The sequence below is a fragment of the Eumetopias jubatus genome, unplaced genomic scaffold (genome assembly GCF_037043125.1).
Source record: "Eumetopias jubatus isolate StellerSeaLion01/CBP00866 unplaced genomic scaffold, mEumJub1_p1.0 scaffold_1, whole genome shotgun sequence".
NCBI lineage: Eukaryota > Metazoa > Chordata > Mammalia > Carnivora > Otariidae > Eumetopias > Eumetopias jubatus.
This window is the reverse complement of record NW_028274807.1, coordinates 29244230-29388408: the sequence shown is the minus strand read 5'-3', so window position 1 is coordinate 29388408 and position 144179 is coordinate 29244230. Positions and strand designations below refer to the sequence as shown.

The 144179-nt window shown below is 36.3% G+C and overlaps 2 protein-coding genes and 2 pseudogenes across 3 annotated transcripts; 2 read left to right on the top strand and 2 right to left on the bottom strand.

The window, feature by feature from the left end:
- Positions 1–48690: 48690 nt before the first annotated feature.
- LOC114217837 (transmembrane emp24 domain-containing protein 2 pseudogene) lies at positions 48691–50972 on the bottom strand (annotated as a pseudogene).
- A 12388-nt stretch (positions 50973–63360) lies between these two features.
- Positions 63361–64939, top strand: LOC114218435 (eukaryotic translation initiation factor 2 subunit 3, X-linked pseudogene; annotated as a pseudogene).
- A 1057-nt stretch (positions 64940–65996) lies between these two features.
- On the bottom strand, positions 65997–124628 carry LIPI (lipase I). The gene is made up of 10 exons (XM_088024136.1): positions 124520–124628; positions 106507–106892; positions 104146–104254; positions 101962–102063; positions 96522–96611; positions 95378–95545; positions 93330–93422; positions 84479–84590; positions 77218–77394; positions 65997–66084 (listed from the first exon to the last, which is right to left on the bottom strand). Exons 1-10 carry the CDS (start codon positions 124626–124628, stop codon positions 65997–65999), a joined length of 1434 nt encoding a protein of 477 aa, XP_087880262.1.
- A 5635-nt stretch (positions 124629–130263) lies between these two features.
- On the top strand, positions 130264–142139 carry RBM11 (RNA binding motif protein 11). Of its 2 annotated transcripts, none has more exons than XM_028116784.1 (5): positions 130264–130440; positions 134187–134349; positions 135685–135757; positions 139509–139605; positions 141105–142139. In XM_028116784.1, exons 1-5 carry the CDS (start codon positions 130345–130347, stop codon positions 141387–141389), a joined length of 714 nt encoding a protein of 237 aa, XP_027972585.1. In that variant the 5' UTR covers positions 130264–130344; the 3' UTR covers positions 141390–142139. The 2 variants fall into 2 exon arrangements, with proteins under 2 accessions (XP_027972585.1, XP_027972579.1); XM_028116778.1 differs by having other exon boundaries at positions 141102–142139.
- The last annotated feature ends 2040 nt before the right edge of the window (positions 142140–144179 follow it).

Below are 144179 nucleotides of genomic sequence, written 5' to 3'. Positions count from 1 at the left end.
AATTCTCCCACCAGACAATGCCATCAATTTGTTTGCCAGGATGTCTCTCATTAGTATGTTCCTAAGCAGGTGTGATCCGGGTAACTTTCGCTCTCAGTGATCAAACACCAACAAAGGGAGAGAATGTATTTCATGCCTGCTGCTTAATTATCTCTTCCTGGTTAGATAGTAGGATAAAAAAAAAAAAATTGGCACATAGTAGGCCTTTAAATGAATGAAAAGCCAAGAATGGAACCAAATATGGAGACATTAGCCCGTGGAAATTGTTCATAAATTATGACCAATGTAATGGTGCAGAGTCAGGATCAATACACAGAACAGAGATCAAGACATGGCTGGAAAAAAGACGAGTATACAACCAGGAATAGAGGTTATACCAGAAATGAAACTTGAGACAAAGAAACTTGGACTAATTAGGCAAAAAAATCAGGAAAACTGGAAAGACATTAGGTATGGGAAGGAAAGACCAAGGCATCTCTAGAAGTCAGATTGTAGTTCAAGGTGGAGCTCAAAACCACTCTAGCCATTTGAGCATTAAGGGCACCATGAGCAACAACCTTCTACTTAACATTCTGCCACAGCAGGAGCCTGTAGCAAGCGGATGGAAGCATATATGCAATTGCTCCAGTCTAAGAAAGAAACTGTACAAACAGAAACTGTGCCTTTATACCAAGCCTTTAGACCACACAATCAGCAACCAATGAAAGTGAGTTTAGGGAAATCAAACACAGAAATTTTCCTTGATTGCTCCTGTTCCCTACTTTATGCCCGTGCTTAACTATATTCCTTCTTTTTTGGTAATATTTTAATCTCATTCACAGCACTTTGCTAACCATTTGACTTCAATAATAGATTCAACCCCTCTAGTCTCCACTTTCCGTACCTTCCATAGATAAAGGCTGACACTCACCAGAAAGTTCTCTATTCATTCCTATCTACTCTGGGAATCTGTCCTCTCCTACATGACCTCAGTCCTGGATCCAATCTATAATACCTAACTGATGACATCTCTCTACCCCCCCCCGGAAATGGGATTTTCCCAGCTGCCCTTGAAAAAATATCTGACTTTGACCAGCCTGTCTAAATAGGTCTCGATATACCTAATTAAAATTACAGCTATATAATCTTAGGTTAGCTGATTCAGATAACACACCTCCATTCAGAATGAACTAAATGCCAGATTCTATGCTACTTCTTTTATTTATATATGTTATGCAGGAACCCAAGTTATTTTTATTTTATTTTATTTTAAGGAAAGAATTTTATAATGCTTTTCCTGGTTTGTTAGATACAATTTCTAAAATATCTGCAATTCTGTGTGCATTTTCACACTATGGGGAACCAGGACATGACACTAATTGAATAGATTCCTTGGAGACCTAAAGCTGTCAAGTGTATAAAGATTTCTTTTTGTAATGCAATGTCTCAGTTCATTGCACACAACATCAAAACCCCAAGATCAGAGAGAATGCAAATTATATTTTAAATGATACTTACAAAGAAAAAAAAATGCATGCAATCGCTCAAAGTGTTCTTAAAGAAAAAGGATTTATTCAAAATATTGTCTATACTCATCCCCAAACAGTAGAGGCCTATAGTTATCATTTAAAATAGTGGTCTAGTAATTATCTTTGACTCCTTGGTGAACATTTATTTTTCTTGTCACTATTATTATACAATGAGAGCTTAAAAATATATAAAGTCACCTACCTACAAAAAGCAAAAATACTACCCATTATGAACCCAAGAGACTACCTGGAAGAAAGTCATGAGCATTAAAGACATTTGCATGCATTTGACGATCTAGTGAAGCACACCAATTATACAGTTCCCCAAAGGCAGCTTAGTGATAGAAAATTACTTCAAATAGCTTTTTGGTCTATTTGATTGATTATGTATGACCCAGTGATAGCAGTTTGATTTTTAGTGTAGATTGAAAAGTAAAAGAAAGCAAACTATGAGGTATGTTACTCAAAAAAGCAAATATACGGAGAACCACATATGCAAGTACTTATACCATAGTGCTGAAAATTAGATTTTGAGAAACCACAAAATATATTACTTAATATTTCCAGACATTGATTTTCATATGAGCTAAAATAACATTGTGTCACCCTGGAAGAAAAACTGAGTAAATACCACCATAATCAGTTCAAAAGTTAAAGGAATTTGCACCCAGAATGGCTTAACTTCAAGGATAGATACCCGTATAAAGTAAAGAGTTAATTCCTCTGATTGCTATTGAGTTATGGGTGTAGAAGAAAACTCACTTTACTTCCTTGATAGTTTCATGCCTCTATAGCTTTCATTATCTCTTTGCTCTGAAAGTAAATTTTGAGGATCCAGATTCTACTTTGGATTTCATTTGCTAAAGGAGTTATATCATGACTCTTCTCTTTACCTCACGAGATCCAACTTCATCCCCATTCTAGCCTTTTCTTGATTCAACTTCTCCTCACTTCATTTCATTGAGGGGGTTAAGGAAATAATTGCAAAACAAAAACGAGGGGGCCAAAATACAATCACTTATGCTAAGCCCCACATCACCAAACCAAACTTCTGGAACATTTCAGCTCCCCCAGATATGGAATCTTAAACCACTTAATCAGGAATCTCCTGGGCAGCACTACCTAACAAATCTGCCTGACAGACCCCTACCATCCCCTAAAGGAAAGTAACCTTGCAATAACCAATCGGCTCTTTTGCCTAGTATAACCATTGTTGCTGCTCCCTTCTGCTTATAGAAGTCCTTCATTCTGCGTAACTCCTCAGAGCTTCTCTCTGTCTGCTAGATTGGATGCTGCCTGATTCAAATTGATTTCTGCCCAGATAAGCTCTTCAAAATATTTAAAATGCTTTAGTTTCACTTTTAACGGTTCGGTTTCAGAAGAGGGAACCAAAAGGAGAATCCGAAAGTCTGCAGGAGCAATGACTATTCAGGGGTTAAGTACCTGGTGAGTCCCTGGAGCTCACTGCTTTCCTGCTGCCTCTGGAGGGAGGTGGATAAAAGTCCCTCTCGCTCTTACTCCACAGCTTTTGTGTTTTGGGCTTTCTAACTTCTAAACGTTTCTTCCCCTGCCCACGCAGGGAAGTCAGCTGGAAACCCGTGTCTGACTCAGAAACTCGGTAAGGAGCGGGAGGGGGGGAGGGGGGCGCGGTGTCAGACTGGTCCGACCTAGAAACTGGACCGGGTCGGGGGGAGAGCGGGGAGGTCAGGCGGGGTTCCACTTAGAAACGAGACTGAGGGGCGCCTGGGTGGCTCAGTTGGTTAAGCGGCTGCCTTCGGCTCAGATCTTGATCCTGGAATTCCAGGATTGAGTCCCGCATCAGGCTCCCTGCTCAACAGGGAGTCTGCTTCTCCCTCGGACCCTACCCCCTCTCATGCTCTCTCTCTCCCATTCTCTCAATCTCTCTCTCTCAAATAAAATCTTTAAGAAACAGGACTGAGTCGGGGGTCAGACTGAGTCTGACTTAGAAACCAGACTGAATCTGTGGTTGGACTGGGTTCAACTTAGAAACCAGAGAACCTACACAGTGAGGCTTTAAGTGAATAAAATTTTAAGGCTGGACAAGCAGGTTAACCTCACCAAAGACAATCTTAAATTACAGTGGCTATAGTGGAGAACTTTTAACCTAGATAAACACTCATTTATGGGTGCCCTGGAGAAAACGGGGTCTCAGCCAAGCACCCAAGAAAGAGAAAAGGGAAAACTCTTTTTCCTCCTCTACAGTTTCTGGTGACCAGGATGAGACCTGCTGGCACACCCCCTTCACTCCTTAGCCTGCAAACAGGATCCCAGGAAAACCGTCAGAAGCCAGCAAAGAGTGAGACTTCTTACCAAAGTCAGCCCTTCCGGATCTCCATCTGTGCCTCCTAGTTTAGAGAGAAAAGTAGGGGCGCCTGGGTGGCTCAGTCTGTTAAGCCTCCAACTCTTGATTTCGGCTCAGGTCATGATTTCAGGTTGTTAGATGGAACCCCGCTTCAGGCTCTGAGCTAGGCGTGTAGCCTGCTTAAGATTCCCTCTCTCTCTGGGGCGCCTGGGTGGTTCAATTGGTTGAGTGTCTGCCTTCTGCTCAGGTCACGATCCCGTGGTCCCGGGATCCCTCCCTGCATGGAGCCTGGCATCGAGCCCTGGATTCAGCCCTGCATGGAGCCCCGCATCAGGCTCCCCGCTCAGTGTGGTGTCTGCTTTTCCCTCTCCCGATGACCCTCCCCCCCCCCGCTCGTGCACGCACATGCTCGCTCTCTCTCTCTCTCTCTCTCCCCCAAATGAATGAATAAAAAATCTTAAAAACAAAAATTCTCTTTCTGCCCCTCCCCACCCTCTCTCTCTCCCTCTTTAAAAAGAAAAAAGAAATCTAACTTTTTTAAACAAGAGAGAGGAAGGTAAAATTTTATGTTGTTCCTTCCTTTCCTAATTCAGATTGGCAGGCAAAAAAACATTTGTAGGAATTGGATCTTTGAATTATGATTTGTGAATCTGTTTTTGGGTACCCACTGATAGTGGATGCTTTCTCTCTTAGGGATAACTATTGCCTTCTTGTTTGTCTCATTTTGTGTCCTGAGAATTCGGTCTGGCAACCACAAGTTGGGCCCCCAAAATAGGGCCTATGCTCTGGATCACTATACCACATTTCCTTGAATATCAGGCAGGATTGCAGAGAGATGGTATAATGTCATCACAACAGACATAATAAAGGGAAATTCGGTAAATATTGTTTCTAAAAGGAATATTTTCGTTTTATCTGTACAGCAGAATGATAGTTGGCCTGCATGGAGAAAAAGGATTTCGAGATCATAGAGGGATTTTACCTTCTGTGATTATTAATTGCATGTGACAACTTGCCTGGGCCTTGGGGTGCCCAGATTAAACATTATTGCTGTGAGGGTGTTGCTGCATGAGATTAACATTTGAATCGGTGGCCTCAGACTGCCCTCCTCAAGGGGGTGAGCACCATCCAATCTGTTGATGGCCTGAAAAGCAAAAAGCAGAGAAAGGAAGGATTCATTCCCTTCCAGCCTGTCTGATGGAGCTGACTTATTCTGCTGCCCTTGGACTGGAATTCATACCATCCATTTCCCTGTTTCTCAGGCCTTCACACTCAGACTGCAATTACACCACTGGGTTTCCTAGATCTCCAGGTTGCTGACAACAGGTGGTGAGATTTCTCAGTCTTCATAATCACATGAGCCAATTCCCCAATAAATCTCTTAATATAACCTATTTTATATATCCTATTGGTTCTGCTTCTTTGGAAACCCTAATACACCTGCTTTACTGGTGATACATGTCTGACATACCCTTATTCTTATTCTCTTTTCACCCTGGAGAGAGGTTTCTAGTAACATCTTAGGGTGCCACTCTTCTTTAGACTTTGTTTATTCATTATTTTTATCAATGGCATGGATAAAGATATGGACTGTAAACATACATCGGATTAAAGATTCAAAAATAAGATGTCTAAGTTTATAAAACCAAATTTAATAGAAACAAGTATCAAGTTCTATATTTAGTTTTATGAAATGTATTTTTTTGAGATACCAAAACTTGAAACACATGTCACAGCATCCTGTAAGTTTCAGTTCATTTGTCTTGGTCTTCCTATTTATAGCAAGTATAAGATTTTTATTTGTTTTTCAGTGTCTTTAGCAACTGGGTGATGGTACTTGTTACCTGGAATTTTTCAATACTAAATGTTTGGTGGATTAACGAATAAATGAATATAGGAAGGAAAACTTCAAAGTATTTTATTTTGTGAAGATCAGAATAAATTAGTTCACTATAAGCTGAATTTCTGCTAATACTAAGACTTATGTTAAAACTGAAGAAAAAATAAAACTGTAGTGAGAGTTATTACAAAGTTATTACATCATAAAAGAGTAATTAAGAAATTAATATATTATTACACTACAAGCCAAATATTGCTATCTGAGACTCTCATTTCAAAGGATACATTAATATAATGCAGAGCATCAAGAATATACTTCAAAATATGAGAAGCTCTTTGAAATTCATGAAAAATTTAGATAACTTTAGGATATCCCATGTTTAATTCAAAAAAAAAATAAGAAATTTCTCCTTGCATATTTGCAAGCTGCCCAAAGAAAGGTTAGAAATTCTGTGTTTTCCCAGAGGTCTACAAATTTCATAAAAGCCTATTACCTGAAAAATTGAAAGTCATTTTTTTATGTTAGTAGTAGTAATTACTTTGGCTACTTCACAAAGTGTGTACTTTTTGTTTAATAAGATTCAAGCAGACCACCATTCAAAAGTGTCAGAAGAGGTCTGTTTTCTACTGAATGACCTCTAAGGGCTTCACAATTCCATATTCAAAGTTATGTGATTTCATGGTCTGAATAATTACATAGAATCCTAATGAATTCCTTCTACATCTTGTGGTTAATTTTGGTACTCACATACTGTGAGATGAACATACGAGGGGTAGTTGGCATAGGTCTAGTAAGTAAGAGAACATGGCTTAAATGCTGTTGGGTGGAACTTTTTTCATGTAAAGGAAAGTCATGGGTAAGAATAGTGTCATGAGCAGCCAAATAATGATGTGAGGTCAGAGATTTGAGAGATGTGGACAAATTAATAAACTTGAGAATGCTATATTTTTTTAAAGATTTTATTTATTTATTTATTTATTTATTTGAGAGAGAGAGAGAGAGAGAGAGAGACGTGCACAGGCACAAGCAGGGGGAGTGGCAGAGGGAGAGAATCTCAAGCAGACTCCATACTGAGCGCAGAGCCCGATGTGGAACTTGATTCCAGGACCCTGAGATCATGACCTGAGCCAAAACCAAGAGTTGAGCTCAACCGATTGAGCCACCCAGGCACCCCAGGAATGCTATATTTTTTTAAATGGTAAAGTGGTGAGTGGTAAATGGTAAAACAATGAAACTATTCTATTAACTATGGATGGGCAGAAAGGAAGACTCAAAGTAGCAAAGTAAGCGGTAGTGACCATTTCTTGCCTGAATATTTTGAACACAGCCTGGGGCTAACAATGTTGAAAAGCATAATACTATGTGTATATGCAGAGTGCATGCATATTAGCTGAGATAGAAGATACAGTCTCAAATGACAGAAAAATAGTTATGATTTCAACTATCAGATTTGATTTTTTTAATAGCTTCATATTACAGTTGACTAATATTAGTTAGTATCTTCTAAAGGCCAAATAAAGGCTGATAAATTTCATTGGGTTAAGATGGTGAGAAATGTATAAAGTTGTTTTTTTTTTTTTCCCACCCCTACCAACAGTAAATGGGAATGCTCATTCTACCCCTCACCAACATGAACTATTGATTGGGTTATTCAGAAAAGTATAAAGCTTTTATGGGGTCTGAAATGACAGGCAAAATGCTTAGGATACTGCATGGCACAAAATAAGTACTCAAAGTATTAGCTGTCCTTATTACACTATTGTAATGCTTTAGGAAATAGGTGACCAAGATGTGAATAGTGATAGTAGAAAAAGCAAAGACAGAAAAGAAAAACAGAAAAATGATTGAAAATGAAGGTTTAAGAATGAAAAAGAAGTTAGGAACAATAGAAAAAAGCACACAAAAGCCAACTAACCAAGCAGAAAAAAAAAATCAAAACACAGGCAGTGCCATTAATGTGTTAAAATGGACATAACTTCTCTGCTCAGTATTCACCATTTTAGGACTCATGTTCAAGGGCATTAAGGTAAATACAGAGAATTCCTAGGGATTGGCTAGAGATGTCTAAAGATGAAGTTGGAAAAGTCAGTCACTCACGAGGTACTGTTGATAGTGCCTGGAAGTGAGTGACATAGAGTTTATCAGGAAGCCAAGACCAGAATTTATAAAATAATGACAGTAAATGCAAGTTAATAGCATCCGTCATGGTAGCAAAACAAGATGGCTCAGAGTTCAGTCAAAAAAATAAGAGCACGGTACCAGGGAGTAGAACAAGGAAAATTTTTTCTAATCTACAGAAGAAGTAATGCTGACCTCCCAAGGGCACATTCTAGAAGTTTAAAGGCATTTAAATCCCTATGAAGTATAATGAAATACACGGAAAGATTTGGAAAAATTAGAGCTATAGACAATTGATATTTACATGAATAGTTTACTTCAAATCAAAATATTAACATACAAATCTTTCCAATGAGTGAAATAACTTACGACGAATATAGTACAAATAAAAATGAGCAAGAACTTGCATGATTAGAAGAGAACTGAACTCCTGAAATTTCAGTAATAAAGATCACTTTTATTCATTTAAAAAATATATATATTGAAAAATTTCCTGAGCAGGGCACCTGGGTGGCTCAGTCTGATAAGCACCTGCCTTCGACTCAGGTCATGATCCTGGGGTCCTGGGACCCAGCCCCACAAGCCCCAACCCCACAATGGGCTCCCTGCTCAGTGGGGGGCCTGCTTCTCCCTCTCCCTCTGCCCTTCTCCCTGCTCGTGCTCTTTCTTTCTCTCTCTTTCTCATGCTCTCTCTCTCTCTCACATAGATAAATAAAATCTTTAAAGAAAAAAAGAAAAAGAAAAATTTCCTGAGCAACCTATTTCGGGGTTAGCATTGTTTTCAAATTTACATTCTAGAGTGGAAGTCAATGAATGTATGGATGAATGAGCAAAAGCACTCTCAATAATATTAGACACAGGATCTGATCATGTAGAACACCTTAAAGTCAATTTTAAAATCTTTTAATGTGCACGTATTTTGTCCCAGGCCATGGGATAGAGTGAGAACTTCAGAACGACACGTTCCCTCCTTAAAGGAGTTCACAGTGCAGCAGACGGAACAAATATAACAATTACAGTAAGTGTACTTGCTTCAAAAATAAAAAAGAGAGGAGTTGAGGGTAATCTGTCAGTGCATTTAAAGGTGCGTTAGTGGAACTGACTTTTCAGCTGTTTTGAATATAGTTTAAGCAGATTACTGAAGAAAAGGCACTAAAGGAGGGAAGGAAAACAGATAAAGGGTCAGATGGGCAAAGGCATGGGGTGTTCAGCAAGTGGAGGAAGAGTATTCAGGCCCCTAAGGAGGGCAGATGGGAAAGGGTAAAAGGACAGAGTCAGAGGTGTTCTGCTCTTTCTATTTGGATCCCTTGGGTGTTTCAGAAATAAAACTTTTGCATAGATCATACCCCAGATCCATTAAATCAATTTCAGGGACAGTAGTTTGGGAGCAAAATATCCTCGGTGTTTTGAATGAAAAGCCGAGGCTGATAGCTGCGATCTCTAAATCCTAAAGAGCCTGCATTTCAGATAAGAACCTAGGTTTTATTCTGAGGATATGAAAGACATAGCAGTGTACATGAGAGAGATTGTAGAGGAGGAAAACTGGAGAAGGGAAGATGTCTAATATATAACACAGTCCAGGTGAGCGGCAATGAGGGATGTACCAATAGCAAGAGAAAGGAAGATAGGAACGAAAGATTTCAGAGGTATGGTGATTCACTGCCCCAACTGGGGCAGAAGGTCAGATGGACGGAGAGGAGGGGAGCGTGAAGCTGGAATGTCTGACTCTGATGGCCAGGTGTGTGATCTCAATAACCAGCCTAAGGAAAGCAGGCTGCGGGACAGGTTGGGGCAGAGGGTGTGGGAATGCGAAGAGAGCTGGAGAGGAAATGCTCAGGAAGGGGACTGAGGGTATTAGAAGGGAGTCCTACATGGGTCTCTAGCTAAAAGAGATGTTGAAAATATGGGTACAGATCCAAGAGCCATAAAATTACAGGTATTTCTGATGTGGTTGGAAATAAAATCACTCAAAGTGAGTATATAAGACTAGAGAATGGAGGGCCAGCTTCTGGGGGCTGGGGAGGCAAGGAGAGGGCAATCAGAATTTGACAGTAGGTGACGTTAGAAAGGCCTAGAAAGAAAAATTATGTGTGAATTTAGAGGCATAAAAAGCCAAGCAAAATGGCATCACAGAAGCTTAAAACTGAGAGAGTTTAAATGAGTGGCCAACATTCATTTATCTACTTAGTAAAAAAACAAAACAGAACCACAGAAATTCGAGTTTGTAAATAAATGGAGCTACGAATCGAGTTAGGCAGACATTTTGAGATGAGCACTCGGCATCTTGGTTCATGTTCATGTCACTTGGGACTGTCCCTGGGCATTACCAGGAATTTAAATACAGTGTACATTTGATCAACTTCAAGCAAACTGAGGTCACTGACTGTGGATTACTTATATTTCTATCCCTACTCACTCAACATAGACCACAACATCTGACTTATGGTGAGGGATTAATACAGCTCTCTAACTTTTTATTGGCAGAATGAAATCGCCAAGGGGCACCTGGGTGGCTCAGTCGTTAAGCGTCTGCCCTCGGTTCAGGTCATGATCCCAGGGTCCTGGGATGGAGCCCTGCATCAGGCTCCCTGCCCCATGAGAAGCTTGCTTCTCCCTCTCCCACTCTCCCTGCTTGTGTCCCCTCTCTCGCTGTGTCTCTGTCAAACAAATGAATAAAATCTTTTTTAAAAAAATGAAATGGCCAAAAGAAATTCCAACACAATGAGCCATTAATGTTATGTTCATCCTTTTGACCTGAGAAACTAATGTAGTCCTGGTCTCGGGTATCTGGAAGTGTTAATAAATAAGATTTACTTGCCTGGACTGCAGAGTCCTGTGCATTTGTCATGTGGAAGAGGGTGTAGAGAGAATTTTCTAATCAGAATTTTGAATAAGCAGTGTGGCTCAATAAGCTGCTCTGAGGCTTCTTGGTAAGAATTTAACGGGTTTCTTCATTTAAGTCTGCTCCTAAGGTAACAGGACAATTCACTTTACCGTTCACAAGAATGGCATTTGTAAAAAAGGACTCTTTTGAAATTCTACCATCAGTCCAATTTCTACATTTTTAGGAAAAAACTTAGCACTTATTGAAATGCCAGGCTAGTCACATATTGGATAGCAATGAGGAACTTGTCATATATTTTAGCTTTTGAGTCTTTTTTCCCTAGAAATGTTTGTTTTCAATCCATTTTGGTTCTCAAGATAGTAAGAATTTTAAGGCATGTTTATGGGTTTCTTTTTTGGCCAATTAGTTGTATTTAAGGTTTTGTTTTTTTTTTTTACCTGTTTGTGTATGTGTACTTACAATCTGTTTGCATTTTTTAACTGAAAAAAAAGGATTGTGAATTTTACTTGTAAAGACTCTTCACTAATCCTTACAATGTGACAAGCTTAGAATATCAACGTTAAAAATGTAAGAAATAATGTGATCATTTATCTGCTGAATCTCTTTCCAAATAAAAGTACAATAAATCCTATACTGCTGTGAAATATAGGAGCTAGAAAATGCCTTCAATAAAATTGTGCTTCGAATTCAAGATATAATCTAAAACAAAATACGTTTTCCAGATTCAGTTTTATGATAGGAGGCATTGTCTCTCATTCTCTGCATTTTCTGATTCAAGATATTTCACAATTCTGAAGGAGAACCAAAATAGAATAATAATTACAAAACAAAACAAAAAGAAATTGTGGAAGATAATTGAACAACTTACTCTCAGCAACTAGATTTTTAAGAAACAGAAGATTGCATTGAAAATACTCTCTGGTTATTTAAACTAGGCTAAGATCTGAGTGTATTTCCTCTATGTGTGTCATAGAGGAAAAAAAATTACCTTTTGGGGAGGAGAGTGATTAAATTTCTAAGATTTATTGTTTAACCTCAGGAAGACTTTCAGTAACTTTGTATAAAATGTGTACATTTAATGGAAGCCATGCTGTGCTTCTTATAAGAATTTGTTCCAAGTCTTTGCATATAATTAATGGCTTGTCTACATATTTTTCAATAAAACTATTCATACAGAATGTTAAGTAGGCATTTTCAATACCAGAATGAATGTATCTTTGTGAAGATACCATTTATCTACCATAACATCCAAAGCATAATGAGGAGACTTTGATACACTGCAGATTTAGAACTGACTTGGAAAACAAAGCCCCAAGATACTGTCTTGTCAGCACAAAGTATATAAATTCATCACAGGAAGTTGAGATTTAAATTCGGAAACTTGTCAGCAATGAAATTAAAGTGATTTTTGTTTTGTTTTGTTTTACAAGTTTCTTGACTCCAGATTATATGGGTTAGAGAATTTACTTTCCAATCAGGCAATTGATGCGTATAAAACTTGAAATTGAGAGTTCTTTTAATTAGACAAACTGTAAAAGAAAAGAAGCCACAAATCATTGAAGCAGCAATTAAACATCAAAGAATAAGTTCTTTTCACTTTTTTTAACAAAACAACATCTAGATTTTTTATAACAATAGATCAGAAATTCAGATATTCACTAAATTTAACTTATGATTTTATATTTTTACAAAAATCATCAAAATATGAAAAATTTATCATTTTAATATACCAGTAAGTAAAATTTATTCTTTATTCACATTTTCTGATAGAAATATTGAAACAAAGAATCCCAAAGTAGATAACTAGCAATTGGAAGTATACAAATCATATATAATCACTGAAACAAAAGTAGCTTTCTATATGGTTTGCTTCAGGAAGAGAAGCATGCTATTTGGAGACCAAAGCACCTTTTCCCAACAGTTCTTAAGTTTCACTGAGGAAGTGCAGTTTTTAATGCTGCAGTTAAATACCTGGCTCCCAAATTATGAAAGCCAAAGTGTTGAGATTAAAAGATAGATTATCATCCAAAGAACACAAAATACTAATTCAAAGGGATACACGCACCCCAAAGCTTATAGCAGCATTATCTAAAATAGCCAAATTATGGAATCAGTGTCCATCAACAGATGAGTGGATAAAGAAAATGTGATATATACACATATATACACATATATTGCTTATATATATATATATGTATATATGCAATGGAATATCACTCAGCCATAAAAAATAATGAAATCTTTCCATTTGCAACAATGTGGATAGAGCTAAGAAGCATTATGCTAAGGGAAAAAAGTCAGTCAGAGAAAAACAAATACCATATGATTTCACTCATAGGTGGAGTTTAAGAACAAAACAAAATGAGTATAGGGAAGGAAAAAGAGAGAGGGAGGCAAACCAAAAAGCCGACTCTTAACCATAGAGAACAAACAGATGGTTGGGGGTGGGGGATGGGAAAACTATGTGATGGGGATTAAGGAGGGTACTTATGAGCACCGGGTGATGTATGGAAGTGCTGAATCACTATATGGTACACCGGCAACTAATATCACACTGTGTTAACTAACTGGAATTTAAATAAAAACTTTAAAAAACTAGAAAAAATTAAAAATAAAAGGTAAATTATCACCTGTGAATCATAAATTCTGAACCCCTTAAATCACAGGTACATGTAGAAGGGGATTCTTATACCGGGATCCATGGACAGAATGGCCAAGTTTTGTCAAAATCTATATATAAGCTTTGTGTTTGTTTAAGGGTCATTGAGATTAATATATGTTCAAAGGTATCTGTGACCTACTGAAAATTAATAAACATTTTCGATTTTGTGCTGGATCTGTGTTTAGCCTGTACCAGCTTGTGAGAGTTGATTATTAAGCTTTCAGAAATTCTGTGGGCTAGTTGTTAAACTGTTGGTAGCTTGAAATTAGTCGTGGTAATAGTATTCACACCATAGAAATGGGAAAATGCTATAAATCAGGGCTTTTCTCCTTTCCTCACTCTTCTCCTCCAGTCAATATTCTAGTACAACACCAGGTTACTCTTCATTTTCAGAAGAAAAAAGAGGTCTGTTATGAATAAAGGTAAATTATATACATCTTTGTTTTTATACTTTTCCATGTCCACTTGCTTAATAGAGTTCTAATAATACCTAATTGAATACATTAACATTTATATGTCAGTAATAACAAATCTTTGTTAATTATTTCCTCTCAGTGGGGGAATACAAATATCACACCAGATATAGAATGATATCATAGAATGATTGCATTTAATGATAAAAGAATGTCAGTCAACTCCCTGGAAAGTTAAGATTTTTTTCCAGGGATTTATACACAAGTTTTAACCCATAAGCAAATATCTCCAAAAAAGTAATTTTTTTTGAATTAAAAATATTCCTCTCACCAGGCTGCTGAGACATTTTACTTTCTGGTATTTTAAAATGAAAACAAAACACAAGAATGTGTCAATGAAGCAAGTGAAAATCAAAAGGGTACAGACTTTTGCAAGTACCATGAGCTAAAAATAAAATGAAAAAGTTTAAAGTCTTAAAAACAAATCTGTAAGAAAACTAAAAGCCTAGGCAGATATAACCCCAGTAAATTATGAAAAGCTATGGGGGAAAAAAAAGGAAGTAACAAACAAAGTAAAAAAATCCCTGATAAAGCCAAAAAAGTTTGGATGGCAGTCAAAAAAAAAATGGAAAGAAAAAAATAAATCTTATAAGAAGGCATAACTATGGAAATATATCCCCTGGAGAAATATAATAGAGCTGTGAATTAGTGGAGGTGGATAGGCAATGCTGGGTGACTAAGGGCTGTTAACATAATTAAAAAATGGGGGATTTCTGTAGCTGAAGATGAAAAACCTGAAACATATTATGATATAGTAAAGTAAATGTATTATCAGGTCTTGAAAAAAAGGTGCATATAGAAGAGACAAAGTAAAATTTTAGTGCATGAAGTTCAAATTTTCCATTTGTCAACTAATCTATTAAATATTTTATAGCAATTAGACTAAGAGTCACCAAAACAAAATAGACATTCAGAGCTCCCACTTTGCAATAGCTACACATAAATCTAGATACTTTTCCAGGGTGTAACCCGAATTAGATCTTGTGGATCTTAAGAAACAACTAGGGAAGATTTTTTTAAAAGATTGGATGGCATATATAATTGATCTTTTTGAGATATTTATTCTCAAATTCAGTTCAGAATCCAAGTTTTAACTAGATTTGTCATTATCAAGTGAAATGAAACCAAAATCACCAGCCAATAACTATAGTGGTGTTGTTTTCACAGAGCATGTACATTTGTATAAAGTTATTTTATATAGAGTCATCTGATATTTAAATTGAAAATCTTAGCATTTTCAGAATTCTTTTAGAGATTTTGATGAATAAATTCTTCAGAAACAAGGCTCTTTATTAACAAACTACTGTTAAAGAATTTATACATTATGAAATATTGCTGAACACACTGACAGATGTGAATGACAAAGTTATGTCACATACTCATTAGTTTTCTTTTCACATAATTGACATCAAAATAACAAAAATTTTGAAGTTTATTTTCTATGTCCTCAATCTTCTCTTTCTGTGCCCTTTCCCTCCTGGGATATAAAAATTTACCTAATTTCAGGCATCTGGGAAAACTCTGGGTTCTCTCCACCCTTCCCACTCATACAGATTTGTAATTGTTTGCTATCTGATCATTTCCAAAGTTGCATTTGACCAATGATATCAATGATATATGTTATAAATTAAATGCTCTTAAGATAATGTGCCAATTAAGCTTTTCATATCTAATTGTTGAATGAGGATATTTGTTCAATGACCCTCAAAATCTCAAACACTAGTCAGTTCTCTGGATTGACTGATTTTGGTCCAGATGAGAATGCTTAAGGTCTATATCTCAAGGTGCTCGTAGTAGTGAGTGTCTGTTTCCTCAATCAGTAGTTTCATCCAGGATCTTTCCAGCCCTGATTTCCTACTGGGCTCCCCCATTCCAAATGCACACATTTTGAGCCCTGGCTTGGGAAACAGACTCTGTGGGTTTGAATCTAAGCTATGTTATAATAAGAAACTAAGTTTAACTCCATTATCAGTTTCTTCATTTGTGAAGTGATCATCACCAGAGAACATACATAGACAGGGGCCAGGCAGTTCATAGAGAGGGGGCAGACTATGAATGTAGATATAGTAAAGGGGGTATAAATGGTTTTAGGAGTTAGGAAAATTCTCTTCTGGTTGATTCAATGTTCTCAGGGAAGTAGCAACCAAAGAGACGGATTCCTAGGGAAGTGTTGGGTGATTAAGAGACAGGAGAAGATGCAAAACTGCTATCTAGGCAAACTAGATGATGAATGGATTGGGGCATATGCAATGCAGTATGAATGATTAATTGGCAGTGCGGAGTTTCTCAGTTATAAATTTACAGTGGGAGAAGACCGTGTGTTTTGTGATTTGTTCCATATATCCAGTTGCTCAGAAATAAATGGAAATTTGGATCTAGCCAGGGTTATCTTCCATGCTGATTCAACAAATTGAAAGAGAAATGAGGAAGTTGAGGATATATGCAAGGGATTGATTGACCATGGAATTTAGGCAGGAAAACAGGTTAAGAGAGGACCTCAAAAGAGTTAGGTTCAAAGTTAATGTGATAAGATAATAATATGGAAGCCCCAGAGAGACTGAAAGATTTTAAAGTCAGAGTATTAAAGGAAATGATGAAAGGAGATCAGAGAATGGGGTACCTGAAATTATGGGCACAGAGGAATTGCTGTTCTAAATAATGACAAGATCTTGGCCCTTCAGAAAGGGTGGCCTCTGGACCAGCAGAATCAGCATTACCTAGGAAATTTTTAGAAATTCATATTCTCAGGCTTTTGAGGCAATTTTAGTGCATTCAGTAATTAGAACCTCAGGTCTAAGATGTGTCCTATAAAAAAGAGTGAACGGGTAGGATAATGTGATATTGTGATAGAAGAACTATATATTTGGTCTTTACCCCAAACCTTGTCAGAGAGCTTCTAAAACCTAGTAATTTCATGAGTGATAAGCATCTTTTGTTATTCATAGTAGCTCCCTTTCAACTGAATCTGAGTTTATGCTAATGAATGACTGATGTGGCTGGGGGCCCTAGAGAGCCTCAGGGTGATTGCTGGCCACCAGATATAACAAGGCATGATTAGAAGGTTGGAAATTTTCATTACTGCCTTCTGGGGATGGCAGAAGGGCTAGAGATTAAATCATCAGCCACTGGCAATTAACTCAATCAATTATGCCTATGCAATATAAACTATAAAAACTCTGAAAAAAACTAGAATTTGGAGAGCTTCTGGGTTGGTGAACACATCAAGATGCTGGTAGGGTGACACACCCAGATTGGATATTAGCAAACCTGCACAGGGAGTTGTAGGAACTCTGATTTATAGCTGATGGGTCAGAAGAATGGGAGGCCTGAACTTGTGACTGGTATCTGAAATGGAGGGCAGTCTTGTGGGACTGTCCTTAACTTGTGGGGTAGAACACTAATTGCAGGGAAATAGTTTCAAAATTGAATTGAATTGTAGGACACCAAGTTGATGTCTGGAGAGTGGAGATTTGGTTAGTGTTGTAGGGGCCCCCATTGTAACACAATGACATATTGATTATTTTGAATTGAAGCTATTTGAGAAACAATGCATACAAGGACACACTCAGACCCTCGTCTGTCCCCAGGAAAGCAGGAAAACAAATCTCCCATATGAAAAATACCCCTTTACATGTATTAAGTAAAAAGACATCCTTAGACCAAAGATAGTAACTTTAAAGTCGAGAAGGCTATAGAAATTAACTTTCTTATTTTTTCCTAACCTACTACCTCAGCCCAAATTCCACTTAGAATTCCTTACTAATTAAAGCTCCCAAACATCTGTTTTCCTTATCCTATAAATTCCTCACAAATTCATCATTTCTGTCTAAAATGTATAAAAACTGCCTCTTAGGACAGCTTTTGCAGCATCCCAAAGGTCTGGGATCATTGTATTTTCATTTTCATTTGTTCCCATGTATTGTTTTTTTTTAATTTCTTCTTTGATTTCCTGGTGGACCCATTCATTGTTTAGTAGCATGTTGCTTAACCTCCATGTATTTGTGGTCTTTCCAGATTTTTTCTTGTGGTTGATTTCTAGTTTCAGAGCATTGTGGTCAGAAAAGGTACATGGTAGGACTTCAATTTTTTTTTTTTTTTTTTTTTTTTTTTTGCATTTGTTGAGGCTTGTTTTGTGACCCAATATGTGATCTAGTCTGGAAAATGTTCCAGGTGCACTTGAAAAGAATGTGTATTCTGCTGTTTTAGGATGGAATATTCTGAATATATATGTTAAGTCTATCTGGTCCAGTGTTTCATTCAAAGCCATTATTTCCTTTTTTTTATTTTCTGTTTAGATGATGTGTCCACTGATGTCAATTAATCTTCAACAAAGCAGGAAAAAATATCCAGTGAAAAAAGAATGTCTCTTCAACAAATAGCATGGGAATATTGGACAGCAACATGCAAAAGAATGAAACTGCACACTTTCTTACAACATACACAAAAATAAATTCAGAATGAATTAAGGACTTAAACGTGAGACCTGAAACCATAAAAATCCTAGAAAAAAACACAGGCAGTAACTTCTTTGACATTGGACATAGCAACTTCTTTCTAGACATGTCTTCAGAGGCAAGGGAAACAAAAGCAAAAATAAATTATTAGGACTACATCAAAATAAAAGCTTCTGCACAGCAAAGGAAATAATCAACAAAACTAAAAGGCAACCTATAGAATGGAAGAAGATATTTGCAAATGATATACCTGATAAAGGGTTAGTATCAAAAATATAAAAAGAACCTATAAAACTCAACACTCAAAAAACAAAATATTAATTCAAAAATGGGCAGAACACATGAATAGACATTTTTTCCAAAGAAGACATACAGATGTTCAACATCACTCATCATCAGGAAAATGCAAATCAAAACTACGATGAGACATCCCCTCATTCCTGTCAGAATGGCTAAAATCAACAACACAAAAAAATAAATAAATAAAATAAAATAAAATCAACAACACAAGAAACAACAGGTATTGGCGAGGATGTGGCGAAAAAGGAATCTTCTTGCACTGTTGGTGGGAATGCAAACTGGTGCAGCCACTCTAGAAAACAGTATGGAGATTCCTCCAAAAGCTAAAAACAGAACTACCCTACTATCTAGTAATTGCACTACTAGATATTTACCCAAAGAATACAAAAATACTAAATCAAAGGGATACATGCACCCCAATATTTATAGCAGTATTATCTACAATAGTCAAATTATGGAAACAACCCAATGGTCCATCGACTGATGAATGAATAAAGAAGAGGTGGTATACACACACACACACACACACACACACACACACACACACACACACCACAATGCAATATTAATCAACCATAAAAAAGAATGAAATTTGCAATGACGTGGATGGAGCTAGAGACTAGTATGCTAAGCAATGTAAGTCAGTCAGAGAAAAATACCATATGATTTCACTCATATATGAAATTTAAAAAACAAAACAAAGGAGCAAAGGGGGAAAAAGAGTCAGAGAGAGGCAAACCAAGAAACAGATTCTTAACTATAGAGAACAAACTGATGGTTACCAGAGGGGAGGTGGGTGGGGAGAGGGTTAAATAGATGATGGGGATTAAGGAGGGCACTTGTGATGAGCACCAGGTGTTGTATGTAAGTGTTGAGTCACTATATTGTACACCTGAAACAAATTTTATGCTTTATGTTAACTGGAATTTAAATAAAAACCTAAATAAATAAATAAATAAACTGAAAAATTACTACTTTAAGTCATGCCCATTTCAGATCTCTCCAGAAATGGAAATTGGAAAACAATAGCAAGAAGCTTTGACAGAAAATCTGTACTTTTTATTCCCAGGAGGAAATATAGGCAACTATATTATGGACAAAGTTAGAAGAATTTTATAATTATTTGTTGTCATATTTTATAAACACTGAGCAAGCTGAATTGTGAATCAGAACTGCTTGGTGACTAGAGTCCTCTGTTTAACATAATTTTCTTACTATTTACACAAAATCTTTGTTGTTGAAAATTTTAGTCTTCTTTTGATAATTCAGTTTTCAGAACCTGACATTGATTCACGTGACTCTTATTAAATGTAGCTGTGCATATGATTTGGTAATCACGAGGGAGATTGTTAGGTTTCTCATAGCAGCTTTATTTTATGTCACTAGACATATTTCCTAGCTACTCATGTTACTACTTTTAAATGTAGTCTTGAATTGATGTTTTGCTACCTATTTTATCTACAGAATATACAGATAACTCATTTCTCTGAGTGAAAAATTTGGTTCCCTGGGGGCAGAAGAGTCTAGTTTCTCTCTTCTCTGTTCAGTATGAAAATACAAAAGCATGTGACTTTTGGAGTCTAACAAACCTGAGTTCCACCGTGGTTTCTTCTCAAACTATGAATTCTGCAAGTTATAAACCCTTTCAGAGCACAAAAGCAATTGCATTAGTTGGAAACATGAGTGTGATAATTAGAAGAAATGGTATTAATATAATTTCTGGGACATAGTCAATTTTTCTAAGTGTTAGCTTTCTTCTTTTATGATTCAACACCTAATGATTCTGTGCTCAGTCCTAATGTGTGAGGCTTTTCCCCCAACACCAAGCAATTCTCTACACCAGCTGAGTGTCCTACAATTTCACTCAGTTCTGACACTATCTACCTGGATACCTACCTTCAATCCCACAAGACTTCCCCCCACTTCAGATGCCAATCTCAAGTGACCTGTGCTTCTGACCAGGCTATGAATCAAAGGTTCCCATGACCCCCTACTAAGGTTCAATTAATTTGCTAGAGCAGCTCACAGAATTCAGGATACCAATTTATTCCCTAAATTATAGGTTTGTTATAATGGATATTAAAGGATACAAAAATCAACAGCCAAAAGAAGAGATAGATGCAAAGGGTAAGGTATGGGGAAATGTGGAGTTTCTATGCTCTGAATGCGCTCTTCTCCCCAAATCAACACATGTTTAGCAATACAGAAGCTCTATGAATCCCATCCATTTTTGGGTTGAGGGAGGCTTCATTATGTAGGCATGATTGATTAAATCACTGACCTTTGGTGATTCATTCTACCTCCCTGAAAATGAGGGAAAGGGACTATTCATTGCCCCCCTTTAGGGGATTTCAAAAAAGTCACTTCATTAGCAAACTCAGGTGTGGTTGAAAGGCACTAGTTATGAATAAGACACTCATTTCACCTTTATAGTGCTGAAGCAATTTCAGGACAGAGGACAAGACACCAAATATGACAAAAGATGTTCCCATTGTTCCTATTGCTCAGGAATTTCCAAGGGTTTTGGGAGCTGTAGGCCAGGAACCATGAACAAAGACCAAAAAACATATTCTAAGTCACAATGTCACCACATCTAAATAGAAGCCAGCTGGCAATTGTAAGACAGTATAAAAATAAGTTTGTTGATGGACCTTCAATTATTGAGGGCTTAATTTATAGGAAGGAAAATTAACATTTTTCTCCTCACACACAAGCTAAGGAGACAGAGAGACAGTGTTACTAGCAGGATGGAGACAGTGTTCTGTGTACACACAAGAAGAATGTGAGAGAATGGTTTTATTATCAGGTGCTCTCTTTTTACTGGCAGTCACATCTGAACAACTTAAGGGCATATGAAATAGACCTTAAATGGACTTAAGTGCTGGGAAATTTTCATAAGCGTGTTTTATTTCTTCTCTGGAAATCTGGGAACCAATAAAATCATTTTGATAATTCATTCAGTATGTTCTTTCCAAGTGAAGCTATTTATATTCTAAACTGTAGTACTATTGTTCTATGATTAAGAAGAAAGCACTTAAAAGTGAGAATAAAGGGGTGCCCGGGTGGCTCAGTCATTAAGCGTCTGCCTTCAGCTCAGGTCATGATCCCAGGGTCCTGGGATCGAGCCCCGCATCGGGCTCCCTGCTCAGCGGGAAGCCTGCTTCTCCCTCTCCCACTCCCCCTGCTTGTGTTCCCTCTCTCGCTATCTCTCTGTGTGAAATAAATAAATAAAATCTTTAAAAACAACAAAAAAAGTGAGAATAAAGATGTAGCTTATTAACCCCTTATTTTGTGAATTGGACCGGCAAAATTAAACCTTTCTTAAGGAAAAGTTGAAGTTAGTTGTGTATATGGAGTGTAAATTGGTAGTGTCCGTATTTTCTTCTACTTAAAGAGAAGCATGTAATTTTCACTTCAAAACTCTACTACAAATTAGCTGTGTCCTAAGTAGTTATTCGTAAGTGTTAAAATTATTCTCACTAATTATCAAATAGGCCCTTGGTTCATTATAATGAGATGTTCCTATGATTCAAAGTCGAATGATATAGACAAACTTGAGAATCTTAATCCTTTGGAAAATCAGTTATAATAAGGGAAATATCTGTAGAATACTATTTCTACTCAAACATGTTTCCATTTACAACACACTTTATCAATGTTAACCACACAAATGTTTCTTGACTAGCAGGAACAGCCATTATAATTATGTACAATTACCCAGGGGTGAATTAAACATGTGGATTGAAAGAATTCAAGGGTTGTAAGACTAAATATTATATCAGGCATTTCTTTTTTTTTTTTTTTAGGCATTTCTTGATATAATGCTATATCTGGTTATTTTTCTGACAGGAAAAAAAGACATGAAACCTTGAATATCTAAGTTATCAAAGGAAAACACATTCAAAGGCATGATTTTATAAATAAGCCGTATGTGTAAAACCATAAAACCCTACATTTAAAATTGTCTTTAAGAAAAAAGAAAGAAAAAGAGACAATTAGACAGCCAGTTATGGGCACTATGGTCAGATTACCCTGGTTACCTGGTACCAAGAAGACCTTTGGTACTAAAAAGCCTAATTAGCAACTTGTCCCATGAAGGCCATCATTGTTGCCATGAATTTTTACTCAAAAAGGCAAGTGGTCCATATATACCCTGGAATATTACTCAGCCATCAGAAAAGATGAATACCCAACTTTTACATCGACATGGATGGGACTGGAGGAGATTATGCTAAGTGAAATAAGTCAAGCAGAGGAAGTCAATTATCATATGGTTTCACTTATTTGTGCATCATAAGGAAGAGCATGGAAGACATTAGGAGAAGGAAGGGAAAATGAAAGGGGGGAAATCGGAGGGAGAGATGAACCATGAGAGACGATGGACTCTGAGAAACACACTGAGGGTTTTAGAGGGGAGGGGGTGGGGGGCTGGGTTAACCTGGTGATGGGTATTAAGGAGGGCACGTACTGCATGGAGCACTGGGTGTTATACGCAAACAATGAATCATGGAACACTACATCAAAAACTAATGATGTAATGTATGATGATTAACATAACAATAAAAAAATTTAAAATAAAAAAAAACTAATGATGTACTGTATGGTGACTAACAGAACATAATGAAAAAAAGAACCTTGCAAGAAAAGATAAAAACTAAAATCCTCCTGAGAAAGACCGAAAAAAAAAAAAAAAAGCAAGTGGTAGAGATAAAGACTGATGTGGAATCTCATGGCTATTTAAACGAGAGATTTACCAATTATTACTTAAAGCTGACTTGACCTCTAGAGGTTGAAAGATTTGGCCTTCTACAGAAGCTTCCACTAAGATAGGCAGGCCGCCCTGGAGACTGTTACTATTTTGGCATTTAAGGCAGTGTACTCTTAAATATTTTGAAAATGATACACATTCTTCAGAGAGCAGAAGTTATCCAATTCTCTTGGACTATTCTAGATTTTATATTTTACAGTTGAAATGCCAAATTGTTTTATTATTATGGATGAAAACATATCAAATTAGTCTTTGTTCCAATCTCAAAATTTGGGATAACTCCTGACAGCTGGAGAAATGTTACATGGTTAAGAATATACATTCAAGATTGATGACTGGCACTTTCAAATAAACTATAGATGATGTCATATACCTATTTACTGCCTAAACTCACTTTATAAAACCCTGTTAAATAAAAATCAGTGTCAAGAAACTATTTTTAATGACAAACTAGTACACAGAAAAAGAAATATATCCATTCTGGACACCTGAAAAGAATATACAGCCTCTTACTATATATGATTCTGGTTTTAAAACCAATTCTTAAATCATGACTTCTCTTCTATTTTCAAAAAGCCATAGGAGGACTTTGAGAAAACATCTAGATAATTTGATTAACAGAAAAATAAATGTTGGCATGCATTAAGTTAGTGATTTAAGTAGTAGGTGGTAACTTATAAGTTTTAAAGTGCTATAAACTGAAACAAAAAGAACACTTTCCTGAAAATTTTTAAATGCTTGAAAATTATATTGATTGTCTTAAACCCACACAATTGGATATGGTCTATAGAAGTAATTCAGAAAGTTAGCTTTACATACCATATGGAATTTATATTTATACTGAGTTTAAGTAAGGAATGGATTACTTGTTATTGGAGGAGGAGAAGAAACTCACACCAGAACTGATGTGCATGAATCATGTTAAAATAAATTGATGTAGAAATTAAACAATCTATTCAGCCCCAGATGTGTGAAGAACAAAGAAAATTTTTAAGTTTGGCTACTAAATTCATTCTCCAAAAGGTCTTTGAGTCCAGACAATTGCATCCATTACCAATCCTCGGAGTCTCATGTTTCAAAACACATTCTGGGGCGCCTGGATGGCTCAGTCGTTAGGCGTCTGCCTTCGGCTCAGGTCATGAACCCGGAGTCCCAGGATCGAGTCCCACACATCGGGCTCCCTGCTCAGCAGGGAGTCTGCTTCTCCCTCTGACCCTCACCCCACATGTGCTTTCTCAAATAAATAAATAAAATCTTAAAAAAAAAAATCAAACCACATTCTACTGCAGCTACAAGGTAACCAGACATTAAAAAAGAAACAATCAAAGATCGAGGTAGGTAGTTATGGTGAGGTAGGTTCATCCACAGGTGGGTTGGCCCTGAGAGGAGTAGGGAATATGCCAAATGATAGGCAGGTCCCCAGAAAAAGAACAAGGGAACCAATCAGCAGCAGAGTCCCAGTTAGAACTGGAAGCAGGTATAGGACATGGAATCCATCCTCATTGTTCTCACTTAGCAGCTAGGATTTTTAATGTCCTATGAGGCAGAGAGAGTGCCCTTCACTTTGTTTGATTTAAGTCCTGCATAGTTTAGGACTATTCCCTGAACTTAGCTATTTGTTGAATAATTAATGATGACTAAAATCTGTCCATGGGTTATGTGTAGTACTGAGGAGGGACTTCAGCTATTAAGGTATCTATTAGAAGTCTTACTTTTTATAAAGCCTCTAATTAATTATTGATACGTATCACTGACAATTTCACTCTCACAAGGTAGAGAAAGCAGGGAGGTTATTTGGCTTCTTGGCTCCTCTTCCTTTGTCTTCCACAGCCCTCTCCCTTGGTCCACACACAGGCACTTTTGTGGTTTTCAATTTATTTTGCATTTCTGCTAGAACCTCTTTCCATCCTCCAGTGTAGGTAACTTGTCCTCTGCCCAATATTCACTCACAGAGGGACAAACTGCAAGAAGTCACACTCTAGATGATAAGGAGAAAGAAACATCACTAAGACTAGAATGACTATCTCTTATGGTCAAATGGATATTTCTGCTGGATCTCAGCATACTTTTCCATTGAGCCCATGTCCCCAATTGGCCCTGAGTTAGGTAGAAGAATAAAGAATGGGACACTGTTTGTCCCCCAATTCCCTAATCGAACTACCAAGCCAAACAAATTAAATGCTCACCTCACCGTCCTTTGTTTCTTCATGTCAGGATGCTTGATGGGGTGTTGGAAGCTCAATTCATAACAACCCGTAGTTCAAAATTGTTAGCAACCAACCTACCAACCTTGTTGAGTTACATCTCAAGGCAACCTCCCAGCAAGTCAGCTTTAAGCCCAAGTGCCCAATCCTACACCTCAGTGGAGTGTTCATCACACCCAACTTCTGTTGTAACCAAGCAGAGACCAGAGTCCCTGACTACCTGACTTGCTGCTGTCACGGTACCTAAAAAAGAAAAGGGAATTTGGCATCTAAAAAAGCTGATATGTAGGCAATGCCCAATAGAGATTTTTGTTTTTTAGGTTTCAAATTTATATTATCAGGACCACAAACCTGGGTTACAATTAGGCTTAAGTTTAAAGGGGCTAAAAATATTTGAAGACAACACTGGTAATTAATTTTATACAGGAATTTTTTTAAATGCCTAGTTTTCTTTGTGTCTTTCAAATTTTATAATTTGTTGATATAATGCTCTCTTTTTAAATAAAATGTGCTTTTTTTAATAAAAAGAGAATGGAAAAATATACTATTGACATCATCAAAGCTGTAGGAAAACCATCTGTATGTCCCACAAGCCTCCATTACCCACCTGGTAGCCATTTACCAAAATTGAAATCCAAATAAAAAAAAGTAAATAATATTTGTGTTGTACTTGCCTTACAAGCTTCCAAGCCCAAATCTATAAAATGAGGAGAAACTTCCTAATTATTCATAATTTGCTCTGTGGAGTTGAAACAGATGGATTATAAAGATGATTCCATGATAAACAACTAAATGTGGTTACTACCTTCTGTGCTTTCTTGGTTCATATTTTTATTGTTTTTTTTCTTTATAAGCAGATAATACCTTCTTTTCTGTAGCAATGCAAAATTTGCAGCTGCATTGGAAATGTCATAGTTATTTTTTTTTCTTTACTGTAGGTGTCTATTTTAAAAAGGTAAAGAAAACAAACAGGAAAGTCTGGTGTTGGAAAGGGTAAAGAAAAATAAAGCTTGAAGAGGAAAGAAAGTGAGAGTTATTTGAAAACAAAAATTCTTAAAAGATAGGGGATCTAGTTACTTAATTAGATTAAGGTTCTTTTCTAAGTTTTTCTGCTTCTTCATCTCTTGGAAGATATTTATTGATAGCAGAAAAGAAAGAAGGGTTTAAAAAGAAAATACTTAGGTGTAATGAGACTGACCATTTCATGAAGATGTTACTGAAGATGCACCTTTTCTAACACTAGTCAGCCTGGCACTATGTATGCGTGCAATGTGAAGGAAAGTTAACACACATTGTTGGATGGGTGATCAAATCGTGATTCCCAGAATAGAATCAGACACTGATTCATTTTCCTCTTGAGATTCCATAATCTTAGTATCTAAAACTGAAATTCAAATGAAGTTTAAGATACATAATTTTGCCCCAAATTAAAAATCAACAGGAGTCTATTACTACAGGTAAATGTGTTTTGTTTCACCATCAGTACTAAAGAACATCGTAGACTTAAACAGTATTTACATAGTTAATATAATCTAATCTTGGATATTATAGTGTGATGTTGTACAAAATGCTTTTCTAACATTCAAACTGATCTTTAAAGCAATTACCATGGGATAAATTTGCACATAAAAGAAAAGAGATGATTTTGTGGGTTAAGGCAAAATGTTTCTGTTCAAATTATATGATCCTGAATGAAGTCATTATTCAATATAGGTCAATCTACTTGGACAAAAGCGGGGTAAACTGTGCAGTACAACTGGGGATGGGGACAAACAGAAGATATCTCTGGCATTTGTCAGTCCAGATCAATCATGTCAACAATGGGGCTGGCAGCTTCAATATTTGAATTGTCCAATAAAACTCACACGTATTACCATGTTGTAGTTTTGCATTTACAGTGATTCAAGATACAAGTGCGCACATAAAAATTGTATTATCTTCCATGGTATTTAAATATGCAAATACTTTGGCACAACTATATACATTCTTTATTATAAATTGATTTCAAATTATTTCTCCTTTATATAACTTGTGGAATTATATTCACTTCTTAAAGACTCAAATATGTACATTATGTTTTTCACTAACATTTTACTGTAGTGAAGGGGCCATTCAAGCATGTGTTAGGACTTAGAGGTATTAAGTCACATAGAGCTGAAAACCATTGGCTTAGATTTATCATTACTCATTCTAGGGCTAGCAGGGCCTACTGAAGCCTACGGTGTCCAATTCCTGTATGAAATAGGAGTTCTATTATTAACCAGAGAAATTGAGAATGTCTCATGTAATAAGTGTGTATTCTATGATCTATAATATTATGCACTCTCTTATTAACTAACAATTGAATAATTCAAAAGCTACAGCCCCCATAATGAGAAACATTTGATAAGTACTTTGAGACCGAAAAAAAATATAGTTACTGAGATGATAACAGGTTTTTTGAAGGACATTAAAGAGAAGAGAAAGAAAGAAAGTTTTCTCTTTAATAGTGTCTGCTGTATGGGCTTTCTGTGCTTCCTGTTAAAGGCACATCCATATGATCTAATAATTGAGCATAAAGCAGCCTAAAGGATAGTTTATGGTTTTGTTTTATTTTATTATTTACTTATGTATTTGCCAACCAACATAAATTTCTAGATCACAGGACAACCATCCTTTCCCTGGAAATACTCCCTGGGAGAAGCTGTGGGCAGAGGCAAAGGGTAGCCCCACAGTAAGTCCACGCTGGAGATACCCAGATTGTCTATGTCTAAAATCTACTTTTTTCCATAGGTCTTAACTGAGTCACTTCGTGACTCATTCTTAGCGAATCTCTGCTGTCAGCCTTTTATCCAAAGGGTTCTCAAAGCACTCATTTAATGGACCTTCCTGAAATTGTGCTCAGGATCGATAAGAAGCTCATTGACATTTGGAATTCACCATTTGCTTCTTTTTTATTGTTATGTTAATCACCATATATTACATCATTTGTTTTTGATGTAGTGTTACATGATTCATTGTTTGTTCATAACACCTAGTGCTCCACGCAGAATGTGCCCTCCTCAATACCCATCACCAGGCTAACCCATCCCTCTACCCTCCTCCCCTCCAGAGCCCTCAGTTTGTTTTTCAGAGTCCATCATCTCTCATGGTTCGTCTCCCCCTCTGACTTACTCCCCTTCATTCTTCCTCTCCTGCTATCTTCTTCTTTTTCTTTTTTCTTAAAATATGTTGTGTTATTTGTTTCAGAAGTACAGATCTGTGATTCAACAGTCTTGCACAATTCACAGGGCTCACTGTAGCACATACCCTCCCAATGTCTATCATCCAGGCACCCCCTCCCTCCCACCCCCAACCACTCCAGTAACACTCAGTTTGTTCCTGAGATTAAGAATTCCTCATATCAGTGAGGTCATATGATATACATGTCTTTCTCTGATTGACTTATTTCACTCAGCATAGCACCCTCCAGTTCCATCCACATCATTGCAAATGGCAAGATCTCATTTCTTTTGATGGCTGCATAATATTCCATTGTGTATATATACCACATCTTCTTTATCCATTCATCTGTCGATGGACATCTTGGCTCTTTCCACAGTTTGGCTATTGTGGACATTGCTGCTATAAACATTGGGGTGCACGTACCCCTTCGGGTCCCTACATTTGTATCTTTGGGGTAAATACCCAGTAGTGCAATTGCTGGATCGAATGGTAGCTCTAATTTCAACTGTTTGAGGAACCTCCATACTGTTTTCCAGAGTGGTTGCACCAGCTTCATTTGCTTCTTTTTTAAACCTGGGATAGTTACCTACCTTCTGAGTTCTAGCATCTCAACCCCTCTCCATGGCTCTCTCAAATTCACCAACATTGCTTTCAATATCACTCCTAGAAGACTTTTTGATCCAGTGTATTTATCTGACACTTGGACTTTTATAGCAATAAGAATCTAATGCTATCTCCCCCCAACTTAAACTCACAATTACACATTTTAGATCACCTTTGAGGCCCTTATCCTTAATACCAGAGATTTCTTCTTTTATAATTTCAGTCTTAAAAATAATTTCTACTTGCTCTCTATAAAGTTAGCTGAAATTTTTTACTTGCATTCTGTTACCAGAATTACAAAATATATTGAAGGCTAAACCTCTCCAATCTTCTGATTAGATTAAGTTGGAAATGGGAATATGTTTTCTTTCTTTTCCTAACTAGGTAAAGGTTCTGATTTCTCATGCAAACTATAGGCAGATTAAAACACTCAGGCTCTGGGTTTCTGAGAGACCTCACACAAGTGGACCTTGTCTGAGTAGTTCCAATTTCTAAATAAGGATATAGACATGTGAACATGATGGGGGAAATCAACTGATTACTTGGTAAACGTTGCCTTTGCGATCTCCAAAGGAAACCGTGTGTTTTTGTGCTTGGGCTCACAGAGCAAGAACATTTAGCTTGCTTGGATATCACTAAAGAAGAGTTTTGTAATTATTTATAGAATTCTAATGCATTTAAGCCATCTTGAGAGTAGCACCCATGAGGAAAAGAACATATGGAAAGCTTATTGTTTTTTGGTTTGGCATTCCTTTGGATTAAATTTAGCACTTTCTTTTAAACTATCTCTCTTTGCAGGTCATGTGTGATTTACACCCACTTAACTTTCTAGGTGTACATCCAGAGCTACTCCACAGGAGGAAGGGGAGAGCCCTGCACAACAAGGATTCTTTGCTTGATACTGCTCAGCTAGAGCACTTTCTAAGAGTAGGTGTCTAAACAATGTCCTTCTGGATTCAGATTATTCACCTAGATATGTTCTGAAAATCCTATCAGTTTATGCCACTTCAAAGCTAAACATAGAGGTCACATGTCTAGCATTCACAGACTTTAGATTCTGACAAAATATAATAATAATAATAGTTCTGTGTTGAAGTTGAAAGTTTTTTTTGTTCATTTTTACTTATTATTTTTATTCTTGTACACACAATCATATTGCTGCATTGCTAACTTCCCTCTGGGAGCAAAGTCATACCAATCACAAATGCATACCCCAAAGAGAGATGTTTATTACTCTTCTATGAATTCTATCTCCTATTATGCTTTAAAGATGCTACAAACTTGAGCCATTACTATGTAAATGACATTTCTAGCAAGCCCCCAAATAACATCTTATGAGATTTCAAACGCCATGATTATGAAACAGTAAAAGACTTAAGGAAATAAAGAATGACACAATATATGTATAGAATATATTAAAACAAATTCTCAATAATGAAAACATATAGTAAGTAGTGAGCTTTATTCTAAAAACCAATTAAATTGGAACCACCACACAGGGAGTACAAGTACATATTAACCATATACCAACAAAAACAAAAATCTCTTTCTCCTGCATGATGAAATTTAGCATTTACTAAGGAAAGCATAACATAAAATGCCTATAAAAATCCTTCCATCAACTTAAGAAATGTATACACTATTGAAAAGGTTTTAAAAATCTCTGGACAAAGACCAAAAAACACTAAAAATGAGTATCAGTCAATAATGAAATAACTACATTTATTAATGTTATATTAATAATACATTGAATACTACTAAGCACTAACATTTATTCATTTACTGAGCCAAAAGTCTCTTAATATCAACCATATACAACATTGGTATACTATCGAGAAAATAAGAGCTTACCATCTTCTAATTCTTTTAAAGTTTTTACACGCATTCTTTCATGCAATGCTTATAATAAATTTATGAGATACTTACTGATTTTATATTTTTACAGAGAGGAATATTGAGTCTTATAGAGAGTAAGTTGTAATGACAGTCAGCTAATCGGTGACATAGTGGATATTTGAAATCACAGTATAGTAAAGTATAATTTAGAGAACAGTAAAATGATGGTTGGAAGCATAGGCTCTGGATTAAAATTTTAGCTCATCCGTTGAGTAGCTGTGCAATTCTGGGAAAGCTCCCTTACCTCTCTGTGCCTTAGTTTTACATATGCATCAGTTTGTGCCTCTCTTATGAGCTGCTATTATGCTAATTTATGCTTGTAGGACACTTACAATTGTACTGACTTTTGACAAATATTAGCCATCTTGTCCCATTTTCTTCACCTTGAGTAGCTCATGGTCTGATAGAAATCAATGTCAACATGAATGTTATAAAGGCACCAGGAAGAAATGTAAAACCATAGAAACAACTCCGTTTGACTGGAAAGCATATTTTAAAGCTCTGTTAAATTGAGAAGGGGAAGGGTGAAATCACAATGGTGAGTCAGTGACTGGAAACTGATGAGGTTTGTCAGAAATATTCTGTTGGAGACCCCAAGTCTTAAAACAAAAAGTTTTGACAAAGAGAAGGAGATGATTGAATATTATAGGGAGAAGACATTTTCTGAAGTCAGCAAGTATGATAGTTCAATAACAAGAAAGACAAACACAGTGAAGGAAAACAATATAAAGTAATAATGTATTTGAAGTGCTTTCTAAAGGGTAACACATGTAAAATCTGCTGTATGTAAATTATTACAATTATAATATCATTATTGCCCTACTAATGCACTCCAGCCACATCACTTGGCCATGTGAGATCAATTTCCCATGCCTCAGAGAATACCAATAACATCCAATCAGAGGTATCAACAACCTCTGTCCGCAGCTGAGTAGACCCTCACAGCTATTGGGTAAAATTGATTATGTCTTCAAAGGCAGTTTTTAAGATATTAAAAATCTATTGCCAGTAAACAAAATGTAGGTTGCCATCAACACCTCTGCTTTTAGTGTATCTCAGATCACATTAGAAAATGATTATCAATTTATCTTTTATCACATTCCAAACTTATTCCTTCTTCCTGGTGTAAAAATATCTTCTTTGAAGATTGTGGCATCTAGTCATATCTCTCTACCTTTTGAGTCTGGCATCCACTGACTATCAGCCTCTTTCTTAGCCTTCCATTTAATCCCAAATTCTGTTTATCCTATGACAGCTCTCTGCCCCAGTGCAGTTCCCTGACGGTATTGCTAGTACTGGGTAGAATCTGGTTACTGGGCTGTATTACCTATTTCATTCCCTGAGCTACATCTTCAAGTATTTCTCTCCAAACTTCTTCACCTCTAAGCACCTAGGATCAATTTCTTTTATTTTCTGACTATACTTCCCCAGTGTTTCAGATATCCCCATCACCTCTTCTACTCTTGCTCTTCAGCTGCACAGAGATGTCAAGTTTACTGACTCCTCCAATTTCTCACATTTTCACTTATTTCAAGAATTTATGGGTCCCTACAATATGTGTGTCTGTCCTCAGGAATTATGGTCCTATAATATGTATTTGACCATAGGTCCCATGTTAGGCATGATGGAAATAAGGATAAATGCATCCCAACCCCTGCCTACAAGGAGATATTTTCCAGCCTAATATACTGACAAACAAGTAAAATCCAGAATGGTAAATATACAGAATTTCATCTGCGTGTGCCTAATTCAGACTGAGAATATCAGAGAAAAATTTTTGAAAGTGGTTATACTGCACTGTGCCCAAAAGAATGAAAAAATTAGAAATAAAAGTAAATTAGAGGATGCTATGGGTATGATGATAGGGAAAGGACATATCTTTAGGCCAAGGGAGCTTGGAGATGAGAGAAGGCATGAGAACATGTAGGGAAGTTCATTAGCTCCATAAGGTTGGAGAAAATGGTACAAAAGGAAAAGCAGGAAGGAAGGCTACATAGGAAATTAAATTGTATCGCAACAGGATCTATATAACTTGCTAAGCTTTTTGGACTTCTTCCTTGTGGCTTATAGGAAGACATAGAGAGATGTGGTATAAAAGCATGACATGCTTACACATGTGTCTTATAGTGCCCTCACAGCAGTGTGGAAGATGTTTAGAAAGGAGGCAAAACTTCCAGTAACATGAAATTCTAAAAATCAATTATCCAGAGTGGAGAGGTAAAGAAAAGGTTAGAGAGAGGCTAAGGAGTTGGAGGAGGTGGGCTATGTAGAACAATTGTGCATTGGGGTAGAGGGAAACATCAATGTTGAGTATGACCCATAGATCTTGGATGACACAGTGGCTGCTAGTAACTTTCACAAAATATTAACAAGTAAGAAATAGCCAGAGAGGTAAAGAGGAAATTTTGCAATGTTATATTTCCTTCTTAGTAGAAACCTCAGCAAAACTTATCATTGATACTTGATATTTTAACTGACCAATACTCATTTTACTTCCGGGATTGACATTATTTTTCTGCCTAAAAAGCTGCTCAACACTTCTGGCCGGCAGGTTTCTTGCTGTTATACCCAGACATTTCTGCTAATACCACTGAGTTGTAGGTTCACTAAGAGTGCCTCGGTGGTTCCTCATTGTATATACACTATTTTCTGTTATCACAGTACACACAAAATTTAATTAAATATTATGAACACCAATAATATGAGTGCAAATGTAGTTATAAATGCTATGAAGATGAAATTGGTGCCTTTTCAAAGGTTGTCATGTCTTAGATGCTGAGTTTGGAGTATGTGTTTCTAGTAAGTGGATCGTTTGCTTTAATCATTCTGGTTCATGACTAAAATATAGGGGAGTGGCTTTAATCTTCCCCTACAACCTAGAAAACAGAAGGCCATAAGGGGAGGGGACAGTGATTCAGAGTCTGTACGGCTTTAGCATAAAACACAATTCACTTGAGTCAAACTTTGTTATTTTATGGGAACAAACTTATCAGTCAATATTCAAAATTTACAATTTGAAAAGCAAAACATTGGACTGGGAAAATTACCATCGCATCATGGAAGAATGGAAGAATCTGCCTGAGCATAGCAATTCTAGTGATTTCCTTCATCAGTGGTTCCCAAATGCAAGCCCCTGGAAAGTCTACATAAGGATAATTGGAAGGACATGTGAAAGAACTACATATGCCCAGCTCCCCAACCCAGAGATCTAGGAGAAAGGTCAAAATCCTTCCTGATCACATATACATGTATAGTTATCTGTCTATAAGTATATAATGATGTCTGTGAGGGCCTCCAACTATGCTTCTTGACTACACAGAATTTGACAAATAAAATGGCCAGAAGGTAGACTATTCTAAATGGCACTTAAAATTCACATCACGTAGTAACAGAACAAATATGATGTCACTCATAAGTGGAATCTTTTAAAAAAGTGAACTAAAAGCAGAACAGACCAGTTCATACAATGAACAAACTGATGGTTTCCAGAAAGGCAGGGGAGTGTGTGCTTGGGCAAAGTAGGTGAAGGGGAGAGGGAGATACAGGCATCCAGTTATGGAATGAGTCAGTCACGGGAATAAAAGGCAGAGTATAATGGTATAGTATAATGTATACTGTAGCATACATACTACAGGGTAGTACAATGATGCGATAATAGTGCTGGAACAGGAGAGATATTAGCTACGCTTGTGGTGAACATAACAAAATGCATAAACTTGTCAAATCACCAATTTGTACACCTGAAACTAATGTGACATTGCATGTCGGCTATACTCAAATTTAAAAAAAGAACATTTCCCAAACTCAATGACACATGAAAAAGTGCTCAACATCGCTTGGCATCAGGGAAATCCAGATCAAAACCTCAATGAGATACCACCTCACACCAGTCAGAATGGCTAAAATTAACAAGTCAGGAAACGACAGATGTTGGTAGGGATGCAGAGAAAGGGGAACCCTCCTACACTGTTGGTGGGAATGCAAGCTGGTGCAGCCACTCTGGAAAACAGTTTGGAGGCTCCTCAAAGGGTTGAAAATAGAGCTACCTTACAACCCAGCAATTACACTACTGGGTATTTACCCCAAAGATACAAATGTAGGGATCCGAAGGGGTATGTGCACCCCAATGTTTACAGCAGCAATGTCCACAATAGCCAAACTATGGAAAGAGTCAGGATGTCCGTCAGATGAATGGATAAAGAAGATGTGGTGTGTATATAAATACAATGGAATATTATGCAGCCATCAAAAAGAATGAAATCTTGCCATTTGCAACGACATGGATAGAACTGGAGAGTATTATGCTGAGCGAAACAAGTCAATCAGAGAAAGACATGTATCATATGATCTCACTGGTATGAGGAATTCTTAATCTCAGGAAACAAACTGAGGGTTGCTGGAGTGGTGGGGGGTGGGGGGATGGGGTGGCTGGGTGATAGACATTGGGGAGGGTATGTGTTATGGTGAGTACTGTGAATTGTGTAAGACTGTTGAATCACAGACCTGTACCTCTGAAACAAATAATACATTACATGTTAAAAAATAAAAGAAGATAATAGGAAGGGAAAAATGAAGGGGGGGAATCAGAGGGGGAGACGAACCATGAGAGACTATGGACTCTGGGGGGGATGGGTTAGCCTGGTGATGGGTATTAAAGAGGGCACATACTGCATGGAGCACTGGGTGTTATATGCAAACAATGAATCATGAAACACTACATCAAAAACTAATGATGTAATGTATGGTAATTAACATAACAATAAACAAACAAATAAATAAATAAATATTTCCCAAACTCAATATTGTCTTCTATGATAAAGAGGTAGAAAATCATGACCCAAGTTTTGTCCAAAATAAGTGCAGAAACACTCAAGACAGATCAATGCCTGCTCTGTTGAGAGGTTAACAAGAAAGTACATGTATTTTTTTAATCTATTTTTTTTAAGTAGGCTCCATACCCAGCGTAGGGCTTGAACTCACAACCCTGAGATCAAGAGTTGCATGCTCTCCTGACTGAGCCAGCAAGGCGCCCCGAAAGTACCTGTTTTTATAACATAAAAATTAGCCTCATTTGACACCAGGTGATCTTCTAATAAATCACCTGGTGATTTATTAGACATTCTACCTTCTCCAGCAGCTGCCTTGTTTCAGGAGAACAGACATGTGAGCAGGAAGGAATTCCCATTTCAGGTGATCAGAATTTAGCAAACACATTTTTCATTCGTTGAAATCACAGTGGCACTTCAATACTATCATTTATTAATTCTTTCATTATGAGATATTACTATGGGAACTTGATGGGAAATGGACACTATAGCACCATTGCAAACAGAAACTTTTAGTTATGAGTGTTGCTTAAGAGTGTTGCTCCATCTGTAAGGACATGAATAAAAAGATTTCTAAAAATCAATTGTTAATGTTCCGAACAGTTTTCTTGAAATCTGTTTGTTCACATTCGATTTTATCATTCACTCTGTTGTTCCAGAAGCCTCTTACATTAATTTCCCAACTATCACTTTTTATTATGTTCCCACTGCCATCCTAAACAACAAAAAATAGAACTCAGTGAAGTGGTATAGACACTGGTCAGTTAAGTCTTGCATATGTATGACATCATTTTCCACCCACACCAAGAGCAGCCCTACCTACTGCCATCTAGAGAACATTGAAAAGAGAGAATCCATAGATAAAAAGGCGGGCGCCTGGGTGGCTCAGTCATTAAGAGTCTGCCTTTGGCTCAGGTCATGATCCCAGGGTCCTGGGATTGAGCCCCAGCATCGGGCTCCCTGCTCAGCGGAAAGCCTGCTTCTCCCCCACCCACTTCCCCTGCTTGTGTTCCCTCTCTTGCTGTCTCTCTCTCTCTGTCAGAAAAATAAATAAAATCTTAAAAAAAGAAAAGAAAATCTATTTTTATTCTTCTATGCCTAACACAATAGAGTTTATATAGGTATCAATTTTCTGCTTATTCCCCTCTTACAAATGCTATTAGATTTTTTTTTGATTCCAGGATATGCCAATTAGGAAATTACTTCCAGTTAAATTTAACCAGCCCCCTGCAGGTGGGCTAATTAGTTATAAATTGCAGATATATTGGTGGCTATGGGTCTCACAAGAAAGTCTTAAGAGTGTTGCTCCACCTATAAGGACATAAATAAAAAGATTTCTAAAAATCAATTATTAAGAAGGAAGAACTATAGTGGCCTAGCTTTTCACTTGTAGGATCCAATTAATTGTACCATTTAATATTTTATTCTGATAGGTATTCATCTTATAAACTTGTAAGGACATCAACTTGCTGAAACTTGCTGAAAACGAAACTAAATGTTCTATACACTTTGATGAAGGTAGCTATTTGGGGCTGAGTTTTGCCAGCGAGACACCCTAGAAAATCCACTGGGGGATAGTTTCAGGAGGTCATTACGCCCCTTAAAAATCAAGATTACTGCTTTTAATATAAGTATAAATAATTCATCCACTGTCAACCATTTTTGAGATTATAATACATAGCCTTTATGGCTTGTTTTATGGCATAATATACATACACAGGTGATCAAATCATATGGTACGTTTAGAAAATACTACCTGGTAAAGTCAAGTTTTGAAATTACCTCCCATCTGATCATTGTCTTATAAAAACAATTCCACTTTCTATTTGTTCCTCATTTTCACCTTCACTCTATCCTTTGCCTCTTGCCTGTTCCTCATGATCAGTGACCTGCAGCATTATATATTTCTGGAAACACTTCAACGTAAAGATACTACATATAGAAAAAAAGCATCTCTATCAAACATTGTTTTATTCACAGTTGTCTTTGCCTATTCATCCATAGGCAACTCTTTATAGGTTTTATATGCTGTTTGTTTATATGCACTTTTGGAAGAATTTTCCTGAAAATGAAAGGCTTATATAATTTAAATTATATGCTATTGTTACTGTATAGTGCTTTCATTTGTATTTCACAATTCATAAATTGAAGCAATTAATAACCAGTTGTACAGGATTTATGATATAAGCCCAAAGGTTGTTACAGAAAGGCATCTGCTTCATTTTGTTTAATTACTCTTATATAATTTCATATGTACCAGCAAACCTGGAGGCCTGGACTGGTCAGTAACTGTATCAAACAGAAGAAAGAAAGGTTGCTCAAATTCTGAAAACAGCTAAATGAAGGAGCTGACCCCTTTGAATAAAACAGACATAAGACAGCCTTTAAAAATTAAACATTTTTCACTGTTTTGGAAAAAGTTGAAATAATCCATTTTAACTTTTGCAATTTTATTAACCAGAGAGAACTCATATCCTAACTTCATTAGTATCCTTTGAGGTTAAAAAAGAAAACTTTTTTAAAAATGCAGGTAAATAAATTAATGTTGACATTTATTTGAAGAACTCTTTAACCTCTCTCTCAAAAAACATTTTGACAACTAATTAGCCACATATCACCATAATGCAGGCTAGGAATAAATGGAAATAATGAGTTTCATTGTAAAGTTTAAGCCAGTGGTAGCATGATCAGGAATTTTTGTTTACCTAGAACACATAATTAACTCTAGAGGGGAAATGAAAGGCAAAAATCGTACTTTACATATCAGTGTAAAAAAAGGTATAAAAAATTAGAACATAACTTTATAAACCACTATTGTCCCACTGCTATTAAGAATCAATGAAATCTGTAATTAGGAAACATTATGGAAAGGTTAAAGATGAGAATGCCTGTGGTCTATCTACAGGAAACCTAAACTGTTTAGGTTAATGAAATGTCTATGACAGTCATATTAATTAGCAGGTTCACAGAAGCCTAACTTTTATTTTATAAATGCCATGATAAAAAGTTTTAAGGCTCCATGCACACACTGTGTTCCATCTAGATTACCTCCAAGTGCTTACCTCTTTGATTCTTCTAGTCATTTCCCCCCTAATGATCTGGATGCTATTAAGTATTGCATATTTCTGGAAACCCTTCATGTAGTAGAAGACATATTTAATGATATTGTTTTGAAGATAATGAGAAACAGTAGAAACTTGCTATTTTTTAGAAGAGGATTGTTGCATTGTCAATATTTCATCAATATAATGTTATTAAGATGACAGATTTCCTAATTTTCCTCTTTGTTGTTATTTCTGTCTAATGTCAACCAAAACCCTTTCTTTCATTCAAAAGTGAGAATGTTGTCCATCAAAGTCCGGTCTATGCTGGGAAACAAAAAGCCAGAATCAAACTGTATAGGAGAAATTGTATACTGTAGAGATAACAGGACCAGAAAAAAAGGATGAATCAACATTAAAAAAAAAAAAGGACAAAACCAGAATATCATCAGAATCAAGCATTACCACCACACCAATTCTATTTCTATACCATAAAGTTAACCACTTATCCACAGAAAAACAATCACTGAGGACAGAATTCTCTGGTAAAAGTTGGTTGTTGTTTTCTTGCCTGCATCAATTAAAATGATATCTATAGGGCGCCTGGGTGGCTCAGAGGGTTGAGTGTCTGCCTTCAGCTCAGGTCATGATCCCAGGGTCCTGGGATCGAGTCCCGCTTCGGGCTCCCTGCTCCTTGGGAACCTGCTTCTCCCTCTGCCTCTCTCTCTCTCTCTCTCTGTCTTCCATGAATAAATAAATAAAATCTTTTAAAAAAATAAATAAATAAAATAAGATGATATCTATAAACAGTGCCTCTTATCACTTTTTACTTTCCAATGTGTGAGTATGGCTGATTAGCTGAGCCTAAGTTTCAAGGGCACATCTGCCTACAAGGGAAATAGGGGATTTGAGCCTTGTTTCACTTTACAGAGGAATTCACAGCTTGGAAATTTCCTTAAATATAGGGAGGTTTTCCAAAAGATGATAGACAAAATGTTTACTTTACAATGATGTGCATAGGAGCTCATATGTGACTAACCCAAATGCAGAAGAAAAAATTATAAACTCTATCAAAACATTTAAAAACACACACACATTTGATGTTATGGAGGAAAAAAAAAAAACAGAAAGTAGGCAGAAGTGTCAAAGTATTCATCCAATGACCGAGTATTTGATCATCAAAGGCAGAAAACTGCTCTGGTTAAGTGTGCACTATCATGGTTTTATAGCCGATGACATGGCAGTCTTGAAGACCTAGATGGCTACAAACTGAGCAACAATTTTATTCTAGCATGAGGAGTAAGGGTACAGAGTTCCAAGCTAACAAAACAGACGAGCTGGGAAGTTAAGTGGAGTGGGAGAGAATCCCATTCAAATGAAAGTCACAGAAGAGAATGTCCCAGATAGGGAAGATCTGAAATATTCATAAAAATCCATAGAGATTATGGATGACCCCTAAATTGCACATGCATAGAAGAGACTCCATAGACCCCAGCAGAAAGCAATAGCTGAGGGACTAGAACAGAGCAATGATTTCAACTGCTGCACACTAGAAATGTTTGAAGGTTTGGTGTTTGAGTCACAGATAGATAAGTAATACTAGAAAAGAGTCACTCCTCAAAGAAAAATATCAGAACCCAGAGTCTCTACAATGGATTGGCCCCAAATCCATTTTATAATTAAAAATAGCTAGATGTAAAAAGTCATAGGAAAATATAATACATGGGAAAAAAGTAGACCTTGGACAGATGCACTGAGATGGCCTACATTTGGGCATTAGGAGACAAGGACTTTAAATTCGCTAGTATAAGTATGTTCAAGAATGAAAGAAATAGATGGTCATACATATGAATACATGGGGACTTTCCAGGGAGAAATATAAACTATAGAAAAAAAGGAAATAGAAATGCTAGAACTGATGAATACAGTATTGAATATGAAAAATCTACTAGGTAGGCTTACTGAACATGGTAGAAGAAAATATCAGTAAACTTGAAGAGAGATTAAGAATTTTTTTTTCAAAAGGAAGAATAGAGAGGAAAAAGCATTGGTTAAATTGTATACTTTCTAAACACAAAATTTAATTAAATTCTCTAAATTAACTGGAATGTTTATTGTCACATCATTTGCTTTTTCCATTACTTAAAAACCACAGGTTTTCTTGAAAAATTTAAAATATTCATAAGAACTGAATCCATATCTTAATGGATAATACTCAGACTTCTAACTTTCTTGTTTTAAAGTCCCCAATGTTTCCACCGTGAAGATTTACAGACTTAAAAACCTCTGTCTTGTTCAACTACATCCACCTCATTCAATTTCTCTACTCTTCCTCTCTGTATAAAAGCAAGTTTTAACTATAAACTTGACCACTTAGTTACTTAGAGAGTACAATATATCCATTTATTTAACCAATACTTATTGATAAAAGATTATGTTTTTAGTTATATTCGAGACCCAGGAATTTAGCTGAAAATTACCTAAGTAATTTTGCTGTTCATTTAAAGAGAGAAAGAGAAGTACATCAGTCTAGAATCAAAAAGAAATTTCAAGTCTCAACGGTGGAGCTACATCATTCCATGGAATTCCCTACTGCTTTTACATTTAGGCCCCAACTTGACTAATACACAGGAAATGACTATACCACGTTGCATAGAAATGGTTTAATTTTTAGGTTAATAATCTTTTGGTGTTAAAAATGTATTATCAATGCCTTTCCAAAATATTTAATTTACAAATATTTCTTTTGGAGTTTGCTCATCTAAAATCCTTAAGCCACAAATGGATAAATTTATCTAATTACATTCAATGCATAAAATACTGATTAATGGGGCATAAGGCTTTAAATCATAGAGATAATGTGAAAAGTTAACCAAGTTCGTATCATACATTTTATATGTATATATATGCACATATAAAGTTTTTTAAATATTGTCATTCGTAATTCTCTTCAGCTTTAATCAGATTTTTTTCTAGCTTGAGACCAAAATGGCCTATAGTGATTAGATTCAGTGCCTTATTATGTAAGATGAAATGTTTTCAATACAACTTTACATATTTTGCTGATATTCTATCCAACCTTCCTAGTAATTTGTATTTTAAACTTTTGCTTTAACTCTTCCAAAAAATTTAATGAGCTTCTCCCTTGATATAAAATAAGTTTAATGAAATTCAAAAATGCATTAAAAATTTATATTTTAGATTGAAAATTGATGAGTTACTATGATTTTTGTTATCAGTATGTAAAATAAAGATTTTTAAAATCTCACTAATTTAAACAAATTCCACTCCATCTCATATGAAGATCAGCTGTGTACATGTTATTAATCTTAAGGGGTAAAGACCATAGTGTGCTCCATGTTTGCATATGGCTTGGCAGGTGTGTGATGTTTCCATCATTTTATAAATGTATAAAGGAAAGGATTACTTTTTACTAAGAAAGTTAGTCCCTCCTAGTACAAGGTTGAGATTTGCTGTAAATTGCCACCAAATGGATGACAGTGGCTAGTCCCATGTACATGGCATATACATAGCCACTAGGTGGCAAAATTTAATTACCAATTCAGATTCTCCTCCATCCTCTTCCCAGAACTGCATCTAGATTTCAGGGACCAGATGAGAGTTTCCTAGTTGTTAAGATTTCACATTGGGCTGGAAGTAGCACCGAATGTTAACCACCGAGATAGACTCACTCCTTCGGTCTCAGTCATTAGTCCCTGAAGATCACTGCTGTGCCCACTTTGTCCCAAGCACAACCACAGATCCTCTTCAGATCTGCCAGGTCTGTAGAACACACATTTCTTATCTCAGGTCCACAGGATCATTATGAAGCTCCCTGTCACTCCACTCACTGCATGACATACTTTAGTTTGATTAAGCGCCTCACTATTTTTTGACAGCAGTGTCCAGGACGAGGTCACAGAAAGACTCCTCTGTCTCATTATTATAACTGTCAGAGGTGATGCCCAAATGCAACTTCAAAAAACGAGGTCTTTCAATCCTTTCTGCCATAGGTCAGGATTGGTCCTAGAGAGAGGGAGGCAAGTACAGCCTTTGGATATTGGTGTGTCAGGAGCAGGAAAGGGGGAGGGGAGGACAGCTAAAGGGCCAGCCTGCAGATAAAAGAGAGGTATTAAGCCTGAAAAACTAGATGCAGTCTTCAAACCATACAGGGAGATTGGTCCTTTGTTACTCTCTTCCAGTAGCTGCTAATAGTCCTCAATTAGAATCAGCAATGTCCACAATAGCCAAACTGTGGAAAGAGCCAAGATGTCCATCGACAGATGAATGGATAAAGAAGAGGTGGTATATATACACAATGGAATATTATGCAGCCATCAAAAGGAATGAGATCTTGCCATTTGCAACAACGTGGATGGAACTGGAGGGTGTTATGCTGAGTGAAATAAGTCAATCAGAGAAAGACATGTATCATATGACCTCACTGATATGAGGAATTCTTAATCTCAGGAACAAACTGAACGTTGCTGGAGTGGTTGGGGGTGGGAGGGATGGGGTGGCTGGGTGATAGACATTGGGGAGGGTATGTGCTACGGTGAGCACTGTGAATTGTGCAAGACTGTTGAATCACAGATCTGTACTTCTGAAACAAATAACGCAACATATTTAAAAAAAAAAAGAAAAAGAAGAAGATAGCAGGAGAGGAAGAATGAAGGGGAGTAAGTCAGAGGGGGAGATGAACCAGGAGAGATGATGGACTCTGAAAAACAAACTGAGGTTTCTAGAGGGGAGGAGGGTAGGGAGATGGGTTAGGCTGGTGATGGGTATTAAAGAGGGCACATTCTTTTTTTTTTTTTTAAATATCACTTTTTTTTAAAGATTATATTTATTTATTAGAGAGAGAGAATGAGAGATAGAGAGCACGAGAGGGAAGAGGGTCAGAGGGAGAAGCAGACTCCCTGCTGAGCAGGAAGCCCGATGCGGGACTTGATCCTAGGACTCCAGGATCATGACCTGAGCTGAAGGCAGTCACTTAACCAACTGAGCCACCCAGGCACCCTAAAGAGGGCACATTCTGCATGGAGCACTGGGTGTTATGAACAAACAATGAATCATGGAACACTACACCAAAACAAATTATGTAATATATGGTGATTAACATAACAATAAAAAAAAAAGAATCACCTGGAGGGCTTGTGAAGCCACAGTTGGCTGGAAGAGTTTCCAATTCAGTAAGAAAAGAAATCCAAATTGGAGCAAGGTGGGGGCAAGGTGGGATTAGGTGGTTATAACACCATGTGCTACTCCTGGAAATGTCTCATGACTTTGGGAGAAGTAACTCTATTCAGCTGTGTTACAGACCAAGCCCAGCCATACACCAAGACATCTTGCAATTTAGTCTTTATCAGTATATCTAATAGCATTGTATCTTTGGACATTTAAAAGTTTAAACATTAGAAACAAGCAATCCAATGATATTAATTTGCCCATGGCTAATGAAAGGCTTATATAATTTAAATTATATGCTATTGTTACTGTATAGTGCTTTCATTTGTATTTCACAATTCATACATTGAAGCCATTAATAACCAGTTGTACAGGATTTATGATATAAGCCCAAAGGTGTTACAGAAAGGCATCTGCTTCATTTTGTCTAATTACTCTTATATAATTTCACGTATACCAGCATATATGGATGCCTCCAGCTTGCCTTTGCTCAGTTGGACACATTTGGTCGTACAAAACTTCGGTGCACTCAATTCAGCCATTGACCTACCACCGACTTGATGTATGAAAGGTATAATCTGTGTAAAGCCATCTTTCTACATGAGACGATTCAGACCTTGTTTTCTTTATAGATTTGAAATATTTTTTGTCAGTTGTAAGGAAGAAAAAAGCCAACATGCATAAATTTAGCAAAGTCTCTGCTTGAATGTTTTGTATTGTTTTATTATTTACTTGTGTGGCTTTAAGTAACTGTCTTAAAATTTCAAGGAATGCATACAGGTTGAGGAACAATTCATGTTAAAAGGCTGCCCTCTTGTGACAATGTGTTGTATGTTTTACTGGTAAAACGACCTTATACCCTCTAAAATCCAATTCATAATAACATTAAAAGGATAAAACCTCAATGTCATTTGGGATTTCTTTTAAAAAAATCTTGTTTATATGGCAATTTTAAGATAATGAATTGTTCTGATTAGGTAAGGTGTTCCAGGGAGCTGAAATTTAAACCCATCTCATGATTTAACTAACTTAATATATACATTTCCAGTATATATGACCCACTTCTCTGCTTTTAAAAAATTAGTTAAATTTTGCTACAGACTGAGGTGTCAGTGGCACATATCATGAATTTAATAACTCATCTATGTTACTGTAACTATGAATGTCACCCCTGGATTTAAGAATCAGTTAATCAGTAAATATCACTTAAAGAAAGATGAATAGTTCATATCTTCTGGCTCTGAAGAGGTCTTGGTCTAATGCAGGAGATAGATGATGTAAATAAACGATCACAAAGAAAACTCATGAATGCTATATATAATACAGGTGTATATACTATATGTGGAAGAATAGAAGAGAGAGTACTTAGTTTTTCTTTAGAGAACCAGGGAAATAGGCTAGAAACAGGTAACTTTGGAGTCACTTGAAATTTGAATAAGACACACAGGATATTATTACATGATAAGTACCCCCTAGATATTGGAGATATATTAATGAAAATACTTAATCCCTACTTTTAAGGAACTGAGTTGTAAGGGAGAAACTATACCACAAACAATCTGAACGCAATGTGATGAAGATTTACAATGTCCTGTGGATTTTCTCTCCTTCTTATTTCTTGAAACTGTTCCCTTCTTTTCATTTCATTACCACCCTATAGTACAAATATAGTGACTGTGGTGTTTTTCTGATGTTAATTTTGGGTTGTTGCTTTTTGGTTTTTGTTTTTCTTCCAGTACTTTTTTAGGTCTTCTTGCCCAGTTCTAGGAGCAAAGTGATTCTGGGTTCACTAATTTAGAGGAATGGAAAGAAAGCATTTTATGGAAAGGAATAGTAACCTACAATCCTTTCTGACTTTTAACTTCTAAAAACTTAGACCTTAGGGAGAATTTAAAAGAATCATGGAACTGGTGCAGTATTTTGGTGAATGAGAAACACTGTATAAATGTGAAAGGAGACAGATTTTCCCCAGGTTAGGAAAAAAATCCACTCTCCACACCTCCTCATTCCTTCTCTGTGGTTGAGAGGAGAGGGAAACAGAAGGTCCCTTGGTCAGTAGAGGAGACCTAGAAGCAATTTCCTAGAAATATCCCACGAGATGTAAAGGTCTCCGGGGGGGGGGGGGGAGCGTGGGAAGACAAAAGCTACAATGGTGTTTAGGCAGAAAGGGCCATCGGCAGACTCATGAGAGGATTTTTGCACTCCAAATATGAGAAAGAAGCAATATTGGGCTTGTGGGCCTCAATGAGCCATGTGGGGATGGACAAAGGAGAGACCAGCAGCAGCTTGTGTGGACAGATGGTCAACTAAGGACCTAACTACCATCCATCCCCCATGTTCCAGCTGTGTTTACCAAGGCTGTGCTCTGCCATCCAGATGCCTTCTTCAGGACTAAAGCACCATTCTCCCAGCAGCTAGGGGTGCTGACAGCTGACATCTTGCAGTAAAGTCACAGCTGAATAAAAACATCTCATCCAAGTTCACAGACTGTTCTCAGAGATAAATCATATCCAAAGACTGGTCAATGTGTGTATATAAAGTCCTGGCTCCTTTACCCCAATCTAGGACAGTTTTAGACCATCTGAGTCAAGCTACCAAAAAAAAGGGGGGGGGGATTAATGTATCAAAGACAATGATTATTCTTAATGGTGTGACATCAAAATTGCAATTAAACACAACTTTAATGATTACTTAAATGAAAATTTTAATTCCACTGACATAAAGAAGAAATTGGTGATAGCTTTGACTCCAGGGCGGGGAACTCTGGATATATGTCCTTTTAGTACATTTTGATTCTGTGTCATGTCAAGATATTAAACCCTTAAACAAGGGAATTCCCTGTGACATCTTATATACAGATTTCAGAAGTTCTACAACTCAGACAATTTAGACAGACATGAAAAGTATGGCCTAGAAAACCCTGTTAAATAACACTAAAGGGGATTTAAGTGGTAGAAAGACATTGATATAAACAATGTATGTGAAGAGTTTGATTAAATTATTTCATGAAATGTGAGAATTTCTGTGAGAATTTCTAAAAATGTCTAAGAAATCTAAATTTCTTACGTAGTATGTATGATTAATAAATATAAGTACTTTATTTTTATTCACAGCCTAACTTACATATTCAATTTATATATTCAATTGTGCTCCCATGAAAACCTGAATTTTCTGAATGAGAAAATTAGAGAGATATCTAACCCTTTCTCCTCCCCCACACAGGGATGTAAGCAGACATATATAGTTGTGAGTCAGTGATTTTTCCTAGGAAAAAAGAGAAAATAAAAAGAACATTGAAGACCCCTTATCATGATCTCTATTAAAAAACAACAATAAGAAACAAACAAAAACAGAACAAATAAAAAATATCCTTATTCTGGAGAACAAATGACAGAGGTGTGATACAATTCAGACCTAGAGAGGATGGACCTAACTTATTTAGAATATGCATGTTTGGCAGGCACGGATCTGCAAACCAATTCTACTAGTAGCCCCTCAAAGAGCAGGAACTGTCCAGATTTACCTCTACTACGTAGGTCAACTCATCCTGCCATTTCCCTCACGTCCCTGCTATTGCCGGAAAGAAAGTCTGTTATGTCCTTTAAAATAAAACCCATAGATTGTTAAGTGGATGATTCACAGTAGTCCTTAATTGTTTCTTTTTTTTGCCCCTCACTCCATCTGAGCCCGCCTTTAGCACTTCCATTAGACGTGCTCTCATTGGGCTGGAAAGGGGGTCTCAACATGTTTTAGCAGAAGGGATGAAAAGAATTATGCCACATTAGAATGCCACGTCTATACAACACAAACTCTTCTTTCACTCTTGCCAGGCTGTTGTGGCAAAGTGTCAATGCATCGCTGTGCTGAATTTCTCCATCTTCCGGGAGGTGCTCACTTTGCTTACCTAAAGTCTGTTATTATCCTACTTCGTATGCCCAGGGTCCCATCACCAGGGTTGGAGACGAGCTCTTTAGTAAAGCATAGGAGATATGTCTTTTTGAAGACACAAGTATGCTCATGCCCTGTTCTTACCTGAGAATCTTAAATAGCTCCTTTTTAGAGTAAATCCTTTTCTGTGATACATAAAACTTCATGTAATCTGCCCGCCTGTATCCATTCTGTTCTTCCTTCCTAAGTCATAGTCTGCAAGTCTACCAGGCTACATTCTCTTCTATACCTCTCTCTTTGCATGGACTGATCCCTGACTATCCATCAAGAACCAATTTTGTTTGTTTGTTATTAAAAAGAAATATTTATTTACTGAACCAGGGCAGATTAGATAACAACTAACTCTAAGTTTACATCTTTTAACTAAATATTGCAGTGTTTTCAAACACACCAAAACAAACAAACAAAACAAAACAAAACAAATCCCAAATGGCATTGCAACAGTTATCTTAAGGTAAAATACAATCACCTCATGCTGTTGCAAGTATTTTCACCCCGGGTTGAAAAATTGTTTATCCTGAACATGAAAACCTGTAACAAATTTAAATTAATTATATAAAACTCATTACTTCTAGTTTTTCCCTTGTAAAGATCCAAAACAAATATATAAGTAACTAGTATACATCAGTCACAATACAATCCTGGATTATACCCCACAACCAGATGCTCCTTTAATTTTAAACTCATCATCAGAGACCAAGAGAAAGTCATTTCATTTTACAAAAAAACAAAATTCACATGTGCCAATAAAGAAAGTCCCAAGAAAAACAAAAACGAAATCCTAGTACTGAGAGTGATGTTCAGTATCCTAAATAAACAGTGGCTAAAATGCCACTGATCAAAAATAAAATAGTGGCTGTATGTCATGGCAGTGAAATTCAGGAGACTTTAACCCTTGACATCAGAAATCCAGTTTTTTCCAATTATATGAATGCACACTTCCTACATGACAGGAGTGGAGAAAGCAGATGAGCCAGCAGAGAAAGAGAAGAACTACTGTTTGCTGGAACACCCAGAAAACTGGCTTTAGTAGAGACTTCTTACAAGGTTAGGTAGAAACCAACAAATTGTTATTAGCTGCTTGTGTCATTAATTCAGTTTGGAGGTCTTTGAGTCCGAAGGTTCAACATATAAATTTAGGTGGAAAAATGTTGTTAGGTTAGGTCTTATCTTCAAAGAAAAACACAAGACAGAGTGCCTGAGTGGCTCAGTCGTTAAGCGTCTGCCTTCGGCTAGGGTCATGATCTCAGGGTCCTGGGATCAAGCCCCACATCGGTCTCCCTGCTCAGTGGGGAGTCTGTTTCTTCCTCTCCCTCTGCCTACCATCTCCCCTGCTTGTGCTCTCTCTCTCTATCTGTCAAAAAAAAAAAAAAAATTTAAAGAAAAACACAAGACAGACAAGTATAAAAGTACCAGCCTGGTCATAAGCTCCAGTCAGAGTTCTGCCAATAGGATGGGTAGAAAATGTCAAGATTCAGACTGCTTTTTCTCATAAGGACTCAACAGAATGAATCTTTAATGACTCAAACTGTAAGATAAAGGATCCAAAGAATGCAGTCATTTTAGTTAAAGTACTATCAGCAAAGTACTAGTCTGAACAGACTGCATTTTATCATGAAAACAAAAGGAAAAGAAGATATAATCGGGACTATACACCTATATTTCATTCACAGTGTTTGAGTTCTGACAGGCCTGTATAATGGAGGCAGAATTCAAATAAAAAATTACTCCGAGTGTCAAATTTTCTAAAAAGCTGTTTTCCCCAATATCTACTAATCACAGAGAAACATGCACTGTGAGTACATAACTGTACATATGTACCATTCTGAAAAAAAAAATGTAGAGACTAATGACATTAGTACGACCAAGATGTTTGGTAAACAATGAATTATGATTTTGAGATCATCCAAAAAAGGCTTTTTTTAAAAAAAGATTTTATTTATTTATTTGGGAGAGAGAGAGAGAGAGCAACAGAGCAACAGAGGGGTGACGGGCAGAGGGAAAAGCAGACTCCCCACTGAGCAGGGAGCCCGATGTGGGACTCAATCCCAGAACTCCAGGATCACGACCTGAGCTGAAGGCAGACCCTTAACCGACTGAGCCACCCAGGCGCCCCCAAAAAAGGCTTCTTACATAGCCCTCCAGACTTCAAAAATTTCTTCAGGTAGTAGATCTGTCCCAGTGTCATGGCAACTAGAACAAAAGCTTCAATGAAGGACCAAAGGACCACTCTGCTGTTTGTGTTGTTGTTGATCGCCCTGTGCATCCTCTCCTGAACTTCCATGGACTTCTGTTCATGCTTGACAGCTGCCATCACCCCTGCCAGCTCATTAGTCATTTCTTCCAGCTTGTTCTGGTGAGCTTCTATTTCCATGTCTTGTCCTTTGGGGACTTCCCCACTATCAATGGTGAACATCACTATCTTTGGAATCATGGTAGACATCCTGTTGCTAAAACAAAACCTAATGTGTTCTATGCGTGTGAGCAGCAAATGTGTATTTCCCATTGGACTCTCGGTCTCCTTTATAAAGTCTTTTATTATCAGGCCCTGTCATCTTCACATCCATGTCAATAGGAAGCCGCCCTCTGCCATCTTGAAGATGAGGCCCATCTTGATGCCCGAGGTGACCTGCTCCAAGAAGCACTCCTGGCTTCGTGCCGGTGGATCCTGGCGAAGTAGCCCAAGGCTGCAGCCAGAAGGGCGGCCATGAGCACCAGAAGCTCAGTTTGAGTCACATGCAAAAAAAAAAAGGGGGGGGTTAAGACAATCATCTTACCCTCTACAAAAATCAACTCAAAATGGATCATAGATCTAAATGTAAAATGGAAAGCTATTAAACTCCTAGAAAATAACATAGGAAAAAAAACCTAGACAACATTTGGCATTACCATGACTTTTTAGACACAACACCAAAGGCATGAGCCATGAAAGTACTAATTGATAAGCTGGACTTCATTAAAATTAAAAACTTCTGCTCACTGAAAGACAATGCCAAGAGAATGAGAAGACCAAGCCACAGACTGTGAGAAAATATTTATGAGAGACTTCTAATAAAGAACTTATCCAAAATATACAAAAAGTCTTAAAACTCAACAATAAGAAAATGAACAACCCAATTGAAAAATGTACAAAGGCCTTAATAGACACCTCACAAAGAAGATACATAGATGGCAAATAAGCACGTGAAAATATGCTCAACATCATGTCATCAAGGAAATGCAAATTAAAACAATATTGAGATTCCTGTACATTTTCTATTAGAATGGCTAAAATCCAGAACACCGACACCAAATGCCTGTGAGGAGGTATAACAAGAGGAATTCTCATTCATTGCTAATGGCAATACAAAATGGTATAGCCATTTTGGAAGACAGTTTTAGCAATTTCTTATAAAACTGATGAAGGATAGTTGGCAGGCAGGCAGGCAGGGACAAGCCCCCCTACCCCCAAGAGGAAACCACCCTTAAAAGGATTTTACACCACCCTGGGAGGAGCCCTCCACCCTTTCCCGCATGATAGATAGGTAACAAAAATCTGATTGGATGACAGGTGCAGGGAGGGTTAATCAGATTAAAACAGCCTGCCAACAAGCCCATGAAAACCTGTAGACTTAGAAACCCGGATGGCAACCCTCTCGGCACTGACAGAGAAAAAATCCTGTAACAAAACCAAACATACTCTTACCATATGATCCAGCAATCGTGCTCCTTAGTATTTACCCAAAGGAATTTAAAACTTATGTCTACACAAAAATCTACACATGGGTGTTTATAACAGCTTGATTCATAATTGCTACAACTTCGAAGTAACCAAGATGTCCTTCAGTAGGTGAGTGGATAAATAAATAAACTGTAGTATATCCGAACAATGGAATATTATTCAGTGCTAAAAAGAAATGAGATACCCAGCCACGAAAAGACATGGAGGAATCTTAAATGCATATTTTTAAGTGAAAGAATCCAATCTGAAAGGGCTATATACTGTATGATTCCACACAGACACAGACCAAAAAAAAAAAAAAAAAGCAAAAGCAAAACTAGGGAAACAGTAAAACTATGGAAGCAGTAAAAACCCAAACTATAGAAACAGTAAAATGATAAGTGGTTGCCATGAGTCAGAGAGAAGGATTATGGATGAATAAGTAGAGCACAGAGGATTTTTAAGGCAGGGAAACTCTATGATATTGTAGTGATGGATACGTGTCATGATACATTTGTCCAAACCCATAGAATGTACACTACCAAGAATGTTAACTCTGTAAAGCATAATATAAACTCCAGAGGTTGGATGATTATGATGTATCAATGTAGATTCATCCATTGTAACAAATGTTTCACTCTGGTGGGGGATGTTGATAATGAGAGAGGCTCGCAAGTGTGTGAGTAGAGGTGTTAGGAGGTGGAGGAGGGGCAATAAAGCATCTTCCACACTAAGAAGGCACTTTGAGACCAAAAAACAAAGCAAATCACTCCATACCAGCTACACAACTTTATTCAGGGTCTCACTGACAGGGAGGGTATCCGGTGGGCAGGTGATCCAGGTGCTAGGCAGCTATTCTCTGCAAAGTCTGGATTTTATAGAGGGAGGGGTTACTAGTTATCTAAAGTGATGCCATCTGTGTGGGGGGGAGTGGGGGGAGGGGAGGGGAAGAACTGTGTTATCTCTGCTAGTTATCTAAACAGCTTTAGGGAAGATCAGAACAAGCCTTCCTGCATTCCCGTCAGGATCTACAATAACCTCCAAGGGGCCTGGAACATGTAGCCCCAAGGAAGTTCATTGCACAGACGAAACAAGATGGAGTGCCAATATGGAGTCAGTATTGTCAGCGTCCCTAGAAGGGGATATACAGAAAATCTCTGTAACTTCCCCTCCCTTTTGCTGTGAAGCTTAAACTGCTCTAAAATAATAATAATAGTAGTAATAATAAAGTCTTAGTAAAAGAAAATGTTTCAGGCAGTCTCTGAATTGAGACCATCTGGCTAACAATCAAGCCAGATGACCAGCTTCTTTTTTTTTTTATTAAAGATTTTTATTTATTTATTTGAGAGAGAGAGAGAATGAGAGATAGAGAGCACGAGAGGGAAGAGGGTCAGACGTAGAAGCAGACTCCCCACTGAGCAGGGAGCCCGATGCGGCACCCGATCCCGGGACTCCAGGATCATGACCTGAGCTGAAGGCAGTCGCTTAACCAACTGAGCCACCCAGGCGCCCAGATGACCAGCTTCTAATGACCTCATAGCACAATCTTGCCCTGACATATACTGTCCACACAGCATGACTGCTCTGTGACTTCTAAAGTCGCTGACACCGGTGACCAATGACCAATGCCTTGCTTCTTGCCTCTAACACATGTAAAGGTAGTAGTTAGCCCCGAGGCAGATAATAGTGTGTTCTGTTATTATGTGCTAGACATTATAATTATTTAATCCTTACACCAACCCTGTGAAGAAAACATGATTACTACCACCATTTCTCAGCTGAGGAAACTGAGGCAGAGAGCTTAAGTAGTCAGATGAAGATCACCAGATGGTAATGTGGCAGATCCAAGATTTGAACTCCGGAAGCCTGGCTCCTGGGCTTGGACTTGAAACCACAAGGCACCACAAACCTGTTGTAGGAGTCCTCCTCCCACAGTCAGAATCCTTGACACCCCGGTTCTCTGGAAATGCACTCAGAAGTATTTAAGATATGAAGCCCTGAAGGGCAACCAATATCCTTCTGTAGCTGATTTTGTAAAATGAGATTTCAGGAGGAAAGAGTGACAGTAACAGAGGCACAGCAGTTTTCCTCTTATAAATTTATTCATCACAACGTTTTACGCCTAAACACATAGTTTGTATGTTCATTGCACAGTTATAAATAGATACACTCAATCTGGTAAAATGTAGAGAAAGTGGGCAGAGTATTTTTAATCTTGATGAAATGCTTCTAAAAGAAGCCCATTCTCAGGCTTTTGGGGGTCAGATACAGGGACGTTTGTAGACCTCTTGCTTGGTAGCCTTGAATGTAGGTGTTCCGTGCTGAGTCTATTTTTGTTCCTTGTACCATAACAGCTGGTGTATCCAGCACCTCTACAGAGTTCTTCTACCTGATCTAGGTCTTCTGATGTCCAGGAGTTCCTGCCGTTGAGGGATGATACTTCATGGGCATTTCTGTTGAGATCTTTTTTCTCAGAAACCAATTCCACTTTACCCTGCCTACAGTTGAAAATGAATCATTTAACTCTTTTCTTCTAATCTCTTTCTTTGCAGTCCATCAATTTTATAACAGAAAATAAGCACTACAGCCACTATTGCAACTAGGAATGATGACTGGCATTATTTTTATATGTCACCATACAATATTATTGTTATTATTTTTTCCATAATAATATAAAGGTAATAACTCTTAGTTATTTCAGTCATTTCTAGTTAAAGTAGTACTAAATAAAATTAAATTCATAGTACCCTTCTAGGTTCAGAAATTGGAATAATTCTTTTTTTTTTTGGTAGATTGCATTATTGGCCCTATTCTTCACCTATCCCCCCCTTTTTTTTAAGATTTTATTTATTTGTCAGAGAGGGAGAGCATGAGCAGGGAGAACCGCAGGCAGAGAGAGAAGCAAGCTCCCCACTGAGCAAGGTTTCTGATGCGGGACTCGATCCCAGGATGCTGGGATCATGACCTGAGAGGAAGGCAGACACTTAACCGATGGAGGCACACAGGCATCCCAGAAATTGGAGTCATTCTTAATACCATTTTAGAATATGATAGCATATTAAAGGTGTATAATTATGTAGAAAAAGAACTGGTTTAAAAAACAGATTTTGGGGGGGTGTTCTTGGGGGTCTCATTCCTGCACAATTTGTGAGCACCGGCTGCCTTGTTTGAATATCTTTTCTAGAATGTCTGTATAGGAAACAGTCTTGGAGTACAGAAGCAGTGTCTCCTTCTGGAGCGAAGGAAAGACTTGTTTACTGTTCAGTATAATAGAGAGCATGTCTCTCTCTGGGGAAAAGTCCTGGCAAGTCAACTGCCATAATAAAAGATGTAGGTTCCCTAAGCTTGTGGTTGTTCTCCGAAATACAATGTGCAGACATCGCTGGGCCCCTTTGCGTTGCCCTGTGAGAGTTGTGTACTCCGGCTGTGCTGTTGCTAAGAGCAATAGGGGTTTTCTTCCTCTGAGCCAGAAGTCTTATGTCTTCAGTCAGCATCCATAAAACTGTGGCAGAAAAACTTGTTAGCTTGCAAGTAGGGTAATGTCTCAGATCCTTCTAAGTTATTGACAAAAAGATCTAAAAAATTTTTAATGTACATTTTAACACATAGATACATGTTTGGAGTGAATTAGTGAAGTGGGGGGAGAAAAAGAGAAATGAAGAGGAAATGCTAATAGGGATAGGATTTTATGATTTTTAAATTCCACTTCTTTTTGTTTTTCCATGTTTCTATAATCGATATGTATATAAACAGAAAAAAATCAATGTTTCATAAAAATAACATGCCAGGTATACTATAGTTTATTGCCAATGTGAATTGTATTTCTTTTAAAATGGTAGTTTCAGTGTTTTCAAACTTAGGAATATAGAGAAGTTATGAATTTTTCTGTATTCTTTTACATCCTATTGCTTTACAGCATTCTTATTTGTTACAAGGGTAGCTGATTCTATTGTGTTTTGTTGGTATAGAGTATTACCATCTACTAATAACTTTAGAAAGGAGGACTCAAATTTAGCGGTTTGTAGATGGTAGTAATACATAATGTTACTGAAGTGTATTATATAATATTCCTATATAAGCTATATATCATATATGCCTTCTTTGTTGTCTATCAAATTTATATGTATTTTATATAACCATGTTTCCATTTCATATTTTATTTGGGCAAAATTTCCAGATAAAAATAACTACTAATAGTGATAACAGGTTTCCTTACCTTGATTCTGATTTCAACAAGAGCAACTTGGCTGTTGTATTGTTAATTAAGTGAAAACCATTGATTTAAAATATGCATTATCATCTTTAAAGTGTTTCCTTTTTTTTTGTAGTTTAATAAAGTTTTATTTTGTCCTTCTATTATTTGAGCTGAGTTTTGGATTTTGTGCTGGGTTGAATAGTGTCCTCCCCCCACCAAAATCTATATCCACTCAAAACCTCAGAATGTGACATTATTTGGAAATAGGGCTTTTGCAGATGCAGTTAGTTAAGATGAAGTCATGCTGGGAGGGGAAGAACGAAGGGGGGGAAATCGGAGGGGGAGACAAACCATGAGAGACGATGAACTCTGAAAAACAAACAGAGGGTTCTAGAGGGGAGGAGGGTGGGGGGATGGGTTAGCCTGGTGATGGGTATTAAAGAGGGCACGTTCTGCGTGGAGCACTGGGTGTTATGCACAAACAATGAATCATGGAACATTACATCAAAAACTAATGATGTAAAGTATGGTGATTAACATAACAATAAAAAATTTTTTTAAAAAGGTGAAGTCATGCTGGACCCTTCCTCCCTCAACTTTAATATTTAATACATTGGCATGTTATAGTTCAACCTTCAAAAGTCTAACTACTAGACTACAGTCTAACCACTACATCCAGCAAAACAAACAAAACCAAAACAACAACAACAAAACCACCATAGACCAAGCCGCATGATCACACAGCCTTCTTAGCGGTTCCTCTGCTTTCAGACTTACCTACCTATTGGAAGTGGCCTTCCAATAATGAAATACAAACACAGTTACTCTTATGTTTGAATGATATTAATGGTTTTATATTATATTTAGAATAAAATCCAAACTATTACCATGGCCAAGGAGATGTTTAAAATCTGGCTTCTGCCAATGTCATCAACCTCAACTCCTGCCACCATGTCTCTGGATTGCTGAACTCCCAGCTCCACTGGCCTTCTTCCTATTCCTCCAACACACTTTCATTCCTCAAGTCCTTACACTTGCTATACCCTCTGCTGGGAATGCTGTTCCCTACATCCTCGCATGGGTGGTTCTGTCTTGGCGTCCAGGTCTGTGCTGTAATATTACCTTCTTGGGGAGGCTTTTCCTGACCATTTTGACTAACTCAGTCTCTCTAATATCACTATCTCTCTTCATTGTTATTTTTCTCACCACCTTAACACTCTCTGAAATTATATTTTTGTTACCTCACTTATTCTTTGCCTGAAGCTTACTGAGTTCAAGAACCTGCTCTTTTTGGCTCATGGCTGTCTCCAGCAAGATGTCAGGCACATAATATACATTCAGTGCATGTTTGAATGAATGAATGAACGTCTATGGAGACATGTCTAATTTACACATTCTAGATGCAGCACATAGTTTTTCTCACTGTGATCCATGCTTACCTATTTCATGTTTCAGAAAGCACATTGCTTGACTTTTGCTGCATAATAAACCATCCCAAAACAGTGTCTTAACACAACCACTACTGTATTTTGCTCATGATTTTGTGAGTCTGGGCCAATTCTACCAATCTCTGTCTGTGGTCAACCTGCTGAGTGGCAGTTGTTGGCTGAGGTGACTCAATTTTCCTCCATTCCTTGTCTCATCCTCCCAGCAGCCTAGCTTAGGCATTTTAACATGATGTCTCTGGGATCCAAGGGCAGCAAGTACTTGTCAGGTCTCAGGCTGGGTTACATTGTCCCAGTGGCCAAAGTAAGACACATGGTCAAGCTCAGATTCAGGGTTTAAAGGTGTTATCTATGGGAATGGTTACAGGGAGATTTGAACAAATTGGGAGATATTACTGAAATAATCTACCACAGGTGGAAAGCCACCATAGCCTATGTATATTTGTTTCCAATAGTATAATTTTCCTGGATTTGTGGACTACTCGAGACTAGAAAGTGAAATAATGTAGGAGAATGTGGAGAGTGAAAATTTTCTTGCTCTCAGAAAGGTATTGTGTCCCAGTAGATAAATGTCCATACACCTCTGGTTGGAAAGTGAAATGGAATCACAGTGCGATGGTCAACCTCTCTTCCCACCCCGCATTCTCAGTTCAGCTATCTGCCTCAAAGTCCCATTTGTGTCTGGTTATTATAACATCCTTCTGAAGTTTGGAAGATTATAAGTAATTTTCCTAGATGGCAAATATTTTCAATCCTGGATTCTGTGTATTTCCTTGACTTGTTCAAATGAAAGGTAGGTAAGGGTAAATCCATCACTGTTGGCTGCCATCATCATAACCCTGTTGTGTCTTCCAAATTTTTCTTTACTTTATACTAAAACTATGCCTATATTCAAATCTATAAATATTGGTCAAGTGTCATTTTCTTTGGTACAGATTGTGGGGAAATATGGTTGAAATAAGATAGTCCCTATGATCGGTAACTCATTATTTCACAGAAACTATATCTTGTATTTCAGGATGAAAGTTTCTTGGGGGTGGTGGGTAGGTCATGTGGTTCTGAGAATACATTTAGTTTGATCATTAAGATAAAGTGTACTCTTTTTTTTTAAGATTTTATTTATTTGACAGAGAGAGAGACAGCAAGAGAGGGAACACAAGCAGGGGGCGTGGGAGAGGGAGAAGCAGGCTTCCCACGGAGCAAGGAGCCTGACGTGGGGCTAGATCCCAGGACCCTGGGATCATGACCTGAGCCGAAGGCAGACGCTTAACGACTGAGCCACCCAGGCGCCCCAAGATAAAGTGTATTCTTAAAAAATTCTAATTCTCTTTGTCACTCTCTCTCTCATCTCATACCCCCTCCCAACTTAAAGAGTCTTCTGCTAAGAGTAAGCCCACTTTCAAAGTCCTTCTTTCTTCATTTACTTTGACAACCTCATCTTGAAAACTTTTTCCACCGACATCTTCCCAATTAAGCATCTCTTCTACCAAGTGTTAAAGAGTAACACTACACTAACTTGTATTGGAGAGTAAAAAACCTCTTTGATAACTTATGACAAGTTCAACTGACAAAGGTCCAGTGATTTCAGAATCTATGCCTGCTGCAGACTTTGTTGTGTTTTTTTACCTTCAAATTGTTTCCTTTCCCAGGGAGTTGTTTTTAAAAGACCTGAATTTTATCATTCTTCTACGTGTTTCGAATGTTAGTGTTTTATTTTTTTTAGTTTTTTTAAAGATTTTATTTTATTTATTTGAGAGAGAGAGAGAGAGAGAGAGAATGAGAGATAGAAAGCACGAGAGGGAAGAGGGTCAGAGGGAGAAGCAGACTCCCCGCTGAGCAGGGAGCCCGATGTGGGACTCGATCCCGGGACTCCAGGATCATGACCTGAGCCGAAGGCAGTCACTTAACCAACTGAGCCACCAGGCACCCTCGAATGTTAGTGTTTTAATACTTTAATGATGTATGTGGAAGACTTTATTTTGAATTCAGTTCTAAATGCAAATTATTCTTAAGTACTCTGTCTTGACTAACATCACCTAATGTTAAAATCTGGTTCTACTACATTTTTAGAAAAGAGTTGAAGACACAGATGATCTTAAATTTGCTGTACTGTGAGAGCTCTGTGATCTCTAACCAGAACGACTTGTAACATTTTGTTCTTCTAAATAGCCGGCAATCAAATGGTGACTGCCTACTCTTCCTGACTAAGCTAAAAAGAAACTTACTGCTTCATTTAGTTTTGCATTTATCATTCAAAAAATTTTATGGAACCCCTGAAACAGGCCAGGCATTGGTCTAAACCCTGAAAGTATAAAGACGTATAATACAAAATGTCCTACTCAGGAAGATCACATCCTTGTGATGAAAATAGACAAGTAAGCAAAGAGTTAATAGCCCATGCTGTAACAGGAACATGAAATAACATCTCTGGGGAAACAGAGGAGGAGGTGAAAGCAAAGGAAGAAGTGATTTGGTGAGACATAACAAGTTAACTATAGAAAAGGCCAAGAAAAGACCAAGTGAGAAGTGAGGACAAATCTGAGTTAAGAACTGGAAAGTGCTAATGGGGATCAAACAGGAAAGCTGGAAAAGTATTCAACTGCGTCCTAGAGAATCTGGGGGAATGATCTGTTGCTTTGAATCTTCAAACACATTTCTGCAATATTATGTTCCATTTGAAACACTTGAATCATGACTGCTAGCCTACATGCAAACACATTCTTCCATGTCCCTGTGAGAAATAATTCTACCCCTAGCCAAGAGCCTAGCGTTCCAGAAACTTAAGCCATGATACAGAAATCCAAATTCAATTCAACACCATCTGCATAACCAGCTGTTCACCTCCCATATTTCCTTCTTTTCTCATGTACCACATGTTCATGGGAAAAAAGAAATTATGAATGAAAATGTTATCTGTGCTTTGAAGTCCTACATTCTCATAACCCCAAAGTCATCCACTGATGTTCTCTGACAGTGTCATTTACGCCACCTGGAGAAGCAGATTATGTTTCCTTGGGGCAGGACTCAGGTATGTGGTAACTTTTAACAGGGTCTTCATACTAAGATCCTAAAACCATACTTCAGAAAACCAGCACATGTGTCTGACGATTTGCTGGAATGGTTACTTTCAGCAAGCCCCTTGGCAGTTGGCAGGCATTCACCAACCACATCACAGTTTCTGAGTCAGGCTCTTCTTTTTGTCCTATGCTTCTTTTCCAGTGACTTCTGTGACTTCCTGTTCACACATCTATCTATTTATTTATCCACAAACATTTGCCTAATGCCTATTACATACTCAATAGACAACATACAACCAACATATCTTTCAAGTATTGTCAGTTGTTCAAAGGATTTCTTTTTCCTCTTTTATTCCCCTTGGTCACTGAAGGTAATAAAAGTATCTAACTTATAGGGCATATTTAAGTACTAGTTGAAATAGTGCAAGTCAAAGACTTAAAACACAGGCTGGTGGGGCACCTGGCTGTCTCAGGTGGTAGAGCATACGACTCTTGATCTCGTGATCGTGAATTCAAGCCCCACTTTGGGCATAGAGCTTACTATCAATCAATCAGTCAGTCAATCACAGACTGGTCCATAGTAAGTATGCATTATGTATTTGCTATTAATATTATAATAATGTCAAAAAAACAGGATTAATACGTAGGCCATAAATGTTATGACCCACAACAACACTTTTATGAATGTAACTAATTTTAAGTATTCTTATAATTATGCCTTGTCTATTTTGGCCACACATACACACAATTTAAACAATTATCCAGTACATTAATGGTGTTACAGCTTATAAATGATGCAATTTGGGTTTTTTAAAATGTATAGTTTATTAAACAAAATCCAGTTGGTCTAGGATTATATTTCCTTGTCATTATAGTCAACCATTGTGGGAACAAAGGTATGATTTGTTGCTTTGTTGGTGACTTATTTTTTTAAATATAGTTTATTATGCCATGGAAACACAAAGAAGGCACAATAGTAAAACAGTAATATAGTACTTACCTAAAAATAATAAAACTCTGTTGTTGAGAGGATTTTGAAAGACACGGTTGAGTCTGATTCTGTGATTCATGCCAAGTAGGCATTCTGAAAGATAAAGAATCCAAACATCTCATCTCTCTGCTTCCTTTACTATCTGTTCCAGAACAGTATGTCTTCAAAGCAGCCTGGCATAACATATTTTGTGCATAATGTCTATGTGTACCTTTTGTTGTCCCAGATAATTGCTGTAGAAACCTGTGCTTCATTATGATCCTCCAAAAAGTGCATTTTTTCCTCTTTTATTTTTGATCTATGATTTCCACAAATTAAAAAAAAACAAATATGATTAAAAATATTGCTTGAAGACTATGAACTTGACATCAGAGGAGTCAAAGTTTTCTTCCCTCATCTGCCTTTTATCTTAAAAAAAAGATGAGAAGAATTAGGATCCTGGAGAAGTTATTGCAATATGGAAACATGTAAACATTTTGTAAGTTCATGACGTCAAGTTATCCTTGGGAGAGCCTATCGCAAGGAAGTTTTATTATGAGGGTTGCAGGGCCCATTAATATGCTATAAGTCTCTCTATTACCCAGAGACCCTAAGCAACCAGGAACACGGGAACAGAATTTCTGCTCCTCATAATATATCTATAGTGCATTTTAATTTTAAATGTCATTTATATCACAAAATGAGACTCAAAATTTGCTGGGGCTATCTGGCAAATTAATTAGAGGGGATTCAAAAAGTGAAATTACATGAGGGTTTGTAGTTTTGTTTAAGAATGTGGGAAGTCTGTGAGTAAATGCCTACCTGACAGAGAGGAGAGAACAGGTATCTCTGCAGACTCGAGTCAGAGGCCTGTGGAGTGAAGGGCTAAAACAGAAACTGAAGGAGCTGCCTTCAAGGACAGTTAGACAGTTGGGGTACAGGCTACACTGATCAGATCCCTAGACAAAAAGTAAGGAGACTTTGACTTGCTTCTGCCTGGAACACACATCTAATACCTCAAGGGTTTTTACACAATGGCCCCAATTAACCTTCAGAAGACTTATTAGCAAAGGTCATCATTGTGTAACTAATGAGTCATGGCAGGTGTTATAGACTGAACTGTGCCACCCCCGAATTCATATACAGAATCCCTAACCCCCAGTACCTCAGAATGTGCCTATAATTGGAGATGGGGGTCTTTAAAGAAGTGATTAAATCAAAGTGAGTCCATTACGGTGGGCTCTCACCCAGTCTGACTGGTGTCTTCATAGGAAGAGGAAATCCAGACACATGAAAGAGACACCATGCACAGAGAAAAGACCATGTGAGGAGGACACAGCAGAAAGGCAGCCTCTGCAAGTCAAGGAGAAAGGCCTCAGAAGAAATCAAGCCTACTGACACCTTGATCTTAGACTTTCAGCTTCCAGAACCATGAGAAAATAAATTTGTGTTGTTTAAGCCACTCTTTCAGTGGTATTTTGTTATGGAAGCCCTAGAGAACTAATACACCAGGAAGTCAAAAGCATAGAGACTGACTGTAATCAACAGATTAGTTTAGAAACATACAGGAAACAAACTTTGGGAGTATTCAGACATAAGTGAAAGAGAGCTGAGGCCCAGGAGTCCTTCAATTTCATCATCAGTGGAAATAACAAGGCCAACCTCATAGGGTTTTTGTAAGGATTAAATGAATTGATATATACATGTTATTAAACTGGGTAGGAAGACAGTGATATATGTGTTAGCTATAGATATTTTTGTTATTATTATTATGGGCGGACACTAGTCAAAATACTGACTCAATCTTCACAAAAATTCTTAGATGACTGAGACATGGTGAGGTAAGTTTAGCTACTCACGTTCTCACCACCAGTAAGTGGACCCGAGATTTGACCTTAAGTGTCACAGACGCATATATTATTGTGCTCCATAGAAACTAATTTATTGTCCTTCCTTCCTCTCGGAGCAAGACAGCGGGCAGTGAGGCTGGAGTGACTCTGGGGCAGCCGCATCTTTCTCATCAGGATCTCGCCACCTTGGATGTTACCAAGTTGATGCCACTTTCACGTGAAGTTATCAGCAGACAAGCCACAATTAATATAGGTACAATTGGTCATGTAGCTCATGGAAAATCCACAGTTGTAAAAGCTATTTCTGGAGTTCACACTGTCAGGTTCAAAAATGAACTAGAAAGAAATATTACAATCAAGCTTGGATATGCTAATGCTAAGATTTATAAACTTGATGACCCAAGTTGTCCCCGGCTGGAATGTTATAGATCCTGTGGAAGTAGTACACCAGATGAGTTTCCTACGGACATTCCAGGGACCAAAGGGAATTTCAAATTAGTCAGACATGTTTCCTTTGTTGACTGTCCTGGCCATGATATTTTGATGGCTACTATGCTAAATGGTGCAGCAGTGATGGATGCAGCTATTCTGTTGATAGCTGGTAATGAGTCTCGTCCTCAGCTTCAGACTTCTGAACACCTGGCTGCTATAGAAATCATGAAACTGAAGCATATTTTGATTCTACAAAATAAAATTGATCTGGTAAAAGAAGTCAGGCTAAAGAACAGTATGAACAGATCCTTGCATTTGTACAAGGTACAGTAGCAGAAGGAGCTATTATTCTAATTTCTGTTCAGCTGAAATACAATATTGAAGTTGTTTGTGAGTACATAGTGAAGAAAATTCCAGTACCCCCAAGAGACTTTACTTCAGAACCCCGACTTATTGTTATTAGGTCCTTTGATGTCAACAAACCTGGCTGTGAAGTTGATGACCTTAAGGGTGGTGTAGCTTGTGGTAGTATTCTAAAAGGAGTATTAAAGGTGGGCCAGGAGATAGAAGTCAGACCTGGTATTGTTTCCAAAGATAGTGAAGGAAAACTCATGTGTAAACCAGTCTTTTCCAAAATGGTGTCACTTTTTGCAGAACATAATGATCTTCAATATGCTGCTCCAGGAGGTCTTATCGGAGTGGGAACAAAAATTGACCCCGCTTTGTGCTGGGCTGACAGAATGGTGGGACAGGTACTTGGTGCGGTTGGAGCTTTACCGGAGATCTTCACAGAATTGGAAATCTCCGATTTCCTACTTAGACGGCTGCTAGGTGTACGCACTGAAGGGGACAAGAAAGCAGCAAAGGTGCAAAAGCTCTCAAAGAATGAAGTGCTTATGGTGAACACAGAATCCCTGTCAAAAGGAGGAAGAGTTAGTGCAGTCAAGGCCGATTTGGGCAAAATCGTTTTGACTAATCCTGTGTGCACAGAAGTAGGAGAAAAAATTGCCCTTAGCCAAAGAGTTGAGAAACATTGGCGTTTAATTGGTTGGGGTCAAATAAGAAGAGGAGTGATAATCAAGCCAACAGTAGATGATGACTGAAGAATTCCAGTGAAATCATACATTTGGATGGAGTCGGAATTTCTCTTTATAACCTGGCGGTATATTTTCAAAGCAATACTGGAAAATTAATTTCACAGCTCATTACTTTAGTGGTAGCTGTAAGGTTATTCCTATTTTTTGGTGATGAAAATTTAACCTCTAGTGCTAAAATAGGGTCTACAATAAATGTAAAAATTGGCATAATGTTGGATTGAATCTACATTTTAGCAGAAATTAATCATTCCCAAATAATGTCTAATTTATACATTAGTGCAGGTTTGAAATGAAACTCTTTGCTACAACCAGCCTTTTCTGTAGCACACATACCAACAAACCTGTCTGAAATAAAGTTTTTCTTCTTAAAAAAAACTAATTTATTTACGATGCCAAATAGATCAAATGGAGCACTAAACACCAAATGGATCACGAAACAGAGGTTATATTTATGTTTACAAGATTTACATTAATCCAAGTGATTTCTCCAAGCGACAAATTTACAATTAAAAATATACATACTCACTCATTTTACTACTGCAGTCTGAGAAGTAGAGAATGATACTATTTAGACAGTGTATTGAAGCAAAAGGCTTCTCTTTTTTTCTAAAAACATAGTATCTGTTAATAATAAGTAATTAAGGGAAACATTCAAAGATAAACATTTGATTGAGATAAACAGAAATAAACAGCTTTTAGAATATATTCAGAATGTGGGGCTCCTGGGTGGCTTAGTTGGTTGAACATCTGACTCTTGATTTTGGCTCAGGTCATGAACTCAGGTTTATGGGATCAAGCCCGGGCTCTGCACTCAGCACAGAGTCTGCTTGCCCCCTTCTCCCCTCCCCCTGCTTGTGCTTTCTCTCTCTCAAATAAAATAAACTCTTAAAAAAAAAAAGAATATATTCAGAATGCTTTACTATATGTACTTTAATAGTTTTTTTCTATATTTTTGATTTTAAAAATTTATTCAGGAAGTAGAAATATCTGAATCCCAGATTGAACAATGCATTCTTTTAGAATGCATTGTTCCCATTTACAAATTCTTTAATTCACAAACAAGTTTTTATATTTGATGGAAAAAGGCATTTTATATTTCCTTTGATGTACATGTGCTCGGGTTGAGAAATACTTCCTCATTTTCGTTAAGTACAAAATTGTATATGCAAAGTGGTGGTCTATGGAAAGAGAAAAAGAGAGAGAAAAAAATAACTATTAGTAAAAAGCAGCAAAGTTTACATTTTTTCCTCATAAACAGTAGGATATTCAATGCCTGTAATTAATTAGTTTTCCAAATGCAGAGACAAACCTTTGGCATCGTTTTCATTCCATCTCATTTGGCTATACCGGGATGAAGTAGACACAATATTTATGGAAAAGAAAAAACTCTCTGTGTTTCAATTTCTTCTCTCCTTGATGCTTCATTGGGATATTTACTTTATATGGGAGATATTTTTGGATACTGAAATAGCTGAAGCCTGAACTCAACGCTTAGTGGCTGGGCCATTTTTTCTACCGTGATAGCCACCATTAAAGAATGGGGCTTAACTGCACACAGATTTTCTAATAATCTAATCAGTCCTCTTTTCCACCTAATAAAGTAGAGATAATAACGAGTAAAGAATCTATATCTTGGAGAGATTGTATATTTAGCATTTGAAGACGTCTGAAAAGTCAAGTCACTGTGATGAATCAAGCATCTTGTCTAGTTTTTATCTTCCTGTTAATGTCCAAAAAAGAACCTTAAAAAGGTAATCAAGTAGGATAAGAAAAGACAGGTTAAAGTTCAGGAAAAGAGCTAAAGAAAAATATGGTTGAAATAAATGGAAATTTCCTATGTGAGCGATAGCAACTTAGTCAAGGAAAAGGGACAACTCAGCTGCACGGGGGCTGACAGCTCACCTTTGCTTGAAAAATGCATTGCTCTAGTTCAAGATGTACATTGCTCACAGGCTCCTTCTAGCTTGGTTAGGATACCTTCGAACAAGTTTTTTAAATATTCAACAGCTTTTTTAGGTTCAGTTACTCAATTTTTAAATAAATCAATTTTCTACATTTGTTAATGTGTTTAAAAGTGATAAAATATAGACATTCATTTTTTATTATAAAAACTGATACAGAATTCTACAGTGTCTTCCATTTGAAATAATAAAGGCATCTTGAAATTTTAATTTTAATACTATAACAGTAAATGTAAAATGGTAATACTTCAATCTTATAAGAGTTTTAGATGTCAGCAAAAGTAGCTTTTTATGTTATCAAAGATCATCAACCTCCCTTCTTTATTAAGAAGTAAGTGTGGGAATGACTTCACCACTTTTCCAAACAAATGTATATATACTTACGTCAATTCTTTATATATCCTGCTATACCCCTAAATTACTGAATGTGCCTTCACTGTTCTACATCTCCCTGATCCGCCGCATTTTTCAGTTGTCACAGTAGGACAAGTGTGTCATTAGACTTATTAATAGGTAAATTACCTCAGCCTTAACCACTGTTTTCACATATTTACAATATAATATCAAGGCAAGTGTGTTTTTATTTCTTTTCCACAAGAAAAGCTCACAACCCCATTTCCATTAAGATATGTTCCATCAGTAATATAATAAATGCATATTTTTGAATTAAATATTCCATATTTTACAAAGTCTTTGCAAGCATTACAAGACAGTTTAGGCAGGTTTACAATGCCTACCCAAAGTTAATTTTCACCAAAATGTGTGAGAAAAATTAATTTTCTTGGTTTTTACCTTGTGAAAACCCTATCTACTTCCTCTGCCATGTTTCTGAGTTTGACATCATTTATTCTAGGTTATTAATAGTTTCTTCTCTCCAACCAATAAAAATTTTTAAAAACTACAATTTAGAAGAAAACGGTGTTATATGTTTAACCACCATGCAAAGACTATTATATGCTGATTTTTTTAATTTCAAAAAGAGCACTGAATATTGCATCTCTAATGCTTTACTTACCACAAATTAGTGAAATGAATACATTACTTTGATAAAGTATCTAAATAATAAAAGAAATCTAGTGATAAAAAAACTCTAAAATTCAAACACAATTCATTTGTTTTATTTTAATCCATCTATTATTCCAAATTATAAGACATACATATACTTAAATAAGTATATGTATAAGACACACATAAACTTATTTGAAAAAGCTCCCCAGGGCTTTTGTACAATATATCACCATATCCAAGCTTATAATTTTGTTTTTAAAAGTTACTTAAGGTTCTGAGCACTAACCCAGGTTGCATGTTCCCAGCCAGATGGGAAAAGCCAATATTTCATAGGTCCCTGGGGAGAGTACATGGGAGGTTCTTGCCTCAGTAGTGGGGGTAATTAATCCCAAACTACTCGTGGCCTGCCTAATAAATTTTGAAAGCAGAACCTGAAAGAATTAACCTGTTTATAAGAACTTAACTACTTCAGAATAAACCTGAAGAATATTTACAGAAATATAAAAATACAGAGCACCCAACATAATAAAATGCACAAAGTGTGACACCTAATCAAGAATTACCAACATGCAAAGAAGCAGAAAAATGGGCCCATCTGAGGGTCACCATTGAAACCAGTCCAGAACTAGCACAGATGAGAGAATCAGCAGGGGACATTAAAAGAGGGCGCCTGGGTGGCTCAGTTGGTTAAGCGACTGCCTTCAGCTCAGGTCATGATCCTGGAGTCCCGGGATCGAGTCCCACATCGGGCTCCCTGCTCAGCAGGGAGTCTGCTTCTCCCTCTGACCCTCTTCCCTCTCGTGCTCTCTATCTCTCTTTCTCTCCCTCTCAAATAAATAAATAAAATCTTAAAAAAAAAGAGTTATTATAACTTTACTCCATGTGTTCAAATAGTTAGAGACATGAGAGATATAAAAAGATCTTAATCAAACGTCCAGAGGTGAAAACTACCATGTCTGAGATGAAAAATACCCTGCATGGGATTAAAAGCAGATTAAACATTGCAGAATAATAGTGAACTTGAAGCCATAGCAACAGAAACTATTCAAAATAAAATACAGAGAGAAAATGAAATTTAAAAATTAACAGAGCATCAGGGAGCTGCGGCATAACCTCAAGCAGCCTAATGAACTTGAAATTGGAGTCCCCAAAGGGAGAGGAGAGAGAAGGGACTTGGAAAAATATATTTCCCCCAAAAATAATTATGATTTTAGATGAAATTTGATGAAATCTATAAACCTATGGGTCCAAGAAGGTCAACAAGTGCCAAACACAAGAGGTATGAAGAAAATTACAAGTCACATCATAACCAAACTGCTTAAAATCAGTGGTAAGGAGACAATCTTAAAACCAGCCAGAAAAAAAAAAAAAGGCATATAATCGTCACAAGAACAAAGGAAGGAGAGTAATAGATTTCTCATTAGGAGCAATTCATGGTAGAAGACAGTCCAGCAACATCTTTAACTAACTGAACTTAAAAACAAACAAACAAACAAACAAAAAACCTGTCAAACCAGGCATCTATATCCAAAGAAATGATTTTTCAAAACGAAGCCATCCTAAAGACTTTTTCAGATACACAAAAGTTGAAAGAATTCACACCCAGTAGACCCACACTACCAAATAAAACAAAACAAAACAAAGTCCAACCAACCAAACCAAAAACCTTAAAGGAACTCCTTTAGCCCAAAGGTAAATTATACCACATAAAAATAGGCAACCACTTAACAGTTCTGAGAAGTGCATCAGAAATAGTGACTTTTCCTAATCATTTATATCCCTTTAATAGATTAACTCTTTAAACAAAAATGATACACTGTATTATGGAGTTTTTAGCATATGTACAAGTAAAATGTATGCTAACAACAACACAGAAGCTAGGATGGGAGAAATGAAGTTATTCTACTGTAAACATTCTCACATTAAATGTGAAGTGGTAAAATTCACTTGAAGGTAGACTCTGATAAATTAAGATTATAATATGAACCCCAAAGAAACCACTAAAATAATCAAAGAGTTAATAATAATAATAATAATAATAATAATACCACAGTAGGGAAATAAAATGTAATCATGAGACTACTCTTTATCCAATAGAAGGCAGACAATGACAAAACTGGGAATGAAAAACAGGTGGGACAAATAGAAAACAAAATGGTAAGATGATAGTTTTGAGCCAAACCACATTGATAAACTAAATGATGTAAATATCCTCAAAAATGGCAGAAGCCATCAGCATCATTCACTATTTGAGAAATCCAAATTAAAAACACAATCTCTATACACCTATTAGTAGAGGGAAAACAAAAACCAAACAACAAAAACACTGGGGAAGGTGCAGTCTTTGATGATGCAGGAGAGCAATGGAACCCTGCTAAGTGCCAGTGGGAATGCAAAATGTACAGTCACTTTGGAAAACAGTCTGGCAGCTTCCTCTAAAGTTAAACATACACTTAACAGTATGACCCAACAATTTCACTTCTAGGTATTTATCCATGAGAAATGAAAACTTATGTTCACATAAAAACCTACATGCAAATATTTATGTTGGCTTTATCCATAGATAGAGATCAAAAACTGTGAACAAACCATATGTCTTCAAACTGGTGAGTGGATAAACAAACTGTGGTATATACGTACAATGGAATGCTATTCATCAATAACATCCCATTGGTATAAGCAACAAAATGCATAAATTTTGAATGTATGAAGCTAAATGAAAAAAAGCCATACTCAAAAGGCTACATACTATTATGATTCCATTTATATAAAGTTCTGGAAAAGGCAAAACTAGAGACAGTGGTTGCCAGGGAGTAGGAGCGGGGTTGAAAATAAGGGGGTAGCACAAGGCAGTTTTTGTCATTGATGGAAATGTCCTGTATGTTCAATGTGATGGTTGTTATATGACTTTATGAATGTATCAAAACTCATAGAACTATATACCAAAAAGAGTACTTTTTACTGTTAAGTGTTAAAAAGCAGCTTTAATCCAACTTTTCTCAGGAAGTCATCCCAGGTCACCTTCACTGTGAATATTCCTCTCAGTCCCTAAGTTTGAAGGCCCTACTCTACTGGAAACGCCCTGAAGGAGAACTATGCTGTAGTGTCTATCAGAGTTTGCTACAGAGATAATTACTGGTTGAATGCAGACACAGTTTATCTGGACCATAAGGCAACACATTTTTAAAACTCACATTCCCAATAATTTGGCAGCGCTAATTCTCATTAATTGCACATTATCTGTATGGACAGATGTAAATAGGAAAAGCAACTAAACGGTTATGGCAATTATCTAGGTAATTAAACTTAAAGCATACATTTCATCCAAGCATCTGTTAGCATCCCCAGCCAGCAGGGAATGTTAAGAGTTTTGCTAACCACCCTACAAAAATGTGTTTTAGGTTTCTTCCCGCCCCCCTCCCCCGAGTAGAAACAACTGCATCTAAATTTTGCAAATTTAGTAAATTTTCATTGCCTATCCACTGTTTAGATTTTACATAAAAATTGAAATTACATGCATGCTTATTTTTTGCTCTATAGCATATTCCAATTACTTTACCCTATTTTTTCCTTATTAAGCAATGAATGAACTGTGTACAATAGCTGTCTATGCAAAAATTATTAAGAAGAATAAAAAAAGAAGACAGGGAGTTGCATAGAATAGTGGACACATCTGTCTGCCTTTTTCCCCTTTCCTTTCCCCTTATAACACAGGACTTTTTAAAAAGGAGAAATGCATGGAGGCTGGGTGGCTTAGTTGATTAAGCGACTGCCTTCGGCTCAGGTCATGATCCTGGAGTCCCGGGATCAAGTCCCGCATTGGGCTCCCTGCTCAGCGGGGAGTCTGCTTCTCCCTCTGACCCTCCCCTCCCATGCTCTCTCTCTCTCTCTCTCTCTCTCATTCTCGCTCTCTCAAATGAATAAATAAATAAAATCTAAAAAAAAATAAAAATAAATAAAATGGAGAAATGCATGGAGAAAGCAACCACTGTCTGTAGGCTCACCAACAACCTGTATCAAGGTGTGAACATCATGTGCTGAGGTGGAAGATTTGAAAATGTTCCTCCTCCTTGATGTTCCTTCTATGAATATAGAACAGGGAAATTGTTTACTGTGCAGATAGTTTTCTATGCATCGATAGTATTTATGATAAGCAAGCATTGGGGGGAAGAAAAAGCACCAAAATGCCGAACAATAAAGGAAAGACTAATTTGAATATTCTGCAAAAGGTGGAATATAATGGCAGCCATTTATTTATATTTTGGGAAGAAAAAAATGCTTCTAATCAGGTCCATGGTATGGCACACCTCCAAGTACATTATGTTCACCTTGTTATCTACATGAACAATGATGCCGGTACCTCCTGCAGTGAATAAACTGCATGACCCTACACAGAAAGCTGGCTTATAATTTAATGCAAATAATTACATTCATGATTCACTTGTAACATGTGTGATGATAAGTAAGCATGACAAAATATTAACAGTGATAGTTCCTGGTTGCAGCATTACATTTGAATTAAATTTTCCAAATACTCCATAAGGGGAATAAATCACTATATTAGTTAGTGAAAAAAGTGTTTATTACTATCAAAATAAGAGCAACTAAAAGAAAAAAAAAACATTAAAAACCCAAGAAAAGTCTGGCTTCAAATCATTGCGAAGCCACTCCTCTGCTGAGAAACCTTAGACTTGTTATATAAAGCCTCTCAGTTTCTGTTCCTTTACTAATAAAACAAAGAAAATATTTACCTCAGAGAGGTGTTGCAAAGGTTGCAAAAGCAGTGTCTGGGATGTAGTAAATCTAAACACCCTTAACCACTATTATTCATCTTGAAAACGGTTTACTAAATGTTGAAACTCTTCAACTAAATGCAATGCTAAATAACTAGGGAAGTTAACAGGAAGTAAGTAAGGCATTCGGGGCAAAGCTACAAAATTGTTGATTTAAATATTTAATTAATTTGAAAAAGGACAAAATGTCTAAAGTTATACATCAACCCTCCATGATATATTGGAGTAAATTACTTAAGCAGTTACTACAATGTTCAATCTCAAGTTGTCTTATCACGCAAAATATTACATTATAGCTATCCAGAACAATAAATACAACCAGTTAAAAAAAAACCTAACTTACCCCAAAATCGTCTGAAGTATTCAGATCTTGAAAAATCTGAATTTGAGTGATCCAGCTTAGCTATTCGTTCATTGCCTTCATTCACAGGTTAACTGCATCAGCCAATCAAAATTATATTGAGGTTTTTTGTTGTTGTTGTTAAATCAATATCTAACTTCAGTAAGATAAATTACAAGCCCATCTACTTTTTTTTTAAGATTTTATTTATTTATTTGACAGAGAGACACAGCGAGAGAGGGAACACAAGCAGGGGGAGTGGGAGAGGGAGAAGCAGGCTTCCCGCCAGACAGGGAGCCCGATATGGGGCTCCATCCCAGGACCCTGGAATCATGACCTGAGCCGAAGGCAGATGCTTAATGGCTGAGCCACCCAGGCACCCCGTCACAATTCTTAGTGTTTCTAATGTTTTTGATATTAAAGAAAAAACACACTGAACACAAATGCACCTTTGGAGCTTCTTGCTGCTTTCCTTGCTTGGTATTCTCTAGCAACCTAAATGCCATTTATTACCCATCTCTCTTCAAGGCTCAGTTCTTCCAGTTTCACTTAAAAAAAAAAACAACTGTTCTAATGAGTGATGTTTTCCTTCTTTAAAATGCTAACTTATAGTTGATCTCAGTAAAACTGTTTAGATTGAAGTTTTCGTTTTCTTTTTTTTAATATTTTATTTATTTATTTGAAGAGAGTGACAGCAATCACAGAAGAGAGGGATCACAGAGTCGGAGAGAAATTACAGAGGGAGAGAGACCACAGAGGGACAGGGGGAAGCTGACTCACCGCTGAGCCAAGACCCCCTTGCAGGGCTCAATGCGGGCCTCAATGCGGGACTCGATCCCAGGACCCCGAGATCATGACCTGAGCTGAAGGCAGACGCTCAACGTGAGCCACCCAGCCTCCCCCAAACCAATCTACTTTTAATTAATGTTTTGCCTGAATTATCAAATTTTTTTCAGTCTTTCTGTAGTGTCCTGTTACTTTTTTCACCTTACAGGTAATATTATCTTCTCTGGTAATACTACCTTTAACATTCTTCAACCTACTCTTAATATATAAACTTGGATCAGGGCGCCCGGGTGGCTCAGTCATTAAATGTCTGCCTTCGGCTCAGGTTATGATCCCGGCGCCCTGGGATTGAGCCCGGGAAGCCTGCTTCTTCCTCTCCCACTCCCCCTGCTTGTGTTCCCTCTCTCTGTCAAATAAATAAAATCTTAAAAAAAAAAAATATATATATATATATATATATATACACATAAACTTTGATTGAATTTGGTCCCATCTTGTCACAGAGTAAGCACAAATCAAAGGACTTATTTCCCTGGCCAATCAGAAAAATCTACTTCCCTGGCCACAGTATGAGGTTCAAAGGTATGTACTTGCCCAGTCAAAGTCAGTGACATGCAAAGAGACTTTAAAACTCTTTCCCCACCCATCCTCACGGGATTTGAATTTGGCATCAAGTAGCAGCCAAGTTGGTATTGGGACAAAGCAATGTGAATGGCAAAGCCAAGAGCTAGCACAGAAGTGCACTTGGTCCTTTGAATGCAGCTAAGCCAGGGGCCATTATCTTCTATGGCATTTTCAGATACATCTGGCTACAGGTCCCCTTTATCTTTAGGGATCTGTGGTTGGATTTTCTGTCTTTTGTAGTAGTAAGAGTTTGCTTGTTTTTCTGCTCTACAACATCATGCCTATAGTAAATAATACTGCACTTTAAAATTTGTTGAGAGTAAATCTCATGTTAAATGCTCTTACCACAAAACAATAATAAAAAAAAAAGATGGTTAGACAATATGGGGTGGGGGACAAGGGGGTGGGAGCTGGCCTCTTGACCTGAGCAGCAGGGGAAAGTTCTTTAATGAATAAGCTACTTTGTGAAACAGGTAAGGTGGTGGTTAATTAATGTTTTGCCTTAATTGGCAAATGTCCATAGCTATTAGAAAGTGTATTTTGTTTATATCCTCAGACTAAAGAGGAAACTTTTTATTTTCTCTTTCCATATATGATATATAGGGAGAAGATTTTATTCTGAGACAGTATGAATTCTTTACATTTAAGTACCAGAAACAGAAGATATAAAATCACATCTCAAATTCTGTTTATACTCACCTTCCTTATGCTCAGAGAGGTATTAATGGGGGAGAATAAGGGGATATGATGGTGCAACAAGTTTGGCCCCTTTAAAACTTAGCTTTTGGGAACACAAATATATTTTGCATTCTTAAGTTTAGTAGAGGCTTTGCATCTTTAAGATAATAAACACAAGGGGTGGGGAATAAATAAATATTGTCTTAAAGAGGTAATCAATACAGAGATCAGTTGAAGATTAAAAATCTTGAGCTCTAGTCCTTCAAACATGACCCCCTTATGTGTGTCTGTCTGTCTGTCTCTCTCTCTGGTATACTTTGGTGGGGAATGATGTTGCTAATATTCCTAGCTGAAAATTTCCATATATTTTGGTATTTTTTGTAGGTATTTCAATCAAAGACAAAAAACAGTAAAATTATTCCTAGATTTTTTCCATTATAATGACATCTTACTTAGTGACTTTTGAGTGACTATTTTCATGCCAAAAGTTACAAAATAATTTTCAGTTCAAAGAATCTTTCTAATTCTCCTCTTTTTATTTATTTATTTTTTAATTTTTAAAAAGACTTCATTTATTTATTTTAAAGAAAGAGAACAAGCAGAGAGGGATCGGGGAAGAGGGAGAAGCAGGCTCCCCGCTGAGCAGGGAGCCCAATGTGGGGCTTGATCCCAGGACCCCAGGATCATGACCTGAGCCGAAGGTAGATGCTTAACCAACTGAGCCACCCAGGTGCCCTCCCCCAATTCTCCTCTTTTGATATGGACCTTGTCTAAATGCATATTCTTATCATTTATTATTTTTATTCTCCAGAAATTCTTATTTACTATGCGCAACATTCATAGAAAGGTAATTAGGGAATCAAATATATAAATACAGAAACATAAAGAGAAGTAAAAAGAAAGCTCCACTGTCAGCTAAAGGAGAGTTTTCTAGCAATCCACAAACCCATTGCTATTGACTCTCAGTTGACACTCATGGTTGGAACAAATCACATGTCACATATCCAAATAGACAAATGGTCAACTCATTAAAGAGGCCTTAGTGGTTCTTAGTACTTTCACAGAGGTGTTTTGTGGGACTATGAATTCTGCCATGGTGAACATGTACATCAATACTGTGGGGACAAGGATAGTAGGAAAACCTCTTCAGTTAGGAGAACACGGAACTAAGAAAAGCATATTAAATAGACTAAGAAAAATACCGCTGGAGTCTATCATCTTCAAAAAACCCATCAAGTCATGATGTAGAATGGAGATATTTGTGATATAATAGACAAACCAAAACATATGATGGTAAAATTAAAATGTAGAGTCAGATTTTCCTCACGCTGTTATTGTATATATGCTAGAGCTTCACTTCTGTCAATATATTCTTGGGGTTGAATTTCCAGTGATATGTAGAATCTTAGATACAATAGATGAAAATGGACTTTTTTTTCTCTTCCCAAATAAAAATAAATTCAAGAGAAAGCAAAAAATCATTGAAAGTCATGATGACTTCTATCTTCTATGACCATATGCCTCATTATAGTTTTCAGCCACTGAACCCCATCTAAAGAATTGTATAAAAGGAATCTCAACCTCTCTGTAAATATATATGTATATATAAGAAATTATCGATCAGGGCGCCTGGGTGGCTCAGTCGTTAAGCGTCTGCCTTCGGCTCAGATCATGAGGGATCGAGCCCCGCATCAGGCTCCCTGCTCCGCGGGAAGTCTGCTTCTCCCTCTCCCACTCCCCCTGCTTGTGTTCCCTCTCTTGCTGTGTCTCTCTCTGTCAAATAAATAAATAAAATCTTTAAAAAAAAAAGAAATTATCGATCAACTTCTAAGGCAGATATTTGTCTCATTTTTTTTCATTTTTATTGTGTCTAATGAAATGATTGTGTTTGCTTTTTCTTTGCTTTAGGTGATGTGATTCCAAACTAAGTTTCATTCAAACTAATTTCCATTTTTAAAAAAGTGCATCTTGCACCTTTTAGATATTCTAACATTTATGTAAAATATAATCTGAAATACACAACAGATATTTGAATCCATAAACTTTTAAAACATTTCTTAGCATACCAATATTTTCAAGTATAAAAGATTATACACTGAAATCAAAATTCAGTTTTCTTACCTTTCTGGATATGTAAGTGATTGTAACATGATACGCTGGATTTTGTATCTGCCTGTGATACACGGGCAATGTGAGCTCTGAGAATATGCCAAACCAATGCTTGAAATATTTACAACATCATTTAAAAATTGAGCAAGAATTTTGACTTCTTGGAACTCATTAAATGATCTGTTCTTCCTAAAGAGAGAATTTAATATGTTCAGCATATTAGTAAAATATAATTTAACTCTGAAGTCAATGTAACGTTCATAATGCAGGATAGAAAGAATAAACTTAAAGGAAAAAGGCCAAACAATAACATATTTGTTAAAGTATTTATTAAAATAATTTAAAATACAACCCAACAATTGCACTACTAGGTATTTACCCAAAGGATACAAACATAGTGATCCAAAGGGGCACCTGCACCCCAATGTTTATAGCAACAATGTTCACAGTAGCCAAACTATGGAAAAAGCCCAGATGTCCATCAACAGATGGATGGATAAAGAAGATGCAAATACATTATACACATACACACACACACACACACACACACACACACACACACACGGAATATTACTGAGCCATCAAAAAAAATTAAAAATTAAAATTAAATCTGACCTTTTGCAATGACATGGATAGAACTAGAGGGTATTATGCTAAGTGAAATAAGTCAATCACAGAAAGACAATCATCATATGATCTCACTCATATGTGGAATTTAAGAAACAAAACAGAGGATCATAGGGGAAGGGAGGGAAAAATAAAATAAGACAAAATCAGAGAGGGAGACCAACCATAAGAGACTCTTAACAACGGAAACAAACTGAGGGTTGCTGAGGGGGAGGGGGTAACTTGGTGATGGACATAAAGGAAGGCACATGATGTAATGAGCACTGGGTGTTATATGCAACTGATGAATCACTGAACTTTACCTCTAAACTAATAATATGCTAATTAATTAATTAATTGAATTTAAATAAAATAAAAAATTTAAAAAACTAATTTAAAATAAGTTAAAACAAAATAAAATAATAATACATGCATCTCCATACAAAATTATTTGGAGATACTTTTTGAGAAAAAAGTGGGACATCTTGTCTTTCTGACTTGGGTGTCTAGATTGTACATTTAAGATTAGAGAAGTCCTGGGTGCCTGGGTGGCTCAGTTGGTTAAGTGACTGCCTTCGACTCAGGTCATGATCCTGGAATCCCAGGATCGAGTCCCACATCCGGCTCCCCGCTCAGCGGGCAGTCTGCTTCTTCCTCTGACCCTTCCCCTTCTCATGCTCTCTCTCTCATCCTCTGTCTCAAATAAATAAATACAATCTTTAAAAAAAAGATTAGAGAAGTCCCCTTATGCTTCTTTTTTTAGACCCTGAACAACTATCATAGTTCCCTGAATGGGCTGGGTACTCAAATAATAATTCTTCATTGTTCTGTGCCATTTTACCAAATATTTGTGAATTAAAGGAATAATTATAAAAGCCTCAGATTCAAAAGGAAAAAATAAAGGTAGAATTTAATAAGTACAATTTTCCGAGCATTTAAAGTGCATCCAGAACTGTAATGAAGTTCGACATACTTGATCTTATTTAACTATCTTAACAACTCCCTTTATTAGGTCCTATTAGTATTGCCATTAACAGATGAGAAAACTGAATATCAGAGCATATAAGAGGCTTTCCTAAGCTAGTGAATGCAAAGCCAGAACGCAAACACAGTCATGTCAGTGTTCTTCATCACTCTACTCAAATTCCTCATCCTTGTTTGCCAGACATATGGGGGCCTGGAGTCAGTTAGATCGATATGGATCTGCTTAACTACAAAGGGGACCGCAAAGAAGGAAAAGGAGGAGGAGCAGGATAAGTAGGAGGAGGGGGAAAGCAAAGGAGGGAGAGTGGGAGGAAGGGGGAGAGGAGAGGAGGAAGCAAGGGAAGAAGAGAGAAGGGAAGGAAAAGGAAGAGGAGAGAAAGAAAACAAAAATCTGTTGTACTGGGGCACCTGGGTGGCTCAGTCAGTTAAGACTCTGACTTTGGTTTCAGTTCAGGTCGTGGTCTCAAGGTCACGGGATCGAGCCCTGTGTGGGGCTCCACGCTCGGCACACGGTCTGCCTGAGAGTCTCTCTTTCCCTCTCCCCCTGCTCACACTCTCTCCCTCTCTCTCTTTCTCTCTCTCAAATAAATAAATCTTAAAAAAAAATCTGTTGTATTAATTCCCTCCTTCAAGGCAGCAATGACTGGCTTAAGCAAAGGCAACAATCACACGTAGAACGGACGAAGAGTACGTCCAGCACTTGTGCCATCTTAACTTTATTCCCACCTTGTCCTCCTCTTGAGTCTTCAAAACAACTAGGCCCCCAAAAAGGTTGTCATCACACTCCTCAAAGCCCATTTCTGCTCCTTCCAGGCACTATTACTACCTCCTCTTTCATGGAATATAGCACCAATGATCATATCGCTAATTTCTGTCTAGGACCTTATCTGGATTTCTCAGAGATACTTCAAAGTCAGTATGTCCAGATGGGAATGTGCTCTCTTTCCCTACAATTTCACACCCACTTTAATGATTTCGAATACCAACTGTTTGCTCATGACCACCAGATCTCTGCCTCTAGGTGAACTCTGTCTGCTGAGATCCAGACGTACATATTGACTGTTATTCATCATGTCTACTTGGATCTCTCAAGGATGTCTGCAGTTCAGTAGGTCCAAATCTAAATGACGTCTTCCCCAAAAACCATCTCTCACCAAAAAACAAAACAAAACAAAACCCAACAGCTTACAAATTTCTTTATCATTTTAAATGGCTCTACCACGTATTACCCAAGCCAGACAATTAGGATTCACCCTCAATATCCCCTCTTTTAACTGCTACTTCCAATCTATCATAAATTCCTACTGACTACACCTATGAAATATCCTGAATCTGCTTTGAATCCATCCTCAGTTTCCATCTCCACTACAAGCACTCAGGACACCATTGTTCCTTGCCTATATTCTTGCAACGACATCCTGTCTTTTCCCTCATCAACCCACTGTGATCAAATTGTTTTTCCGAAATAAAGATCCAATCCCAGCTCCAACCAGACTGGCCCAACTAAAACACTTTAGTGGTTTTCATTTGCCCAGTGAGTAAAATAAAATCCTAGAAATGCCCTCTAAGTTCTAGTTCTTACAGAATCTAGGGGTTTACTACCTCTCTTATATCTCTCTTGCTTTTCCTGCCTCCATTCTAAGACATTATAAAATTCCTTCAGTTCCTAAAATGGGCTATGTTCTCTCCTCCTTCAGGATCTATGCATTTATTGACCCTTCTGCCTGGAATATAGCAAAGCAGATGAATCCCTGCTCCTCATTTAGGTCTCAACTAATATGAAATGTCTTTAGGGAAACTTTTAATGACCACACTATCCCCTATTTTATGTTTCCGTACACACTATAATTTGCTTCAAGACATTTTTCAGATTTTATTTATATATTTTTATTTATTTTTGATTACTGTTATATCCTTCATTAAGCTGTAACTTTAGTGAGGGTAGGACCATGTCTATTTTTCTCATCACAGTATCCTCAGCACTTAGCACAGTCCCTAGTTCAATGCAGAAACACATTAAAAATTGTTTGAATAGAGGAATGAGGAACATCATCATTTTATCTGTATTATGTATTTGTAAAGTCTATCGGCTGCACTGGACAGAAATTATGTAAAGACAGCAATCTAATTTGTCCAGAACTGTATCCCTAATTTCTACTACAGTTACTGGCCTATAGAAGCTTTCAAGATATTATATTGAATGATTAAACTGGCTCCTCTCCATGACCTGCTGGCTCAGTAAATGGCACCGTAACTTAAATATTTGCCTCAAAATTGGCTTCTTTCCTTCAATTTCATATATTTAATTTATCATAAAAACACATCTATTCTAAGTCCTAAAAACAAAACAAAAAAAAAACAATACAAAACAAAAAACATTTCCGCGAATTTAGTCCAGGCCTCCATCATCTCTCACAGAAATTACTACAACAGTCACCTCTTTGGACTTGTGCCACTCTAATCTCTCCATTCCTCATCCTCTGAGGGAATCATTCTAACCAGAATGTCCAAAATTGATACCTCCTGTTTAAATTCCTATATTGATGTATTAATATATTTGGCATCATATTATAATGTGTGAGTAATTTTAAGTGACAAAAATTATTACATTGTAACATTCAGTATAAAAATCAGGATAAGATCCTAATTTTGCTAAGTGAAAAAAAATAATGCAGAGGGGTATGTACATGAAGAAAGAGGAAGGAAATGAGGAGGTAGAGGAAGAGAAGGAGACATAGATGTAGACCAAATAGTAAATGTGAACATCCCTGGATTACATAATTATATATGATAGTCTCATTTTCTACTGTATGACACATTTTTCTAGAGTGAGCAAATATTCCTTTTCAATTTTGAAAAGGGAAACAAAAGGTCATTTAAAAGTCTCTGGCTTCCCTGGTTTCTGAAACAGTTCAAATCCCGAAGCATTACCAAAGCTATTAGCAAAGAATTATTTAATAGAAAAACAATAAAGCCTATGGCCAGGCTTAAATGGACAGATTTGCCATGAATATATCATCCATGTTTTATATTCCTTCATGAAAAATGCACGAAGTCAAGTATGTGGATAAAATGCGTCAATCTTTCACGGTGCTCTGCATAGACAAGGATGTTTATGAAGGAAATCAAGAATCACAATTGCCTTGCCTTCTGGACAAGTTGGAAACAACTGCTCTCGGACTACAGTCTTTGTGCTATTACTGAACTCTGCTATTGTCCTATTTCCGTGCCTTTGAAAGCACTCTCTCGCTAGGCCTTGACTACGGTCTCTCTCCTTCAAATGCTTTCCTTGCTTCTTCCTCTGTACACCCACAGCACATAAGTATTCTGCTACTACAGAACTTATTACTCAGAGCTCTAAATATGCATTAGTCTCCTCCAGGTTTCTGTGACTTCCTTGAGAACAATACAGTGCTATTTTATCTTGAATACCCGTTATTTGGTGAAATGCCTGAATAAGTTCCGTTGGTGCTGAATAACACTGTTGAATAAGTGGATTCAAAAATCTAAGAAAGCATGTGTCGTATAAAAATAAATAATGGATCATACACATATGTGTGTTATATATATGCACATATATACACTATTTTAAGTGATTTGAAGCAATAAACTATTATAAAATAACTATTATTATAACACTGTCAATCAGTGCTCAAAATTAAGTTTCTCTTAATAAAATATGGGCCTTGGGGTGCCTGGGTGGCTCAGTCATTAAGCATCTGCCTTCGGCTCAGGTCATGATCCCAGGGTCCTGGGATCGAGCCCCGCTTCGGGCTCCCCGCTCTGCAGGAAGCCTGCTTCTCCCTCTCCCACTCCCCCTGATTGTGTTCCCTCTCTCGCTGTGTCTCTCTCTGTCAAATAAATAAATAAAATCTTTAAAAAAATATATGGGGGGGCGCCTGGGTGGCTCAGTCATTAAGCGTCTGCCTTCGGCTCAGGTCATGATCTCAGGGTCCTGGGATCGAGCCCCGCATCGGGCTCCTTGCTCTGCAGGGAAGCGTGCTTCTCCCTCTCCCACTCCCTCTGCTTGTGTTCCCTCTCTCACTCTGTCTCTCTCTGTTAAATAAATAAATAAAATCTTTTAAAAAATAAATAAATAAAAGAATAAAATAAATAAAATAAAAAAATTATGGGCCTTGATATAAATGAAGAATTTGAAGAATCGGGAATCCTAATTTGATTTATTTAATATTCTTCTTTGGGTGACTGAGGGGAAGTTGAAGAAAGGGAAAAAAACAAAAAGAATTGATGCTCACTCATCACCAGTTCTATCCAACTACTAAATTATCTGCAATGCCTTTAATCATTTTAAGAAAATTAAAATTTTAAGGATCTAATATTAAAAATATGTTTATCCCAATGTTTAAAAAAATTTTCCTGACTTACAACTCAGAACATTATTTCCAAGAATGGCCTTAGTATCCCATGATGAAGTAGTCTTTATGTCACTTCAGTACATAGGTTCTCAATATTTTATCATAATATACTTCTTTTACTATTATTTTTCTTTGTGGCTTTCAAGGTTTTAAAGATTTATCTACAAAACAAACTTCATTTATTATGAGATACAGCTACTTTTTATATTTTAATATCATTTTAGATTTTAAACAAAGGTTCATAATAATCTTGTAAAATTACATACATCACTTCCATTGTTTGCAATGCTAATATGCAAATATATAAGCATGCAGAGACTTTTCCCTGGTTCGCTTTAGTGGTTGAATAAGTTTGGGTATCATGATGTATGCAGGTCTGAAGCCCATCACGCATCAGATTTAGTCAGTTCAGGTACTGTAACTACCTAGACTATGCCAATAGTAAAAACTGGATATACCAACTATGCTTCCTGAAATTCTAAAGATGTCATCAGTAGTCAGTCTAAACTTAAACCAAATTGTTCTAAGTCCAGGCACAATAAAATAAAGTGTATCTTTTATTTCATCACTAGACATGGTACCAGTGAGCATTGTGAAAAGTCACATTATTTAAAAAATTTCTAGAAGTCTAGCACAGCAGGTTGGAAACTACAATTTTAATAGTAGGATACACCTCCATACCATTCTTTTGTTTAACAGGAAATGAATTTCTTAGTTTGAGAATTTATTAAATACATAAATATGCATTCAACAAATTTAAGCTGAGAACATTCTTTGAGATGATTAGATAAAAAATATGTATATATACCTACACATACATATATACACAAAGAGTTAAATAGAAGATTAAGTAAAAACAAAACACCCTTCTATTACTTGTGGAATTTGTGGCTGGGAGTGGTTCTCTGGAACACTGAAATTGGGTCACTCTACTGACAGAAGTTGTTAGACATTTATTCACATCACTGTGAACACAATGTTGCCTGAAAACCAGAGAGAATTAGAAGGCAAGTAGTTTGAGAAGAAGAACACTGAAATGAGAGTTAGAATGAGAGGGAAAAAAAAGTTTCCCCTAATGTTTGTAGTTCCTAGGTGTGTATGACATAAACAAGTTAGTCGACTTCGTATTCAGCATCTTCCTCCACAGAATGAATGAATTAGAATATACACCTGAGATTCTTTTAATATTTAACATTTAAGGTTCAATGGATAGAAAGATTACACCATTTGTATTATAGTCCAAAGGAGATGCTCAAGAAAACAAACATTTAATTTATGAAAGAAAAAAAAATATAACTTATACTTACTCATAGAGCCTTGGCTCTTCAACCATTCCAAGCTGGTTTAATAATTTAAATGTAAAATAGCCATCCTCTATAGTTTTATCCAGAACAGTTATAGTGAGAACAAAATAATAGGCTGTAAAATAAAAATATAGAATGCAATTCACATTATTATTTTTTCCTTATTTTTGGTGCCTATGCAGATACACATGTATGTATATATGTATGCAATCTAGGCACATATTATATATGCACATAATATTGAGAGCCACTCATTAGGTACATGGGTAATATATTTTACTTTTTGTCAATTTTTAACTAGACTTGAAAATGAGGAATGAAAAAGCCTGCCAGAAAGTCATAGGTATGATGAAAAGTTGGCCAAATAATTAGAGAATACTAACTGGTCTGCAAACCAAAAAATTTCAGAATTTAGGTCAATGAAACAATTTTTCTTTTTCAGTAGCACAACTAAAGTAAATATGATAAGGTTCCTTAATTCTCTGATGAATAGTCCTAGGTAAAATTGCTTGACAAATATAATTCCCAATTTCACTGGTTGTTTAGGAATGCCTGTAAAATTAAGTATTTCTATATATACCAAGCTCATAATAGTTTTTATTCAAAATGCCCCAGCTAAACATTGATATAGTAAATCTTCCAGAGGCAAGGATGCTGACTTAATCACTATACTCAATATAGTCTGAGCTATACAGAAAGTTCTGACTCCCTGTGAGGTTTTTTTTTAAAGCACAAGAAGAATTTATTAGGAAATATGTAGTTCAAATAATTATTGAGGGCCAGAGAACAAGGCTCTGCCAGAAGCCCCCCCACAGCCCAGAACTGCTCCAAGATCCCACTACTCCCACCTGCAAACAAGAGCTAGAAGATTAGCTGAGAAAACAAGTTTAAGACACTTTCATTTCTATGATGGGAAGATGTTGATGCATCTGGAGGGGAAATACTCAGACAGGGGCGCCTGGGTGGCTCAGTCGTTAAGCGTCTGCCTTTGGCTCAGGTCATGATCCCGGGGTCCTGGGATCGAGCCCGGCATCGAGCCCCGCATCAGGCTCCCTGCTCCGCGGGAAGCCTGCTTCTCCCTCTCCCACTCCCCCTGCTTGTGTTCCCTCTTTTGCTGTGTCTCTCTCTGTCAAATAAATACATAAAATTTAAAAAAAAAAAAGGAAGAAATACCCAGAGGGAAGATTTAAATTCGCAGCAAAGCAGTATTTTTAAGTGCTCACTAGGTCTACCCCTTTTACCATTTAACATCAATATCCACTTTTCCTCCTATACTTCAAGTATGATGCCCTTATGACTTAGATGCCCAACCCCCAGTCCCAAGAACAGCCAAGTGGACTACATTTTGCTGCAACCCAGTGTAAGGTGATGCCCATTCTTTTAGTTCTGTCGCAATCCTGTTGTGATATTGCAACTTAAGGACTAGAATGTGCAGTCCATCTCCATCAGAGGTAGACACTAGTCCCTGTACTGTGAACCATCTCTTAGAAGAAAATGTATAAAAAACAGAACATGGAATATGAAATTTTCTTATGAGAAATACATGTACTAAAATCATGCCTGCTAGCTGTTAAATGTTGCTACTAAACAGACAGGAGTAGTAACTTCTTGTTTTATTCCTGATGCTGAGTATTACCTCAAACAAGGTAATGTATTTATCACCGGACCTCATCAATTTCTAGCACAAGAGAGTTAAGGACCACTTCTTACTTTGAAGTGACTGCTCAGCTTTAGACAAAATACTTTGTTCCATCTCACCCAAAAAAGCAGATGTTCAGACTTTCTCAGATGACATCTGGTAGCATGACATATTGAGATGTTACAGAATAAGCCCACCTCTTGCTACAAGTACACGGAAATGATGAGTGTACAATCCATAAATTAAATATAAAACCAAGCTCAGATGAAGGTAGGAAAAATATTAGGAAGCAGAAATGAAGAGAAAGTAAAGGCAAATTTAAGATAGACTGAAGCCCTGGATCCCTGCAGGACTTGAGAACTGGATGTAGGGAGACTGAGGCTGCAGTGTCAACTTCCATGCACAGGAGACGAGATGCTAAGTGACAGAGCTGAAATGAAAGTCCCTGCACAGAGCCAGAAACCTTAATTCTCTGTTCTGTCATCAAAGAGGAACTTGGAAAATTCTTCCTACTGGTTGTTTATGAGTCTTAGACGGGGGGATAAATTTTCCAAGACTAAATAAAACTCTAGGTAACATGGAAATTTTTTTAAAGATTTTATTTATTTATTTAATTATTTGAGAGAGAGAGAAACAAGTGGACTCTGCCCTGAGCATGGAGCCGGTCGCGGGGCTCAATCTCAGAACCCTGAGATCATGACCTGAGAGGAAATCAAGAGTCCCATGCTTAACTGACTGAGCCACCCAAGTGCCCTGGTAAGATGGAATTTAAATTAGCACTCATCACTTGCTGAAGAACCTCCCTCCCCCCCCCAAATTATATTAAAAATGCTCCAAGACTATGCTACATAAATTCTGGAAAAAAACAAAATCCAACTTGCTCTGAAGAGAGAATTTTGAAGAACTAACTACTGAGAGTTTTCTATATTTAAAGAATACATGAGTTTTTATTTTGAAATAGCACAAATATCTTTCTTTAATTTTTAAGAGACTTAAAATGACCATTGAGACTAGAAAATGATAATAATAAATCATGAATAGATTAATTAATTAATTAATTAATTCAACCAGAAGAAAACTATAGATTATCTGCAGGAAACAATTACACTGACAATAAATGAAAAAAGAAATTTATCTGAAAAGAAAATTAATATCTTCAAAGTGCTGAGTGAAAATACTCTCAATGTAGAATTCTACCTTGAATTAAATTTGCATTCCAGAGTAAGGAAAAGATAAAGACATTTTCAAGGAAAGAAACAAACTGAGAGAGACCAGAAGTGAAAAGTCACTAAGGATATATTTTAGTAAGATAGGAGTTAAACTCAGAAGGAAAAAGTGGGGGAGGGAAAAAAGAACAAGATAAAAGGTAGAGAACTAAAATTGGTAAATATGGTGAGCATTTGTTGTAATGATAACATTCATAATAAATACTGATTGTTAAGTAACGTGAAATAAAATACTACAGAACATAATATTCAAGATAGAAAAGAAAACAGGTTCAAAGGCTCTATGAGACAAACTGTTGTTGTGATAGAATCGGATAAAATTGGGAGTCAAAATGCAAGTTTATGCATAAAGCAAAAAGAAGCAAGTCACCAGGAAAATATAAAAATGCTGACCTTTATATATCTAAGAAATCACAGCCTCAGAATACATAAAACTAAAATCTAAACAATGTGGCTGCCTGCTTGAAATAAAAGATTTAAATAGGATTCAAATTCCAACACAATAAACAAAATGTCCAGGATGTGATTAAAAATTGCCCATTATACCAAGAACAAAGACAACCACAACTTTGGTGAGAAAGGACAATGAAATGATGCCAACACTGAGATGAATCAGATGCTGGGATTATCTGACAAAGATTTCAAAGAAGCCATCATAAAAATGCTTCAAAGTCAGTTAGAGCCTCTTGAAAAAAAATGAATAGAAAGATCTGAGCAAAGAAGTAGGAGCTGTAAAAGAAAACAAAATAGAAATCACATAAATGAAAGCTACAGTAAAATATATAAAACTCACTGCATGTGCCTGATGGTAGAGTGGATGATAGAGGATAGAAATTAGTGAAATTGAAGACAGATCAATTGGCCACTCAATCTCAGCAACGGAGAGAAAAGAGACTGAGGAGGGAAAAAATGAACAGGGCCTCAGATACCTTGTGACTATAACAAAGATATAATATCTGTGTTATCGTGTCAGGAAGAGAGAAAAGAGAGTGGGGCAAAAGAATATTCAAAGAAATAATGGCAAAAGATTCTCTAAATTTGGTGAAGAAAACAAATATGCAGATTCAAGAAGCTGAGTGAACCTGAAACAGGATAAACCTAACCAAATCTCACCAAGTCATATCGTAATTAAACTTCAGAAAACGAAAAACAAAGAAAAAAATTGAAAGCAGCCCAAGACAAATGACGTGTTATCTATAGGAGAACACCAATTTGAGTCACAATGGATTTTTTATCTGAAACTATGGAGGCCAGCATTTTTCACACATTATGTGGCACATTTTTCAAAGGCCAAAAGAAAGAGCTGAGCTCTGAACCTTATATCCAGCAAAGGTATCCTTTGAGAATAAAGGAGAAATAAAGGCACTCTAAGACAAAGACAAACTTAAAGAATTTATTAGCAGACTCGATCTCTTAAATATTGTAAGAAGGGATTTCTTCCAACAGAAAGGAATTGAAATCATCTTGATGCATCAAAAACAAAGAGGTAAAAATGGGAAGGGAAGACATCTGCATTCATACAATATGAATACAATCCTTTTCCTCATGAATTTTATACATTTGATGATTGAGACCAAAATTATCACGCAATCTGCTACTCAAGACAATGAGATTTTAAAGTGGAGAATGTAAAGAAACCTAAATGCAAGTCAAGTTCTCACACTTCACAGAAAACGTTGATATCAGGAAACTGTGAAACAACATATGCTTATTGTAATTGTGGTAGACCTCCCCAAATATCTCCATGTCCTAATCTCTGGAACCTGTGAATATGTTACTTTAAATGGCAAAGCATAATTAAGATCTCAAACGGAATTAAAATTGTTAATCAGCTGCCCTTAAAATAGGAAGATTATCTGATTTAACGCAAGTGGGAGCAATGCAGTCACAAGGATTGTAATCACAAAGCCTTAAAAGCAGAAGAGGAAGACAGAAGAGAATCATAAAAAGAGATGTGATGCAAAAGAAGGGTTGAAGAGATGCAGTGGGTGTGAGTGAAGACTCAAGCCACCACTGGGGAAGAAGGGGCCAAAAGCAAAGGAATGCATACAGCCTTCAGAAGTTCAAAAAGTCAAGGAAACAGATTCTCCCCTGGAGCCTCCAGAAATGCAGTCCTGCTGACATTTTGATTTTTGCAATGACACCTGTGTCAGTCTTCTGACCTACAGGACTGTAAAGATAATAGATTTTTGCCTTTTTAATCCGCTAAGTTTGTGGTAATTTGTTATGTTAGTGACAGAAAAATAAATACATATCTTGATGTGAAGAATGGGATGCTCTTGTAACAAATACCTAAAAATGAGGAAAAGGTTTTGAAATTGGCAATGAACAGAAGCTGAAAGAATTTTGAGGAGCATGATAAAAAAAACCTAGATTACCTTGAACACATTGTTAGTGGAAATGTAGATGGTAACAACTCTGCTGGTGAGGCCTCAGAAGGAAGGGACATGTTATTGGAAACTGGTAGAAAAAGAATATTTGCTATGTAGACACAGAAAGCCTAACAAAATTATGTCCTATGAAATTATATGGAAAGCAAAAGTTGTAAATAAAGAAATTGGACATCTAGCTGAGGGAATTTCTGTGCTAGCAAGGCTTCAAAGTGTGGCCTTGTTTCTTATTGGTGTTTATGGTGAAATGTGAGAGGAAAAATGTAAATTGAGATAAAAGTGTTAAGCAAAAACAAACCTGGACCTAATGTCTTGAAAAATCCTTATCCTATCAAGTTTGCAAAAGATACTAAAACTAAGAGATTCACCATCAGGAATTCACGCTCTAGAGAAAAATCTAGCAGTGTGGCTTGACAACCTTTTGCCTTAGAAAGATCAAAAGGTCAGAGAATTCAGTAACACAAAAGGCTCTTTGGAAAGATTAAGTATGTGGTTCTTAGATTCCCTCAGCCACCTCAGCAGAAGCCCAAAATAGAGATAGGATTATCTACAAAAAATATCTGGAAGTACCTCTTGACCAATGGAATGAATCTCTGACATATACGGACATCTACAAGGTTTTTGACAATGTTGTAGCATAAACACTGTCAGCTTGGATGGAAGGAGACAGAGTACAAAATGAAAGAATGTTGTTGGACCCCCAAAATTTTTCAGGCAAGGAACAGGCTGTTAAAACTATTCAGCTGTAAGCATAAGTTACAATTTATACAAAAAAATAAAAATAAAAAAGAAGAAAGAAAGAAGAAAAAAGACGACTCTGAGAAGCTAGAACATGGAGTCGTGAACCCACAGAGCAGACCCCAGGAGGAATAAACCACAGAGAATTATTCCCAACCTTGAAACCAAATGGAATTTGCCTCATTGGACTATAAAATTGCTTCAGACCATTGACTCCATTTTCCTTTCATTTTTTTCCCTTTTGAACAGGAATGTCTATGACCAGTATCCTATGCCTGTCTCACCAATGTATTTTGGGAACAAATAACTTGATTCTTGAGTTTCATAGACTCACAAATGAAGGTAATTGTGCCTATGGGTAGATTCTACCTAGAGCCTTACCCAAATCTGATTTAGATTTGGAATTGAATGATATAGTTTGGAACATTTTATCTGATGACATTAGATGAGATTTTTTACTTTGAGTTGATGTTGTAATCAGTTGATGATGTTGGAGACCAACAGAATCATATTGGCATATACTGAACACTGCACCCAACAAAAACAGAATACACGTTTATTTCAAGTGCCTATGAAATATTCAGCCAGATAAGCTATAAAAAAAATGCAACAAATTTAAAAGAATTGAAATTTTTTTTTAAGATTTTATTTATTTATTTGACAGAGAGATGGAGCCAGACAGCATAAGTGGAGGGAATGGCAGAGGGAGAGAGAGAAGCAGGCTCTGCACTGAGCAGGGAGCTGGATGTGGGGCTCGATCCCAGGCCCCTGGGATTATGACCTGAGCCAAAGGCAGATGCTCAACCATCTGAGACACCCAGGCACCCCAAAAGAATTGAAATTATATAGAATTTGTTTTCTAAACATAATGACTCTAAATAATATAATCAACAATAGAAATCAATAATAGAAGGACAACAGGAAAATCTCTAAATACATGGAATTAAACAACATGCTTGTAAATAACCCATGGTCAAAAAACCTACAGGTAACAAACAATGCTTTCTTCTAAGATTGGGAGTAAGACAAGTTGTCTGTTCTCACCATTCTTATTTTAACATAATACTGGAAGCTCTAGCCACTGAAATAAGTCAAGAAAAAGAAATAAAAGGCATATAGATTAGAAAGGAAGAAGTAAAAGTTTCTCTCTATTTGTAGATGATATGATTGTTACATAGAAAACTCTAAGAAATCTATTTTAAAAATCCAAGAAATAATAAGTGAATTCAGCGAGGCTCCAGGAAACAAACTCAATACAAAATATTCAATCCTATTTCTACCTTCTAACACAGACATGGGGATATAAAATTTTTAAAATATCATTTACCATCACTCAAAAAATTTTTTTTAAAAATAATTATTTAGGTATACATATAACAAAAGATACAGAGGGCCTATATGCTGAAAATTACAAAATACTGATGAAAGAAATCAAAGAATCAAAGTAAATGTAGAGACATAACATGTCTATGAATCAGAAGACAACATAGTAAAGATGTCAGTTCTCCCCAAGTCTATCTATAGGTTTAATTCAATTCCTATCAAAATCCCAGCCAAAGTTTTGTAGACATAGACAACCTTATTTTAAATTTTTATTGAAAGGCAAATACCCTAGAATATCTAAAATAATCATGACAAAGAAGAATGAAGAAGAAATACTCATTCTACCTGATATTAAGGCTATAGTATTAGCTATAGTAATTAATAATGTGTTGTATTGGAAAAGGGATAAGCCGATAAATAACAGGACAGAGAATGGAATCTAGACCAAATAGAAATATGCCTAAACAAATATCCTTAACTGATTTTTGATAAAGGTACAAAAGTGTTTCAATAAAGCAAAGATAGCCCTTTCAATAAATCATGCTTGAGCAAATGGACATCCATAGGCCAAAAAAAAAAAAAAAAAATTAACCTCGACCTAAACCCCACATATCATACGAAAACTAAATCAATAATGAATTACAGACTTAAAGGTAACATATAAAACTATAAAGCTTTTAGAAAAAAATGTGGGAAAAAATCTTCAGGACCTAAACTTAGCAAAGAATTCTCAGAAATGAAAAAAAAAGTTCTATGAAAAGAAGAATAATAAATTAGATCTCATCAAAAGTAAACACTTTTGACCTTGCAAAAGTCCTTGTAAAGAAGATGAAAAGATAGATTATAGACTGTGAGAAAATATTTGCAAATCAAGTACCCAACAAGGACTACTATAAAAATATATGAAGAAAACTCTCAAAACCCAACACTTCAAAAAAATGCAGTTGGAACATGGGCAAAAGACACAACACACATTTCACCAAAGAGGATATACAGAAAAGATATTCACTATCATAAGTCATCAGGGCAACAAAGATTAAAACCACAATAAGGCATCACTATCCACCTGTTAGAATGAATAATTTTTTTTAAATGATGACAACAGCAATTGCTAGTAAGAAATCAGAGAAATTGGATCACTCATACTTTGCTGGGGGAATTGCAAAATGGTATAGTGCACTGAAAAGCACTTTGTCAATTTCTTATAAGACTAATTAGCTTATGACCCAACAATTGCTTTCCTAGGCCTTTATAAAGGAGAAATAAAAACTTAAAATCACATAAAAACTTGTATATAAATATTCATAGCAGCTTTATTCATAATAGCCAAAAACTAAAAATATCCCTGATGTCCTTCAAGAGATGAACAATTAAACAAACTAAAAAATCAAGTCCTTGTTTGAATTTGGCTCTAAAAAATTTCAGAGTTCCTTGAAATTACATGATGGAATTGGACTGGGTACGAAGAACATTTAGGAGAAAATATAAATTAGTATGTAAAACCAATCATTTGTCATTTGTTGAAAATGTTAACTTACCACAGAATGGACTTGTGCCAGTAGTATCCAAAAACACGGTGGTCTCTTCTCTCCTTTCTTTTAAAACATCTTTCCATAGCTCAGCTTGATAACCTAAGATTTGAGAAAGAAAACACTAGAAACAAGGGGCGCCCGGGTGGCTCAGTCGTTAATTAGGTGTCTGCCTTCGGCTCGGGTCATGATCCCAGAGTCCTGGGATCGAGCCCCACATGGAGCCCCACATCGAGCTCCCTGCTCAGTGGAGAGCCTGCTTCTCCCTCCCGCTCTGCTACTCTCCCTGCTTGTACTCTCTCCCTCTCTCTCTCTCTGTGTCAAGTAAGTGAATAAAATCTTAAAAAAAAAGAAAACATTAGAAACCAGATTTCCATCAAATAGCACACAAAGCTTTCAAATCACTAAAGGAACTAAAGAATCAATGCATTATAATAATAATTGTAATAATAATTTATGATTTTTATAACTTAAAAACCACTTTTCCAACAATTTTATATTCTATTCATTTTAATTACATAATAAATTAAATCCAAGATTCACAAACAAATCCCTCCCTGGAAATCTTACCAGAGCTGAGGATACTCCATATGGCTACAATCCATTTGTAGCAGTTTTTATTATTTCATAAATTCAGAATTTTACTTGTATCTCCTTTTAGTAAATTCAGCAGAATAAAATGATTAGATAAAACAAACACAAAATTTAGTTCCATGAGTACAGCTCCCAATTCTCCTACATATACACATTCATACAGATATACTATATATGTGTGTATGTTATAAATGTGTCATATAGATAGTATCTAAATATACTATATACTACATATATAATATATATATTCCAGATACATACATTATTAGTACATTTGAAATATTATAACACACACATGCATATATTTAAAATGTTTCCTACTTTATGTATTTGTCTGTTCCCACATTGCTACCTCCAAATTCGAAATGTGAATGTAGTAAAAAGAACACTGAATTGAGAATTAAGGAGTTTAACTCTAGTTCTCACTTGTGTCCTTACATAATCCTTCTGTTCCCACTGGGTCACAATTTTCTCATTTATATGGAAAAACAATGAGACCAGAAAAGCACTCCCCAACATGAGGTCTGGAGAAAAAGAATCCCACAAGATGGCTTCTGGACAGAAGGGTCTATGAGAAAATAGGTCTGGCCAAGCCGGCAGATTGCCTGCCTCCCCCAGAAATTCTCTATGCATGTTAGTATAAATCTCCTGCTGAAGAAAACTACAGAAAGTGGATTAATTCAGTCGTTGTAATCGCTTCCCATTTCACTGAGCCCCTTTGGCCTTGGAAACATTTCTAGCAGATCCTGATCATGACACTGATAAGATGTTATATGCTCATGACACGCTTGGGATCTGGTGATCTGTTTGGAAAATCCTGAGCAAAAAACAGCCTCTGAGATTCTTTCAGCTCTACCGTTCTATTTTTATGTGGATTCTTTTTTCCTCCATAATTTCCCACAGACAGGCTGTCGTTATCGAAAGTTGCAATACTTAACTGCTCTTGCCAAGCTTTATCGATTTGGAAGGTGTGAACCATGTATGATTCATGCCTACTTGCTAATAGCAAATGAAAAGCTAACTATGGTTTACACCTCTCCACTTGCTCCTACAACTTTCCATAAAAATAAAAACCTTCAGTGTCACTAAGAACGCACAAGTCTCAAAAAAAAAAAAAAAATGAATGCACAGTCTCTTTCTTTAGTGGAAATACAGATGGATGATAGATAGTGAGACTCCTTTACAAAACAAGAACAAGGGTCATCATGAGACCACCAAATTTGCACATACATTGAGCACAGTTGGTTAAAATCCATTGAGCAGTTGATTAAATTCTTTTCACTAAACACCTTAAAAATATTTAGTAGGAAATAAATTATTTCCTCTGGTTGTTCCACAGGTAATTTTTCCATAAAATGCTTAACATGTTCCCAGGTAAATATGAAAGCTTCCGGCAAAAATACTGACAATTATGTTATTCATTTTCCACAAAAATTTAGAGTAATTAAAACAGTCTCACTTACCTAACCTAGGACATGATTTTTCGTTGAAGTTGTCACAGTCTACACATGAACCAGCTTTGAAATCTTCATATGAAGGACAAGGAAATGAAATAAAATTGCAGTTTGTTTCCAAAGAGGCCATGAACAAGTAAACTGCTCTCTGGTGGTCGCATTTAATAAACTGAATTCCTTAGGTGTTAAAAATCAAGCAAAAGAACTGTAGATGTATTAAACCAAGTTCAAGTAAATTAGAGAAAAATTAAAGGTTAAGTTCTACTCAATACTACGCCATTGTGAATATTAAAGTGTTGACTACAGTGCACAGTTTTATCTCGAGCAATTAAATAAGCAGCACCATTTAAAATTTAAATTTAGTATGCTTTTACATGAGATTTATAAGAATTTTTTCTGAAGTAATAATTACCACAGGGGACAAAATGTTTAATTTCAATAATTTGACAAACTCTACAAACACAGTGCTACCATACTTAATAACTATGTGCTCATCTTTCCCTTCTAATCCCACACCCCTAACATTTCTGTTTAATGTCAGAGAGGACTATGAAACCAGGTAACATTAAAGCTTTATCATGTCCCTTTCTTTCCCCAACTCCTCACATCCTTATAGCCTTTGACCAAACTTCGCTAGCTGTAGTGGCCTTTCACATGTGTTACTTGACCAGTTGTCACGGTAGACCTCAAAACATCGAATTCTTCTGACTCTGAAGTGAGCCAAAGTCCACACCTGGAGCAGCTGCTCGGCTATTTATGTAATAACCAAGTGCAAGAAATTATGAATCTGTGCTTGTACAATATTAGAGTGATGGTAAAGATTAAATCCCAAGCCCAAACTCATGTTACATGATACTTTGGCCATCTGTGCTTCTTCACTGACTTAGCACTTCTCCTAATGTTTAAAATGATGAAATAAAGCTGTTAAAACTAATGTAATGGATCCCACCATGACCAAATGGGTTATCTACTGGTAAACTTTATGAACTGAGAAAAATCCAATTCAACCATTTTTTGCCAATCACTCTCCTGAATAATGAGCAAGGGTGATCAAAATCTTACCAACAGATTAAGAAGGAAAAAGTAAAGTAAAGTTGATTTTCCTTCATCATTTGAATCATATATAATGCATTCAAAATTACTATTGGTATACCTGAAAGAATGGATTTAGGACAGCCAGGTTGTGTTTTTCCTCCATTTGGATAAAAATCTATATGTCCCAAGGGTTCTTTAATGCCTAAACCTAAGAAGAAAAACACTCAAAAATCACAAAGTGAATATAATCAGGTCAACACTTTTACAAAATAAAATCTATAAATTCTATTGAAAGTGACTCAAAATTTGAATTGAAAATAAAAGAAATGCCATTTTTAAAAAGATACATTTTTCTGGTATTAATGCCTCAAATTAATTCCTCATGAAAATTATGTCATTAATTTAACACATTTCCTAGTCATCAATTTACTGTGGGCCCATCACAGTTCTTTGTGCGACAAATATATAAGTAAAAAAGAAAAACAAAACAAAACTCCTTTTTGTAGTGGAAATTACATCTTAGTGGAGGAAGACATAATAAACAAGTAAAAATATAGTATGTCAGATAATAATAAGTGCTGTAGGGAAAACACAAGTAGCGTAAGAGAGTGGTAAGTGCTTAGTCAGGGTGGTAGGTTGGCTGTACTTTTAAGTAATTTGGTTAGGGAATTATCCACTGAGGTCGTAAAGTCAAGCAATGACGTGAAGGATGTGAGTGACATAAGTGAGACAGGCAAGTAGAAAATTATGTGAGCATACCTAAAGTAGTCAAAGAAGCCAGGTTGGCAGGAGTATAATGGCTAAGAGGGAGCACCAGAGGAAATGAAGCCAAGTCATATAGGACCTTTTAGGCCAGTTTGATGATTTGCTTATACTCTGGATAAGGCCTAAGACCTGATACTAGATTCACTAACTGGAAAAATCTAAATATGCTGCTTCAGCTGGACCAAATTGGGCCAGAGTGACATAAATGTGTGCTGTGATTTAAGGGCTTCTGTCTATCTGTGGATCCTCGGGGCACTGGGGAAGGTGCAAATGCTGGGGGCTATAACCCAGGGAAGGCATGGGAATGAAAGAGGGTAGCAAGCTCAGAAAAATCAGGGATGTGATTAGATCTGAAAATCTTGCTGCCAAGTAAAGTTGCAATGCTTTGGCTTAGGGCACAAGAAATTTCCTACAACATAATAAACTCTTGAAAGTGATCAGCAATAGATTTACATAACAAAGATAAATACTTAGGTCTGACAGTAGAATTAAGATGGAGTGACAGGATTTAGTGAAAGTATGGAACAGAATAAGATAACTGCTAATTAGGTGTTAGCAGAGCATGAGGACACTGGGCATGTGCATTATGGGGGAGGGGAGTCAGTGTGTAAGGAAAGGCAAAAAACAATTCAGACTTCATTAGAACTCCTAAGAATCCAGGGAAGCATGAGAGTGATTAGATTGTGACAGTGGTGAGGGTATGCTAGCCAATCCCTCTTTACATTCCATCATCTGCTTGCATTCTCCTAAATATGACCAAAAAAAAGTCCAATAATTTTTTTAAATTTTGGCAATCTTTACAATTTCCCTATGTCTGAATTCAACATGGAGTTCCAAGACTAGGGGTTCCAAGTTGGAGCCATCATTTTCTCCAATCTGCCACTAAAGTAGAAATAAGCCAAGAAGACTCCTCAGGAATCAGCGACAAGCAAAAGACATTTATATTAACTTAGAAGCAGGCCTTGATTCATCAGGCATGTCTTTTCCCCTTTACCAGATGGAAGGGGCAGAGAAGTTTGGTCTGTTTAGGTCATTCATTCCCTTGGTTTCAAGGAGGGTAAGGAGAGTAGATAGGACTTTTTAAATTTTCTTTTTATTGTAATTTAATATACATACACACAAACAAGAGCATAAATCTAAATATTAATTAATTATTATAAAGCAAATAGCCACTTAGCTATCACACCCATGTCAAGAAATAGCACCTAGAAACCCTTAGCTCTTACCTAATTACCAGCTTCTCCTTTTAAAAATAATAACATATTTTTTTTAAAAAAAGATTTTATTTATTTATTTGACAGAGAGATAGAGAGAGAGCACAAGTAGGCAGAGTGGCAGGCAGAGGGGGAGGGAAAAGCAGGCCCCCCACTGAGCAGGGAGCCCGATTCGGGACTAGATCCCAGCCCCTGGGATCATGACCTGAGCCAAAGGCAGACGCTTAAAGACTGAGCCACCCAGATGCCCAATAACATCTTTAATAAAGTAACTTTTTTGCTATTCTTTACCTTCCAAGGATGCCTCCCAAAACTTAACAGTTTAGATTTGCCCATTTTGGAACTACATATAAATTGACTCATATTTCATGTATGCTTTTGTGTATGCTTTTATTATAAACTTGCTTTTTTATAATAATCCAAATTGGGTGTGATTCATTATCCATTTTTATATGTTGCAGAATGATTTACTAATGTGATGTTTATGTAGAAATTTTGCACCCATGATTATAATAGAGAATGTCCACAAATTTTCTTTTCTGTAATGTCTATCATCTCAAGTTTTGACATTTTTATGATAGCTTTTAAAAAAGGTTATAAACAGTTGCCTACATTTTATTATTCTCTGAAACCGTTTGTGTGAAAGTGGTCTTACTTTTCCCTTAATTGTTTGGTAGAGATGAAAAAATTTGCCTAGGGTGCCTGGGTGGCTCAGTCGTTAAGCGTCTGCTTTCGGCTCAGGTCATGATCCCAGGGTCCTGGGATCGAGTCCCGCATCAGGCTCCCTGCTCAGCGGGAAGCCTGCTTCTCCCTCTCCCACTCCCCCTGCTTGTGTTCCCTCTCTTGCTGTGTCTCTCTCTGTCAAATAAATAAATAAAATCTTAAAAAAAAAAAATTTGCCTAGGATTTACTTTGTTGGAAGTCTTTAAATTAGTTTCTATCTCATTAATAATTATAGAATTATTCAAATATTGTTTCTTAATTTGTCAGTTTAGTAAATGCTTTTGCTTTTTCATAAAATTTTTTCTATTTTATATATCATACCATATAATCATACATTTTCATATTTATTTGCATAATATTGCTCATTATATCATAATATGATCAATTTCATACCTGTAGTACCTGTAAGACTATCTCTTTTTCTATTTAATTTTATTTTTTTAATATATATATTTTAAAGATTTTATTTATTTATTTGTCAGAGAGAGAGAGAGCACCAGCAGGGGGAGTGGCAGACAGAGGGAGAAGCAAGCTCCCCACTGAGCAAGGAACCCGATGTGGGGCTCGATCCCAGGATCCTGGGATCATGATCCGAGCCAAAGACAGACACTTAACCAACTGAGCCACTCAGGTGTCCCTTTATTTTATTTTTTTAAAGATTTTATTTATTTATTTAAGAGAGAGAGCGCTGTGCGTGCACCAGTAGGAAAAGGGCAGTGGGAGAGGGAAAAGCAGGCCCCCCGCTGAGCAGGGAGCCTGATGCGGGGTTCCATCCCAGGACCCTGGGATCATGATCTGAGCCGAAGGCACATGCTTAACGACTGAGCCACCCAGGCACCCCTACCAGGTGCCTGTTGTAAATTATTGATATTCATTGTGCCTTCTCTCTTTGTTCTATTTTTTCTCCCCAAGAATATATTAAATTGGAGGGTGATATATAAAGTCTAAGCACTCTATATTCCTTCAATACATGGAAAGAAGGTAAAAATGAGATATTTTACAAGCCCCATGTAAGGGTTTCAAAAATACTTCCCATACTCTATGCATCAGGAAACCTGCTGTAAGAAAAGTGACTCCAAACTTACCAGTTTACTTCCCTGGAATTTTTCTATCTTCTGGATGTTGGACTGTAATTTTTTACTGATATCCCAGCAAGGATATTAGTCCAAATTATCCAATTCACAATTTTGGAAGGCCACATAGCTTTTTTAACATATACAATCAAATATGGACAAAAACTACTGGTAAGTAGAAGATGCACTCACTGATTATTATTCAAGGAAAAGGTAGTCTGCCAGATATGTGCTGACCCCAAGTATCTCATTCAGAAATTCCTTGAGACAGGTGGATATGCAGCATCAAAATTCTGTGTCCCTCATTTGCAATGGTTGTGAAAAGATCAATCAAAGGTGCCAACAATGTGGCATCTAGTGGTTAGATTTGATAGTCCAGGTCATCAAAAGATGTTGAGAGTGGAAGATAATAGAAATAGTTTTTTATTAGGAAAAGCCAGAAATGCAAACAAAAATAATAAAAAGTATGAAGAGCCAATTCAAAGGGCCATAGGTAAAACTGAAGTTGGAATTTCAGACAAAGAACTGCAGAGCAATTGGGCAGTAGGTGCACTGTGTGTGGGGAAAGCTAAGTTAATATAAAGGGATAAAGACAAGGAGGGCTTGAGAGGTTGAGGTATCACATTCGAACTATGAACCTTTGGGCACTAACTCCCTGTGATACATAAGATAACTTAGATTCCAAAGAAGGAGCAGAACGATACCCATAGAGGCTCAGCCCCCTGGCATGTAGCCATAGAAGCTGAAAAATTGTCCTCTGTGGCATTTACGGCATTTGTATCTCTCACAAAGGCATTGGTATGAATCTCCACAAGGACAATTCAGAGGACTATGGGAGCAAATAAATTACCTGGACCAAAGAGAAAAGAAACCTGAGGAAATAGGGAAATCAAAACAGCCTGAGCATCACTTCCTCCTTTCTCCATGGTAGCGCCATATCCTCCCCATGCCCACAACGAGAGCACATGGAAATTATCAGCTGGTCAGAGCAACAAACTGGTGAGGCACAGACTCTGGAATCATAAGGCTTCAAATTCTGGCTCTGCCACTTGTGACCATGACCCTAGCTTCCCCATCAGTAAAAGGGGGATGATATTTATTTTATTTATCTCATGGGGACTTAGAAGAATGCCATAATTCATTCACAGAAAGCATCTAAAACACTGCCCAAAGTATAGGAAGTGCTCAATAAATAGTAGGATCATTAATTTCAAATGAGGAAGGGGCTCAGGGTCATCTAAATTCTTCCTTGAGTGTCTGTCCAAAGCACTCTGGCCCAAACTACCAATAGCCCATTAGACATTTTCAGGAAGACAATTAAAAACCATAGAGAAATTATGTCCCTACCTCTAGGGGAGGGTATTCTCTATCTGTGCCTGAAATGCTGTGTTCAGTTCGAGTTGATACACATCACAGTGAGAAAGTGGAGAGAATGGTAACCTAAATACGGCAGGAACAGGAAGCACGGGAGAAACTGTGATCAATCAAAATTGTCAATAGCATGAACAAGATGAAGTATTTTTTTATCAAGTTTCCATTTTTTAGGATAATATGACAGCCCTTGAAACCTGAAGGAGGTAAGCCGATGGCAAAACCTGGCCATTTGACACCACAGGACATCACAAACTCTAAGAAATATCACTTGTGGGAAATATAATCATTTTATGATTACAGACTCATCGTCACTTTACCCACTACTCTTTCTCCTTTCATGTTCTCCTCTTCCCCAATGTCTACATCTTTTCATTTTCAAATAATTAAGCAATAAATCCTACATTGTTACCATTGGTATCAGAATGGATGACATCCACAAACTTGGCATCAGTGTAATCTAATCTGTCATTAAATGATTTTCCAGAGAATTTTGGCCCAGCAGGGTCAAGACCTGAAATTCAAGAAAGAAGCTATCAATTGATTAATCAATTCCTACTACAGTGTTTATTAGATCATATGACTGCACTATTATTAAATTATAAGCATGTCTATATAGTTTCAGCTTAAACTTGCAAAAAAGCTAATATTAAGATAAATTAAATTGGATGAATAGCAAGTATCTTCATTATTTGAATGATACTTTTTACCAATAGTCAGAGTTTATCAACAATCTAGTGTTAAGGCACACTTAGAGATGCCTCAACAAAATACTGTAGGTTTTATTTTTTTAGCATTTTTATTTAAGAAATACTTAGGGGTAAACCGATAGTAGCTATATAGTTAATAATAAATAACTACTACTGCCCTGAGTGGGGTGGGGGGAATGAATAATATCCTGGTCCTGTCTTGAACCTCATGACTTACCAGTTCATCCCAGATCTATCTGCAGTTCTAAAATGATTTTTAATTGCCAAATACAATTTGGGCTCTGGCATAAAACATATTATTATCTTATCATTCATTTTTCACAAAAGTTTTCCATATACACACAAGAAAACAAAAATGTATTAAGAGTTCCATGGAATATAGATATTATTTCTGGTGTATTTGAAATTTTATTTATTTTTTTAAATATTTATTTATTTGACACAGAGAGAGAGAGCACAAGCAGGGGGAGCAGCAGAGGGAAAGGGAAAAGCAGGCTTCCCTCTGGGCAGGGAGCCCTACATGGGGCTCGATCCCAGGACCCTGGGATCATGACCGGAGCCGAAGGCAGACATTTAACCGACTGAGCCACCTGGGCACCACACCGTATTTGAAATTTTAAATAGAAATTCTAGTGTCATGACCTACTGACATGTATCAAAAAGGCAGGGAGTGGGAAGGAGGTAAAATTCAACAACTTGAGAACATCTATGCAATGGAAGATAACAATCATCTCAAAAAGGATATTTTAAAAAGTAAAATGTAATGTTGCTCATCTCAAGCCCTTCTCCTATCCCTAGTTTATTTAGCCCACTTGGCTGAGTGAGACAGAAACTTCTCTTCTCATAAATAATTCTGATGTAGAACTACCACATTTGCCGGATTTTTAAACCCTGATGATTGCTTGGCCTGTGGAGTCAATCAAACTGGACTAATGTGTGAGTAAACACACCTTAACATAAAGTAGGATGACTATGGTGGTTGAAAGAGAATGGGCTTTGGGTGCTAGAAAGTTTTGTATAAATCCTGGCTTAGCTGTTAAAAACTTTTTGACCCCCTCCCCCTATATTAATTTAGTTAACCTGTTTTCACATCCGTATAATGGGGAATAACATTAAAACCGATCAGAATAAGTAAGGTATACTTAAGGTTTGTAAAGATCCTATCTATGCAATTCATTCACCTCTCCCCTCCCCCTTTGCTTAACTTAACGCTCTATTACTTTTATTAACACTTGAAATCATTATAAATCTTCTATGGACACAGATCTCAATAGCTGCTAAAAAGCTGAATTGATTGGGGAGGGATACGATCTTTCTATTCTAAAATCACCACCATTCCCAAATGGAAGCATGACAATCTATGTCAGCATTATTTGGTTACTAAGCTTTCTGGAGGCAGGAACTCTGTTAAAATATATATATATATATATATATATGAGGGATAGACTCCTTCAAGCTTGGGTATCAACTCCTGATTCTCTGATCTGGTATTCAAATAAAATTCTTAAGAGAATTGAAATGTGTCAAAGTCTGTGAAAATTAAGTACATGGTTATATATTTAGTTAATACATAAAAAAGTTTTACATTTAATGGGTCATATTTTTCTCTGGATTGTTACAATAATATGTCCTTAAAATTCACGTGGGGTTGCAGAAATTGATCTTGGTCCTCCCATTTCTATAGGAGTATCTCAACTCTGTTAAGAACTAAACAAGAAACAAGACTTTAGAATCTAACTAAAACAAAGACTAGCATTTGAATATAATACAGAAAAAAAATAAATATGCATCATGTCTACTCCTTAATTATTGTGCCAGATAACTTTTAAATAAAACTTCTGATGCCTTAAAGAATGCTAAAACGCATTTTATCAAAAATATTTTACCTGTTATTCTTCCAAGTTGACCTTGAAATATCTTTCCAACAAATCCACTAATATGAGCCCCTAAGCTCATACCTATGAAATGAAAATTACCAAGAGATGCTCCATGCTTCTGCAAGTGAAAATACAATGTTATGATTTTCATTTCAGAAATCGTAAATTATGCCCTGTGCATCAATATTCTAGAATTTATTTTTTTTCTAGTTTAATACATTTCTGGGAAATGGAGGATGGGATTTTATAATTTGAAAACAATATCTTTGTTCAACATTTTCCATAAGATATCTGATTTTTCTCTATACATTTTTAGTAATACCAGTACATTTTTAAAAACCTTTGTTATCTGTTATCTAAACTAGTATATGCAAAATAATACATTTAGTTAAAGAATTTTGTAATAATAGTAGTAGACATTATAGGGTACTTACCTTGAATAAGTGTTTTGTAAATATCATATTTAATATTCACATTAGTCCTATGAGATATTTATTTTTATCCTATTGTTTCAAACTATTCCTGGCACTTATTAAATGTTGAATAATATGGTTTGATAAAAAGTTGCCCAAAGCCACATATAGTTATTACTGTAAGGGAAAAAGATGGACTTCAAGTCCAGACCTGTTTAATTCCAAAATATATACTAATCTGCCTCATTTTTTTCTGAACAGATTGTGTCAAAATCACTAGGAAGACTGAAAAGTGTGAAATGAGGATGCTCATTTCAGAGATGTTAAAATGAGACTCATGGATTTGAAGTGTGATCATGGATTCCTGAATCACAAGCTGGAGAGTCATGGAATCCAATCTTCCAAGCTGAAGTTTTGAACACATCTTCGAGGCTTGTAGAGAGATGTGGGACATCTACTGCCAATGAGAAACTAAATCCAGGCTTTCCAGCCACAGGGTGTTAATTTTCTTCAAATTCCTCAGAGCAATGCCCAAAAACCCAAAAGAGTATCATTTTCATCTTTAGTGTTATTGAGCTTTTCACCCTTTTTCCTAAATATAAAGCCTTTTCCTAAATTTCTATATTTAACATTCATATTTCCCACACTTTGAAGTACATGTTATTAGAGAAAAGACCACCGCTGTAAGCAAAAATCAATTATGCAGTTTATAAGAACAGATGAATTACTTCCACTGTCTCTCTAGAGAGACGGTTTAGTTTTGTCCAAATTTGGGGATGTAATAATTATACTGATCCTGATTATATTCAATGATTATTATATGCCAGGTACTGGTTAAGAATTAATTTCATTTAATACTTATATAAAATATTGTTATAAAGTTTCATTATCCCCAATTTATAGCTAAGTAAATGAGGCAGAGAGATTAAGCAACTGCTTAAAGTCACACAGAAGATAAGAGATAGATTTGGTCTTTGAACTCTTCCAGTCTGACTCCTGATGACTACATGTAAACTGCTTCTTGGATCTGGTAAGCTTGCTCAATTTCAGGAGAGCCTTGGAAATTCAGCACAACACAACTCAAAGCAGATGTCAAGCTCAAGAATGTTCCAAATCAGAAATCACCCTTCTTTCTCTCAAGTGCTCATCACCACATCTCTCTCTAGAACAGACACTGATCTCCATATGGCTTGACATAGTAAATGTAGATCATTGAAACTGCAGATGACCTAAAACTGGCCTGAATGTTACCTGACTCACTGCAACCCTCCACCTAAATCCTGGACAAAATTTGAAGACTTGCCTCCAAGGTTGGCCAGAAATATGCTACTTTTCAAGATGTTTTTCCCTCACTTTTACCAATTCACACTTGATTAACTATAAGTATATTAGCCATAACTTAGGAAAGATGTCTAAAGAACCTAATGATTACATAGTTTATCCCCTTGGTCCACATGGAATTACTACCCTAACATCAAGTCAGTATAGGTAGAGTTAAAAAAAAAAATTAAAATCTTAAAAGATTTTAAGACAAAACATAATAACTGAGTCTTTAAGAGATTTTTTTAAAAAATAAGACTGTTCATAACTAGGTATGGAATTTATCCATTTACACAAATTAAAGATGGCTGTAAATGTTAGCATATCAAAGAATAATTCTTTTTTTTAAAGATTTTATTTATTTATTTGAGAGAGAGAGAGCACATGAGAGGGGGGAGGGTCAGAGGGAGGAGCAGACTCCCCCTGAGCAGGGAGCCCGACGCATACTGGATCCTGGGACTCCAGGATCATAACCTGAGCCAAAGGCAGTTGCCCAACCAACTGAGCCACCCAGGTGCCCCTCAAAGCAATAATTCTTAATGTGTATAGGAAAAAAAGTATTTACCTTGCTACCACTTTGTGGTATTGCATAAAACACTGTATATTGTAAAACATATATGATATATAAAATTCTTACCAAAAGATTCTGAATGTACCCACTCAAACTCACAGCAACTTTTCTGGTGTTTTTAACTGCTCTGTTGTAAAGAAAAGTTGTAGCACCCCGGTTCCAGTCTACTACAATTATGTTTATATCCTCTTGATTCAACAAAATCCTTAGGAAGTTCTGAAGCCATGTGGGAGAGGAGCCCGTTGGTCTGTATCCATGAATAAGCCAGACTGTTTTCTTGCTTATACTGAAATTAACATTAAGTGAGTTATGCTGCTCAAACAGTGGCTTAGCACAGTTGAGGTTTTTCCTTGTATACAACATCAAGGAAATCTCCATTTGGGGAATAAACAAATCTTTGAAGGAATCCTTTATACTTAGATGAGAGAATTCAAGGCATGATCTTTTATTCTCTGAAATAAGAAAAAAAAAGTCAGTCAAGCTGAGTACTAGGATCGTATTTGATACAATTCCTATTGCTATTACAAAGAACAGATTTGAACTGGGAGGGAGGGTTTTATTTCATCAGTATTTCTTTTTTTTTAAAGATTTTATTTATTTATTTGCCAGAGGGAGAGTACAAGGAGGCGGAGTGGCAGGCAGAGGGAGAAGCAGGCTCCCCGCCAAGCAAGGAGCCCGATCTGGGACTCGATCCCAGGACCCCAAGATCACGACCTGAGCTGAAGGCAGATGCCCAACCATCTGAGCCACCAAGGCGCCCCTATTTCATCAGTATTTCAATATAATACTCTGAGCAACTACAATGTTTAATGTGTTGATTATATAAAAAGATCCTTTAAACAAGAAGCATCCAAAATTTTTAAATAAAATATAGAAAGAAATGTGATTGGTTAAAAGTTAAAAATTATTTTTTATCTGTACAAAATAGCAATGGTGTCACTTAAAATCATTAATATTGTTAGTAAAGGGACGCCTGGGTGGCTCAGTCAGTTAAGCATCTGCCTTCAGCTCAGATCATGATATCAGGGTCCAGGGATCCAGCCTTACATCGGGATCCCTGCTGGGCGGGGAGTCTGCTTCTCCCTCTCCCTCTGCTCCTCTCCCACTTCCCCATTCATGCTCATGCTCTCTTTATCTCTCTCTCCCTTTTTTTCTCTCTCTCTCAAATAACTAAATGCAATCTTTAAAAAATATATTGTTAGTGAAGAAAGTATTATGCACACAAATAAAAGTAAATAAATTATGAACTTTAACAGAAATTCTGCAGAATAATATATATGGATAATAATCATTCAAGAAAATATATTTTACCTAACCAGTGATCAAATACAAATCAAAACAATAAGGTATCATTTTCTTCCTATCAAACAAAAAAATCATTTTAATATTTAATACTTGTGAAGGTATATTTAACAAATATTCATATACATGGATGCTGAGAGCATAAGTTGATACAACATCCTTTTGAAATTGAAATTATAGGGGCGACTGCGTGGCTCAGATGGTTAAGTGTCTGCCTTCGGCTCAGGTCATGATCCCAGGGTCCTGGGATTTGGCCCCTCAGCAGTCTCCCTACTCAGCGGGGAGCCTTCTTCTCCCTCTCCTTTTCCTGTTCCCCCTGCTTGTGCTCTCTCGCTCTCTCTGTCAAATAAATAAATAAAATCTTTAAAAAAAATTGAAATTATATGGTACATACATAATCTTAAAATATGTGTTCTTCCTTATTTTCTTCCTAGGATTTATATTAATGAAATAAATAATTTGTATTAAATGTAAAGACATTAATAACTGGGTTATGCATAATTGCACAAAAACTTAAAACACCTTAAATATCATCAGATAGTATTTTCATTGATGTGCGCATCCTATGTGTCTGCCTATCTATCTATCTACCTATCTATCCATCCATCTATCCTAGAAGGGAGTAGGGCAGAATGAAATAACTAAGCCAAATCAATAGCAATAGTCATACCTAGGCAGTGAAACAAGGTTGCTTTTTAACTTTCTTTTTCATAGAGTCTCAAAATTGTAATTTCTTTCAAAATAAGCATATGATCCTAATTTTTTTATGAGCATATGCTTGTATTATTTCTGGAAGTTTAACTTATTAAAAGATTTGGGGAAATGATATGTCAATTTATATCAAAAATTCACAAAATTGTTTATATAATTCATGCCAGTAATTCTACTTCTAAGAATTTATCCCAAGAAAATAGTCATTTAAACATAAAAACAAACTAATATATATTATTTTAGTACTGGAGAAATAGAAGTGATTTAAATGCCCAGAAACAATGACATGATTAAGTAAACTACAAATATCTTTAATAAATATAAACATATGTTATGTATACACATATTTAAAACTACAGACATATAATGTGTATTTGATAAATCCATAATAATATGCACAAATTACAATCTACCTTTTAGTTTGGAAAGTATATATATATGTGATATTGTCACAATTATTCAGAAGATAAAGGAGGAAGGCAGTGAAGGAGAAGCAAGTGAAAGAGAAGCACAATTAATTCCCAGGTTAACAGGTGAGAGATACTTAGACAAGTGAAAACTTTGAAACAAACTTCATTTGTCCTAAGTACTAGAGAATGAGGAAGTGGAGAGGAGAAATAAATCAAACCACGGTGCAACATCACACTATACAAATTGCATAGGGAATTGTGTACATCCATCTTTCCACAATCTGAACTGTTTCCATCAGCTGAAACTCTGAGAAGGCCAAATGCAATCAATATATCTAAACTGCCGGTCCACTCCAAGCCAAGGTAGATTTTACCTGGCCATGGGATGAGTAATGAGGAATAAAAAGTAGGATCCCTCTGATAAAGTAAGGGACAGAAATCACTTGAAACAATCAACAGAGCAATCTATTATCTATTGCCAGATGTAGGAGTAATTGCAGAAAATTCAATAGCACTCTCATTACAATACAAGAAAAATAATGTCTCAAAAATAGGAGAACACTAAGAGAAAATTTGTTGAGGTAAAAAAAATAGCATAAAATTAGAAGGAGAATAATGAGATACTAAAATTCAAGAAAAGAAAAAATGCAATTGCAGAATAAAAATTCACATTGCATGTGCTAAAACATGGAATGCTAACCTGGCAGTAAAAAATGAAGGAAGGAAGATTTCAATTATGAAGGGAAACATAGATATGGGACAGGAAATGATGATTCAAGTTAAAAAATCATGACTGCTCCCTCGGGGTGGGAAGGAATTGGAGACGGAGAGGGTTGCAGTTACAATCACTAAGGAAATAATTGCATACCATCACAATATAGAGAAAATCAGTTAATCAGACTCACCAAGAGGCTTCCTAGAAATAGTTTGGGTTTTGATGAAAGAGAAAAATATCCTAAAAACATCAAGGCAGAAAATCCATGTTAAAATAGACGAATGAAGTCATGATGACTTCAGATTTGTCTTCCAAAACAATACATTAGACAGATAAAAGTTTGATGAATGAAAGTTATAAGTGAAAAAGTTTGTGGCCTTATGATTTTATATCCTCCCTAAAGTACACCACTCATAAATAACATAGTACAGTTCCTGACATCATTGCTGTTAAATAAATGCTAGATTTATTGAAGACAAGATCCACAGAAACTCATAGTATAAGCAGATAGAAAGTTCACAAGGAAATAGGTAAGACACCAATATAAGTGTATATATTATAAAACAGTGAAACATACAAGCAATATCAAAAGGCATTCTTATTCAAATGTTTGCTAAGAATATTTAAATATTAGTATAAGTCAATATACTAATAAGATGGGAATATAGGTTAAAAGGAGTATAGAGAAAGTAAGTGTGGTACAAAAATTCCTTAACTGGGGGATTCAAAAAATGTCAGCTTTTAAAATTTTAATAAATAGATAAGTGTGGCTTTAAAAAGATACTGAAAACCTTAAATGTTAACCACTGTACTATATAAAACAGTACACATAACTTTGTACACACTAAAAAAATATAGCAAACTGTATATATACAAAAGATAAGAAATTGAAAAAATAAATATAGAAAGTAGAAAACATGAAACAAAAGGACACAATTACACTGGAGAAAAATATATATGATATATAAAGTTATATAACTGTATAAAAATTGCCCATTATAAAGCAAAGAATCTCAGCTTTCATTAAAAAAATGAGCACTGGGTGTTATAAGTGATTAATCACTAAAATTACTCCTGAAATCAATACTGTACTGTAAGTTAACTAACTAGAATTTAAATAATTCTTCTAAGTGACACTTAGCTATGTTATTTAAAAGAAGTACACAGGAAATTTTAAAGAAATGGGGAGGTATATTCTACACAAAATAAAAGGAAAGCTGGTTGGTGTACTCAATTATGTGTGGCTCCAATTCATCACCCTTTCTTGAATCCATGCCATTTGCCTTGTAACTTTGAGTTATTCTTCTACCATCATAAATGGGTGACTTGCCTCACTTCTTGATATGGGCACAAACATACAGCCTGCCATGGAAAATAGAACCCTGTTAGATATAATGCAAGCAGAGGCTTGAAATGGACTTGCATGTTGGGGGCCTGGCCTCTCATACTTCTGCCATCACCATGAAAATATCCTTGGTCTGGCCTGATAGAAGAGGGGAGAGAGGGGCAAAAAAGCCAAGCTGCCAGTTGTACTAGTCACCCCAACAGACTGACAGCCAGTCAAAAGCAAACCATGAAAGTGAACCCAATCAGGAAGAGCAGGGTTGCCTAACCAATTCCCACCTGACCCCACAAGTGTGTGAGTATACTGCTTTAAATCAAATGCTACTGAGGGAATGAGTTTTTGTTTTGTTTCATTTTGTTTAGCTTTATTGGGACATCATATAATTGATTATATTGGTAATATTAATATCAGGTAGAGAAAATAAAAACAAAAGTTTTAAAATGATAAAAAGTGTTAACTAGTATATGTTAAAACTCCTAAAAAACATTGAACTGTCTCAATTCTGGTAGATGTTAGGAGTAGAAAAATAAAGTTCTAGGTATCAAAAACTTACCAGAATCCCCAATAAGATTGTCAGATTTCTCAGCAGAGCAGGCCAGAAAGCAGTGAGACGATATATTTATATATTTAAAGTGATGAAAGAGAAAAACTTTCAATCTTGAATTCTATAACCAGCAAAACTGTCCTTCAAAAATGAGAGCAAAATTAAGACGTCCTTAGACAAACAAAAGCTGAGGGAGTTCATTACCATACACTTGCTCTACATGAAATGCTAATGGGAGCCTTCAAGTTGAAATGAAAATGTTAGACAGAACTTAAAGTCATATGAAAATATAAAGAGCTCTGCAAAAGGTAAATGTATGAACAAATATAAAAAAACAATATTTTTGTAATTTCGATTTGTAATTCCACTTTTTATTTTCTACAGAATTTAAAAGACAAATGTGTAAGTATAATTATAAATCTATGCTAATGTTATGCAATATAAAGATTAAAATTTGTGTCGTAATAACTGAAAATGAGGAAAGCAGAGCTGTAAAGAAGTAGCTATTTATGTAAAAGTTAAGTTTTGATTGAGGTCTATTTTTCTTAAGTTTAAGTTAGTATCAATTTAAAGAAAGGTTGTCATAATTTTAGGATGTTACATGTAATCCCTATGATAATCACAAAGAAAATAATCTATAGAATACACACAAAAGAAAATGGGAAGGGAATCAAAACGTGTCACTACAAAAAATCAACTAAACACAAAGAGAAGACAGAGGAAATGAAAGAAAAAATAAGCTATAAGACATATAAAACATATATAAACATATAAAACATATAAAAACAACAAAATGGCAAAAGTAAGTGCTTCCCTATCAGTGATAACTTTAAATGTAAATGGATTAAACCCCCCAATTAAAAGAAATAGATTGACAGAGTAGATAAAAAAAAAACAGCATCCAACTATATGCTATCTATAAGAGACTCACTTTACATTTAAGACATTCATAGGTTGAAAGTGTTAAGATGGAAAAAAGATATTCAATGCAGAAAGTTACCAAAAGAGGGCAGGGATACAACCTAAATGTCTAGTGAATGAATGGGTAAAGGAAATGTGGTATATATACATAATAGAACATTATTCAGCCATAAAAAAAGTACATCCTGCCATTTGCAACAAATGGATAAACATAGAGGGCATTATGCTAAGTAAAATAAGCCAGACAGAGAAAAACAAATAAAAATACTATATAGTATCACTTATATGTGGAAACTAAAAAAAAAAAAAAAAAAGCCAATTTCATAGAAATAGATAATAGAATGGTGGTTACCAGAGGTTTGGGAGGGATAAGTGGGAGATACAGATCAAAGAGTGCAAACATCCAGTTATAAGATGAATAAGTTCTGGGGCACCTGAGTGGCTCAGTTGTTAAGCGTCTGCCTTTGGCTCGGGTCATGATCCCAGGGTCCAGGGATCAAGCCCCGCATCGGGCTCCCTGCTCTGCGGGAAGCCTGCTTCTCCCTCTCCCACTACCTCCTGCCTGTGTTCCCTCTCTTCCTGTCTCTCTCTCTCTGTCAAATAAATAAATAAAATCTTAAAAAAAAATAAGATGAATAAGTTCTGAGGATCTAACATGCGGCATGGTGACTATAGTTAATAACATGATACTGTATATTTGGTTATGTAATAATATAATATTGCATACTTGAAAGTTGCTAAGAATAAATCTTAAGCATTCTCATCACACACACAAAAAGTGTTAATTATGAGAGGTGATGGATGTATTCATTATTTTGATCTTGGCAATCATTCCACAATGTATATGTGTTTTAAATCATCACATTGTACAATTTAAATATACACAATTATATTTGTCAATTATTCCTCAATAAAGTTGCAGGGTGGGGAAAGAACAGATTGGGATGTCTATACTTCTATCAGAGAAAATACACTCTAAGTTAAAATTCTTACAAGAGAAAAAGGACATGATAAAACCATAAAACTCTTAGAAGAAAACATAAGAGAAAATTTCGTGACTTTGGACCTGCTAATAACTTTTTCAACATTACCAAAAATAGCACAGACAATAAAAGAAAAATAGATTAATTGTACTTCATTAAAATTAAAAACTTTTGTGCGTTGAAGGACATTATCAACAGAGTGAAAAGGCAACACAGGGAATGGGAGAAAATGTTGACCAATCATATATCTGATAAGATATTTATATCCAGAATACATAAAGATCTCCCATAATTCAATGACAACAACAACAACAACAAATAGACAACCAATTAAAAAATTGGCAAAAGATTTGAATGGACATACAGATAAAGATATACAAATGGCTAATAAGCACATGAAAAGATGCTCAATATCACTAATCATTAGAGAAACCAAATCAAAACCATAATGTGATACCACTTCAAATCCATTAGGATTTGAAAGTAAAAAAAAAGTATGGCTACTATCAAGAAACAGAAAATAACAACTGTTGGCAAGAATGTGGAAAAACTGGAACGCTGCCCATTGCTGATGGGGATGGAAAATGATATGGCAGTTCCTAAAAAATTTAAAAACAGAATAACCCAAACATATTTATACACCCATGTTCATAGCAGCATCATTCATAATAACCAAAAGGACGCAAATCAAGTATCTACCAACAGATGAATGTAATGAATGTATAAACAAAATCTGGTATATACATACAATGGAATATTATTCAGCCTTAAAAAAGAAGGAAATTTTGACACAGGCTACAACATGGAAGAACTTTGAAGTCATTATAATAATTGAAATAAACCAGTCACAAAAATATAAGTACTGTATGATCCCACTTACATGAGGTACCTAAAGTAGTCAAATAGAGACATAAAATAGAATAGTGGTTGCCAGGGGCTGGGACAGAGAGAAAAATGGAGAATTACTGTTTAATAGGTAAAGAGTTTCAGTTTGGAAAGATGGAGTTCTGGAGATGGATAGTGGCAATGGTCGTACACCAGTGTCAGTGTACTTAATACCACTGAACTGTACACTTAAAAATTATTTAAATGGTCATTGTTATGTATGTTTTATCACAATTAAACCTTACAGAATACAATTCCTGTCATGAAAGACATCCAGACTCCTCTTACTTCTATAAACAACTAGAATACTGGATAAAATGTATATATAAAAGTTTAGACATTGGACAACAAAGGGCTCAGAACTGGGATCTCTAAAAGAAAGGATATAAATTATTTGAACACTATAATCTAATAGCTTTCTGCCTGGAATAGTCTTCTGCCGTGCAGGAAGGTTGGACCCAAGGGAAGCATGGTGGTGTTACCAAATTGGGGAGAAAGACCGGAGTTTAGGGAGGGTAAAGCAACTAGAATTTATATCAGAGTGCTGCAACGGAAGGAGTTGTGCAGAGGCAGAACTCAGAAATCTGCAGAGGGGTCCCCAGGAGTAGTTTGCTGGATACAAACCTACGAATGCAGAGGGTGACATTCCACAAAGAGCTCTAAGCTGAACCATTCCAAAGGTCACAATGCTCTGGGAGACAATGGCTGGCTAGCCAGAGTAGAAAGACCTTAAAGAACATCATGGACATTCAATAGAGACCCTAGAAGGGTCATATTTAATTTTAAGGGAGCCAAACTAGCTCTAGTGTAATACTAGCTCTAGTGTAAAAGAGACCCATCTTTTCTCCTTCTCATTCTCTCCATTCTGCTTGCTTTGATTCGGCTTCATTTTCTGTCAGGGAGCAGGCTAGGTGTCTGAAATATTGAGAGAAAATATTAATGATTTTGAAGTAAGCAAGGATTTCTCAGACAAGATTACAAGAAGTGTGATGCATAAAAGCAAAAACTGATAAATTGGACACTGTCATAATGAAACATGTCTGCTCCTAAAAGGACACTGTTAAGAATATGAATAGGCAGACTTGCAATATGTACACATGAAAACCACCTGTGTCCAGAATATGTGGGGCGGGGGAAATGTGTGTGTTTATATCTACATATAGGTAAAACACAACACTTCAATGTTTAAGAATTGTCAAAAGAACTGAAGACACTTAACAAAAGATGGTATAATGGCCAATAAGCTCAAGAAATGATACTCAACATCACTAGTCACCAGGAAAATATAAATTAAACCAACATATCACTACACACCCACTAGGATGGCTAAAATTAAAAAGACTGATAAAACCAAATATAGGTGAAGATGTATAGCAACTTGAAGCTTCCTTCATTGCTGAGGGAAGTGACAAAATGGTACAATATTTTGGAAAACAGTTTTGTAGTTTCTTAAAATGTTAAATATGTACTTTTATGACCCTAAAAAATCACTTCCAATTGTTTGTCCACGAAAAATAAAAGCACTTGGAGTGCCTGGGTGGCTCAGTCGATTAAGCGACTGCCTTTGGCTCAGGTCACAATCCCATGTCGGGCTCTCTGCTCAGCGGGGAGTCTGATACTCCCTCCCTGCTCCCCCTGCTTGTACTCTCCTGCTCTCTCTCTCTGTCAAATAAACAAATAATTTTTTTTTAAGAAAAAGAAAAAGCACTTGTCCACAATATTTATAAATTTATAGAAGTTTTTTTCATAAGGACCCCAAACTGGAAAAAACCCACATGTCAATCAAAATGAGTACAGATATACAAATTGTGGTATATCTATACAATGTAATACTGTCCAGCAATAAAAAGGAATAAACTGCCCATACATGCAACAACCTTGATGATTCTCAAAAACATTATGCTGAACAAAAGACTCCAGAAAAAAAGTACATATTATTTAAGTCCATTTGTATGAAATTCTAGAAAAGGGATATTTAATCTAGAGTATCAGAAAGTAGATCTGTTTAGAACCAGAGATGGAGAGGGGATTAATTGCAAAGAGCTAACTTTTGGGGACGCAGTAAATGTTTTATATTTTGATTGATAAGACTGTTACATGCCACGTAAAATGTGGTGCACATATTTTTTTAAACTCATCAAAGTATACTCTTAAATGAGAATATTTTATCGTATATGCTATAACCTCAATAACTTCAGTATAACCTCAATAAAGTTAAAAAAAACTTATAGTAAAAGTCTAATTTTTTACAAAGTGTAGAAAATTACAAAGCTTAATAAATCATTTTTAAAAGATAGAACACCTCTAATATCAAACATAACAAAGATAGGACAAATATGCACACATGAACTATAGATTATTACAACTCATGCAACAATTTAAAAACAAAATTTCCAAATAATATACTCATAAGCATACATAGTCCATAGCATGGTCCACAGCATAAGACTAGGACAAGAAAAATTAATTTTAATTAATATTTAATTAAAAATAGTATATTTTATTAAAAATAAATAGCATATTTTTAACACTAAAATTAAATAATTTTAAATAATTAAAAATAGTATGTTTTATTAAAATGATAAAATATTACCTATTTCATGCCAATAGCAGTTATCATATTAATGATGAAACACTAGTGACATTATTTCCATTAAAATTAAGAAAGTATAGGGGCGCCTGGGTGGCTCAGTCATTAAGCGTCTGCCTTTGGCTCAGGTCATGGTCCCAGGGTCCTGGGATGGAGCCCCGCATTGGGCTTCCTGCTCAGCGGGAAGCCTGCTTCTCCCTCTCCCACTCCCCCTGCTTGTGTTCCCTCTCTCGCTGTCTCTCTCTCTCTGTGAAATAAATAAATAAAATCTTTAAAAAATAAATAAATAAATAAAATTAAGAAAGTAGGAAAACATCTGCTGTCACACATTCTAACAGCAATAGTATAAAAGAAATATGATGTAATCATTGGATGCAGACATTATTACTTGTTTCATGTGATATAATATTCTGCCTGAAAATATGAAAATAGGAACTGAAAAACATTAATCTAAAGGGAAGTTGTAGTATAGACATATAAATATACAAAAATCATTAGCCTTGGCTCATATTAGCAATAGTCAATATAATAAAGAAAAATATTAAAACACGCAAAAATATAATTATTAATATTGCTGTAAATATATTTTATATTTTCTCAGCTCTCCAGCTTTTCTTTTTGAAAACTTCCCCTCCACCCCAATACTACGTGAATTTTTGGAACTAACCGTAAAGACATGCTCTCCCTTCATCCTGGGCCAGTCTGAATGCCGAATCTGCCTACACCCAAGATTAGACCACAGGAGGATATAAAATCCAAACAGGTCCATTCAGGACCCTTTGGGGGAAGTTGAGAGAGAAGTGGCTTTCTTCTTTCCAGATTTCAAGCTATAAGGAAACACATCCTGAAGCTACAGATAGTAATCTTTTTTTCCAGTATTGGATCCAGTGGTATTTAGTGTAAAACTTTTCAGTTATATGAGATAATACATTTCTTCTTTCCTTAGCTAGTTTCAACCAGGTTCTTGTGATTTGCAAGTTAATTAGCCCTTTGAAAAGTGGAGAATAAAGAAGAGAGAGAGGATGAAGAGAAGGAGGAAGAGACAGAGAAAAGAAGACCCAAAGGAAAAAAGAAATATACGGTACCCTTAAAAGAAAACTACAAAGCTTAAAAACCTTACATAGAAACAGAAAAGATTTGAATAAACACTGAGATATACCATGATCCAGAATGGAAGAGATATCACAAAATCAGTTCTACTCATATTAACTTATATGTGTAATGTAATCCTAAATTAAGGTCTCAGTGAGATGTCTCCAGGGAGGGGATAAATGCCCAAAGAAAATGAATGATTTTTTAAAGATAATAGAGGGGCATGTTTAAAATTATGTTTATACTATAAACCAATTAAAAAGAGGCCCCTGAAACTGAATCAAGAATTGATACACAGATTAATGAAACAATGGGAACACCCAGAAATAAACTACATTACCCATGATAACTATGGCAATTCATAGTCAAAGATAATGGATTTTTAAATAAACAATGACTAGGATAATTGACTCTAGGAAAGATAAATTATATGAACTAGAAGAACACAGTTAATAACATGTATATGACCGGGGCGCCTGGGTGGCTCAGTTGGTTAAGCGACTGCCTTCGGCTCAGGTCATGATCCTGGAGTCCTGGGATCGAGTCCCACATCGGGCTCCCTGCTCAGCAGGGAGTCTGCTTCTCCCTCTGACCCTCTTCCCTCTCGTACTCTCTCTCATTCTCTCTCTCAAATAAATAAATAAAATCTTAAAAAAAAATAATATGTGTATGACCTCAGTTGAGGAATGACTTTTTAGCATAAAAATGAAAGAAACCATAAAGTGTGAGACTGATAGATTTCACAGCATATAAATTTCAAACTTCTGTACATAAACACTATACACTAGACAAAAGACAAGAATATATAAGCTAGGGAAATATTTCAATGAAAGGTATGAAGGAAATTGATATACTTACATATAAAGTATAAATGAAGAAAATACCCAACTGAATATCAAGAGAAAGATATAAAGATATTTTATAAAATATGAAAATGGCTCATTAAGTCATCAAAGTGTGCTTAATCTTCTTAAAAAATCAAATAAAGATTAATTAAAATAATATTCCCATATTTTTATTATTATACCCATTGACTATTAACATCAATGTTTATCACAGGATTTTTAACAGTGAATATTTAGCAGTCAACTAAATACACAGAATTGAGAGACTAGAAAAAGAAATTAATGTTGTCCCCATATGATGGGGACTGTATGCACCAATTAAGAAATCTTATATAATCCATATATATATATGTGTGTATATAAATGGTTCTAATTTTATCTACATTATATATAATATACAGTACACTTAAAACACATTTGTGCACACACATATTCATTATATTAGAATGGATATGAAATAAAACAATAAATTAATTGTTTATAATGATGGAGATATTAGTTTATTTCTCTGTTCTAGTGTATTTTATGTGCAACTAGGTTTAAAATATTCAGTCATTAATTTTATGATAAAAAATGGTTTAAATCAAATTCAATTAAGTGATAATGGTAATAGCAAAAATAATATTACCAGCAAAAGGATGAAGATATCTAGAACAGAAAAGCAAGTATTGATTTTTTTAAAATCATTTGAGAAATAAACTGAGGGTCTAGATACTATACTGAGTAACTACTGTGATCATAAATTCAGTAGCAGGGGCACAATATTGGCTTCCATCACTAAATATATAAGAAGATGATGAGTCTAGCAGTAATCCCAACAGAGAGGTACACTGAGAAAGAATTCTGAAAATCTTGAGGCTTCGATTATAGAAGCTTGATGTGGGGTTAAAATTGTTAAAAATATCAAAGGCATATAGTGAAGTTAGGATAATCATTCTAGGTTGTTCAGTTGTATCTCTGAAATATAGTTCCATTATAGTGACAATGGCTGTGAAGAGGACAAGGGGAGCAAATGGACAGTGTCCAGAGGCATGGATAGTGCCCTGGACACGGACAGCTGAGACACACGTGCCTCTGGCCTCCTCAAACATCTCGTTACTCTGAGCAAATTTCCCCCTCTCTGAGCTGCGGCTTCTTTAAATGGAAGGAGCTGAAACAAGTAGTCCCCATGACTTGTATTATTCTAACATTCTTTGGTTTCAAACCCATTTTCACACTTGGTAAGCTACTAAGACAAATTAGTCTGCCTTGCAACTTTCGTTTTTTGTTTTTTGTTTTTTTTAAGATTTTATTTATTTGAGAGAGAGAGAGAGAGAACACAAGCAGGGGGAGGGGCAGAGGGAGAGGCAGAAGCAGATCCCGCCCCAAGCAGGGAGCCTGACATGGGGCTTGATTCCAGAACCCCGGGATCACTACCTGAACTGAAGGCAGACGCTTAACCCACTGAGTCACCCCAGTGCCCCTTGCCTTGCAACTTTGAATATTGACCAAGTCAATACAGAGGAGCCTCAAAACCCAACCATAAAAAGCTAACAATCCTAACACATCCTGGAAAGGTTTAACCCTACTTCCTCTGACACCCCACTCTCATCTTCAAAAGACTCCATGAAAACCTCTTCTTTTTCCCCATTTCTGAAAACAATACATATTTGTTAACAGCGATAACAATACCAGCAATGATAGTAATAATGCTTAATGCTTATTTAGCACTCACTCCATGTCGGGCACTGTGCTACTTTATATTTGCTATCCTTTCCCTCATTTTATATATGAAGAAAGATCATACAATTAGAAGCAACAGAACATTTATGAGCGACATCTGAAAAGCATAACCATACTCATGGCACAAGTTATTATGCAAACAGTTGAGCAACCAAGTTCACTAGCTCAATTATATTCATGTGTAATAGAAAGAATGAAGACCTTTGGGGCCAGCGAAATGTCAGGTAAATAACAATACTGACCTTATGCCTACAAAAACAGAGGTTTATATGGCCATAGAGTCAGTTAAGACACAAAACTGTAGATAGAACTTTAATCTCTGAAGGCTAGGGGCAGAAGGCAAAATAAGAGGTAAAAGTGTCTTCAATTTTCTAGTTTTGAAACAATCAAAGCACATTTAGAAAATATATACTATTTAACAGGTCATAAGTAACCCATATATTCCATCAGTAACTCTTCCAACTGTGCAAATGTTTGGAAAGTAGTGGAAAAATGAAGCTGACTACACAAAATAAAGTAGATGTCTGATTAAGTCTTTACATCAAGAATTCTCAAGCATGGGTTTAAAAATGAGGGTAAAAATGACTGGGAAAGTTTGTTCAAAATGTAGTTTCCTGGTGCCATCCCCAGAGATTCTGATTTGGTAGGTAAATCTGCATTTTAAAATACATACCCCAGGGGATTCTGATACCCAGAGTCTATACAGGTCTACCACAACTCTATAGTGTGAAGTCCTACACCTGGAAATTAATCTGAGACAATTACAGAGAAAATGTACATGGAATAAAACACAGTGGATTATTCTATCCTAATTTATAATTGACCAAATCACACATTTATGTTACCTCCTTTGAGCTTTGCAATGCAGTGAGACAGTATTACGACTTTTACTTCCATTTTAAAATGAGGAAACTGGGTGCCTGGGTGGCTCAGATGGTTAAGCGGCTGCCTTCAGCTTAGGTCATGATCCCAGGGTCCTGGGATCGAGTCCCACATCCGGCTCCTTGCTCAGCAGGGAGTCTGCTTCTCCCTCTCCCTCTGCCTCTCTCACAAATGAATAAATAAAATCTTTAAAATAAATAAATAAATAAATAAATAAATAAAATGAGGAAACTGAGGTTCACAGAGGTTAAGTGATTCTGCCTTGAGATAACAACCCTTCAGGACTTAAATCTGGGTCTTTTAAATGCAAATTTCATGTTCTTGCAAGTCACCCTTAAAGAAACTTTTGTACAATAAATTAAAGTTGCTTGTAGGCATGTGATTTTAGCAAATCAGTAGAAATAAATTACTAGTCACATCTGAAAGATTTTTAATACAAATTTATACAATTTTTACAAAATTTTTATACAAATATATAAATTTTTACACAATGTAGAGAAAAATAGTGATGAATTTGTTGAGTCAATGAGCTCAAAGTGCCATAGATTTTGGAAAGATCATTGCCCTACAAAGCCTACTAAGTAAGGTTCTACAAATTTCTACACTCTCCCTACTCAAAGTGTAGTCCCACATACCCATAGGCATCACCTGGGAGCTTATCAGAATTGCAGAATCTTGGGCTTCACTTCCAGCCTGGGGATAAGAATCTGTACTTTAAACAAGATTCCCGAGAATTTTATATTGCATATTATACCCGAGAATTTTATATTTATAAGTTTTATCATCTTAAAAAAGTGACTCAATTTTTCTGAATTTCACTGTCCTCAACTGTAAAATGAGAAAGAAGAATTAATCTATTTTTAATATCTCTTCCAAGTTACTGGAATATGAGAGTTGGCAAACTATGGCCTAAGGGCCAAATCCAGCTGGCAAGATCAGGCAGGTTTTTACATTTCTAAATGGTTGAAAAGAATTAAGATAATAATATTTTGTGACATGTGAAAATTGTAATGAATTCAAATGTTGTCTAAAATAAATTTTATTAGAACACAACCATGCTCATTAGTTTACGAATTGTCTATAGCAGTTTCCATATTACAATGACAGAGCTGAATAGATACAGCAGAGACTGTATGCCCCTCAAAGCCTAAAATGTTGACCATCTGGCCCGTTACAGAAATATTTGCTGACCCTTGCAACTACAACTACCATTTAAGCACTTAATAAGAATCAGAAATTGTAATAAGAATATATATGGATATAATTTGAATATATATGCAAATAGATACATATCTGTACATAGTTTGTTCAGCTACCTCTCCATTCCCCTTTTATCCCATTAAAAAAAATTTTTTTTAAATATTTGAGAGAGGGAGAGAGAGAGCGTGAGCCAGGTGGGAGGGGTAGAGGGAGAGCGAGAGCGAGAGAGAGTGAGAGAGAGAGAAATAGAGAATACTCAAGCAGACTCCCCACAGAGCACGGAGCCCCATGTGAGACTTGATATGGGCTCAACTTGGGGCTCCACACAGGGCTGATCCCAGGACCCTGAGATCACAACCTGAGCCAAAATCAAGGGCTGGCTGGCAGCTTAACCAACTGAGCCACCCAGACATCCCTCCATTTAAAAATGTTTAAAACATCTGATAATCTCGGTTTTTCGGAATGTTTTTCCTTTTTTGAAGGCAGATGTAATCATGTAATAATTTTCATGTTGAGGAGTGTGAGATGGGCTCTCTAAGAGGCACATATCAGAATATCTAGTAGAGAAGGGAAGGGAATTTATCATTTGAATAAAACATACATATATGAAATTACTGAAAAATCAACAATTCCCTAGGCATGTGGGGTTTCAAGGAAAATGAGAGGGCACGCTAAGAGTTTGCATGGGTTACAAATGATTTTGAGAATAACTGAAATCTTTAATTTCCCTATTTTCTATTTACTGTCATTAATATCTAAAGGGCCTGCTGTTCTACTTCAGTCAACAGAGACAGAAACATACATAGTAATTACATCAGAGTTTTCCCAACTAAAGATTTAGGTAATTCCTAACTACTAATCAAATCAATAATCTTAGAAAGTCTGCCACATGAGTTTAGAGTATAAACTATGATACTAAAATGATGTAATCTATAAATGACACAAAGTTAGGGGCCTAGACTTCAAATTTCTCTGACTTCTAAATTAAGATGCCACTATCATACATTACACAAATATAAAATGCCTATCAAGAAACATCTAAATAAGAAAAATATAATAAATTGTATATTAATATCATTTAGATTCTGCATTTGAATATAAAACTCAAACATTTCTAGAATTTGATTAACTCAAATATCCAACTGAAAAGAAACAAGAAATAATTTGAGTTTCTAGGTGATATTTTAAGGTTATTCAAGGATACATTCAAGAATTTTTTTAAAAGGAAATTTAAAACAAAGTCATCTGCTTTTACAAAGCCACAAAAATCTGTTCATCATGAATTTTAAATTTGTTACTTATTATCATAAAGTAGAACAAGTAGTTCTAGTTCTACTTTATTACCAGAAAGAAGTAAATGATATTACTAACATTAATAAACTTTATTACTATAAACCAGTAAACCAGGAGAATAAAGTTCTACTTTATTACTATAAATCAGTTTGGGTTTTGTTACACTTTAGCATAATAGGTCAAAAAAAAAAGTTGTAGTATATATGTTTACTTTTTTGCTTTGCGATTGGCAATTTACCTAAGTAAAACGTTTCCTAAGTAAAAAGTAAGATTACTTGAGCACTGAAATTGAAACAAGATGTTTAATAAGTCATGATTTTCAAATATTGAATTAATTTCTCTATTACTGAATTATTCTAACTTTCTTTTGAATATTTCTGTTCTCTACATCTTCTTGTAAGAAGATTTTTAGTTATTAATTTTCTGGAAAGCAAATAAAATACAGAATATACAATTTAAGAAACACACACACATATATAAACTTTCTTCATAATTACCCAGTTGATATAATTAGTACCCAAATCATACTATTTTTCTTCATACTATGATGTCATAAAATTCTTTATCCCAGAATCAGAAGACCATACCGATTATCTTACACACGATTTAGTAAGATAAATCAAATTATTCAGTTCTTACCAGATCCTGCCCAGCACATCAAACAGAGAAAAATGTATACTCTCATTTGGAATCCAATAAAAGTAAAAGCAGCCCTCAGAGTCAGCAAAAAAGAAATCCTGAAATTCATTAAGGTTTTTCTTTGGTAAGATTGCCAGTCTGGTAGGTTTTATCAAGAAAGATTCCTGATCTCTTGCTCCTCCCTGTTTGTAGTAAAGGTAAGGTGGTTTGTTTTCTCTTATCTGGCTTGTGGTGGTGAGAGGATTTTTAAGTCAAAACTCTAAGAAGTCACAAACAGCTGCCGAAGTTAAATTTGAAGGAAAGAAAAAGTAATTATATCTTTCTTTATTCCTCTTAACCTCAAGATTTCAGAAGTGGTCAGGAAGAATATGTCTGTTGAAAGCCTAGAGCAAATGTGATGTTAAAAAATGCTAGAAATGGAAAGAGTCAGAAAACGTTGTGGTTTATGTTCATTTTGATTACAAACTAAGCTGTCTTCATATACCATAAAATCAATAATAAAATCCATATCCATCAAGCTGTCAAATATAAAATATGAGATTTTCATGCTTGTGCAGTTTTGCAACCCAAGCTCAGTGGCTATTTTAAAATTCAAAATGCTAGCTTATTCTTGAGTTCTATAATTGGAAAATAAACAAAAAATATTTTTATTTTTAATATAACATTTTAAAATTATGGGGGTTTTTTCACATTTACTTCATTTTTCCCCTTATTTTCCTTCCAGCAAGACTTTAGTAGGTCTGGAAAATAGAGAACCAGTGTAAGTACACGCATTATCAGTTCAAAAATTCAATTTGTTTTTTATAAAATCAAGTCTCTATATATTTCCAAAGATACTTTAAGAACAGAAATGCCTAATTCATATCATCGATCAGTAGAAACTAATCAAGGTCTGGGAGGTATATCAAAGAATCCACAAACAAAAGGAGGTATTCATTTAAAAACCATGAAAAATTTAAAACTCATCAATTTAAACTGTTCACTCTCTAGGGATTTTATGTGAGACTTCATTTTTAGAAGGAGTCCACTACTATAATTTGACTGGAGACCACGAATGTACTTCTCTAACAAAGATAGGAGTAATCATTTCTATCATTCTAATGATCTACTAATCATCCTAGTCATTCCAATCATTTTGGAATGAGGGAAGAAAGGTAATATAAATGTCATACATGTTAAAAGAGATTCTTAACAAGTTTATACTTAAAAGATAAATCTTTCCTATTTAACGTGTAATTTTTTATTTTGTGCTTTTGATGTGACAGTGAAATATTAATCTTATGGATTATTTTCATCTTTGCCATTCTGAAGAGCTCATATTCAAAATATTAACTTGGCATTTAATACAGTACAATACATAGCAGAGTTTCAAAATATAAAAAAACTATACTGTTTTCATATTTTTTACTTACTGTCAATAGTGATAAAATTGAGATTAATGTCCATTGCATTAAATAGCAGAATATTGAGAAATGGCAAATTATATAAAATATCTATAGTTTATTTTTTTTAAGATTTTATTTATTTGTCAGAGAGAGAAAGAGAGAGCACAAGCAGGGAGGAGGGGTCAGTAGGCAGAGGGAGGAGCAGGCTCCCTGCTGAGCAAGGAGCCTGATGCGGAACTCGATCCCAGGACCCTGGGATCATGACTTAAGCCGAAGGCAGATGCTTAATCGACTGACTCACTCAGGCGTCCCAAAATATCTATTGTTTAGTAAGAGAATATTTCCGTGCTTATTTAGTCCTCCTTCGAAATAAAAAATGATTTTAAGCTTACAGACATCGATACAATATAAATAATACAATAAGGATGAAGATATAAATTTGATTGAGCTCTACGTACCAGGTACGCTTCTAGGGACTTTACACGTGATTATACTAGGTAGTTGAGTAGTGTTTACTTAGATGGGGGAGTCATTGTTTATCAGAACATATTTTGGCACAATCTTTTTGTATAATTTAGCAATATGTGTCAGAATGTTTAATGGTCTTACCCTTTGATTCGGCAATCAAACATCCAAGATATTTTCCCACAGAAATACTAACATATGTGCACAAAGACATAAGAGCAAGGTTTTAATCTCAGCATTTTTATCATGGCTAAAAAATGGAAACAATGTAAATGTCTAACAGTGGGGGATTAGTCTAATTATGTACATACTGTGGATTAAAATTAATGATGTAGATAAATCAGTATTAATTGATATAGAAAGTCTCCATTATGTAGTTCAAGGGGCGCCTGGGTGGCTCAGTCGTTAAGCGTCTGCCTTCGGCTTGGGTCGTGATCCCAGGGTCCTGGGATCGAGCCCCGCATCGGGCTCCCTGCTCGGTGGGGAGCCTGCTTCTCCCTCTCCCACTCCCCCTGCTTGTGTTCCCTCTCTCGCTGTGTCTCTCTCTGTCAAATAAATAAAATCTTAAAAAAAAAAAAGGGAGAAAAGGCAAGCTAAAAAATAATATGTATAGTAAAATTTATTTTCCTAAAATGTTTTACATATATATGTATAGATCAAAGTTAGAAAGGTTTTCCTCCAAAATGTTTATCTCTGCATGGCAGACTTATTTTTTTTCTTTATTTCTTTAAACATTAAAAATATCTCTTTACAATAATCATCTAATACAAGTAAAACAAACAAAAAAAGCTATATTTACTTGGGACAAATATGGTTAAGAAAATCAGAATAGAGAAAAAAATGAGGGTAGGAAAAAAGTGAAGACAAAAGTGAGGTCAATTTTAGAATCCACTAGAGTCCCTTTACACTAATCTATCAAGTTTCTCCATTCACTCATCCATTCATGCAACTTTTATTAAGCATGTACTGATAATGTAGTTGGACATACAAAGTAGAGACATTCATTCATTCAAACTGTATTATGTCAACAACTACTTATGATATAGCCACAGATATGTCGAGGTTTGTCCTAGGTACTGAAATATATTTACCCTATTGCAATTCACAGTGAGGAGGGCTTGAAAAAGGTATATCTATGGAACCATGGAACCACATAGCAGGGCAGCCAGCTAATCTAGAGTGCAGAGTTCAGGGAAACCTTGTAGGAGATGCTGCGTAGGCTGAACTACAAAAGAGAGTAAGAGTCAACTGGGCAAAGAAAGGGAGAAAGAAGCTCTAGTTTTAGATGACAGATAGATAGATGACAGATTTATATACATGGATTATAGTTTTACATATATATATATAAACATTTTCATTTTTGAATACATAAGGTTAGGGGTGTAAAACGTCCTGAGTCAAGAAAGGCTAATTCTTTAGAGTATTCCATACATTTAACCCATTAAATCTTACATTTGAGTAATGGTCCAGGAAATGCTGAGAATAAATTATTTTTTTTTAAGATTTTATTTATTTATTAGAGAGAGAGCACAAGCAGGGAGAGTCTCAGGCAGAGGGGGAAACAGGATCCCCTCTGAGCAGGGAGCCCGATGCTGGGACTCAATCCCAGGCCCCTGGGATCACAACCTGAGCCGAAGGCAGACGCTTAACCGTCTGAGCCACCCAGGCGCCCCGAGAATAAATTATTTTTTAACTACTGCTAGTTTTATTACAATGTGTTCATTCAATATAAGTTAGGAAATACAGCAAGCTTAAATTAGAAAAATGATATATATGTAGGTCAAATTCTGAATAAACAGCTAACTGCATGAGCTGACTTTCAGAGCTTATAACATTAAAAAAGTACTATAGAAGTATAAGCACCATAAATTCAGGTCCTGCCAAAAGAAAAGAGGATGTGAAGGGGCGCCTGGGTGGCTAAGTCATTGGGTGTCTGCCTTGGGCTCAGGTCATGATCCCAGGGTCCTGGAATCAAGCCCCACATCGGGCTCCCTGCTCCGCGGGAAGCCTGCTTCTCCCTCTCCTACTCCCCCTGCTTGTGTTCTCTCTCTTGCTGTCTCTCTCTCTCTGTCAAATAAATAAATAAAATCTTTAAAAAAAAACTATAAGAAAAGAGGATGTGATAAGAACACCAAAATCATACACATTTGTAAAAAAAAAAAAGGTATGATGCAAGCTTCAATATAGCAAGACAACATGATTGTTAATTATTTATAAATACAGCTAAAGGTTTATATGATTCACAACCAGATATGTGTACGGCAAATTTTACAGTGAAACCTGAAGATCCAACTCCCAGATTAGCTGTGACTGAGGGGAAGTTAACGAGGAAATATGTTCATTGGATAAGATTTATGAGATAAATGAATTTAAAAAATCAATAGTATGACACATAATTGAGACCTTCAGGTATCCATTCATTTGATCAACATATATTTGTTATAAACTACAATGTGTTAGGGGCTCCTGGGTGGCTCAGTTGGTTAAGCGACTGCCTTCGGCTCAGGTCATGATCCTGGAGTCTGGGGATCAAGTCCCGCATCGGGCTCCCTGCTCAGCAAGGAGCCTGCTTCTCCCTCTGACCCTCTTCCTTCTCGTGCTCTCTATCTCTCATTCTCTCTCTCTCAAATAAATAAATAAAATCTTTAAAAAAAAAAAAAAACTACAATGTGTTAGGTTCCTTAATCCCCTCTTACCCTACCACAATGTTGATGACAGAGGAAAGAAAGGAAAAATGGAGACAGGACTTATACACTTATGATATCAACAGAAGGTGACTACTGAAGTTACTGACACATGATTTTGTACGGGGAAATCTGTCCCTCTCATTACGCTGAAAGCTTTAGGACAGATCTTTATACTTAACCTTTGTTTCCCAGGGATTAAAGACAGCGCTTGGTACATAGCAAGCATTCAAAAAATACCTAAATGAAGTACTGTAATTTACATTAGCCCAATCCATTCCTTAAGAAATAGAACCTGAATTATCACCACTCCTAACCAATAGCCAAATGATGTCCTGATTACTTGTATATTCAGTGTCTTTCATAGACATATGGATTTTTCAAAAAGGAAGCCAATAGTTGACAGTTGATTTATCCATCCACTGAGATTCTGAGTGGGTTTTCTTCTCCCTTTCTTTTACTTACCTTTATTTTTTGTAGGATTTTTTTCCCCTAACCCTCCTCAAGTAAAAATTAATTATTCACCCTGGTCACTGTATACAAAGTACAGTCCTGATACAAAGTACAAACATTGGATCCCACTACAAGCGCCCTGCAGCCATCCTCAAAAATTCTGGCTTCAATCACAAAACTTGCTATCTTTTTTGTAGTGTTCCTCGGTAGAAGCCGTTTTCTCAAGTTTTCAAAGGCCTTCTGGAGTCCACCTAAAACCTGTGTACCCATTTTCAAAGACTTCTCTAGGGCGCGCTTCCTAGGTAAATAAACTTTAGTTCTAGGATTCTATTGTATTTCACATCCACGCATGCATGGACTTATTCTTTCAAAAAACTAGTTTATACAGAATATAAATTCAAACTCCTAATGATTTATTCATTCACTCTTTGGAAACAAATCTTCCCCCATTAACCGGGCAGCTCCAGTACTGCAGGTAGTATGTCTTAAAATATCTCTTTTATTGAAAATGTTGATTGAATAAATCCAAAGTCAATTAACAATGGTGTACCTAGAAAAATGGAAGGCACTCCACCAGCGAGAGGGCAAAGCCCCGAGCGCCGTAATCTTTTTAATTCTCACTCACTCTCCGAGGCTCCCGATGGGATCCGGAGCAGCGTGGCGGCGCGGCGGGCAGTCCCCGCCAGCCTCTGTGGGGCGTGGCCCCGCAGCCCCGCCCCGCCCCTGGCGCGCGCGCTCCCGTCGCCGGCCCCGATCCCGTAGTCCGAGCGGCGCAGAAAAGCGACGAGAGGGGGCGGGGCTTGGAGACCTCCTCCAGCCTCGGGCCGAGACCGGAGGGATGTTCCCTGCTCAGGAGGAGGCCGACAGAACGGTGTTTGTGGGGAATTTAGAGGCCCGAGTACGGGAAGAGATTCTCTACGAGCTGTTCCTTCAGGTATCGTCGGCGGGGGGCGGCGGACGGGCGGGGACCGTCGAGCCGGAAGCGCAGCCCGAGGGGCGGGGCGCACCCGGACCACCCGGAGCCCGGCCCCCTTCCCGCCGCATCTTGTACCTAGGTTTATAATTTAGTTCCGTTTTGGCACACCTGCCTCTAGGTGAGCAACTAGTAGTGAAGTGATATATAATATGGGCCCCATCCCCATCCCCACTATAGAGCCCTGGGAGTGGGAAGTGACTTAGCTCCCCCCAGCCCCCGGCCCTGAGGAGGGGCTTTGCGGAGACTGCCTGGGCCTTGGGTGTCTAGGGCAAAACAGAAAACAGCCCTGTCACTACCTTCCTTCAGGTAATAAGCGCCCTTACGCCTTACATCCAGCATTGGTATAGATTTTAAAAATGTTACCCTATACATTACTTATTCCTCCAAACCCTTTGATACGGAGGGTGTTTTTACTCCAGTATGGTAAGTAAGATTTAATGATTCGTACAGTCAAATCATGACTATGAGCAATTGATTCCCTGGGCAGTTCCCTGTATTTCATACCAAGAGGGCCTTTTGGAAACTTTTCGGGATTTAGGGCCTCCACGAGTAAGCCTTCTGTCCCCAGTAAACACTCACCTATTGTATACATGTAGATGTCACTTCTAAAGAAATCTACTCTTCCAGCCATTCATCTAGCCATTACATGACAAACACGAAGTAAGATGCTGAACATACAAATTTAAGAGATAACCCTTGGTCTTTCTTTTTTTTAAGATTTTATTTATTTATTCGACAGAGAGAGACACAGCGAGAGAGGGAACACAAGCAGGGGGAGTGGGAGAGGGAGAAGTAGGCTTCCCACTGAGCAGGGAGCCGGATGTGGGGCTCGATCCCAGGACGCTGGGACCATGACCTGAGCCGAAGGCAGTCGCTTAACGACTGAGCCACTCAGGAGCCCCGCCCTTGGTCTTTCTAAAAGGGGAAATTTAAAAATTAATTACCATGATTTAGGATAATCTAAAAAGAGAAGGATATGTAATATAGTGAAGTTGTTTGGAACATGAACTCTGTAATGTCATAATGTCTAATGTCAATGTGACTTTGGGCAAGTAAATGACTATCTCAGTACGGCAGTTTCTTTAAATGTTAAATGGTAGTAATAGCATCTACAAAGTGATGTGGGAAGATTAAATAACTTAATGCAGGTAAAACAGAATTGAGCTTGGCATTTCTGAGTGTTTGCTGCTGCTGCTGCTGCTACCACTAATAGTGGTACAATTACTAATACTACTAATACTAATAATGAGAAATCAAGAAAGAAAGACTTTCCCCTATCAGAATAAGGGCAAGTTCCAAGGCAGACAATAGCAAAGCTAAATTTCTGGGACTAGGTAAGTGCTACTAGCAGTGAAAAAGGTTCTCTACATGGTTTTTGAAAGGCCCTAACTTTGTTTCTGTCTTCTGTTAATTTCAGATACACACAATTTGATCAAGAGAATTCCCCCTCCAAGGAACACAGTTTCCTTTCCTGGACATAAAACTTTATTATTTGAAAAATATGTTTAAGGCTTTTATGCTTACTTTTCTAAGTTGCCATCTTTTAAAATTTGCCCTTTTTAATCTGCTCTGATAGTTGTCTTTTCCTATAGTTATTTTCCCCAATATCATTTGAAACTTTCCACTCTAACAACAAAAAAAATTTAAAGAAAAAGAAAACAGAAAAAAGAAAAGACCTTATAGTTCTTTTTTCCTGAAGGTTTCTCTTATGTTGAGCCTGCAAAAAGGAGGAGGGGAGTTGGGGATAGGCATAAAGGCCCCCAGCACGCACTTACATTATTTCTAGTCAGTAGGAACTGGATCACTATGAGTTGTATGGATCTACAAGGTAGGTAGGTAGGTAGATAGATAGATAGATATTGTAGATATAAAATCTTCTCATTTTTTAAATAATTTCTACCTAAACAAAATGTTCATGTCTTTTAACAGATCAGGCAGCCAAGCATATGTTTTTATTTTTGCCTAGGTCCTTCTGTATTCTGTAAGAATTTGCTAAAATGAGGTGTCTTTTAGAAAGGCTTTTTAAAACACATGAACTTAGTCTTCAAAAAGACTAAAAGATGATGGGATTGTTACTACAAGCAAGTTTTGTTGAAATTTATCTTTAGAAATGCTTTGGTATACCTTCGAATTTGTAAAATTCAAAGTATTTAAGCATACTCTTTTCATTTGTGATTTCATATATTTAATATCTGTAGTAGAACAGTACTGATTAAAATTGGGTTTTTTTATTACTGTATATTTATCCTTTTACTAGTTTCTTTCAAATTTCTGATTATCCTTTGAAGTGAAAAAATCAGGTTTAAAGTTTTTGTACTTTTGACTAAGAAATACTGAAGTAGAGATTTGGAGGAGAAAGATAATGAATTCAGTTTCAATTATGTTGAAGAACAGTCACACACAGGTCTCCAGGCGGCATGAGTGTAAAAAATAGATTTGTTGACGAAGTGGTCCTTGGATCCAGAAGGGAGGATGAGCTAGTCCCTGAGAAAGCAGAAAAGGAATAAAAAAAAAAAAGACGGAATCTTAAAATGTAGTATCATTTTAAAGATGATAGTTAACATTTTTCTTTAGAATAAAAGCGATTTCTTTATCCAACTCGACAGAGAAAAGTAATCAATCATTAAAGTAGAATTAAAAAGTATGAGCCAGGGGTGCCTGGGTGGCTCAGTCGGTTAAGCATCTGCCTTTGGCTCAGGTCATGGTCCCAGCGTCCTGGGACGGAGACCCGCATCAGGGTCCCTGCTCAGCAGGGAGGCTGCTTCTCCCTCTGCCCCTCACCCCGCTCATGCTCTTTCTTTGTCTCTCAAAAATAAATAAAATCTAAAAAAATAAATAAATAAAAGTAAAAAGCATGAGCCAATTGCCATTAAATCTTAGTTGTTTATAAGTCTTTGTGGGTGCCTCCTGTAATCATTATCATGGGGGACATGTAATTTTTTTAGTTGTAATTAATACCTTTTTACAATATTTCACTCTGCTTTTTTACTCTCCTGCTAGTTATAGGTTTTACTACCAATACAGTCTGAATATTTTCAATTTATTTTGTTTTATTCCATTTTTTAAATACATGATGGAATAATATTCTCCCATTGTGGGAATTAGAACCTTTCCAATTTTTCACTCATATAAACAGTGCACCTACTTAAAAGTCGTAAACATACTAAAACATTTTTTCCTTTGGGAATATTTACCAAATGGGATTATTAGATCAAAATACATGATAAATTAGTTTCTCTTGTCAAAATGTTTAACTCTGACAAAAAAAATGAGGCCGTGCTACAATACAACAGTTTTTTAGGCTCACTCAAACCAACATTAGGTTTGTCATTTCAATTTGTTTTTGAGTTATACACAGTTAATACATACGGAGATAAAATAGTATTTTACTCTTAGATTTAAATGCTCTCTAAATTGTTTTGTTAAACCTAGCAGAGGGTAACATTTCTTTTAAGATTTGGAACTGTTACCTAAAATTTTCTGTTCTTAACACCATGAATGTTTTCTTGATGAGCAAAAAATACTAGAAAGTGTGATGAAATATGATATTTACTGTTAGGAAAATGCATCATTTGCAGAGCTACATAAAGCAATTACTGCTAACAGATTTATTTTGAAGTCTGAAGTTGAATATACTTGATTTATCTGAATGTAAAAAAAAAATCTTTAGATTTATGAGAAAATAATTTTTAAGTTTTTTATAGGCTGGGCCATTAACCAAAGTGACTATATGCAAAGACAGAGAAGGAAAGCCGAAGACTTTTGGATTTGTCTGCTTTAAGCACCCTGAATCGGTGTCTTATGCCATAGCTTTGCTGAATGGAATACGTTTATATGGAAGACCAATTAATGTACAGTATCGATTTGGTAGGTCTTGCCACTGAAGAATCTTCCAAGTGTGTTTTGTTGATGGTGTTGTTCTCAGAGGTGTGAACATTGTGTTTTCTATATAATGTAAGACCAAAAAAGTGTTCCTTTTGTCTCTGTTAAATTTTCTCAGAATACATGTAGACATTCATAGTGTTATATGATTAACTAGTATTGCCAATCCTATGGCATCTTTTCTATATTAAAGTTTAAAATGTTCCATCTTAGTACCAGCCAGCAAGTAGCTATGATAGTTGCTATTGGCTGTTGTAAATTAAGCAAATCTAAATGAATTGGGACACACAGCTCTAGCCTTGAATACATCAAGGTCATTTGCCGATCTTGTCAGTGCTAGTGTGTGGTATCAAATACCTACTGTTTGGGAGGTAGAGTGGGTGCCTTAGTCGTTCTCTTGCGAACACCATACTCTGCATTAGTGCCTTGGATCTAAGCCCCTGCAAAAGTAGCTGGCCAAAAGCGGCTGCAGAGTGACCCTCAGTCACTGTGGAGGAGAGTTTTCGGACACCAATGACCTCAAATGTCTTCTACACACCTGTCAAAAACGGATTAAATACTGGAGAACACTGAACTAGTAGACTCTACCTCTTTCATGTTTTGAGGGACTGATAGAGGTGATGCTTATGGTGCAGTGCTTGCAATGTGTATGTTGCCTCCCTCCCCTCAGTGATGCAAGTCTATTGATGTATCCCTTGCTTGTTTCTTTTTTTCCTCTTATTATACTAAAAACAGTAAGAAAACAGTACCTCATTGCAAAGGAAAAAGGTTTCTCCTTGTGTTTCTTTCTTTTATTTATATTTTTAATGATTTTGCAAAGGTAATTGGCTGTATCATTGCTTTCAAGTACTGTTTGGTTAACTCACACAGACTGGTAAAATGGGCCGGGATGCACTATGTTCTGACACATCCCAGCCAGCTGCTTAGCATCCTCTGTAATGTTTCATCCACTTTTGCCAATGCAGTTTAGGGAACTCCTGCATTCTCCACAAGAGGCAGATCACACTAATTTTTGCCATTATTAGTCTACAAGCGTGTGGAACAACACAACATCATCTATCTTATGGTCCCATGTCAATATCATTCTTCTGTGCAGCCATGGCTTTGGACAAAGCTTGGTTATAATTCAGTCATTTGTTGTAATGTAAACAATCTGTAAATACCACTTGGGAGATCAAAGATATATTCATGTACCTTATATGATTAAGGAATTTTGACCAATGCTACATCCTTTTAGGTTTGGAGTTTTTCTATGGCTTAACAATAGAACTCCAAAAAATTGTACCATTAAGTAATCTGTTGATTCTTTTTCTTCTGTAGGGAGCTCTCGCTCTTCTGAACCAGCTAACCAAAGTTTTGAGAGCTGTGTTAAGATAAATTCACACAGCTACAGGTAATTAAAAATATTTTTTTCAAAAAACAAATATGTTCTTGTACGAGAAATAGTTTTTATATATTCTGAACTATTGTAAAACCTTACTGTTTAGACATGGGATAAAATTTAAGCAATTCACTTTTTTTCTGAAATGATGAACAGTGGCAAAATATTTTGATTTAAAGTTCAGTTTTAATATTTTCAGTAGCAGGTGAGAAAGATTCATATTTCTAGTGTTCTTTATAGTTTACCTTATGCTTTTTGTAGATGTTAAATCACTTAAGCTTCCAAGGTGTCATTGTGATGGATCATAGAGATGCTATTATCCATATCTTGTACTTGAATAAACAGAGATGTAAAAGTTAACTAATTTTCAGGGTCATAAAGATGAAAAAGTGATAGTTGCTAGGCTTGAAATTAAGCCTTCTGACATTAAGCCATTCTGTTATTTATTGTACTACTTTTTCGAACTTCTTTATGATAATTTTCCAAATATTCTAAAATTTTGTATTGGCTGATTTCCTGATGCAATGGTAGCCCCTGAGGACACTGTCAGGCAAGCTATCCTAGAGGTCATGGAACAGAAAGGCTCTGAAACTGAATTAAGATGTTCAAATCACACCATTAATAAATGGTGTGATAAACCAATTTAGAAGACACAGTGAAAAGCAACAGGAAAGATCCTGGATAGTTTGGCACACGTATCATCGGGTACAAGTGACACTCTTACTTACTCCACATATTATCGACTGAGTCTATCTGTAGCACGTCTGACAGGTTATGAACTTATTTACTATCTGAATTGAACATATATTATAACTTCTGCCAGTATCTCCCAAGTGAGTTGCTTATTCTGTCCCTAACATGGTTTCATCACCGTCCCATAAACTACTAGCTTACTTAGAGTCTGTTACAAGCATTTCATCCATCCTGTTTGTTTTTGTCTTCTGCAGCAGAACTGAATATTCTCATGTAAACTAACAGTAGCTGAAAGTCCTATCTTTCTGAGGCATGAGCGAGTGCCTCCGAGGACTGGCAATCACACAGGCTTATCTATAGGAGAAGTACTACCTCCCAAATAAAACACAGTGTGTTCCACATCGTCATTCTTCCCAGTATTTCTGTATCAGGGAAATCAGGAGAAGTGAAAAAGTAGGTGCTGAGGGGCACCTGGGGGGCTCAGTCAGTTAAGATCTGCCTTCAGCTCAGGTCATGATCCCAGGGTCCTGAGATCGAGTCCTGCATCGGGTTCCCTGCTCCACGGGGAGTCTGCCTCTGCCTCTCCCCTGCTCATGCTCTCTCTCGCTCTTTCTCAAATAAAAAAGAAAGAAAGAAAATCATAAAAAAAAGCCAAAGTAGGTGCTGACTTCAAATTATATGAACTTAAATCTTGCTTCTGCCACTTCATTAATGGTATGACCTTGGACAGGTTATTTCACCACACTGTAACCTGTTCTAAAACAAGGATCATACCTCGAAGATTGTTGTGAGAATCAAATTTTGTAATACATTCCATGTATTTAAAATACTGGACACATAGCAGGTATTCAGTAAATACATTTCAGCCAGTGTTACCAGAAAGGGGGGAGTGATTTACTATGTTGGTAGGGGATGTACTATAGACTCATGAATTGAGCCATTTGTATAATAGGAGAGCTTCTTCTCTTCTACTAGTGGGCAAACATACCTCATATTTCTCAGGAATTAGGAAGAAACAAGCTGTTGCTGTTTGGGCAGAGGTAGAAAGACAAGCAGTATAAGATGTCAGAACTCTTGTATTCTATGTTTATGTTTGACAGACTCAATCACAAATTCTAGAGTAGAAAATCAGAATTATATGTATATTCCACAACAGTATACTTCATTGGTAGTACCTTATTTTCTAGTATTTGTTACATTATAAAGGAAGAATGAAAAGAGGATATAGTGTCCTAGAAGTAATGTGCAGAGAAAAATGGTGTACATGTTGTATCCTTAGTCTTTCATGGGTCTTTCTTTGAAAAGGATTTTTTATGCTTCTGTTGCCTCTTATGCCTTCTGTTTTCAATAAATAGTTCCTATATTAGTTTGCTGGGGCTGCCATAACAAATAACCACAAAGAGGTACTTAAACAACAGAAATGTGTTGTCTCATAGTTCTGAGGCTAGAAGTCCAAGATCAAGGTGTCCACAGAATTAGTTCCTTCTGAGGGCTATGAGAGAGAATGTTCTGTGTCTATCTCATGGTGTCTTCTGGTTATTTGGCAGTCCTTGATATTCTTTGGCTTGTAGGTACATCACCTGGTTCTTCATATGATGTTCTCCTGTGTATGCCTGTCTTTAGATTTCCCCTTTTTATAAAGAAAACAGTCCTATTGGATTAGTGGCTCATCCTACTCCAGTAAGACTTCGTCTTAGCCAATTACATCTGCAACAACCCTGGTTCCAAATGAGATCACATTCTGAGGTACTGGGGGTTCGGACTTCAACATGGGAATTTTGGGGTGATACAGTTTAGCCCCCAGCTCTTCCCAATTTACATGTGATTCATCTCTGTAGACAACGATGCATGCCTTGAGATTCGCCTAGGAAGGACGGTGGTTTTAGAGAATCTGCATCTGTGTTCGTGATGGTGCTAGTCCCGGCACTTCTGCTCCTGAGGTTGTATCTTCCCCACTCTGTAATTTCATTGCGCTTTTTGTTTTTTTCTTTACTATCTATACACATGTTCTGGTCTCCTCCAACCTTGTCCCCAAATCAGGCTGTTACCTTTTGCCCCTTCTTCTCCCTGAAAAATCTTTCATCCTTCACACCCTTCCTTCCTACACGCTTCTTAAGCCCATTGTTAGATGGAAGGTGCTCGTCCAGAGGTTATCAGGAGCCTTCCGAACAATAGCTTCAGTGCTAATTCAGTTTCCTTTTTCGTAACAACTGACACCGAATCCTCCCTTAGTTTTACTCTTCCACTGGTTTTTGCAGTAGTCTCACCACTTAGCGGTAGGGTGTCCGCATGCCCATCCGACTCATCTGTCCCTCCCCTGCCCTCATCTTTGCCCCCGCCTTTGCCACAGCACACCTCCTTTCCTAAGGGTTAGTAGTACCGGCATTAAAACTGTGCAGTGCTGTGGCGCAAGGAGACGAGTGAGGGCTAGCTGGAGAAGCTAACTAGTAATTGTAACTGGAATTTATGAAATAGCTTCGTAGAAGCAAATATGACAACACTTATAAAGGAAACTTTAGCTCACGACAGTTTTTAAATGAGTTTTTATTATCTTAATTCATGTGTGCAAGAAATCCACAAACGTGGATAAACATGAGCAGTTCACTTAGGAAAGAGCATAATTTTTATAGTTAAACAGTAAAGATATCTTCAACAGTAAATTGAGGAAAATTTCTATATTTCTTTCACTTTTTATATCTGTAGAAGATTGAATGTACCCTTGGTGATTACCAACGACTTGCTTTGCTCTCTTCATACCTAAGTGTCTGTTTCTTTATACACATACAAGGCTATTTAACATTTTCCTGTCAGAAGGCCAGATGTGACTCTAAATATTGAGATTTCGATATGTAGCAATTAGTAAGACTTAAGGTACTACTATGTCACTATATTATCAGTATAATATCTGATTACTTGTGTGTATATGTTTAAAGTTAATCTTAACTGAGCTGTCTTAGAGAAGCTTTATTTTTTAATAACAAGGAGCCTTTTTCTTCTTTTTTTTAAAAAAAAGGACATTTGTGTGTAGGGATTTTAACTTTTTATTAATTTTTCTTTTACCTCCCCAAAGAAATGAAGAAGTTGCGGCCAGATCTTCCTTTCCCATGCAGTTCTTTCCAATTAACAGTGCAGTTTTACCTCAAGAATATTTTTTCCTTCAGAAGATGGTAAGTTTGATATGCCTTTGGTTCAATATGTAATATAATACAGACTGTGATGGAACTTCTGTTTCTCAAATCTAAACCTGGGGTGAAGGCAGAAGCTGCCCTGAGCACTGTCTCCCCAATGGTAGTCTGCTCCAACAACCAAGTCATCTTTAGCCTCACACCTAGAACTTCAGCGAGTGTGTCAACACAAGAGGGGTAGATAGTAGTGACGCTGCATTGTGGTCCAAGTACAATTTGAGTAGAGAGTTCTCATTTAAACTTTAATTTAAATTAGATTCTCAGTGTTAAACTACATTATTTCTAGAGACTCTCGATAATATGGTTCTGGCCTAGAAATCATAATTATGGTCACAATAAGTTAAAGGGGAACTTAGGAAATGTTTTTTCTTCCAACTCCTCATTCTGTACATAATAAAATTGAGGTCTAGGGGTAGTAACCGGTAGGCCCAAGAGAGTACAGCTTGTTAGTGACAGACGTGGGACTATAACACAGGTATTGTGATTAACAGGGTGTGATTGTTGTGAACATCCAACATATATGTGAGCTTCAGATTTTTCAAACAGCCATTTTCATTTTGTAAACATAAAGAAAATGGAGAATTTAACTTTTGGGAAAAAAATTTTTCTTAGTTACAGTGAGATATTAAGAAACAACCAGTTCTCATCCAAAACTGTCAATATCCTTCTTCCCAGCATTTTTTATCCTTGGTAGAGATGAGAAACACACAGACACATGCAGGTTTGTGTTGTCTCTATTAATCTTTAATCTACTTTGAATAGTTAGAAATTTGAGTTAAAAACAAGAAAGGGTCTCTCTATCTTAATAGTTGACAAACATGCTGTACCATACTGTGGCAGTTAGCCACATGTGAGACTAAGGAGCGGAGTTTTTAGTTTTATTTAATTTTAAATTTTATTAAAATTTTACAGCAGATACTTGGTTCAGTTAATAGAATATTTTTAAGAATATTTGCAGGAACTTGGGTATGTGGATCTACTTTTTCAGATGTTAAATTCTAGGTAATCTAAATTCAGATCAAGTATTTTCAGTGAAAATGTTGCATCCAAATTGAGATGTGCTGTAAGTATAAAATGCACACCAAATTTCAAAGACTTAGTATGGAGAAAGGAAAGTAAAATAACTCATTAATAATTTTTATGTTGTTTACATGTTGAAATGACAATATTTGGGATTTGGGGGGATAAATAAAACACATCATTAGTGGCACCTGTTTTTCTATATTGCGGCTACTAGATGTAAAACTGGCTTGTGTTCTATTTCTGTAAGGCAGAATCTGTATTGTAGGAAGCTGTACACTACCTTGAATCTTTCCATTAACCATTTAAAGGAACTACCACATTCCTGTTTTGGAAAGTCACTGTCCTAACACGTGGTTTAGTTTGCCCATAGTTAGCTGTATAATGCATGTAAACTGTTAACTTTTTCTTTTAACGCTTCAGGCTTGTTTTGCTAGATGATTGTCTTTTTTCCCCAGCAGTGGCATGCCTATAATCCAGCCCTGCAGCTGCCTTACTATGAGATGGCAGCACCGCTTCCTAATAGCACGTCTGCAACGTCTTCACTAAATTGTGCTCCAGATCTGGAGGCTGGACCCAGCTCTTACGAATGGACTCACCAACAGCCCAGTGACCCTGACCTTTATCAGACGAATAAACGAAAGAGGCAAAAACAAACCAGTGACAGCGATAGTAGCACAGAAAACAAGAGGGGAAATGAATATAGCCAAAAGTTCCAAAAGTGTAAGAAAAAGAAAAGATATTAGCATTATGTTCACATGAAATTTGCCTACCCTGTCATCATTTTCTTAAAAGAGAAAAACAAACACCTGTATTCTTCTCAGTGACCAATCTCGTGGCTTTCTGGTGTTTTTTGAAATATATAATATGACATCTGATTTGCTATTTCATTTTTGTCTTGAATGACAAAAACTTATAAATAATATAATGTAGTACTTTTTGTAATGGCATTTTTGACACATTGTCAACAAGAAATATACTTTGAGTTGTTATATTTTGGTACTGATGATGAAATTGCATGAAATTATCAGTCAGAAGTCACTCACTGAGCCTTTGTGGATAAGGCACCCTTGCTCTCCTAGTCTGTTGCCTGAATGGAGTGGGGGATTTTCTGAATGGAACTAGTGCAACTATTTAGGGGTTTCATGTTGTTCCTAACAAAGACGGAAAAGCAGGCTTTAGTTTCCTTTGTGAATAACATTTTATTTTTTTATGTCTAAATATATTCATTCTAAGCCTTACTTTCCTACAGGTTTATTTCATAAAATGAGGATATCTGACAGTGATACCAAAGGAAAGATGATTATCATGGGACTAGTTTTTAGATCCTTCCTTTTTTATACAAGTGTATATAAATAGGAATCCCTGCCTCTTTACTTCTCACTTAATTGTATTTCATGAAAATTAGTTGGCTAGGACAGTATGTATTATCCACCTCTTTTGCCAACTGGGTTTGAGATAGTATATTTGACACACTTAAATCTTGATAATGAACAATAAATAGAGTGATATTTCATTAATATATGATATTTAATATTTATTATCATATCAGGTTTCCTATTTCTGGTACATTTATTTTTAGAAGACAAATAGAATACATGTAAAATTAATGGTTTATTTGGATACTTTGTTAACTTTGTAGCTCATCATAAGCTACATATGATGCTACATATGAACTACAAGTACATAATGGTGAAAGTATTTATTTACTAAGGCTAATTAAAAGAATCCTGCAAAAGCCTTGCTTAGATATTTCTTTTGCAGGTTGCATAGCACTTTATAGATCTTTATTTAAAATAACAAAGATTTTTTTAGCGAAATGAGTAACTGAATTTAACTTTTGATTATAAATATACAATGCAGTAGAGTTTTAAATATAAATATTAATCCATTTCCATCCGATGAATATGAAAAATTAAATAGTGCTTGATATAGCTTGATCTGTATATACTGTATGTACCTGAATAATCAGACTAAAAGAGATCATCTTTTTTTTCTTTTTACCTTCACATTTTTGCAATTTAAAAACATTAACTTCACCTCAGCCTTTTTTTCAACTCTTATACCTATAGTTCACCTTAGCCCTACATTATTTCATAGTGATTGGCATTATCAAAAATATGTACATAAGAAATGTCTCTTAGCAAGTAAGAATGCATATTTGTAACAGAACTACCTTGAAATACTGCTACATGAACTGAAATCTTAGAACTGCCAGGAGTTCTTGCAAATTCTTCCATCACAGGCAGGAATTACCCCGATACCAACTTTAGACAGTCAGCCAATTTGAGCCAACCAGAAAGCAAATACACCTATTTGCCCTTGCCGTCTTTCATTGTTAAAATAAATAGGAAACTTTCCTTAAAATGTTACTATAATCTACAGTTCTATATAATTTTAAATTATCAGTTTTCCCAGTGCTGTGCCTTTGAGTTAAAAATTATATAAATTATTTGCCTTAGAGGGTTTTATTTTTTTTAATTTTAATTCTCCATTCTCAAAATCTGTTTTATGTATGTGCACATTCTGTTGCAAATGCTAGGAGAAGCTTGGAATTTGAGAACCAAATAAGTTATCTTTTTATTCTCATATTCACTAATTTTTTAATGAATTTTTATAATGCCTCAGGCAGTGGCAAAACCATTGAGAAAAATTACTTAGAATTAAAGTTGGTCAGAAAGGTCAACTTTCTAATTGCCCAACAATTTATTAGTACTTAGCCACACAAAGGAAGAGGTTGACTACTCAGTGTAGTGTTCCTGCACGTGGACAGTGCTAAAGAAAGCATAACGATTCTTAACTACTTCTTTCATTACACTCTAAACAGGTAACATTATTACATCAGAACTTTGTCATTATAATAAATTTGTTGCTAATCTAATAATTGCATTTAATGCTAAGATTTCAAAGGTGACAACCGTCTTAAGAGCTACACATAGCTATTTGAAACCATAGCTCAGGATGCAAAATTTCAGTAAGAATTTCAATTTTTTCCTTCCCCAATATTTCCTTCTGTGATCAGTGGGGGCCAATATTTCACTATGGACTGGGTGCTGGAGTGTTGGAACAATTGTTGACCTCACTTCAGTTTCAGGCTCTCTTAGCCCAGGCGCCTACTTCAAGATAATGAAGCACTCTCAGATGTTAGGCACTTAAGGAAATGAAAATAAGCGCATTTATTGGGACTGAGAGCAGAATGCAAAGATAAAGGGGATACCAGTTATTCAGCCCCATCTCCATTTAAATATGGTTGAGGACTGGGCATATTCTCCTCAGGGCGGATGTGCCTCATGACACATGTGGCTTACATAGCTGCCCCTAGGTGATGGTGTGGCTGTTTGGCTCCCCCATCTTTCTTGTCCCTAGGAAGAAAGGCTGGAGGAGTAGGATTGGCTTTTAGAATACCATCCCAAAGAACTGATGGAACATCAACTGAACTACTCAGGTCTGTAGTCAAAGCTCGGTTTAAAGTGTCCATATTGTACCTCTATTTTCCATTTCTATACATCCTAGTAAAGCTAGTTACATCAGAATTA

Excerpts from the sequence above, each read along its gene's own strand:
- LIPI (XM_088024136.1), bottom strand. The coding sequence starts at position 124,628 with ATGAATTTCAGGATTTCTTTTTTGCTGACTCTGAGGGCTGCTTTTACT. Across the intron at positions 106,893-124,519 it reads GATGTGCTGGGCAGGATCTG|AGAATAAAAGATCATGCCTT; the intron begins GTAAGAACTGAA and ends TTCTTATTTCAG. Across the intron at positions 77,395-84,478 it reads GAAGAGCCAAGGCTCTATGA|GAAGAACAGATCATTTAATG; the intron begins GTAAGTATAAGT and ends TTCTCTCTTTAG.
- RBM11 (XM_028116778.1), top strand. The coding sequence starts at position 130,345 with ATGTTCCCTGCTCAGGAGGAGGCCGACAGAACGGTGTTTGTGGGGAAT. Across the intron at positions 130,441-134,186 it reads TCTACGAGCTGTTCCTTCAG|GCTGGGCCATTAACCAAAGT; the intron begins GTATCGTCGGCG and ends AGTTTTTTATAG. Across the intron at positions 134,350-135,684 it reads TAATGTACAGTATCGATTTG|GGAGCTCTCGCTCTTCTGAA; the intron begins GTAGGTCTTGCC and ends TTTCTTCTGTAG.